Source organism: Choloepus didactylus, chromosome 16 (genome assembly GCF_015220235.1).
Source record: "Choloepus didactylus isolate mChoDid1 chromosome 16, mChoDid1.pri, whole genome shotgun sequence".
In the NCBI taxonomy this organism is placed as follows: domain Eukaryota; kingdom Metazoa; phylum Chordata; class Mammalia; order Pilosa; family Megalonychidae; genus Choloepus; species Choloepus didactylus.
This window is the reverse complement of record NC_051322.1, coordinates 80,419,076-80,563,254: the sequence shown is the minus strand read 5'-3', so window position 1 is coordinate 80,563,254 and position 144,179 is coordinate 80,419,076. Positions and strand designations below refer to the sequence as shown.

The 144,179-nt window shown below is 37.7% G+C and overlaps 1 long non-coding RNA gene and 1 pseudogene across 1 annotated transcript; one reads left to right on the top strand and one right to left on the bottom strand.

Annotated features, from left to right (window-relative positions):
* Window positions 1–34,935: 34,935 nt before the first annotated feature.
* On the bottom strand, window positions 34,936–87,745 carry LOC119511122. Its single transcript, XR_005212155.1, has 3 exons — window positions 87,652–87,745; window positions 72,807–72,861; window positions 34,936–35,031 (listed from the first exon to the last, which is right to left on the bottom strand). It is a non-coding gene; the product is annotated as an uncharacterized LOC119511122 (long non-coding RNA).
* A 3,445-nt stretch (window positions 87,746–91,190) lies between these two features.
* Window positions 91,191–91,530, top strand: LOC119511121 (annotated as a pseudogene).
* Window positions 91,531–144,179: the final 52,649 nt, after the last annotated feature.

Genomic DNA, 144,179 nt, shown 5'->3' with positions numbered 1-144,179 from the left:
GAATCCTGAAAGCAGCAAGAGAAAAGCAATCCATCACATACAAAGGAAGCTTAATAAGACTGTGTAGATTTCTCAGCAGAAATCATGGAGGCAAGAAGGAAGTGGTATCATATATTTAAGATACTGAAAGAAAAACTGCCAACCAAGAATCCTATATCTGGCAAAACTGTCCTTCAAATATGAGGGAGAGTCCAAAATATTCTCTGACAAACAGTGAGAGAGTTTGTGAACAAGATAACTTCTCTAAGGAAATACTGAAGGGAGCACTACAGACAGATGGGAAAAGACAGGAGTGAGAGGCTTGGAACACTATTTTGGGTGATGGTAGCACAGCAATGTAAGTACACTGAACAAAGATAACTATGAATATGATTGAACAAGGAAGGTTAGGAGCATGTGGGACACCAGATGGAAAGAAGAAAGATAAAGACTGGGACTATATAACTCAGTGAAACCTAGGGTGCTCAACAATTGTAATAAAAGGTAGAAATATGTTTTTTCATGAGGGAGAACAAATGAATGTCAACTTTGCAAGGTGTTAAAAATGGGGAGGTATTGGAGAAAAATACAATCAATGTAAATTAGAGACTATAATTAACAGAAACATTGTATTATACTTCCTTTAATGTAACAAAGACAATATATCAAGGTAAATGCATATAAGAGGGGGCATAAAGGAGGGGTATGGGACTTGGCATTGGCAATGTTATCTAACTCTTCATTCTACTTTAGTTTAATGCTATCTTTCCTTTTGCTGTTTCCTAGCTGTCATTTTTTTTCTTTCTTTTTTCTTTTTCTTTTGCCTCTCTACCTTCTTTGACTCTTCTTCCTGCTTTGTGGAAGAAATGGAGATGTCCTTATATAGATAGAGGTGAGGGTGGTAAATACATAAATAAGTGACTATACAGGGAACCATCAATTGTATACTTAGGATGGAAGGTATGGTGTGTGAACAAAACCATCTTAAAAACATATGTTGAGAAGAAACCTTGAAGGCAATATACTGAGTGAAATAAGTCAGACACTTAACAAATATTGCAAAGTCTCACTGATAGGAACTAATTATAATATATAAACTAATAGGTATGAAATATAAGTTACCAGGCTATAGAATGAGGGCAAAGAATGGGGAGTGGTTGCTTATTATGAGCAGAATGTTCTACTTGGTTGAACTTGGTTTGGAAATGAACAGAGGTGACAGTAGAACATTGTAAGAAAAAGAGTGCAGAATGGTGTGTGAATGTGGTGGAAAGGGGAAGCTCAGAGTAGTGTATGCAACCATAAGTAAAGTTGGAGATTAAAAGATGGGAATGTATAAAATAGTGAACCTTGTGGTGGGCAATGTCTGTGATTAACTATACAAATTATTAGAAATCTCTTTCATGAACCAGAACAAATGTATGACACTATAACTAGAAGTTAATAATAGAGGGTCATATAGGGAAAAGTATACCTATTGCAAACTATATACTGCAGCTCATAGTATTTTAACATTCTTTCATAAATAGTAACAAATGTACTATGCCAATACTATGAATCACCAATCAAGAGATGTGGTTAGGGATATGGGAGGATTTGAGTTTCCTTTTTTCTGTCTTTCTTTCTTTTCTGGAGTAATGAAAATTCTAAAAATTGAAAAAAATTAATTGTGTGATGGATGCACAGAGTTTTGATGGTACCAGGGGCAATTGATTGTACACTTTGGATCTTTGGATAATTGTATGGTATGTGAACAACCACAATAAAAAATGTGATAAAAAATTCAATGAGCAGGTATAGAGCAAATCCCAAAGGATGCTATAGGCTACAGTTCCACCATGTGATTTACTTCCTTCCAGCCTTTCTTTTATAATCCTTTTATTTTTGTAAGGTCAGAATGTAAGTCACTGTTTTCATTTTTTATTTAAGTTATTGAGGTCTTTTCTCATTTTTGGGGGTGGGTGCTGTGTGACTAACTACTTCTTAATTTCAATGATCTTTTGAAAAACTAAATTCTAATTTCACACATTCTCTTAATTGTTTTTCTGTTCTGTATTTCCTTTATCTATGTTCTAATCTTGTATCCTTCCTCCTAGTAACTTTGGATTTAGTCTTCTTTTCTTGATAGACTTCCTCAAATTGTGAAGCTACATTATTGATTTGAGATCTTTAAACTTTATTAACTTATCCACCTGTGATGTGTGCACTTCTGTGACATCCTGGGGGCCCTGAGGATGCACCTCCCACCTGGCCTTGGCCTGCTAAAGGGTGTGGAGTGGGAGGACTCAGAGAGTGGCAGGAGGTTGCATGGTGCAGTGGGGAGTGGCTGCCCAGTGTGCTTTCACCTCAGAATCAGGGGAATCCCATGGGAATGGCCCAACCCTTTCCAGTTAGAAACCCAACTCCACTGGGCTTGGCAAACTGCCAGATGCCTCCCTCCAACACCACCACCACCACCACTACCACCCACCCACCAACAACTCTGCATAGGAAGCTCTGGAGATCCAGACCAAAGTTCACAAGTGGTGCTCTAGGGCAGGATTAGAGCATGGGCATGGCCCTGACCCTGGCACCTGGACCTCTCTGACTGCAGCTGTGAGGGCAGATGTGCCTGGAGCAAGTGCTCAGTTCCAGAAATGGCAGCAGGGAGCAGCAAGTCCAGGACCCCAGGGTGAGTCCTTGTGGAGGTGTGAGTGTGTGCTGACACATATGGGGGTGCTGGGTAGGCAGAGTCCCACTTGGCATATATGCCCAGCAGGTTTCCTCCACTCTGTTCCCCTCCCTAAACACAGACCTGGAAAGGCCAGGGTCCAAATCAAAGCCAGGGGGATGCCAGATGAATCTGTTTCAGATCTTATGAGTGCCCATGTGCAGTGTTGGCTTCCAACTTTGCCTCCCCAGGCCCCCTTCAGCCTCTCCCTAGTCTGGTGTGTAGGTGTCTCCACTGAGAAAATGGGTCCTGAGGAGCCCTCCCAACAGTGGAAGTTCTAGAAGCTTCACTCCTTGGAGAAGGGGAGACTGGTTTTCAGCCCCTTATCTGAAGTTCAGAGCCTCCTTCAGTGGGGTGCAGGGACCAGCATGGTGGCCCTGGGACTGCACTGAAGGACCAGAGTCAGGGTCTGGGGACAGGTAGACCAGTAAAATCTGGGAGGTTGGTGTCTGGAGATTAGAGTGAGCCTCCCTGGTGAGGGCAGCTTGGAAAGGGAAAGAAAAGCAGCAACTGGGCCTGGCAAGAAACAGCTCAGGAATTCCAAGGGCAATGTGCAGGGACAGCCAGGATGGAGAGAAAGTCAGAGCAAGCCCCTAGATCAGCAGGACAGACAGGGTCCTCCATTTGCCTTCTTTGCAAACATACATTCTTGCAGAACTTTGGAATGCAATTTGGTGGTGTGGATGAAAAATTTTATGTCCATATCCCACACCAATTTAATTATAGCTATAGAAGACCATCCTGTGGAAATAATAGTTCAATTGTGAACAGAGGTGTTCTTTTTGAAAAGGCAGGTGCTAGAATGCCACGTAAGTGTCTGTGGTGGGACCCACTTCAACTACATCTAGTCTTCTGTTGATGGAACATGCAGCAGGACTGAGTTCATGGACAAGGACTCATGTGTAATGATGGGCAGATGGGGTGTGGCCCAGGCAATGGGCCTGTATGTCTCTGATGTTAAAATGGGTGTATGGGCACAGAGTTAGATTTGTATAAACTGAGGAAAAATTCAGAAATCCTAGGACTCCAACTTGCTGTGACTTAGCTGTGAAAGAACCAAGTAGAGGGACTTGTGGTGCATAATCCATGACTGCTCAGGTGGTGGAGTGGCCTTCCACATGTAGTTGAGGTTAGTGCTTGGGCACAGAGGCCATCCTGCTGGGGTCACCACCCTGTGACCTGTGGCAGTTATGCAACTCTCAAGCTGGATGTCTCACTTGGCAAGTGGGGAAGCCCTAGGGCTGCTTCACACATTCCTGTGAAGGAAAGTGAGCCAAGGTGCACATACATGGTCTGTCCATGCCAGGGCCCACAGAACTCCTAACTGAGGCTTTTTTCCCTTGTCCTAGTTTTTTGTTCATTGGATCAGGGCAGGTTTTACTTCTTTGTGTTTCCCAGTATTTGTCAAGTAAAAGTTTGTTGTTTCTTTTTCCAAAATCAAAATGCTTAAAACAGGCACTGACATTAGTCCTGCTGCTTTAGTTATTTTTTGATGAAATAGAAAGGACACCTGCCACCCCTGGTCAGGGCACATCCTAAGTGCTCTGGAAAGCATGTGAGTTCTGTGGCAGATGCTTTGGGGAATTGGGAAGAAATTGTCAAGGACATCTGATGCCCCCTGCCCTCATCTTTTCTCTGGTGGGCTCCTTTCACTCCTAGGCACAATGTAGAGCTGGTCTGAGGATGGGGATGATGTGGGCAGTGCCATGTGCACTGTGTGGTGACCTGGCTGCTGCTGTTGTGTCTGTTCTCTCTGTTGGTAGTATGGGTCCCTGGCCCAAAACATGATGCAGAGCTTCCTGGCACTGCTGCAGGAGAGCAGGGATGCCTGCGCACCAGTGCTGGGGCTGGTGGCCCTCAAGGGAAGTCTGTGCCAGAACCTGCAGGATGACTTTATCTGGGCAGACCCCTTGGTTGGGGCCCTCCTGGAGAGTGGGCTCTGACTGCATCTGCTGGAGGGCTAAGACATGGTGTTGGTGTGTGTGCATGTGCTGTTTCAGCAGGAGCAGCCCCAGGATGCACACTGGCTCCTGGAGGTAGGCCTGGGGTGGAGGGGTGGGAGGGTGGAGAAAGCAGCAGTGCCTGAGCACAGGTGGAAGGGCCTAGCAGATTTAGGACATCTGGGGCCCAAGACCTTGTCCTCATTTGGCAGCAAACCCAACTGTGTTGATGTGAAACTACTGATCACCTTTACTCACTGTTCTGAGGATTTGTGACAAAAATAAGCACATATTTGACAAAGGGATGCTGACCCAGGTGATGCTGGCATGGTACAGGTTATATAGTGCATCCCTTGTACATGTTCTTAAAGTCTTAAAATTCTGAATTCCAAAGTACACCTGGCCCAAAGGATTTTTTAATTCATTTTATTAAGATATATTCACATACCATGCCATCATATCAAGAGTACATGCAATTGTTCACAGTACCATTATATCCTGGAAGATCTGAAAGCAGTGACATGGACAAATATCTGCACACAAATGTTCATAGCAGCATTATTCACAATTGCCAAAAGATGGAAACAACCCAAATGTCCTTCATCAGATGAGTGGATAAATAAAATGTGGTATATACACATGATGGAATACTATGTGGCTGTAAGAAGGAATGATGTCATGAAACATGACAACATGGATGAATCTTGAAGACATAATGCTGAGTGAAATAAGCCAGGCATAAAAAAGAGAAATATTATATGCTACCACTAATGTGAACATTGAAACATGTAAAACAAATCATTTATATTATAGAATGTAGGGGAACTAGCAATAGAGAGCAATTAAGGAAGGGGGAATGATAACCCAATAAGAACAGTTAAGGACAGTTAAGCTAAATTTAATGTTCTGGGAATGCCCAGGAATGACTATGATCTGTTAATTTCTGATGGGTATGGTAGGAACAAGTTCACAGGAATGTTTCTATATTAGGTTATTTTCTTGGGGTCGAGTAGGAATATGTTGGAAGTAAAGTAGTTTTCTTAGGTTAGTTGTCTTTCTCTTACTCCCTTGTTATGGTTTGTTTGAAATGTTTTTTTATTGTATGTTTTTTAGAAGTTATTTTTTATATAGTTGATTAAAAAAGAGTTAATTAAAAAAACAAAGAAAAAAATATGCAGAGCCCCCTTGAGGAGCTGGTGGAGAATGCAGGGGTGTTGGGCTTCCCCACCTCAGTGGTTGCTGATGTGCTCACAGACAAAGGGGCTGCTGGTTTGATGGGCTGAACACTCTAGCACAGGACTTGTCCTTGGGAAGACGGTTGCTGCAAAGGAGAGGCTAGGCCTCCCTATAATTTTGCCTAAGAGCCTCCTCCTGAATGCCTGTTTGTTGCTCAAATGTGGCCCTCTCTCTCTAGCTAAGCCAACTTGGCAGGTGAAATCACTGCCTTCCCCTCTACACGGGATCTGACACCCAGGGAAGTGAATCTCCCTGGCAACTTGGAATATGACACCCGGGGAGGAAACTAGACCCAGCATCATGAGATGGAGAACATCTTCTTGACCAAAAAGGGGATGTGAAAGGAAATGAAATAATCTTCAGTGGCAGACAGATTCCAAAAGGAGCTGAGAGATCACTCCGGTGGGCACTCTTACACACAATATAGACAACCCTTTTTAGGTTCTAAAGAATTGGAATAGCTAGCAGTAAATACATGAAACTATCAAACTACAATACAGAACCCATGAATCTTGAGGACAAGTGTATAATAATGTAGCTTTTGAGGGGTAACAATGTGACTGAGAAAGCCATATAGACCATATTCTCCTTTGTCCAGTTTATGAATGGATGAGTAGAAAAATGGGGGTAGGAAAAAAAAGGCACACAGTTTTCTTTTTTACTTTAATTGTTCTTTTTCACTTTAAATTTTATTCTTATTATTTTGTGCATGTGGTAATGAAATTGTCAAAAATTAATTTTGGTGATGAATGCACAACTATATAATGGTACTGTAAACAATTGAATGTACACTTTGTTTTGTATGACTGCATGGTATGTGAATATATCTCAATAAAAATGAATTAAAAAGAATAATATAATTAACTTACCAAATTCTCCCTTTAAACTTTACTATTTTACCATTTCATGTGTAATATAATAGTGTTCCAATGTTCTGCTTTCTTTTATGCCTTAATGGACATTATGTTAATGTTATCATATATTTTATTTTGTATATAACTTTATATGTGTATGTTATTAAACCCCACAATATAATATTTTTGTTTAAGCAATCAATTATTCTTTTAAATTCAATTTTATTTGAGATATATTCACATACCATGCAGTCATACAAAGCATATACTCAGCTGTAGATATTTAAATTATAAGACAAATGTTTTATATTTACCCATTGTGCCAGTTTGAATGTATTGTGTCCCCCAAATGCCATTATCTTTGATGTAATCTTGTGTAGGCAGACATTATCAGTTTTGATTAGATTTCCTTGAGGGTTTCTTTGGAGATGCACTCCACCCAGCTGTGGGTGATGACTCTGATTGGATATTTCCATGGAGGTGTGGCCCCACCCATTTAGGGTGGGCCTTGATCAGTGGAGCCATATAAATCAGATGACGGGCAGAGGGAACTCAGTGCAGCTGTGAGTGATGTTTTGAGGAGGAGCTACATACAACCAAGAGGGACACTTTGAAGAAAGCACAGAAGATGCAGATTAGAGAGTCTGAAGATGGCCATTGAAAGCAGACTCTTGCTCTGGAGAAGCTAAGAGAGGACAAATACCCCAAGTGAAACTAAGAGTGACATTTTTCAGGAACTGCAGCCTAGAGAGAAATGTCCTGGGAGAAAGCCATTTTGGAACCAGGACTTTGGAGCAGACACCAGCCACATGCCTTCCCAGCTAACAGAGGTTTTCCAGACACCACTGGCCATCCTCCAGTGAAGGTACCCAATTGCTGATGTGCTACCTTGGACATTTTATGGCCTTAAGACTGTAGCTGTGTAACCAAGTAAACCCCCTTTATAAAAGCCAATCCATCTCTGGTGTTTTGCATTCTGGCAGCATTAGCAAACTAGGACATCAATGTTTTTATCATTTCTTGTGTTAATTTCTTTGTGTAGTTCTATGTTTTCATCTGGTGCCATTTTCCTGCCTGAAGGACTTCTTTTAATGTTTCTTACAGTGTGTATCTACTGGTGATGGATTACTTCCACTTCTGTATATCTGCAAAATGTCATGTTTCATTTTAATTTTTAAAATATATTTTTGCTGTGTGTTGTACCTTAGGTTGATAGGTTTTTTTTCTCTCAGTATTTAAATATATTGCTGCAATGTCTTCTCACTTGTATTGCTTCTGAAAAAAATATACCATCATCCTTATTTTTGTTCCTCTCAACATAAAGTGTATTTTTTTCCTCTGGCTACACAAGATTTTCTCTTTATCACTGCTTTTCAGCAATTTGATTATGATGCTTTTGTGCAGTCAGTTTTTTTTAAAATATTTCCTGTGTTTTAGGGTTGTTTGAATTTCTTTATTCTGTGAACTTATGGTTTTCATCACATTTAGAAAATATTTGCCTTCTATTGTCTCCTTTCCTCATGGACTTTAATTACATGCATATTAAGCAGGTTGAAGCTGTGCCACAGCCCACTAATGTTTCTTTGTAATTTTGTCTTTTTCTCAGTATTCCATTTTGGATAGTTTGTATTATTATGTTTCCAAGTTTACTGAAATTTTCTCCTGTAATTTCTAATCTGCTGATTATACTGTCCAGTGAATTTATCAACTCAGAATTATAGTTTTCATCTCTAGGTATTTGAGTCTTTTATTATCTTCTACATCTCTACTTATCTGTTTGAATATCTAGAATACACTTAGGATAATAGTTTTTATGTCCTTTTGTGCTTAATTCTGACATCTCTGTCAGTTTTGATTTTTCTCTTCACTATGAGTCATATTTTCTGGTTTCATTGCAAAGTTGCAACCTATGAATGAATGAATGCCAGACATTGTGAATTTTACCCTATTGGATACTAAATGGTTTTGTATTCTTATGAATATTCTCAGGGATTTTTCTTATGATGCAATTAATTTACTTGGTAACAGCTTGATCTGTTGGGTCTTCATTTTAAAAATTGTAGTGTCTACTCTAAGGCTAATTATTCCCTCAGTACTAAGGCAAGAACTTTTTGATTACTCTACCCAAGGCCTATGAATCATGAGTTACTTTTTTACTCTGGTTGGTGAGAAGAGGCACTATTCCAAGACCTGTGTGATTATTGGACTCTATTCCCCTTAATCTTTTCAGATGCTTCTTTCCAGATTTCAGGCAGTTTCCTAACATGTTTCCATCAGCAATCTGCTGAATGCTCAAGAGAAGACCCTCCAAAAGTCTCCTGCTTTCTTTCTGTGCATCTGTCTCCTCTTAGTTAGTTTGCCTTTGAACTCAGGCTGCCTTGATCTCCCAGGACTCTCAGTTGCATCTCCTCAATTTAAGGAGACAACTAGGCTCATCCTTGGTTCCCTCTCCATACTTCACAGCCAGGAAACTCAAGGCAGTAAGCTGGGACATGCACAGGCTTAGTGCAGTGGTTTGAAGTTGTATGTATCCAAGAAAAGCATGTTCTTAAATCTAATCCCTTTCTGTGGTTGTGAAACCATTGTAAGTAGAATATTCTGATGAGGTTACTTTAGTTGTGTCCTACCTCAACCAGGATGGGTCTTAATCTTATTACAGGAATCCTTTATAAATGGAATGAACACAGGAAAAAAGGCCACAGAAGCAAGTGGAAAGCAATGAAACCAGGAGAAGGGAGAGACCAGCCAACAACATCATGTGCCTTGCCATGTGGCAGAGTAGCCAAGGGTCACAGGCAGCCAGTCTTTGGGAAGAAAGCATTGCCATGATGATGCCTTGATATTATTTTCCTAGCCTCAACCATGAGTGAATAAACTCTCATTTTTTAACTCAACCCATTTCCTGGTATTGGCTTTGAAGTTAATTCCAAGAAGTTAGGAATTAACGAATGATTATGGTTATTAAATCATTATATAGATATTTCTTTTTACTTTCTACATGTATTAGAATAACCAGAAGCAAATATCTGAAATTGTCAAGCTGTAATCTATTTGTCTTGATCTTTGGTGATTGTAAATTTTATCATGTGATTGCAAAATGCTTGTGACTGACCCTCATTTGTACCTATTTTATCCAGTCTTGTGGCTTTGGAGTTTTGTCATCATTAAAGACAGTCCTAATGTTTATTATTGAAGTGTCTTGGGTCAGCCCAGAACTAATACACCCCACATCCACAGTTATCTGGATAACTGAAGCTGAATCAAGCCAAAATGGGCCTGTCTGACATACACAGTGGCTTAACCTTTAATCTGTAAGTGCCCTAGACCTCATTACAACAATAAAAATGTCACCCATCATCATATTAAGGCTGCCATTTACTTACAAACATTCTGCAACTAAGGATGTAATCAATCTGCACAGTCAATAATTAAATCCCCTCTAATTACATCATCTGGAGCCATTGTGCTAATTATCCTTAAAATCTGCCCATCTTTTGATACTATAAAACCTCCAGAATTACTAGGGTTTGGGTAGACAGTTTTTTAGGCTGAAAGGCAATCTGATCTCTTGCTTTTTGCTGACAAATAAACTCATTCTTTCTTTGAAACCCTGGTATCTCAGGAATTGGTCATCTGAGTGCAACAGGCAGAGAATCCACAGCCTTTGTCTGGTATTAACACACTTACCTTTTATCCTGTTTCTTAGGGGTCATTGTTGTTCACTTCTTGATATCATGTCTTGCAACAATTGTTTCATATCTTTTGTCTAATTTCTTGGTTGTTTCAGGTAAGAGGGTAAATCTAGCCCCGGTTCCCCCACTGTGGTCAGAAATGGAAGTCCCTGGTTTGGATCTTGAATCAGAAAAAAAAAAGTGATAATTGTCTTAATTGAGATAATTGGCAAAATTTGAACATGGGTGGAAGATCACACAAACATATTTTATTCACATTAAATTTTCTGTTTCTGAAAATTGTAGTGTGGTTTTTTAAGAGATTTATCCTTTCTCATAGGAAATATATAAAGTATTTAGGAGTAAAGGGAATGAGGTTTACAACTTATTCTCAAGTGATTCAGAAATAGAAATATAAATCATACAAATAGAGACTGATGAAATAAATCTGGAAAAATATTAAGACTGAAGATTCTGAGTGAAGGATTATGAAAATTCTTTGTCCCATTTTTGCAAATTTAAGTTAAAAATTATTTCAAAATAAGTTGGATAACAAACTCATTGATAAATGATAAAACTAGTATTTGGTGTTAGAAGTCAGGAACAACTAATTTTGAGAAGGAGAGGAGTGAGGCAGCCCAGTGTTTGAAAACCCCCTCCCTTAGGAACAAGGGTGGAGCCTTGAGAACACAGCAACTCCCAGGACCAGAACACAGACATTGACGGTCATTTAGCTTAGTCTTGGTAATCAATCTTCAGAAGGCTCAGCTGAGGTTTCTTGTATCCAAATCTTATGAGGCTCTGCTGAAATAAACAATCAGACTCAGCTGAGGTTTCCAAATCTAGCAAGGCTCTGCTGAGCTATGTAAGACTCCTCTTCCTCTTGTTTGCCTGGATCATTGACTTCCATTTCCTAACCAGAGGTCATTGGGAAAAATCCTCCTGTAAGTCCCTAATTAAACTCATAGATAACTTTTTTGCCTGGTGTATTCTTTGGTCTTGTGGTTGAGTCTGGCTGCAGCAGGGAGTAATAATACAGAATGGGGGCTTCAGGTGCTGATAGTGTTTGAATTCTTAGTGAGTACATGGTTGTATTAACTGTTTTTGTAATTAACTTATCTGTAAAGTCATGACATGCATTTTTTTTTTTTTTTTGGCTTTAATAAAGAGGGTTTATTTGGTTAAAAAGTTACAGTCTGAAGGCCACGAAAATGTCCTTCAACAATAGGGTACCTTCACCGGAGAAAGGCCATTGGCATCTGGAAAACCTCTGTTAGCTGGGAAGGCACATGGCTGGCATTTTCTTGCTCCCAGGTTGGGTTTCAACATGGCACTCTCCAAAATGTCAGCATCAGCGTTCATCAAAATGCCTTTCTCAGCTGCAGCACCAAGTTCTTTCTGTTTGTCAGCCTTTTATATGGCTTCAGTGATTTAGTTAAGACCCACCCTGAATGGGTGGGGTGACACCTCCATGGAAATTATCCAATCAAAGGTCTTGCCCACAGTTGATTGAGTCGCATCTCCATGGAAACACTCAATCAATAGATTCCAACCTAATCAACACTAATACGTCTGCCCTCAGAAGATTGCATTGAAGAACATGGCATTTTGGGGGACATAATACATCCAAACCAGCACATGCTCCTTATTTATTATGCTGTATTTTTCCAGGAAGAATTTTGGAACATGTTTAAGTTGCTTATCACCTGCTGAGGTGCTTTTTTTTTTTTATTTCTTTTTTTTTATCATCATTTTATTGAGATATATTCACATACCACGCAGTCATACAAAACAAATTGTACTTTCGATTGTTTACAGTACCATTACATAGTTGTACATTCATCACCTAAATCAATCCCTGACACCTTCATTAGCACACACACAAAAATAACAAGAATAATAATTAGAGTGAAAAAGAGCAATTGAAGTAAAAAAGAACACTGGGTACCTTTGTCTGTTTGTTTCCTTCCCCTACTTTTCTACACATCCATACATAAACTAGACAAAGTGGAGTTTGGTCCTTATGGCTTTCCCAATCCCATTGTCACCCCTCATAAGCTACATTTTTATACAACTGTCTTCGAGATTCATGGGTTCTGGGTTGTAGTTTGATAGTTTCAGGTATCCACCACCAGCTACCCCAATTCTTTAGAACCTAAAAAGGGTTGTCTAAAGTGTGCGTAAGAGTGCCCACCAGAGTGATCTCTCGGCTCATTTAGGAATCTCTCTGCCACTGAAGCTTATTTCATTTCCTTTCACATCCCCCTTTTGGTCAAGAAGATGTTCTCCGTCCCACGATGCCAGGTCTACATTCCTCCCCGGGAGTCATATTCCACGTTGCCAGGGAGATTCACTCCCCTGGGTGTCTGATCCCACGTAGGGGGGAGGGCAGTGATTTCACCTTTCAAGTTGGCTTAGCCAGAGAGAGAGGGCCACATCTGAGCAACAAAGAGGCATTCAGGAGGAGACTCTTAGGCACAAATATAGGGAGGCCTAGCCTCTCCTTTGCAGCAACCATCTTCCCAAGGGTAAAACTTATGGTAGAGGGCTCAACCCATCAAACCACCAGTCCCCTGTGTCTGTGGTCATGTTAGCAACCATGGAGGTGGAGTAGGCGAATACCCCTGCATTCTCCACAGGCTCCTCAAGGGGGCACTACATCTTTTTTTTTTTTTTTCCTTGTTTTTCTTTTTTTTTTTTTTTAACTTTCCCTTCTTTTTTAAATCAACTGTATGAAAAAAAAGTTAAAAATAAAACAAACATACAATAAAAGAACATTTCAAAGAGACCATAACAAGGGGGTAAGAAAAAGACAACTAACCTAAGATAACTGCTTAACTTCCAACATGTTCCTACTTTACCCCAAGAAAGTTACATAATATAGGAACATTTCTGTGAACTTGTTCCTACTATATCCATCAGAAATTAACAGACCATAGTCATTTCTGGGCATCCCCAGAACGTTAGCTTATCTGTTCTTCTTGGATTATTGTTCCTCCTTTCTTAATTGCTCTCTAATGCTAGTTCCCCTACATTCTACATTATAAACCATTTGTTTTACATTTTTCAAAGTTCACATTAGTGGTAGCATATAATATTTCTCTTTTTGTGCCTGGCTTATTTCGCTCAGCATTATGTCTTCAAGGTTCATCCATGTTGTCATATGTTTCACGAGATCGTTCCTTCTTACTGCCGCGTAGTATTCCATCGTGTGTATATACCACATTTTATTTATCCACTCATCTGTTGAAGGACATTTGGGTTGTTTCCATCTCTTGGCAATTGTGAATAATGCTGCTATGAACATTGGCGTGCAGATATCTGTTCGTGTCACTGCTTTCCGATCTTCCGGGTATATACCGAGAAGTGCAATCGCCGGGTCGAATGGTAGTTCTATATCTAGTTTTCTAAGGAACTGCCAGACTGACTTCCAGAGTGGCTGAACCATTATACAGTCCCACCAACAATGAATAAGAGTTCCAATTTCTCCACATCCCCTCCAGCATTTGTAGTTTCCTGTTTGTTTAATGGCAGCCATTCTAACCGGTGTTAGATGGTATCTCATTGTGGTCTTAATTTGCATCTCTCTAATAGCTAGTGAAGCTGAACATTTTTTCATGTGTTTCTTGGCCATTTGTATTTCCTCTTCAGAGAACTGTCTTTTCATATCTTTTGCCCATTTTATAATTGGGCTGTCTGTACTATTGTCATTGAGTTGCAGGATTTCTTTGTATATGCAAGATATCAGTCTTTTGTCAGATACATGGTTTCCAAAATTTTTTTCCCATTGAGTTGGCTGTCTCTTTACCTTTTTGAGAAATTCCTTTGAGGTGCAGAAACTTCTAAGCTTGAGGAGTTCCCATTTATCTATTTTCTCTTTTGTTGCTTGTGCTTTGGGTGTAAAGTCTAGGAAGTGGCCGCCTAATACAAGGTCTTGAAGATGTTTTCCTACATTATCTTCTAGGAGTTTTATGGTACTTTCTTTTATATTGAGATCTTTGGTCCATTTTGAGTTAATTTTTGTGTAGGGGGTGAGGTAGGGGTCCTCTTTCATTCTTTTGGATATGGATATCCAACTCTCCCAGCCCCATTTGTTGAAAAGACCATTATGGCTCAGTTCAGTGACTTTGGGGGCCTTATCAAAGATCAGTCGGCCATAGATCTGAGGGTCTATCTCTGAATTCTCAATTCGATTCCATTGATCTATATGTCTATCTTTGTGCCAGTACCATGCTGTTTTGGCAACTGTGGCTTTATAATAAGCTTCAAAGTCAGGGAGTGTAAGTCCTCCCACTTCGTTTTTCTTTTTTAGAGTGTCTTTAGCAATTCGAGGCATCTTCCCTTTCCAAATAAATTTGATAACTAGCTTTTCCAAGTCTGCAAAGTAGGTTGTTGGAATTTTGATTGGGATTGCATTGAATCTGTAGATGAGTTTGGGTAGAATTGACATCTTAATGACATTTAGCCTTCCTATCCATGAACATGGAATATTTTTCCATCTTTTAAGGTCCCCTTCTATTTCTTTTAGTAGAGTTATGTAGTTTTCTTTGTATAGGTCTTTTACATCTTTGGTTAAGTTTATTCCTAGGTACTTGATTTTTTTAGTTGCTATTGAAAATGGTATCTTTTTCTTGAGTGTCTCTTCAGTTTGTTCATTTCTAGCATATAGAAACATTACTGACTTATGTGCATTAATCTTGTATCCCGCTACTTTGCTAAATTTGTTTATTAGCTCTAGTAGGTGTATCATTGATTTCTCAGGGTTTTCTAGATATAAGATCATATCATCTGCAAACAATGACAGTTTTACTTCTTCTTTTCCAATTTGGATGCCTTTTATTTCTTTGTCTTGCCGGATTGCCCTGGCTAGCACTTCCAGCACAATGTTGAATAACAGTGGTGACAGCGGGCATCCTTGTCTTGTTCCTCATGACATGCATTTTTGTAATTTCTTTTTATTCATCAATAAACTTTTGTTCTGTTTTGTTTTGTTTTTCAAGGAGGTAAAAATAGATTTGGGTATAACAACTCTAGGATCGCTTCCTCTCTGGAACTTGTTTCCTGATATTTGGTGAGAGGTCTCAGATAAGGTTGATGGTCCCCTAGGAGGTCCTCCTCCTTACTTCAAAATATGAGTTTTATTTCTATGGTGAGGAGTTGATGCCTAAACCCAAAGTAAAAATTCACTTTACCCTCTAATCTTAACCAATAGCTCCAAATTGCCACATCTCTTGGAGGCTGGATCTTCAGTAAACTTGTACCAATTCTGCTGAACAGGCAGAAAGGATAGTGTAGAGGGATCTAGAAGCTGGAGAATTCCATCAGACTCAAGTGCTGTGAACAGATGCCAAAAATCCCTGACAATGAAAGGGTCCCATGAATAACATCATTCTGCAAATTTACTTCAACCTCATTTGCTAGGTGAACTTCCTACCCACTTCCTAGGACCACTGTGCTAAATGGTGTGAAGTAAAGAAAGGTGGGCAAAACTCTGTTTGGTGTTTTTAGCTAATGCAGTACATTTGAAAGAGAATGAAATTTGAAATAGAATAAAATAGCTTGATGTTTCATTCAGCATTTCTTTCTTGGTTTCTAGTGATGGTACATGTTTTTCATGTATTTATTGGCTTAATTGGCTTAATTTCTTTCCTGTAACTGCATTTCAAAACTTGTTTCTTTTTTTCATATTTAACAGCTCTGAAATTACATCTCATGATGTATCTTATAGTCAATACCATGTTTTAGCTTAGTTAGCCATATATTTTCTTTTGCACTGGTAAAAAAATAATGATGCATCTGGCAATCCATGGCTTCTAGATTAGATGAGAAGCAGCAAAGGGATATTCTTACTCTCTTTTTATTGAATGTTGGATGTTCATATTTTCCCACTGATTTGTAATAGCAACTTATTAAGTGTGTGAAATCTGAGCCTCATAATTTTTAAATATGTTTTCTCAGTTTGTGTTTTAACTTTGTATATATATGTTTTGAAATTGGACTTTTAAATGTTTCATAGTAAAATTTACTAGTTTATATCCTTTATGCTTTCTGCTTTTTGTTTCAGGCTAGTTCAAATTATGTAATATTTAAAATCCTTTATTTACATTTAATTGATGGCTTACTTTTCAGATACTAAATTCATGTAACATTTATTTATTGTAATGTGCAAAATAAAGATCTAATCTTATTTTTTCAACACCATTTGCTGAATGAAATGAAATTTTAAGATATGCTCAATTTGTGTGTATATTTGGATGTTTCTGTACTTTTCTGAAGTCAGCACCAACATTTCCAGGTTTTTATAATAATTTACCTTTCCAAAACAAACAAACAAAAAAGTTCTGGCTCTTCTAAGGGCTTCTACATTTCCTGAGGAAGTTAGAAATTGTTCTGTCAAGTTAAAAAAACAATAACAAACCTCCAAACCAAGCTCTCCAACAAAGTATTTTGTTAAGGTTTTCATTGAAATTGTGTTAAATTTTACAGGGTCCTCTGTAAGGGCAAATACAAATCTGAAACCGCATTGAATTTTCTTTGGTGCTAAAAGGCAAAGAGAACTTTTTCCACATCCCTTTTCTTAGAGCATATCCTTGAGAAAACTTGTAATTGCAAATCCTTTCCCCATTCCTTTGAGAGTTATGTGAAGGTTAAAAAAAAAAAGGCTCTTACTAATTTTACAATCCAGGAAATGTCTTTCTTAATAGATTTATCACCATGTCTTTGAGATGCAAACATCAAGGAAGCTAGAGCACTCCCATCTCCTTGTCTGTGTGAGAGTTTAGCATACATGCCTGGCTACAAGTTGTGACTACATGCATGTCTTGAAAGATAAACAAAGTTTTATTTTTCATTTGAATAGAAGCAATTAACTAGCACATTTGGCTGCTCAAACTAGGTGAATTTGTAGCAAATGTTGCTGTCAAGTTATTTGCTGTCAATATGTAGAATATTGCAATATGTTGCTGTCAATATGTAGCAAATGTTGCTGTCAAGTACTCTTAGTTGAGGAAAAGTTATCTTTCATCTTGTGAATCTGCCTGGCTATAAGAAAGTGGGATATTTCTGTGTGGAAGCTCATTAGCAGATTGCCTGTGATGTGCATGGCACTCTGGTTTAATCATTATTCATTAATAAAACTTCTTCATTCTTTTCTGCATTTGTGGAGAGGATTTTCTAGGCTGGCAAGAGACAAGTTCCCCAACACCTCCCATAATGAAAACTGATGCATGTGCATGTATATGTTTACATATAAAATAGGTATATGTATGCATATATATTTATATATCCCCATATGGATCCTGCACATTTGTGCGAGTTTGAATGTATTGTGCCATTATCTTTGTGGCCTTGTGGGACAGACATTTTGGTGCTGGTTACATTTGCTTGCAATGTGCCCCACCCAGCTGTGGGTGGTGACTCTGGTGGGATACTCCCATGGAGGTGTGACCCCACCCATTCAGGGTGGGCCTTGATCAGTGGAACCATATAAAACATGCTGACTCAAAGAGACAGAACGGAGTGCAGCTGTGAGTGACGTTTTGAAGAGGAGCAAGCTTGCTAGAGAGGAATGTCCTGGAAGAAATCCATTTTGAAACCAGAACTTTGGAGCAGACGCCAGCCACGTGCCTTCCCAGCTAACAGAGGTGTTCTGGATGCCATTTGCCATCCTCCAGTGAAGGTACCTGATTACTGATGTGTTACCTTGGACACTTTATGGCCTTCAGACTGTAACTGTATAGCCAAATAACCCCCCTTTTTATAAAAGCCAATCCATCTCTGGTGTTTTGCATTCCACAGCATTAGCAAACTAGGACACTTTCTTTCTTTCTTTCTTTCTTTCTTTCTTTCTTTCTTTCTTTCTTTCTTTCTTTCTTTCTTTCTTTCTTTCTTTCTTGCTTTCTTTTGCCTGAGGTAATGATTTTTGGTCTGCCTTAAACTCATAGTGACTGCATTGTCTTAGCACATTTGAATAAAACTAGAAATCAATGACAGAAATTTAAGTGGCATTTCTAAGAACCATGGAAGAGCTTTTGATTTCCTGGAGCCTTCTGGAGTCAATTGTCTATTTGAAATTTCACCTGTGCTCTGTTTTTTTATGCCAAGTGTTACATACCCAGGGGTTTTCTCTAGTGTCATTGCTTCCATACATTTTTAAACTAAAACTAAATAAAGATGGTCTGGTTATAAAACAGAAAGATTCCTGCCATGGTCTTCATCAACCCAGGTGCCCACTCATCTTTGTCTGCACATAAAACATGACTGGATCTTTAACAGAATTCCTGCCTTACCTCTCCAGTGTAAGAAAAAACAGTATTGTGAGAGTTCTGTCATTCTCTTCTTCTTTTCCTACTCTTCATCCCCCTCCATGAATCCCCACTTCTCTGCTGCTCTATTTTTTTTTTTTTTTTATAAAATTGGAATAGAAAACACTGATGGGATGATATTCAAAAAATGAGACCAGTGTATTCTTTATTATTCATTGACTTGAAAAGCTCACTCCCAGAAGTTTTAAGCAGACTAGATAATTGTTAATGAAAATGCAGACTGATTGGATAACAGCACTTAGTGAAACTGGTGCCAGCCAAACAGGGAGGAACCAGAGGGCTCTCCTTGCAGCAAAAAGTTGCAATATACAGAATACTAATTTAAATGATTTAAATAATTTAATTATGATGGATTCTGTTTATATTAATTATTGGATAATTTATTATCTATTGATATTTCATTAATAATTAGAATAAATATCTACCTATTATCTTCTCTTTGCTAACTTCTGTGCTATATATTCAAGTGATACAAAGTGAGTAAATGAATCCTTGTCATAAAAATAAAATATGTACATGATCCCCTTATACTTTGGGTGTAATTCCAGTGATTTCTCATAGCATAAATGACAGAATATATAAGCATTTCTTCACAATTCATCCACATACCATATACTTCACATCTGAATATTTTGAAACATTGACTAACTTTATTTTAAATATATGCATAAAAAAGTGAAAAATTACCTTAATAGTTCTTCAGTTTGAAAATTGCCTTCTTCAAGTTTATGCATTAAAGTGAATAAAATTTCATTTTATATTGTGTGGGGTGAGAGCACATATGCAATATTCTAGTTACCCCAGGAAAACTTTACTATGCAGAGATTCTCCTGCTACCTGCCAATATGCAAATAAAGAAATGGTCTAAGTTTTACAATGTCCATTTAAAACAATTCAGAACATTTCATAATGTCATATTGTTATATTTTGGCTTCTATAAAGGAGGTTTATTTGGTTACAAAGTTACAGCCTTAAGTCCATAAATTATCCACAGTAAGGTATCAACAACAGGGTACCTTCACTGAAGGTTGACCATGCTGTCTGAAAACCTCTCTTAGCTGGGGAAGCATGTGGCTGGCATCTGCTTGCTCCCAGGTTGCAATTCAAAATGGCATTTCCCAAAATGTCATTGTAAGATCCCAGTGGCCATCCTCAAAATGTGTCTCTCAGATGCAGCTAACATCATGGCCTATGTGGCTCTTCTTTTTCCTTTTTAATTTAATTTTATTGAGATCATTCACACACCATACAATTATCCAAAGAGCCAAAGTGCACAATCAATTGCCCATGGTACCATCATACAGCTGTGTATCCATCACCACAATTACATTTTTTTCAATTTTAGTACATTTTCATAATGCCAGAGAATAAATAAAGACACAAAAAAAGAAAACTCAAATCCTCCCATACCCCTAAACATCCCCCTCCATTACTGACTCATAGAATTAGTACAGTATATTTGTTACTGTTGATGAAAGAATGTTAAAATACCAGTGTGCAAATGTCCATCCATCCCTGCTCTCAGCTCCTCCAAGTACACACCCTATAAATGAGGCTGCAGGACCTCATGGCCCACACACACCCAGCTTCCTGTGGAACCACACACTGACCTCCAGAAAGGTTATACCATTCCACCTTCCCATCAACAGTAAATGGGCACATTCCTCCCTCCATATTTTCTCCAGCACTTTTACCCATATTTATATTTTTTCCTATAATTTTATAGAGATATATTCACATACTATACAGTTATCCACAGTGTAGTCAGTTGTTCATGGTATCACCATATATTTGTACATTTATCACCACAATCAGCACTTGAACATATTGATTACTAAGAAAAATCTTTCTTTTTGGTAAATAATAAAAAGATAGTAAAAAGAAAAATAGAATGTCATTCAATACAATATAATAGTAAGGACAGAAAACAACACCATGACCAAGAATCCCATATACCTCCCCCACATCCCCCTCTCATATACACTCAACTTTGCTACATTGCCTTTGCCACATGCAGTGGAAGCACATTACAATGTCACTGCCAACCACAGACTCAGTGTGTTTTGGCTATGTTTTTCTCCAAAATACCATCCCTTTTACAACATTCTGCAAGGTTGACCTTCATTTGTTCTACCACAGGTAAAAACATTTTTATATTTCTACATTTAGCAACAGTCATTGGCCACTCCAGTTTTTGCCAAGTTACACAGCCCATCTCCATCATCCATCATTATCTCTGGAGCCATACACTCCCATATCCCACCTCTTTCAATTTCACTCACAGATATTTTTGTTCAGTGTACTTAAAAAATTGTGCTACCTCCACACATTATTATGATATCTATTTCTGGATCTATACAGTCAATCCTGCTGAATATTCTATAGTCCTTCAGCATCAAATACCCAATCTCTACCCTCTTTCTTGTTCCTGGTAGCCTGTGTTAACAGCTTTTAACTCTCAAAATTTGCTCCTTAATGTTAGTTCATATTAGTGACACTATACACTATTTGTCCTTTTGTTTCTGGCTAACTTCACTCAACATAATGTCCTCAAGATTCATCCACCTTATTATATATTTCATGTCTTTGTTCTATCTTACAGCTACATAATAGTCCATCATTTGTATATACCACAGTTTGTTTATCCACTCATTTATTGATGGACATTTGGGCTGTTTCCACCTCTTGGCAATCATGAATAATGCCACAATAAACATCAGTTTACAAATGTCCATTTCTGTCTTAACTTTCAATTCCTTTGAGTACATACCTAGCAATGGAATAGCTGGGTCATATGGCTTATCTATACTTAGCTTCCTGATGAAACCCCAAACTGTCTATCAGAGTCTTTGCACCATTCTACATTCCCACCAGCAATGAATAAATGTGCCTCTTTCTCCACATGCTTTTCCAGCACTTGTAATTTTCTGTTGTCTGCATAGTGGCCACTCTGGTAGGTATAAGATGATATCTCATTGTGGTTTTGATTTGCATTTCCCTAATAGCCAGTGAAGTTGAGCATTTCTTCATATGTTTTTGAGCCATTTGTATTTCCTCTTTGGAAAAGTGACTGTCCATGTCTTTTGTCCATTTTTAATTGGGTTGTTTGCCTTTCTGTTGTTGAGTTCTAGGACTGCTTTATATAATCTGGATATTAAACCTTTATCTGATATGTGGTTCCAAATATTGTCTACCATTGTGTAGGCTGCCTTTTTACTTTTCTAACAAAGTCATTGATGTGCAAAAGTGTTTGATTTTGAGGATATCCCATTTGTATATTTGTTTTTTGGTTACTTGCCCATTAGGTGTAAGTTCTAGGAAACCACTTCCTTTCACAAGATCTTTAAGACATTGCCCTACATCTTGTTCTAAGAGTCTTATGGTCTTAACACTTATGTTTAGGTCTTTGATCCAATTGGAGTTAATTTTCATATAATTTCCATTCTTTTGGAAATGGATTTCCAGTTCTCCAAACACCATTTATGGAAGAGACTGCCCTGTCCTATTTGCTTTGGCTTGACTGCCTTATCAAAGATCAGTTGTCTGTAGATGTGAGTCTATTTCTGAACTCTCAATTTGATTCCATTGGTTTGTATCTGTGTCCTTATGCCAGGACCATGCTGTTTTGAGCACTGTAACTCTGTAATATGCTTCAAAGTCAGGTAGTGTGACACCTCCCACTTCATTCCTCTTTCTCAAGATATTTTTGGCTATTCAGAGTATGTTGCCCTTCCAAATAAATTTGGTTATTGATTTTTCTATTTCTGCAAAGTTGTTGAGATTTTAATTGGTATTGCATTGAATCTATAAATCAGTTTAGTTAGAGTTGACATCTTAATTATATTTAGTCTTCCAATGTATGAACATCATAGGTTCATCCATATTTTTTAGGTCCTGTTCAATTTCTTTTAGCAATTTCTTGTAGTTTTCTTTAAACTTGTCTTTTGTGTCCTTGAGTAAGTTTATTCTTAAATACTTGATTCTCCACCAGGCTTACTGCTTCAGTGTCTGGTCTCAGTCTATGTTTGGAGATCTTTTTTTCAGAAGATTTTCAATTCAACCAGAGCTGCAAGTACAGTTCTGCCTCCTGGTTCCCAGCATCAAAGGCCCTTCCTCCCTTGGGACTGTGTCTGGCCAGGAGGGGTGAAGGCACCCTGGCCACAAGAACTCACAGATTTTGATGATCTCAGCAGCTCTGCACATCTGTGAGTGTTTTATGAAGCATGCCCAAGCTCAAATTCTTCTGTGGTGTCTGTTCCAGGTAGTTCCTGGCTTTCTACCAACTGTCCTTGAGGGGTAACTAAAACACACCTCACCACTCTGCCATCTTGCCCCTCCTGTACTTGCAGATTTTTATTGAAAGATGTAAGTTTCTGTGATGGGATGGGATGAATGCATTTTATGTATGGAAAGTTCATGTTTTCCTGGGATCCACAGTGTGGAATGTCACAGTTTGGATACATTATGTCCCCTGAAAAGCCATGTTAAATGCTGTATTGTGGGGCTGATCTATTAATGTTGATTAAGAGGGAAAATATGGATTTGGTTGTTTCCATGGAGGTGTGACCCACCCTACTCTAGGTGATAACTCTGATTAGATTATTTCCATGAATGTGTGGTCCCACCCATGTAGCACCAGTCTTGATTAGTTTCCAGGAGCTATATAAGAGCTCAGAGAGAAGGAGCTCTGTGCTGCAGCTGAGAGAGACATGTTAAAGACAGCTGCTGACAGCAGATTTTGCTGATGCTTAGAAGGTAGCAGTCCAGAATTTGTGCCAAGAACCTAAGACCAGGGACATTTTGGAGAACCCCATTTTAAGTGGAAAATGGGATCAAGCACATGCAAACCACATGTCTTATGAGCAAAGATAGGTTTTATGGATGCCAGAAGCCTTTCTTCAGGGAAGGTACACCCTTGTGGGTCCATTTGCATGGACACTGTGATAGCCTTAGAATGGGTAATCTGCAGCCAAATAAACCCCCTTTGTAAAAGCCAATCCATTTCTGGTATTTTGCATAACAGCAGCATTAGCAAACTTCAATAGACTTTGTTACCAGAGAAGAGGGTTTTGCTGACTTTGCAAATACCAAACATTTTGGAATGGCTTTTTACATGGATAAGGGGAATATTCTGGAAGAATTGTGAGACACTTGATAGAAAAGGCCTAGATGGCTTCAAAGAAACTGATGGTAGGAATATAGACTCTGAAGTTAGCTCTGATGAGACTTTGAGCAGAAATGTTGAATATTATGTTGCATTCTGGCAGAAAGGTGATCCTTGTTTCAAACTGGTGGAGAATTTGGCAAGATTGAGGCCTGGTGTCAGATGGAAAGCAGAACTTGAAAGTGGCAACCTGGGATACATAGCACAAAAGATCTCAAACTACTTTTGTAAGATGTAGCCTAGTTTCTTCTTGCAGCTTATAGTAAAATGCAGGAGGAGAACAATACACTGAAAAAATGAACTCTTTGGTACATAGAAAGCAGAAACTGATAGCTGGGAATACTCTGGCTTCAAAAAGTTAGATCACAGAAGCTGTAGCCCTACATAAGGATTTAACCAAACACAGAACACAACCACCATTTCAGTACAATCCAGGATTGGAGATGTTATCCAGATAAGATTTATGGAAAATCCTATTGTCTGTTTTTTACCCTTGTAAGCTTCATGTCCAGCCTACACTTTTTTTGTGAGAACTGTGTTACTGGAATCACTGCCAGTCTGCCCTGGAGAGAATATAGTTGGGACAAATTGAAGGAAAATATTCTTTAAGGAAAATCATGGAAATTGAGGTCTGGGGTTAAGAAATCTCATGCAAGGTGGTTAGGAGGGTAGCCAATTCATATGGAAAGAGTAAGTGTGCCCAAGAATTAGTGTGTAGGTTTTCCACCTCAGTGCTCACTAAATGCACTGCCACCTAAGGTCTCAGAGAGGAGGGAGCAGATTCCACAAGGATTTGGGAGAAACTGGCCACCACCCCACTATTTGGAGAGGGCAGAATATCTGCCCTGGAGAGGCAGATTCCATGCTGCACCCTGATGTATTTGGAAGGTGGGACCATGTAGAAGGTGGTCTTTCCAGTGCTTGGGTATGTTTGAGCACTCTTCCTTGTGTTTGGAGAAATAAGATTTCCACATAAGTATTTGGAATAAGTTGGACTCCTGTTCTCTCAAGCCCCAAGAATACATCATTACTTAAATGACTCTCAGACTTTGCAATCTAATGAAGATTTCCCTGAGGGTTTTAGAAACTGTTTTGTTCTTGTGAACCCTGTTTTCCTTTCAGTTTCTACCTATGGCAATGAGAACCTTTTTCCTATGACTGTTCCTCCTTTGTATATTGGCAGCAGATAACTTGTTCTAAGTTTCACAGGTCCACAGCTAGAGGGGAATTTTGCTTTAGGACAAGACAACACCTGTGACTGAATTTGATGGAATCTTGTACTTGCCTATTATTAGTGAAAGGATTTACATTTCTGTGATGTGATGGGATGAATGTATTTTTTGCATGGATAGAAGATGTATTTCTGGGGTCCAGGGTGTGGAATGTGCCAGTTTGGATATATTATGTCCCCCAGAGAAGCCTTGTTCAATGCAATCTTGCTGGGGCTGTAATATTAATGTTGATTCAGTGGGAAAATTTGGCTTTGGTTCTTTCCATGGAGATGTGACCCACCCAGCTCTAGGTGATAACTCTCTTTAGATTATTTCCTTGGGGATATGGGCCTATCCATATAGCACTGGTCTTGATTAGTTTCCTGGAGCCCTCCCTATAAGAGCTCAGACAGAAGGAGCTCAGTGTTGCTGATGAGAGAATTTTAGACACAGCTACTGAAAACAGATTTTGCTGATGCTTCAGAGATGTTAGCCCAGAGTTTGCCATGAGAAGCTAAGCCAAGAGACATTTTGGAGAATGCCATTTTGTAATACAACCTGGGAGTGAGCAGGTGTCATCCACATGACTTCAGAGGTAACAGAGTTTTCCCAATGATAACAACCTTTTTTCAGTGAAGGTACCCACTCATTGAAGCCCTTGCATGGATACATTTTTAACTTTTGAACTGGAAATTTGTCACCAAGTTAACCTCATTTATAAAAGCCAATCCATTTCTGGCATTTGGCATAATGGCAGCATTAGCAAACAGGAACAAAGAATTTGATTGTTTTTCTTTCCCAATTTAATTCAAATTCTGGTGACTATTGGGGAGAATTTTTGCCCAAATGATCAGACCTCCCTTTTTTCATAAATTAAAATTTAACCAGGAGATCATCATTTAATCTGACTTAGGTGTTTTTGGCAGACATTCTTTGGGTAAGTTAGGAGGTTGTAACTTGATATTTCTCTGTTTTTAAAATGTATCCCTAGTGGTCTAAGTGAATCTTGTCAGATCTTAACATTCAGCATTTTATTTTTTTTTGCATTTAGACCAGTGGGCAATAGATAGGTAGTTGGATGGAGGTATACACTGATAGATTGTTTTCATACTGGCAAACTGGTGAGTTGCCTGAAGGAGTAATAGGATAGTAATTAAGTGGGAGAGAGAGGGCAAATCTAACTTTGGTTATAGTTTATTGAAGGAATTTCTGAGGAATTTTCATTTAAACTAAAATTGAAAAGAGATGAGTGTAGTATGAGAAGGTATGCTTGTGGATTGAGGTGGAAATGTAGGGTGAAAATAGTCCTCAGTGGAGATAATAGCATTGTTTAATTAGGCTTGGTGTTTTCAAAAGGACATGTAAAAGATGAATCCATGAATACCTGTTAGAGAATTTAACAAAGATTAGAGACATGGGAAGGGGTAATAGTTATATTTTGGCTATTAAGAAGATAATATCTTGTTATATATTTCATTTTAGGTACACACAATTAAGCAAGTAGGCATGATAGCTGTGAAATGGAATCCAGAAAAGTGTTTTCTGACTTTCAGTTTAGAAATATCAATGGAAGAAATTAATGAAATTGAATAAATGTGAGAACAGACCATTACAGCACATCAAATGAGGAGATAAGGGGTTTAGGATTTAGTTTCAACATGTTCTAATAGTGTTCTTGGAGGAGATCTTTGCAGCAGACATGGGGAAGTGTCTAGAGTAGTTTGAATACAATCAGGAGATATGATAGAAAAAGAAAGGAAAAAGGAAGTCCTAAAAAGGATATTGTGGTCCAATAATTTTGTTCCAAGTAAGTATTTATTTATGATTAGATCATTATTGATTATGAGGACACCAGCCTTGATTTTTGTGAGTCAAAGTGTGAGGTGAATGTGAGGCCATGATAGGTGCACTTTCAGTTTGTCAAGGGAAGATCTGGAGAGTTAGAACTTGAGAGAAAATGCATACACAGTAGATTTCCCTTGTTTTTATTTTTCCAAAATGGAAGAGTCAAAAATGAGCTTAAATGAGGAGATTGTGAAGAGAGCAAGAGGGTTCTGATAAAGGGAATTTAGTTTATATTCAATAATATAGTGCACAACAAAACATGAGATTGAGATCAGTTAGAGACATTGGACTTGGCCAGAAGTACCATGACTTTTCTATTTAATAGAGAGATGGAGTATAACTAATAATGTGCATGCCTTCAGGGATATTAGAAAATACTATGGTATTATAGTGTAATTTGGCAAATTACATTTTCCATCTCCTTAGGAGGAGGTAATTTCATCAGTTAAAAATGAGGGTAAATGATAGAGTACATGAGATTCACAAGGTATGGAGATGGTTTGGAGTAGTTATGGAGTATACAGAAATGATCTAATTAGCAAGACATAGTACAGTTCCCAGGTATATATGAAAACCTCTAGAACTTGTGAATCTGTGCTTATTCCTGGATGAACATCTTACTCATGTATTGTGCAAGATGTAGTCATGGATAACTACAGTATTGGAAGTCATTGAATATTGAGGTTTTTGATGGTAAATGTTGTAAACAATCAGAGGGACATAATGTTTGCCTTGGTAGTATCTGTTGAAATTACAAACTCTGGAGTAAACTGGGCAGTAAAAATGAGAGCTAGCAAATGATGTTTGTTAGAGGGGTCAGTGCAATACACATTTCCATGTAGTATGAGAATCTGGGTATAGGGAGTATTTTTGTGGAGAAACTAGAATAGCAGGTTGTAGCCCCAGAGTGGGAACTATGATGTTTGATGTGAGAGGGACATTCCGTGTAAAAACCTATGAGTGATGTGTAAAACTCCAGGAATTTATGCTTGGGGAAAAGCAGAGAAAAATTCTAATTCTAGCTGTGTAATTTTTGACTGTGTAATATTGTCATAATACTAAAATTTTCTGAAATTTCTGAATTTGTGATCATGTCATTTGTTAACTTTGTAAATAAAATGTAAATAAAATTATTATAAAGATTTAATAAACAAATACAGTTGAACATCAATAGTATCACACATAATACACATTTTTTTCTCTTTTTTTCTGGGTCTTGGATACAAATTGGTGAATTAAGCCTACCATAGTTTATGACAAAGTATCACCATTTGTCCATGAAATACATTCTTAACATTGTTTTAGAGAAAAATTTACTGGCTATAGAGATTTATGGTTTCACACACACACAGAAACACACACACACATACAAACACACATACCACATATAAAGAGAGAAAGAGAAATGCAGGGATTTTCCCATAAATGGAGATTAGTATGGGGCAGTACTACAGCAACCATTTTATGAAATTATCAGATGGAACAACTGGATATCCTGACAAACCCATTCGTTCTACATTTTCTGAACTTCCTCACTTCTGAGGACTGTGGGAGATGACATAAATATTATGACTGTGTTGTTCCTCTTACTTCCTTATAAAGGGGATTTGAAGATTTGACTTGGTGTATGGACATCACTGATGTCCCCAAATGAAGGTAGTATTTGAATTTATTAATCCCATCATGAAATCATTTTGAAGTTGAATGATAGATTTTTTTTAAAATTTACAAAGATTTATTCACATACCATACAATCATTCAAAGTATATAATTAATTGATCACACCACTATAATATAGTTGTTTATTCATCAACCTGACCAATTTTTCTCAACATTTTCCTTGTACCAGAAAAAGTGAAAGCAAGAATAAATAAAACAAGCATAAAAACAGAACACCCAAACTGTCTCTCCCATTTTTCCTTCAGTTTTTTTTGGCCCCATTTTCCTACTCATTCATTCATACACTGGACAGAGGAGAGTGTGATCCACATGGCTTTCCCAACCACATTGTCACCCCTCATAAGCTACATTGTTATACAATCATCTTCAACATCCAAGGGTTCCAGGTTGTAATTTGATACTTTCAGATATTTACTGCTAGCTATTTGAATTCATTAAAACCTAAAAAGAGTTATCTACATTGTGCATAAGAGTCCCCACCACAGTGACCACACTCCTTTTGGAATCTCTCCATCACTGAAACATTTCATTTCATTTCACATCCCCCTTTTGGTCAAGATGTTCTCCATCCCACAATGCTGGGTCCATATTCCTCCCCAGGAGTCAAATTCCATGTTGCCAGGGAGATATATACCCCTGGGTGTCAGATCCCACATAGAGGGGAGGACAGTGATTTCACCTGCCAAGCTGGCTCAGCTAGAGAGAGAGGGCCACATCTGAGAACAAAGAGGAACTCAGGAGACACTTAGGCACAGTCATAAGCAGGCCTAGCCTCTCCTTTGCAGTAACAGTCTTCCCAAGGGCAAGTCCTGTGATAGAGGTCTTGGCACATCAAACTGCCAGTCCCCAGTGTCTGTGAGCACATCAGCAATCTTCAAGGTGGGGAAGCCCAACACCCCTGCATTCTCCTCCAGCTCCTCAGGGGGCTCTGCATATTTTTTTCATTGTTTTTTTTTTAAATTAACTATTAACTATATTAAAAATTTTGAAACATACAATATAAAAACATTTAAAACAAACCAAAACAAGGGAGTAAGAAAAAGACAACTAACCTAAAATAACTACTTTACTTCCAACATGTTACTATTCTACCCCAAGAAAATATACAGGCTATAACCCAGCAAAGGAATAAAAAAGACAGTTAACCTAAGATAGCAACATTTCCATAAAGTTGTTCCTACCATACCCACCAGAAATTAACAAACATTAGGCATTCCTGGGCATTCCCAGAATGTTCAATTTACCCAAAATAACTTACCTGTTCTTATTAGGCTCAGAGTAGGAATAACTCCTAAACCATAAAAATGGACAGAAATATCCTTACTAGGAGGAGAATATTCTAGGAGAACAAGATATAATAATTGATGGAGTGGCTACTCAATGAAGAAATGTGAGAAATTCTTTACTTACAAAGCAATGTGTAGAATACATGAGAAGTTTCACATTGTATAATACATTCTATGCACATATATATAATGAAGAAAAGTCTTTGGTGTTTTCAATTTATCCATCAATGTTAAATTTCTCATACTGAGGAAATGTCAACACTAAAATCAAGGTGAAAAAGTGTTCAGCTGGACTTCACAACAGAATTATCAGACTGGGAAAAATAACTATCATCAAGAATGCTTTACAACAGAATACAGACATGAATTCAGAGCTTTTCCTTTTGACCTATTAATGAAAAAATAAATTAAAATGTCAGATTGTGAGGTGATCTAGAACTGCTGAATGTGGACTTTTGTAATGAGTTGTAGGCAGGAAAATCAGAGTTCTTTTCAACAGAATAGCACATGCACATATTTATGAGGTAAAAAAGTGTGGCTGAAAATTCTAATTTTCAACTTCTATTTTTCCATACAACTCTAAACATAATTATGATGACTAAGTTAAATCACAAAATATCTTTAAATGTTAACTGACAAATGTACAACAAAAGATGATCTGACATAATTCTTATATACTGTTAACAAGTATGTACAGAGCAATAATGAACAGAACACAGATAAACAGATAACTTAGGATTCATTTCTGGTAATACAGACATTTTCCCTTTTAAATGTTTTTACTGGTCTCTCATCTTAAAATGGAAGCAAAATTAAGTCTTAGAATAATAAGATTATAAGTCCTGGGTTATTTGGGGACATGGGAATGGAAAATCCTCACAATCCTGATCAGACATTTGCTCATGCCATGCATTAAAACTGTGTTGCCATTGTCTATCTCCCGGAGGGTGGCTGAGGCAGTGGCAATGATGGGACACTTTCTAAGGGGGCTGAGGTGATGGGTGTTTTGGCAGTTCTAGGCATGAGCTGCCCCATGACATTTCCCAGCCATGAGCTCTGTTCTGGTTTGCCAATGCTGCCAGAATGCAAAATACCAGAAATGGATTGGCTCTTATCATGTGGGTTTATTTGGTTACACAGTTATAGTCTTAAGGCCATAAAGTGTCCAAGGTAAGTCATCAACAATCAGGTACCTTCACTGGAGGATGGCCAATGGCATCTGGAAAACCTGTTAGCTGGCACATGGCTGGCATCTGCTCCAAAGTTCTGGTTTCAAAATGGCTTTCTCTCAGGACATTCCTCTCTAGGTTGCAGTTCCTCAAAAATGTCACTCTCAGTTGCTCTTGGGGTGTTTGTCCTCTCTTAGCTTCTCCAGAGCAAGAGTCTGCTTTCAACAGCTGTCTTCAAACTGTCTCTGATCTGCAGCTACTCTCTCACTTCTGTGCATTCTTCAAAGTGTCCCTCTTGACTGTACTAGCTTGCTCCTTCTGTCTCATCTAATATAGTTCTCCAGTAATTTAATTCAGACCCAACCTGATTGGGCAGGCCCACACCTCCATGGAAATTATCCAATTACAGTCATCACCCACAGTTGGGTGGGACACATCTCCACAGAAACACTCAAAAAATTACAATCTAATTAACACTGATAAGTCTGCCCATACAAGATTACATCAAAGATAATGGCATTTGGGGGGACATAGTACATTCACACTGCCATATTCCCCCCCCCCAGACCCCAAAATGACATTATCTTTCCATACACAAAATACATTCATCCCACAACAATATCACAAAAATTTAAATCATTTCAGTAACAATAAGATCCCAACAAAATCAAATCTAGGCATTGTCAGTCCTAAGGCTTAATTCTTTAGCTGTGGATCTGTGAACTTAGATCAAGTTATGTGCTTCCAATATACAAAGGAGGGACATTCATAGGATAAACATTCCCATTGCCATAAGGAGAAATAGTAAGGAAAACAGGGTTTAAGAGACCAAAACAGTTCCCAAAGCCCACAGGACAAACTTCTTTGGATTTCAAAGTCTGAGAGTCATTAACAGAATGATGTTGCATCCTTGGGGCTTGACAGGGTGGGAGTCCTAAGGGCCTTTTGATAGTACTTTCATCTCCAAATGCTGGGATGAGTTCAACATATCCACACATTCTCCAACATATTCACACATTGGGGAGACATTGGCCCCACCCTCCTCAAACATCAGGGCAGCACCCAGATACCCTTCCATTTCCAGGGCACATACTCAACCCCTTCAGAACAGTTGGGTGGCAGCCAGGCTCTCCCTAATTACCTGGGAATGTGCTTTACCCTTTTTTGGATGTGGGGTGGCAAAACGCTTCCAGAGCATTGAGGCAGACTGCCCACCCTCAACCTCCAGGGAAGACTCACCCTTTCCATGCACGTGGGCCACTCTGCTTTCCCAGCCCAAGGCCTCTTGACTCCAGACCTCAACCTCCATGGCTCTGTCTTTGAAGAAACCCTTCCTTCAATTTTTTCCTTGTCTGTCTCCAGTCCAGACCAGCAATGTCTCTGTCTGTAAAGATATTGCAAAAATTCTGTTGGCTTCATATGAAGCACACAGGGTTCAAAGCCATCAGACAATAGGACTTTCCACAAATCTTTTCTGCTTAACTCCTTTTCTAATCTTGGCTTGTACTGAAATGGTGGCTGGGTTCCATGTTTGGTTACATCCTCACATTGGGCTGTAGCTTCTGGGATTCCACCCCCTGTAGGCATGTAATTTTCCAAGCCATCAGTTTCTGGTTTCTTTGAACCCAAGAGTTCAGTTCTAAGTTTATCTCTCCCTGCTTGCATTTTACTATAAGCTGCAAGGAGAAGCCTGGGTACATCCTCCACATGTCGTCTAGAGATCTCCTCAGCTAAGTATTCCAGGTTGTTGCTTTCAAATTATTCCTTCCATATGACATCAGGACTCTATTTTGCCAAATTCTCTGCCACTTTAAAACAAAGACCACCTTTCTTCCAGTTTACAAAAACACATTCATCATTTCTGTTCAAGGCCTCTCAGAAGTGCCTTTAGAGTCCATGTATCCACAGTCTCTTCAAAGCTATTTAGGTCTTTTCTATCAAGCTCCTCACAATTCTTCCAGAATCTTCCCCTTATCCATTTAAAAAGTTGCCCAAATGTGTTTGATATTTGCAAACATAGCAGCACCAGCACCTCACTCCTGGCACCAAAATCTGTTCTAGTTTACTAATGCTGCTGGGATGCAAAACACAAGAAATGGATTGGCTTTTCTAATGGGGGTTTATTTGGTTACAAAGTTACAGTCTTAAGGCCTTAAAGTGCCCAAGGTAAGTCATCAACAATTGGGTACCTTCATTGGCTGGAGAATGGCCAATGGTGTCCAGAAACCTTGTTAGCTGGGAAGGCATGTGGCTGGTAGTTGCTCCAAAGTTCTGGTTTCAAAATGGCTTTCTCCCAGGACATTTCTCTGTAGGCTGCAGTTCCTCAAAAATGTCACTCTCAGTTGCTCTTGGGGTGTTTGTCCTCTCTTAGCTTCTTCAGAGCAAGAGTCTGGTTTCAATGGCCATCTTCAAACTGCCTCTCATGTGCAGCTACTTGCTTAGCTTCTGTGCATTCTTCAAACTGTCCCTCTTGGGTGTACTGGCTTACTCATTCTGTCTGATCTTATACACTGTTCCAGTAATTTAATTCAGACCTGCCCTGAAAGGGCACGCCAACACCTCCATGGAAATTATCCAATTACAGTCATCACCCACAGTTGGGTGGGGCACATCTCCATGGAAACTCAAAGAATTACAATCTAATTAACACTGATAGGTCTGCCCACACAAGATTACATCAAAGATAATGACATTTGGGGGGACATAATACATTCAAACTGGCACAGGTGTCTACATTGAGGAAAAATAAATCAGTAGGAAAAAAGCCATCACAGACAAAAGCAATTATGTGATACCTTCAACACTTACATTTCTTTTATCCTAAACCCATAGTACTATTGTTTTTAAACACACAAAAATGTGTAAGAGGAAAATCCAGGGCTCTGCATTTGATAATGGTATTTTCTTTTAAAAAGATTACAACATTATAAAGTGTTCTGAAATGATTTGTATACAGATTTTAAAACTTAGATCATTTCTTTACTTGCAGATTGCCAAGTGGCAGGAAGATCTCTGCACAGCAAAGTTTTCCCGGGTTAACTAGAATACTGCACAAGTGATCGCATCCTACAAATATAAAAGAAAATATCATTTATTTTAATGCATATGTAAAGAATGCATTTTCAATATAAAGAATTATTGGTATAATTTTCCATTCATGTTTTTAATCCACATATCCATATAAAACAGTATACTTAAAGTTAAGTCAATATTTCAAAATATTTAGGAGTGAATTATGCACAGAAAGGGCTAGAAGCTGTGTGTATAAATTACAGAAAAATGCTTATATTTTCTTTCAAAACATGCTATGAGAAATGCCTAGAATTACAACTGAAGTATAAGGGCTCATGTATATATCTTATTTTCATCACAAGGATTCACTTACTTACTTTGTACTACCTGAATATGTAGCATAGAGGTTAGCAAAGAGAAGATAATAGGCAAATATTTGTGGAATTGTTAATTAAATAGCAATGACAATAAAGTATGCAATTCTTAAGATAAATGGAGCCAAACAAAATTAAATGTATTTAAATATTTAAATTAGTAATCTTCATATTGAAACTTTGGGGAGCAAGAGGAGCCCCCAGTTTTGATGACATCAGTTCCACTAGGCACTATAATCCAACCACTCTGAACTTTCATTAACAATTATCAATTCTGCTTAAAACTGTTGGGACTGAGTTTTTCAATTCAATGAATAATAAAATAATACATTGGCTTGGTCTCATTTTGTAAGTAACATCCATATCAGTATTTTCTATTCCAATTTTATTAAAAAATAGTAGTGCAGGAGAGAGTTGGAGTGATTAATGGAGGGGGGTAAAGAGGAGGAAAAGAAGAAAACAGTAACATCAAACACTTACAAGTTAATACTGTCTTCTTTTATACTGGAGAGGAAAGGCAGGGTTTCTGGTAAGGATCCAGTCATGCTTCAGGTGCAGGCAAGGGTGAGTGGGAACCTGAGATGATTAAGACCATGGCAGTAATCATTCTGTTTTATAACCAGGCCATCTTTGTTCAGTTTTAGTTTAAAATGTAGGGAAGCAGAGGCACTAGAGAAAACCCCTTGACATATAAACCTTGGCATAAAAATAGAGCACTGTTTTAATTTCAAATAGCTAATTGCCTTGAGATGGCTCTAGGAAAGCAAGATATCTTCCATCTTAGAAATTCTAATTACATTTCTGTCATCAACTTCTAGTTTAATTCAGCTATGCTCAGACAACATAGTCATTATCATTTTAACAACTGAAGCATGTTGATTTTTGGCTTAGTAAATGGACTATTTTGATATATGCCAAAAATGTACTTGAAAAAACTTATGTACACAGAGAGCAATAATCTGTGGGTCCTATTTAAGAAAAGTTAGCACATTGTGTTATTCAAGTGTTGTGTATAATTAGATTTTATTCATATCTCCAACTATGATATTGGAATTTTAAAAATTCTCCTTTGTGATATGTCATTTCTTGCAGTATGTTTGCAGTTATGTGATAAGTGCATATGAGATTGTAATTGTTAAATCACCCTATTAAATCAACTTCCTTATCATGAAGAAAAATCTCTTATATGGAGCCATACTTCCTACTTCTGCTCTACTGTTTTTACTAGAATTCAGCCATATAGCATTAATGACTGTTTATTTTTTGGTGGGGGGGGGCTTGTTTTGCATTATAAATTTTGCCATCTCCCTTAAAATTTTATTTTTCATGTATATTTTTCTGCTTATTTTAAGTATTATTACTCATCAAGAGCTTATAGTTGGGTATTTCACTTTTTCATTCCAATTGACAAAGTTTGTGGTATAATTGGGTCATTAAGTTCATTTAAATTTAATGTCATTAGTAGCACATGTTGAATTTCTGTCTACTCTCATGCTTTTGGTTTGCTATTTGTCCTACCTTTTCTGTGTCCAATATTTCATCTATTGAGATGATAAACTGTATTTTCATTTTTTACCATCTAGTAGATTTTCAGTTATAAAATCTTATTTCAATAATTTTAGCTATTACCCTAGAGATTTCAAAACTGATCTTCAACTTATTACATTCTATCTTGTCTCCATCATTAGTTGACAAGTCGCACATATGAACAGTTATCCAAATAAATATGTGGATATTGTTCCACATGGCCCTGGATTTATTTTAAAGGTGATTGTTTTTAAATATGCATTTAGATGACTTATATGAAAGTAAATTTCATGATTGCTATGTCACTGTCACAGTTCTGAGTACTTAAGAGTAATTTTGTTTCATTCTATTCAAATTTTCCCCCAGAGGGCTTCCCCTCCCTCAACACCTCCATACAGAGGATGGCCAATAATTGTGGTTAATCTGGTTGCCTCTAGAGCCAAACAGCCTATGTTTCTAGGCAGGATCTACAACTTAAGGGCTGTGTGCACTTTAGCAAGTTATATTTTCTTGACTTCCTGGACCCATATATTTACCCTTTCATTGTGCTTCACTCCTTGCTGCATCCAGTGTATCCATCTGGAATGATTTCCCTCAGCCTGAAAATCATTTCAACATTTTTTGTACCATTCAGTTGCTGGCCTTGAACTTTCTCAGCTTTAGTTTGTCTGAATATATATTTCTTTGCTCTTTGTTTAATACTCCCATAAGTATCCATTTTTTTTGATGTCAGACACTGACTATTATGAATACTCAATGTCCATATAAATAGAATCATATAGTATGTATTCTTTTGTAGTTGACTTCTTTTGATATATATATACTTTTTTTTGGCTGGGGATGATTGATTTTGCTAGGAGTGTTCCACCAGATTTATTGACCATATTGTAGATATTCATTCTACTAATATTTGACATTGTGTTTATTACCATGTTTTAGCTATTGTGAAAAACAAATTTCCTTTAAAATTGCTATACTTGAGTTGGTGGACCTAGACACTCATTTTTCTTGAGCATGTAAGAGATAAATTGCTGGATCAAATATAGATGCATGTGATAAGTGGATAGTGAGAAGCAGAAGAGCAAACACCAAGACTCAGTTCTCCCAGCATAACAACTATTATACAGGTAGAACCTGTCTGAAACAGCTATTTTGAATCTCCACAAATGAGAGGAATACTGTACAGCATCCAGGGAAGAGCAGGAGTAAGAGTCCAACAAATTACAGTAAAGAACAGAAAATTGCTCTCTTCTCAAGATGGTTACTTTCACACATATCCCACTCTTGCTGCACTCCACAAAGGTCCCAACCCTTGACAAGCTTGCTGGTGACATAAAGGGAAGTGAAAATCTTTGCCAAGATCAAATGAGGGCACATCCAAGCACTGATCACAGCTTATGATTAATGGCTTTTGATTGCTGGGGCCCCTCTCTAAATGTGGCCATTGAGTCAACCAACCCTACACATGCAGTGGTGGCAGCCATTTCTTCAAACCATCCTGAGTGGTAGAGGTGAGCTGAAGACACTAGCCTTCCACAGGTCTGCATGAGACAGATGAAGGAGTGCATTTTTGGGGGAAGCCAAGAGACCTCAGCTTTGACAAGCTGTGAAGAAAGATCTTGGTGACTTACCTGGTTCTCTACCCAGGGCATTTTGGAGCCAGTCTGTACAGTTGACATGGTTGACTGGCCCTGATTCAGCAGAAGAGACAGACTTATGAAAGTCTTCTTCATCACATCCCTCAACTCAGAATTTGCCCTTCAGGCAACAGTAGTTTGAGGCAATAAAAGACATGTAAGAGTTATAAAGGCAGTGATACAGGAACAATGGCTTGTGGGTTTCAAACACCCATGAACATGATGTCTGTCTCCTGGGAAACAGGGGAGAAAGAAACTCCTGAAAATAGGGAAACTTGAAAACAACTAAGAAGGAAAAGCACAGGACAAGACACAGCACAGAATGACAAGGGGACACATGTACACTGCATTCATTTTCTGTAGGCATCCCTGATAGGGGGGATGATGCTCAATAAAATCTCTCTCTTATCACCAGCTGGTTACAGAACCAAGAAACATACATCTTCAGGGAATAAATATTAGAATTAACATATTAAAATGCACAGTGTGCAATGAGCGCAAGACAAACAGGAAATGATGGCCCATTCAAAGGAAAAGGATAAAAATCAGCAACCAACAATGAAGAATGCCAGAATGTGGACATGCCAAATAAATCCTTATAAATGATCTTAAAATGCTCAAGTTGATGGAAAATACAGAGAAGAACTAAAGGATGTAAGGGAAACAATGAATGAGCAAATGAGAACCTTAGTAAAGATGCAGAAATTTTAAAAGGAATCAACAGAACTACTGGAGTTGAAGACCATAATAATAAAAATAAAAAGTGTCCAGACAGGTTTCAAGGGCAGATTGGTGCTGGCCAAAGAAAGAATCTGAACACAATGACAAAACAATTGAAATGAATAGGGTTGAGCAACAAGAATTATGAAAAGTGAAAATAAAGAGATCCTCATATGTATTACAGGAGTTCCAAAAAGAGAGGAAAGAAAGGGGAAGAAGGAATAGTCAAAGAAATAATGACAGAGAACTTCCCAAGCTTACTAAAAAATATGAATATTCACACCCAATGAGCTCAGAAACATCAAACATCAGAAGCATTAAGGAAAATAAACCATTTCATTTATTGATCACATTACTGAACACAAAGTACAAGGAGAGACTTCTGAAAGCGCTGAGAAAAAAGCAATGAGTTATGTACAAGCAAGTCCCAATAAGGTTGAGTGCTGATTTCTCATCAGAGATAATGAAGGAAAGAAGACAGTGGGTTGAAATACTTATTGTCTTTAAGGAAACAGTTGCCAACAAAGAATTATGTATCAGGTGAAACTTTCTTTCAAAAATGTGGGAGAGAGACTTCAGGGCCAAGATGGCAACAGGAATGGGCAAATAAACTGCTGAGTATTGGCCCCACAGAGCCATGGTCTATCCAGGAGAACCTGTGTTTGGCATATTCTTTCATGAGGAGTGGAGATCAAAATTGGGTACCAGTTAACAGAGCAATCAAGCCTTTTACAGAACCTGGCCACCCTCCAGTCTGGTTCTCTTGAAAACTTTGTGCTTCTCAATACTCAGAACTTCAAGAGACCACTGAGACCCCAAAACAGAAATGCAGTGAAAAAGGGGAATATGTGGAAACTGTTGAAGATGTCATTGTTCAGAAACTGATGGCTGAAAAAGTTGAAGAGTTATAGAAAGTAATAAAGGAAACCCAGGAATATATAGAAGACTGAAAAGAGATGCAGAACTAATTCAAGCTGGGCACATGGATAGCAGACAGGATGAGCTTTGCAATGACATTGCAATGAAAAAGAAATTGGAGGAAGAGGAAGCTGAAGTAAAGAGGAAGTCTACAGATGCTGCATATCAGGCTCTTCAAGCAGTAAAAACACCCCCTTGGAGGTTACCAACAGTGATGGTTCACTCTCCTGTAGATTCTGCCTCCCCAGGAGGTGATTATCCACTTGGGGACTTGACTCCAACCACTATGGAAGAGGCCACATCTGGGGTAACCCCTGGGACTTTGCTGAGTACCCCAGTCACCTCATTTCCTGGGATTCCTGACAACCTTCCTCCAGGATCTCCACCCTTAGAAGCCACCATGACCATAGTAACAGATGATTCACCCCAGAAAAGTATGCTTTGACAGAAAAGAAGTCCACAAATACAATAATTAGTGTCACAGAAGGAGAAGAGAAAAGTAAAGTGCTAGGAGGAGAATTTGAGGATAAAATTGGGTAACTCTTCCCACCTTACAAAAGACATAAATATACAAAGAAGCACAACAAACTCCAAATAGAATAAATCCAAATAGAACCACTCTGAGGCATATACTAATCAGATTGTCAAATGAAGGGAAGGAGAAATTCCTGAAAGCAAGAGAAAAACAATTCACCACATAAAAGGGAAACCATGTAAAACTAAGTACTGCTACTGAACAGGCACCATGGAGGTGAGAAGGCAGAGGTATGGCATATTTAAAATTCTGAAGAGCAAAATTGCCAGCAAAGAATACGTTATCCAGCAAAGCTATACTTTAAAAGTGAGGGAGAGTTTAAAGTTTTCACAGACAATCAAATGCTGAGAGAATTTGTTGACAAGAGACCTGCCCTGCAAAAAACACGAAATGGAGTTCTGCCCACTGAGAAAAAAAGTCAGGAGAGATCTGGAGAAAGATATACAACATAAGAGTGTTATAAAGCATAACTTAAAGGAAAAAAAGAGAGAGGAGGGAAAAACAGAACTAAAAAAAGAGATAAGCTTAGTTCAAGAACTGTCTTCACAGGAATGAATTTGAATGGGAATGGATTAAACTCTCCAATTAAGATATAGACTGACTAAATGGATTAAAAAGTATGATCCATTGATGTGCTGTTTACAAGAGACTCATCCTAGACCTAGTGGCACAAAGAGATTGAAAGTGATAGGTTGGAAAAAAATATTCCAGAGACAGTGTAACAAAAGAAAACAGGGGTAGCCATAGAAACATCAGATAAAATAGGTTTTAAATGCAAAATCAATATGATAAATTAATTACAATTATATATGTATATATGTAAAAAGAAATATATGATTGCATTCAAAATAACAGTATACACATTTTCTCTAGTGCTCACGGAATGTTCTCCAGGAAAGATCAAATGTTGGGGCACAAAACAAGTCTCAATTTAAAATGACTGAAAACATTCAAACCACATTCTCTTACCATAATGGAATGCAGCTTGAAATCAATAACCACCAAAGAACAAGAACTTTCAAAAACAGATAGATGTAAGGTGCAAATCTCCCATGCAACATGGGACATGACTTCTAGGGATAAGTTTGGATCTTACAAAAGAGATGAAGCATATAATGAAAACATTGAATATACATAAGGTAGAAATTGAAAGTTCAAAGAAAAAAACAACTGGCAGAATCTATGGAAGTGACAGGCACAACACAACAGCTGAAAGACAATGGAGACATACAAAAGCAGATCACAAGAAAGCTCTTACAGCAGTTAACTCTATCCCTGAATTGTAAGGCCTATCTCTAAACTTTGAGATGCTGATCCCCTAGCGTATGTTGTCACAAACATTGGGACTGGCAGTTTGATGTGCTGAGCCCTCGAGCATGGGACTTGTCCTTATGAAGCTCATTAACACAAAGGAGAGTCTAAAGTTGTATGTAATGGTGCCTAAGAGTCTCCCCCTGAGTACCTCTTTGTTGCTCAGATGTGGCCCTCTCTCTCTCTAACTGAGCCATCTCGACAGGTGAACTCGCTGCCCTCCCCCCTACGTGGGACCCGACTCCCAGGGGTGTAAATCTCCCTGGCAACGCAGAGTATGACTCACGGGGATGAATGTGGACCTGGCATTGTGGGACTGAGAGTATCTTCTTGACCAAAAGGGGGATGCAAAATGAGATGAAATAGTTTCAGTGGCTGAGAGATTCCAAATGGAGTTGAGAGGTCACTCTGGTGGACATTCTTATGCACTATATAGATAACACCTCTTAGGCTTTAATGTATTGGAATAGCTAGAAGTAAATACCTGAAACTACCAAACTCCAACCCAGCAGTCTGGACTCCTGAAGACAATTATATAATAATGTAGATTACAAGGGGTGACAGTGGGATTGTGGGGACCTTGTGGATCACACCCCCTTTATCTAGTGTATGGATGAGTGGAGGAATGGGGATAAAGACTAAAGGACAAATGGGGTGGGATGGGGGGATGATTTGGGTGTTTTTTTTCACTCTTATTTTTTATTCTTATTCTGGTTCTTTCTGATGTAAGGAAAATGTTTGGAGATAGATTGTGGTGATGAACGCATAACTATGTTATCATACTGTGGACAGTGGATTGTATATCATGGATGATTGTATGGTGTGTGAATGTATTTCAATAAAACTGAATTTAATAAAAAAAAGAAGAAGAAGAAGAAGAAGAAAACCAGAAAACAAAACAAAACAAAACAAACAAACAAACAAAAGCAGATCACAAGACGCAGAAGAAAACATTCAGGAACTGGAGAACCAGAGACCTGAAAGCCTACATACCAAAGAAGAGATAGAGAAAAGAATGGAAAAATATGAGCAACATCTCTGGGAATTGAATGATAACAAAAAGCTGCAGGAATGTACATGTCATGGGTGTCCCAGAAGAAAAAGAAGGGAAGAAAGGCAGAAGCAATAATAGAGGAAATAATGAAAATTTCCCATCTCTGATGAAATACATAAAATTATGGATCCAAGAAGTGCATTGTACCCCAAACAGAATAGATCTGAATAGGCCTAGGTCAAGACACTTAATAATCAGATTATGAAATGACAAAGATAAAGAGAGAATCCTGAAAACACTAAAAGAAAAGTGATACATCACATACAAAGGAAGCTTGGTAAGACTATGTGTGGATTTCTCAATAGAAACCATGGAGGTAAAAAGGAAGTGGGATGATATATTTAATATACTGAAACAGAAAAACTACCAAGGAAGAATCATATATCTAGCACGATCCTTCAAAGATGAGGGATCATGGTATTGAAAAAGCTTTCTTGACCCAAAAGGGGAAGATAAATGAAACTACATGAAGTTTCCAGGGCTGCAAAATATCAGATGGTGTCAAGAGGTCATACTGGGGATTATTCTTATGCATTATACAGATATGCCTTTATAAATTTTAGTGTATTAGAATAGCTAGAGGGAAATACCTGAAACTGTTGAACTACAACCCAAGCCTTGTTTCTTGAAGAAAATTGTATAACTTTATAGCTTATATAGTGTGATTGTGTGATTGTAGAAATTCTTGTGGCTTACACTCCCTTTATACACTGTATGGTATATAGATGAGTATAAAAATGGGAACCAAAAGTAAATGACCAAAAGTATGAGGGTCATGGGTTGTTTTGGGTGTTCTTTTTACTTTTATTTTTATTTTTATTTTTATTTTAATTTTTACTATTTTTTGGAGTAATGAAAACGTTCAAAAATTGATGCTGGTGATGAATACTCAAATATATGATGATACTGTGAGCAATTCTTTGTACACTTTGGATGATAGTATGGTATGTGATTATACTCCATTAAAATTGCAAGGAAAATATATTGGGGGTTAAGCAACACACTCTTAAACAATCAGTGGGTAAAAAAAGAAATTGCAAAAGAAATCAGTAAATAACTAGAGAAATGCAAATGAGAACACAACATATGAAACCTATGGATGCAGTAAATATCCCTGTGGGATATTTATAACTCCAAATGCATACATAAAACAGGAAGTTGTAACTAAAACCAGAGGTCTAACTAAACAAAAGACTAAATTAGGGAATGAAGAGCAATTTAACACTAATGTAAGTAGAAGAAAAGAAATAACAAAGATATAAGCAGAAATAAATGATCTGGAGAACAAAAAACAATAGAGAGAATAAATAAAACCAAAAGTTTGTTCCTTGAGATCAATAAGATTGACAAACCCTTACTAGACTGTCAAAGACAAAAGAAAGAGGATCCAAATAAAATCAGAAATGAGACAGCAGTCATTATTATGGATCTCAAAGAAATTTTTAAAATTCATAAGGGGATATTATGAACAACTGTATGCCCACAAACTAGAAAACTTATAGGAAATGGACAATTTCCTGGTAACAAACCTAGACTGACCTGAGAAGAAATAGTAGACCTCAATAAACAAATCACAAGAGATCCAACCATCAAGCATTTTCTTACAAGTATAAACCAAGGGTCACATGTGTTTTCAGGGGAATCTTACAAAACACACACAAAAAGAACTGGCACCATTCATGCTCAAATTCTTTCAAAATATTGAAGAAAGATTGGTACCTAATTAATTTTATGAAGCTAACATCACTCTGTCACAAAAACCAGATAAAGATACTACAAGAAAAGAAAACTACTGGCCAAGCTCCCTAATGAATATAGATGTAAAAATTCTCAACAAAATATTGCAAGTTGAATCCAAAGTCACATTAAAGGAATTATACACCACAACCAAGTGGGGCTCATTCCAGGTACAGAAAGGTGGTTCAACATAAGAAAATCAATCAAAGAAATACAACAAATAAACAAACTTAACAGGAGAAAACAAATGATAAGTTGATGGATGCTGCAAAAACATTTGACAAAATTCAGCATCCCTTTTTGATAAAAAACTATTCAAAATGTCAGAACTGAAGGAAACTTCTTCAACATGATAAAGGCATATGTGAAAAACCCAAAGGCAACATGGTCCTCAATGGTGAGAGAATGAAATCCTTCTCTTAAAATTGGGAATGAGATAAGGACGCACTATGGCAACACTATTCAACATTGTGCTAGAAGTTCCAGCCAGAACAATCCAGCAAGTAAAAGAAATAAATGCATCCAAATTGGAGAGGAGGAAGTAAAACTTTCATTAATTTTAGATGATATGAATGTATATTTGGAGAATTCTGAGAAATTGACAACATAGATACTTGAGCTAATAAATTTGGCAAAATGTGAGGGATACAAGATTAATGTGCAAAAATCAGTAATGTTCCTTTATACTAGTAATGATCTGACTAGATAATCAATAAAAAAAATTCCATTAATAGAAGAAACAAGTACCTAGGAAGAAACTTAACCAAGGATGCAAAGAACCTAATACAGAAAATTACAAAACTTTATTAAAAGAAATAAAAGAGGACCTATGTAGGTGGGAAGATATCCCTTGTTCATGGATAGGAAGGCTAAATATCATTAAGAGGTCAATTCTACACCAATTGATTTACTGACTCAATGCAATCCAATAAAAATTCAAACAACATACTGTACAGACTTGGAAAACTAGTTAACAAATTAATTTGGAAGAGAGGGAACTTGAATTGCAAAAAAAAAAACATTCTAAAAAAAGAAGAATGAAGTCAGAGGATTTATATTTCCTGACTTGAAAGCCACAGTAGTCAAAAGAGCATGGAAAGAGGGTGGGGCAAGATGGTGGAGTGGTGAGGTGCATGTTTTAGTTACTCCTCCAGGGCAGTTGGTAGAAAGCCAGGAACTGCATGGACCAGACACCACAGAGCAATCTGACTTTGGGTATACTTCATACAACACTCATGAGCATGTGGGACAGCTGAGATCAGCAAAATCTGTAAGTTTTTGCAGCCAGGGAGGCCCACACCCCTCCCTGTCAGGTTCAGTCCTGTGGAGGAGAGGCTATCAGTGCTAGGAATGAGGAGAGAAAACTGCAGTTGCAACCCTTATCAGAAACTCATTCTACTGATCAAAACTCTAAGCATAGATGGACTGAAAACAGATACTGGAGAATCCAGAAGCAGCCAGCCTAGTGGAGAGGAGATAGCAATAGCAAAAACAGCAAGAAAAACCCACAAGTAAAAGTGTAGGATTTTGGAGTTCTGGTGAACATAGAACAGGGAAGGGCAGAGCTCAGGCAGGGTCAAGCTCATATGCAAATCCAGAAGATGAGGTTTTTTTGCCTGAAAAACAGTTATTTCTGCTCCCTGGAATATTCCTTAATGGCCCTAAATGCCCTGTCTCTTAGCATTTAAAAACCCATTAGATCTGCAAGGAGGATCCTTCCTTTATTTTTACCTTATTCTAAAACAATTACTCTAAGAAGCCCAATACAGAAAGCCCCAAAGACATGCAATTTGGGTAAGTCAAGACAAGAGTAGAACTAAGAGAGCTCCGAGACACAAGGAAATAAGTCCAATGGCTGAGAAAATTCACTAAACACCACAACTTCCCAAGAAAAGGGGGGTGTGCCGGTTTGAGTGTATTGTGTCCCCCAAATGCCATTATCTTTGTGGTCTTGTGTGGGGCAGAAGTTTTGGTGCTGGTTGGATTTGCTTGGAGTGTGCCCCATCCAGTTGTGGGAGATAATTTTGATGCGATGTTCCCATGGAGGTGTGGTCCCACCCATTCAGGGTGGGCCTTGATCGGTGGAGCTATATAAATGAGCTGACTCAAAGAGGAAAGGAGTGCAGCTGGGAGTGATGTTTTGAAGAGGAGCAAGCTTGCTAGAGAGGAACGTCCTGGGAGAAAGCCGTTTTGAGGCCGGAGCTTTGGAGCAGACGCCAGCTGCCTTCCTAGCTAACAGAGGTTTTCCGGAGGCCATTGGCCATCCTCCGGTGAGGGTACCCGATTGCTGATGTGTTACCTTGGATGCTTTGTGGCCTTAAGACTGTAATTTTGTAGTGAAATAAACCCCCATTTTATAAAAGCCTATCCATCTCTGGTGTTTTGCATTCTGCAGCATTAGCAGACTACGACAGATTTTGGTACCAGAGAAGTGGGGTGCTTTTGCTGCTGAATTTGCAAATACCAAACATGTTGGAACGGCTTTTTAAGTGGATAATGGGGAGTTTCTGGAAGAGTTGTGAGGAGCTTGACAGAAAAGGCCAAAACTGCTTTAAAGAGACTGTTTGTGGAAATATGGACTCTAAAGATACTTCTGATGAGGCCCTGAGCAGAAATGATGAATATGTTGTTGTAAACTGGAAGAAAGGTGATCCTTGTTTTAAAGTGGCAGAGAATTTGGCAAAATTGAGTCCTGGTGTCAGATGGAAGGAAGAATCTGGAAGCAATAATCTGGAATACTTAGCTGAGGAGATCTCCAGACTACCTGTGGAAGATATACCTTGGCTTCTCCTTGCAGCTTATAGTAAAATGCGAGTGGAGAGAGATAAACTTAGAACTGAATTCTTGGGTTCAAAGAAACCAGAAGCTGATGGCTTAGAAAATTATGAGCTTCCAGGGGGTGGAATCCCAGAAACTACAGCCCAACATGAGGATGTAACCAAACATGGAATCCAGCCGCCATTTCAGTACAAGCCAAGATTGGAGATGGAATTATCCAGAAAGGATCTGTGGAAACTCCTATTGTCTGATGGCTTTGACCCCTGTGTGCTTCATGCAAAGCCAACAGCATTTTTGTGAGATCTTTATAGACAGAGCCATTGCCGGTCTGGACTGGAGGAGACAGACAAGGAAAAAATTAAAGGAAAAATCTTTTCAAAGGCAGAGCCATGGAGGTTGAGGTCTGGAGCCAGGAGGTCTCGGGCTGGGAGAGCGGAGCAGCCCACATGCATGGAAAGGGTGAGTTTGCCCCGGAGGTCGAGGGTGGGCATTCCACCTCGATGCTCTGGAAGAGTTTTGCCATCTCAGGTCCCAAAGAGGGTGGAGCAAATTTCCAGGGAATTGAGGAGAGCCTGGCTGCCACCACACTGTTCTGAAGGGGTTGAGCGTGTGCCCCGGAGATGGAAGGGAATCCGGGAGCTTCCCCAAGGTTTTAGGAGGGTGGAGCCAAGAGACAAACATAAACCAAAGGATAAATGGCTGATTCAAGAAATGCCTTCATGGTAAGAATGTTGAATGTAAATGGATTAAACCCCCATTTAAAAGACATAGATTCACAGGATGGATCAAAAAAAAAAAATGAACCATCAATATGTTGCATACAAGAGACTCATCTTAGACACAGGGACACAAAGAAATTGACAGTGAAAGGATGAAAAAATATTTCATGCAAGCTACAGCCAAAAGAAAGCAGGAGTAGCAATATTAATGTCAGATAAAATAGACTTTAAATACAAGGATTTTATGAGAGACAAAGAAGGTCACTACATACTAATAAAAGGGGCAAGTGAACAAGAAGAAATAACAATCATAAATGTTTATGTACCCAATCAAAGTGCCACAAAATACATGAGAGGCACACTGGCAAATCTAAAGGAAAATAATTGATGTTTCCACAATAATTGTTGGAGACTTCAACACATCATTTTCTCCTATAGATAGATCAATCAGAGAGAAGACCAATAAGGAGATGAAAACCTAAACAATCTGATAAATGAATTAATTTTAACAGACATATATAGAACATTACATCCCACACCACCAGGATACACATTCTTCTCTAGTGCTCATGGAACTTTCTCCAGAAGAGATCATACACTGGGACATAAAACAAGCCTCAATAAATTTAAAAAATTTGAAATTATTCAAAGCACATTCTCTGACCACAAAGGAAAACAATTAGAAATCAATAACCGTTAGAGACTTAGAAAATTCACAAATACTTGGAAGATAAACAACATGCTCCTAAACAATCAGTGGGTTAAAGAAGAAATAGCTACAGGAATTGGTAAATATATGGAGATGAATGAAAATGAGAACACAACATGCCAAAATCTATGGGATGCAGCAAAAGCAGCACTGAGAAGTAAATTCATAGCACTAAATGCATATATTAAAAAGGAAGAAAGAGCCAAAATCAAAGAACTAATGAATTGACTGAAGAAGCTAGGAAATGAACAGCAAACCAATCCTAAACCAAGTGGAAGAAAAGAATTAAGGATTAAAGCAGAAATAAATGACATAGAGAACAAAAAAAAAAAAAGAGAGAGGATAAATAACACCAAAAGTTGGTTCTTTGAGAAGATCAAAAAGATAGACAAGCCCCTAGCTAGACTGACAGAATCAAAAGGAGAGAAGACCCATGTAAACAAAATAATGAATGAGAAAGGTGACATTACTGCAGATTCCAAAGAAATTTAAAAAATAATAAGAGGATACTATGAACAACTGTGTGCCAACAAACTGGATAATGTAGAGGAAATGGACAATTTCTTGGAAACATATGAACAACTTAGACTGACCAAAGAAGAAACAGAAGACCTCAACCAACTAATCACAAGCAAAGAGATCCAGTCAGTCATCAAAAAGCTTCCCACAAATAAATGCCCAGGGCCAGATGGCTTCACAGGGGAATTCTACCAAACTTTCCAAAAAGAACTGACACCAACCTTACTTAAACTCTTTCAAAACACTAAAGAAAATGGAACCCTACCTAACTCATTTTATGAAGCTAACATCAGTCTAATACCAAAACCAGGCAAAGATGTTACAAAAAAGGAAAACTACAGGCCTATCTCCCTAATTAGATGCAAAAATTCTCAACAAAATACTTGCAAATCAAATCCAAAGACACTTTAAAAAAAATTATACACCATGACCAACTGGGGTTCATTCCAGGCATGCAAGGATGGTTCAACATAAGAAAATCAACCAATGTATTACAACACATTAACAAATCAAAAGGGAAAAATCCAATAATCATCTCAATAGATGCTGAAAAAGCATTTGGCAAAATTCAACATCCCTTTTTGATAAAGACACTTCAAAAGGTAGGAATTGAAGGAAACTTCTTCAATATGATAAAGAGCATATTTGAAAACCCCACAGCCAGCATAGTACTCCATGGTGAGAGGCTGAAAGCCTTCCCTCTAATATCAGGAACATGACAAGGATGTCCACTATACCCACTGTTATTCAACATTGTGCTGGAAGTGCTAGCCAGGGCAATCTGGCAAGACAAAGAAATAAAAGGCATTCAAATTGGAAAGGAAAAAGTAAAACTGTCATTGTTTACAGATGATATGATCTTATATCTGGAAAACCCTGAGACATGGACAATAATAAAATTTAGAAAAGTAGTGGGATACAAGATTAATGCACATAAATCAGTAATGTTTCTATATGCTAGAATTGAACAACCTGAACAGACTCTCAAGAAAAAGATATCATTTTTCAATAGCAACTAAATAAATGAAGTACCTAGGAATAAACTTAATCAAAGATGTAAAAGACCTATACAAGGAAAACTACATAACTCTAATAAAAGAAATAGAAAGGGACCTTAAAAGATGGAAAAGTATTCCATGTTCATGGAAAGGAAGGCTGAATGTCATTAAGATGTCAAATCTACCCAAACTCATCTATAGATTCAATACAATGTCAATCAAAATTCCAACAACCTACTTTGCAGACTTGGAAAAGCTAGCAAACAAATTTATTTGGAAAGGGAAGATGCCTTGAATTGCTAAAGACACTCTAAAAAAGAAAAATGAAGTGGGAGGGCTTATACCCCCTAAGTTTGTGTCTCCGAAAGCCACAGTTGTCAAAACAGCATGGTACTGGCACAAAGATAGACATATTGATCAATGTAATCAAATTGAAAACTCAGAGACAGACCCCCAGATTATGGCTGACTGATCTTTAATAAGGCCCCCAAAGTCACTGAACTGGGACATAACAGTCTTTTCAACAAATGGGGCTGGGAGAGTTGGATATCCATATCCAAAAGAATGAAAGAGGACCCCTAGTTCACAACCTACACTAAAATTAACTCAAAGATCTCCATATAAAAGACAGTATCATAAAACTCCTAGAAGATAATGTAGGGAAACATCTTCAAGACCTTGTATTAGGTGGCCACTTCCTAGACTTTACACCCAAAGCACAAGAAAAAGAAGAAAAAATAGATAAATGGGAACTCTTCCAGCTTAGAAGTTTCTGTACCTGAAAGGAATTTGTCAAAAAGATAAAGAGGCAGCCAACTCAATGGGAAAAATTTTTGGAAACCATATATCTGACAAAAGACTGATATCTTGCATATATAAAGAAATCCTACAACTCAATGACAATAGTACAGACAGCCCAATTACAAAATGGCCAAATATATGAAAGGACAGTTTTCTGAGGAAGAAATTCAAGTGGCCAAGAAACATGAAAATATGTTCAGCTTCACTAGCTATTAGAGAGATGCAAATTAAGAGCACAATGAGATACCATCTCACAGCAATCAGAATGGCTGCCATTAAACAAGCAGGAAACTACAAATGCAGGAAACCACCAGAGTGCCATTCTAGTGGGCACTCTTATGCATTATATGGACAACCCTTTTTAGGTTCTAGTGAATTGAGGGAGTTAGCAGTGAATACCTGAAACTATCAAACTATAACTACAACTATACAATATGATTGTATAAAAATGTAGCTTATAAGGGGTGACAATGTGATTGGGAAAGCCATTTTGACCACACTCCCCTTTGTCTAGTTTATGGATGGATGAGTAGAAAAATGGGGGAAGGAAACAAACAAACAGACTAAGGCACCCAGTGTTCTTTTTTACTTTAATTGCTGTTTTTCACTTTAATTATTATTCTTATTATTTGTGTGTGTGTGGTACTGAAGGTGTCAGGGATTGATTTTGGTGATGAATACACAACTATATAATGGTACTGTGAACAATCAAATGTACAATTTGTTTTGTATGACTGCATGGTAAGTGAATATATCTCAAAAAAATGAATTGAAAACAAAAGAACATGGAACTGGTACAAAGATAGACATATTGATAATGGAATAAAATCTTGAAATAAGAAATAGACACCCAAGTTTTTGGTCAACTGATTTTTGACAAGGCTCCCAAATCCATTGAACTAGGACAGAGTACTCTGTTCCACAAAGGAGGCTGGGAGAACTGGATATACATATCCAAAAAAAATGAAAGATGATCCCTACCTCACACCCTATACAACAATTCAAGTTGGAACAAAGACCTAAATATAAGAGCCAATACAGTAAAACCCCTAGAAGATAATATAAGGAAACATCCTCAATACAATTATTATAAGAGGTAGCTAATTAGACCTTAAACCCAAAGCACAAAAACAAAAGAAGAAAAATAGATAAATAGGAACTCCTCAAAATCAAAAGCTTGTGTGCTCAAAGGATTTTGTCAAAAAGACATTGAGGCAGACAACTCAATGGGAGAAAAGTTTTGGTAATCATATATCTGATAAGAGACTGATTTCCAGCATACATAAATATATCCTACAACTCAATAACAAATGTACAAACATACCAATTTTGAAAGGAACAGTGATATGGAAATACATTTTTCCAAAGAAGAAACACAAATGGCTAAAATTTGCATGAAAAATATAATAATCTTAATAGCAAATATGGAAATGCAAATCAAAACCACAATGAGGTATCATCTCATGTGAATAAGAATGGCTGTCATTAAACAAACAGGGAACTACAAAAGATGGAAAGGATGTGGAGAAGTCAGAATTCTTATCCATTTCTGGTGGGAATGTATAATTTTACAGATGCTGTGGAAGACAGTTTGGCAGTTCCTCAGAAAACTAAATTTTAAGTTACCCTATGATCCTTCAATTCCAGTACTCTCTACACACCTAGAAGATCTGAAGTGACACAAACACATTTTCACACTGATGTTTTATAGGCCTTTTCACAGTTAGAAAAGATGGAAACAATCCAAGTTCCTTCAAACAGGTGAGTGGATAAAAAAAGGTGTATACATATGATGGAATATTATGCAGAAGTAAGAAGAAACTAAGTCCTGAAATATGTGACAAAATGGATGAAGCCTGACAACATAATGGTGACACAAAGGGAGAGACATTGCATATTATCAGTAATATGAACTTTCTGTATAATGTAAAATCAGTGTCTTAAAATGTAGAATATAGAGGACCCAGATATAGACAGAAGCTAGAGAAGGGGAATGATTACCTAATATACACAGACCTGTTAATGAAGTTGAACTTAAAAGAATGGGAAAGGACAGGGGTGACAAAATCTCATTAATGTGATTAAAAGTATCAGTGCTGTATTGAAGGTGAACATGATTGAAAGGGGTTGTTTAATGCCATGTATCCCACAGATAAGCACTACAAATATAAATAAGTGATTGCATGATGTGCTTATAAGGTATGACACTGGTACAGAGTTAACAACATAGTGGTTTATGGGGAAAACTAGCCATGGCATACCATGTACTATATTTAATAGGAATACCTTACTAGAACCACATTAATACTAGGAATAAATAATTAGGGCACAACAAGAGCTTTGGAGTGTTTTGGGTTATGATAATTTTTTAAAAGTGAGAGTGATGATTGAACAACAAACTGAAGATAATGTGAGACATTGCTTATCTTGGACAGAATATAGTCTGTGTGAAATTAGGAACCCCCTATTCAATAAGTCAAACCTTTGATCTTGAGGCTTGCTGTTGTGAAACTTATGGCTGTAAAGTGAAGGTTAATTCTACCTATAATTATTTCTAACAGTCACTTCCAGAGAGCCTCTTTTGTTGCTTATGCATGACCTTTCTCTAAGCCCAACTCTGCAAAGAAATTATTTACCCACCCTGCTACATGGGACATGAACCCCAGGGGAGTGAATCTTCCTGGCAATGAGGGATATGACTCCCAGGAAGGAGCCTGCCCAGACATCGAGAGACTGCGAATGCCTTCTTGCCTAAATGGGGGGAAAGAAACTTTACAGAATAAGGGTTCAGTGGCTAAGATATTTAAAATAGAGTCAAGAGTTTGTTCCTAGAGTTTACTATGTTGCAAGCATCAGGTAAATATTTCAAATGGCTGCAGTATGCCAAGCCCAAATCAACATTAGTCCCCAAAATTCTAACGAATACACAGGTCCCTATCTGAGACTCTTTAAAATTTCACTCACTGCTTATTTCTCAGAAATTTAAATACCCCAGAATATTCCTATGCCAGATATGTCCCCACACCCAGAGGTAAGAGTGTCTTCAAAAACATCAACCTGATGCACCCCCATTCCCATGCTATTGACACCCATTCACAATATGAAAAAATTAGGGTTGTCAGTGCTCACATATCCCTGAAGATTCAAATAGTGGTCCAATGAGAGGGAGAGGTAGCAAAAGACAAGATAGGATTTAACAAAGGACCGTGAATACTGGATCATATACATTTTTTAGTCTCCAGTGTTTAGAACAGCTAGAAGGAAATAACTGAAATTGTTATAAGAGTAGCCCATAAAATTATTTTAAATTTGCTCTTTAAATTCCTGTTTAATTTTACTTTGAAAGTTATCATTTTCTATTATATGTATTGTATTTCACAATAAAAAATGCAAAAAAAATCAGTTGGCCATAAAAAGCTGACTGAAGTATATGCTGTCTGCAGGAGACTCACCTTAAATTTAAAGATAAAAGTAGGTTAAAAGTGAAGGGATAAAAAAATTTAACATGCAAGTATTAGCTAAAAGAGATCCAGGGTAGTTATAGTAATACCATAAAAATTAGACATTAGGGTCTTTGCCTGGGTAGTCCCATAATGCTGGTGTGACACGGGGAGCTCCAAGATCACCATGGATGTGGACCAGATGTGACCTTTTCCCTGAAATATCTCAATTTATTTAGAAGTATCAGTGCACACCTGAGGTTGCATTTTATGTAAAGGAAGCACTGGTATGTGCGTACAAGAGCCAGAACCACAGAAAAGCATGAAAGAAACCAAACAAGTGGATGGTGAAGACCCTGAGATGATCTTTGTTGGGGTGGAACATGTAAATGAAGATGCTGAGCTGATATTTTTGGACTGACCTCAAATTCAAGCCCAGTGGTTTCAAACATTTTTAACAGAGTCATCCCAGGTCTAATTCTAGGAGAAAATAGTATGGTCACCTCTGACAAGGTACTTGTCATGAATTGCAGGCTATAAATCCTGTGACCCTTACATTGAGTGACCATCTTGCCAGTTTCTCAATCTGAATCAAGAGCAACAGGAAGTCCCATTATTATTTAGACTTTTTCTGAACCTGATTATAAAATTAATTCATGACAAGTCATGCCTAATAATTTCAGAGCTATTTTCTCCTATGAGTTCATTGCAGCATCCAGGAAGAGCAGCACTTTCTGTAGTATATATAGATGAAAATCCTTGTATATCAAAGTTACTTTCCACTTCTGAAGCAAAACCTTCATCCCTACCACAATGATCATCTTTTTATGAACCCATTGAGCAGTGGCAGGACGGGCTGGGGAAAGAGGATGACTGGTATCCATAAAATGTGTAAACACATCCACTTGATTATTGAAATCTTCCTCTGCTGAAATCACCTTCTGGTGAGCATTCTCATAGGATGCAAATATCTTCATGTTTTTTGCCCAATCATAAAGGTCTATCCACAGAACTCTTTGCCATCTATTATTGATCATGTTCCTTCCAAGTCTCTGACTATCTAGCCAAACCATTAGCAACAGCCATTAAATCAATATGCAAATATACCTCTGGCTAGTTCTCCTTATAAGCAAAATGAACAACCAAGTGTACTGCTTAAAGTTCTGCCCACTGGGAGGATTGTCCTTCAGGGACATCCCGGAAAGTGGTTGCAGTGCTGTAGCTATCCACTATCAGGTGATACTTGCATATCATGCAGAACCATCTATAAATCAGGTCCAATTTTTCTACTCTTCAGTAAACTGCTTGTAATGAACTCTACAAGAGGCTATAGTTTTGGGCTTGGAAAGAAAAGATAATGTGGCAGGAGTGGAGGCTATAGCTATATAGGTGATTTCTTCATTTAACTTACTTGTGCCTTCAGGACCTGCTTGAGTCCTATCTTGAATAACATTTCCATTTTATGATGAAGCACTTCTGTGCCTGCCCAACATGATAGCTTGGTTGTCAGACAACACCCAGCTCATCATAGGCAAATCTGGTCTCCTGGTAACTTGGTGGCCCATGATTAAGCATTCAGTCTCTATTAAGGCAAAGTAACAGGCCAAAAATAATTATCTGTAGAGGATAACAAGGCTTTGATCCAAAATCCAAAGGATTGTGATTATCCTACAGGGCCCTTCCAAAGTCTTCAGTGTCTCTACTTGCCACTGACACTTCCAACAACATTGTATCTGCTGGATAACATGACTGAAGTGGCAAAGCAGCTTGCACCATATGCTGGGCCAGTTGTAAATCCTCCTGTTGTTCCAGTTCCCACTCAATGTAGAAACATTTCTGGTCAATAACTACATGGTCTAGAGTAGCACAACTAAATGAGGAATATGTTATCTCTCAAATCCAAAGACCAACTAGGCATTGTGCCTACTTTTGGTAATAGAGGACAGATGTTGCCATTATGTTTCACACTGACATGCCCACTACAAATGAATACCTAGAAATTTCACTGAAATGAAAGGCCCTTGTATTTTCTTGGATTTATCTCCCATCCTCTGACCCACAAATGCCTTACAAATAAGATTAGAGTAGTTTCTACTTCTTGCTTACTAGGTTAAATCAACCTGATATCATCAATATAATGGACCAGTGTTATGTCCTGTGGGAGGGGAGAATGATCAGATTTCCTGCAGATAAGATGATGACATAGGGTTGAAGGGTTGATATATCCTTGAGGCAATACAATGAATGTATACTGCTGACTCTGCCAGGTGAAAGCAAACAGTTTCTTCTGGCCCTTACTAGCAGCAATTATGTAAAAGCATTTACAAGACCAATAGCTGAATACCAGATACCAGGAGCTGCATTTGTAGTCACCAGCTGGTTAAGTTTATTATAACCCACTGTCTTTCTCCAAAACCCATCTGTTTTCTGCACAGACCAAATAGGAGAGTTGAAAGGGGATGTGGTGAGAATCAATAGCCCTGAATCCTTCAAGTCCTGAAGAATTGCACTAATATATGAATTACCTCCAGGTATCTGTTACTGCTTTTGATTTAGTATTTTGCTTGGTAGGGGCCATTCTAGAGGCTTTCACTTGGCCTTTCCTACCATAATATCCTTCACTCCATAAGTCAGGGAACCAATGTGGGGATTCTGGCAGTGGCTGAGTATGTCTATCCCAAATATACATTCTAGAACTATGGAAATAACCACAGAATGGGTCTGGAGACCCTCTGGACACAATGTGAGATGGACTTGAGATAAAACTCCATGAGTCTCCTGACCTCTATAAGCCCCTATTCTGACAGGTGGGTAACAGTCACATAGTAACTGGGTCCTTCCCCAAGGAGACCCAGCTTTTCCCTCATTCAAGGGGCTATGAGTCTGAGAGTAAACTGTCTCAAGTCTGAGAACTGATTAAGGGGCCACAATTCTCTCATTTTGTAATTCAAATTAGACTTATTCACTTGACCTAGAAATCTGCTAACACAGATCAAGTAAGAATTTAGTAGACTATCCATCTCTTTTCCTTCTAGGTAACCCTACTAGCCAACACCACATGTCTCTGCAGGTCAGACTATTTGATTGCTGCTTTGAGACTTTTGTCCTTTATGGTGGCCATGACCTCCTTGTCTTTGGAAATTAGAGGCATCCATGTGGCTTCTGCCAACTTGGGATCTGATCATCCCCATTGTGTTTAATGATTCCAGTTCACTGACAGAAATTCCCACAGTAATATCTGCCCTTCAGAAAAGAGTGATACAGAGCTCTTCAGAGATAATGGAGGTAGTCTCACAACTTTATTCCTCACAGTTCTGGTGAAAGGTGTGCCCTCTGCACATTCCTGGGGCAGGTGAGTAGGTCTTACATGATAAATCCATCCTAACATTCCAATCTCTGTAGGCCCTTGAATCCCCTTATCTAAAGTATACCATGGCAATTCTGGCATATTGACCTCATGTAATTTAAGCCACCTTTGGATCCATATTTCAGCCAACCACACAGATAAAGACCTTTCTAACCCCTCAAGGTACAATATTGAATCCAGAATCTGATTGGTGGGCCCATATCTACAAATGTTCATTCTAGCATTCCACATTCTTAATTTCCTTTTCACACATATTCCCCCAATTTCTGTCTATATAAACTGAAAAACGCATGCAGTTCTTTTAGAGTATAGTGTACCTCTTCATGAGTCATAATTTGTACCTCACTTTTGGGGCCTGTTGGGACTTAATCTAGTTATAGGTCTGGAAGAGGTGGTGATGGTTAATTTCATGTGTCACTTTGGCTACCTGATGGCACTCAGTTGTCTGGTCAAGTATGCACTGACCTGTTCCTGCAAGGACATTTCATGGCTGGTTAATAAACCAGAAGTGTGGTTTAAATCATCAGTTGATTGCATCTGTGTCTTATTACAGTGGTCAACTAAGGGAGTGTCTTCTACAATAAGAGAATCCAGTCAGTTGGATTTAATCCCATCAGTTGAATATTTTAAGGAATAAGAAAGAACTTTCACTTATTCAGCTAGTCAACCTCTCCTGCAGAGAGCATTAAGGAACTTCATCAGAGTAGCCAGCTTGTCACCTGCTCTATGAAATTTGGACACATTTGAGACACTTTTATAAAACCACATAATTACAGCTATCCCCTGTTGGTTCTGTTTTCCTGGAGGACCCTGACTAATTCAGAGGGGTAGTGGGAGTGGGTCATGAAAAGAATTAGAAGTGTCTTTCAAGCCAATTAACTCAGGGCATTATGTTGAAGATTCAAATGCTGAAACAGGATTAATCTCTCCTTTTTCATCAGGGGAGGTGGTAACAGGTGTATCAAGCACTGTAGGGTTAACCTCTCCAATGCATGTTGGATGGGAGATTCCTCAAGGCAGGATGGAGGACCAGTTGCTGTCTCCTCAGGGCAGTCTGGAGGTCAGGTAGTTGCTTCCTCAGGACAGATCATTACAGGTTTATTTAGTAAAGACTCAAAAACTCAGCAAAATCTAGTGTTTCAGGGTCCCCACTGCCATCATTATCACCCCAAATATCCCCTTTCCAATTTTCAGGATCCTATTCCTTTCAAATTAATGCCCTCTCTTTAACAACAGACACCCTGCAAGGTTGAGATTTTGGTTTACATATAGGTTGATTGTAAAGTTTTCAATAAGTCTAGTGGTTATGGTCAAATATTGTGCATGTAATTAACAATTCTCTAGTATGTATAGGAATGTGTTTGAAAGGGATATGTTGGAGAATGCATGTTAATAGAATGAAAGTCTGAAGATAAAAATGGGAGAGTATAACAAAGTGAAACCTTTTATGGACAATAGGCTGGGGTTAATAACACAAGTATAAAAATATTCTTTCCTGTATTATAATGGATGTACAACATTAAAGAAGGTGTTAAAAATAGAAATGAAAATCATCCAACATGGAAATGACAAAGAAAATTTCACTTTTGGCAGATGACATGATCCTAGATACAGGTAGTGCCAAACAATATACTGCAAAACTCTGAGGGCAAATGAACAAATTCAGCAAAGTAGCAGGGCACAAAAAATGCACCCAAAGAATCTGTACTGCTTCTATACATCAGTAGAGAGTGCACAGAAGAGAATCTCAAGGAAAAACTTCCATTTATCATAACAAAAAAAGAATCAAATTCAAATCAGCTGTGTGCCAAGAAAAGCCACATCAAGAACCAGGCACAAATTCTGGTTCTTGACTGGTAACTGGGGGGGCTGGGGACTGGCCCTGAAAAGGGGATTCCTTTATTTTTCCCTTTTTTTCTCTCATTTGAAGTAGCTTATTAAAGGAAGCCTCAGGAATTTTCAATTGTCAGAGCTGACCTAGGCAAGAGTGGATTTAAGGTAGAGAGGAAAAGGAAGAAGTCAAATGTTGGAGGTAAATTCCTAAAGGGATTATCTTCCCTAGGATAAGACTAGGTGGGACCCAGCTCAAGTGGTTGCCTTCCCTCAGAGAACTAGATCCTAGGGCCTGGGGGGAAAACAAACAGCTTATGCTTGGCTTCTGAACTTGTCAGTCCCTGGCAGGGAGAGGGCCTAATGAGAATTAACAGTAACAGATTTCTTTATGCCAGTGGGGAGCTGAGGGCTGACAAGCACTACATGCTGGGCAGGATATGAAAAGCACAGTATCTAGAGTCCTCACTGGAAACTCTGGCAACTTTCTGGGTCCCATCATCAGGGAAACATAATACTAATTACACTAGCTGACTGAGACTTAGGCCTGCCTGGTCTGTGAAAATCTGATTGGGGTAATCAAGGAAACCACATGCTTAGACAAAAAAACTTTATGACACACTAGAGAAAATGAAGACATGACCCAGTCAAAGGAACAGACTTACCCTTTAAATGAGATGCAGGATTTGAAACAACTAAAGATCTTCAAATGAATAGGTTAAATCAATTAAAAAATCAAATCAATGAGGAGAGGGAAGATATTGCAAAATAATTGAAGGACATAAAGAAAACACTGGGTGAACATAAGGAACAGCTTTAAAAAGTTGGAAAAAAACAATTGGCCAAACTTAAGGCAATGAAATCTATGATATTGAAGAGATGGAAAACACAATGGAGACATACAACAGTAGATCTGAAAAGGCAGAAGAAAGGATTCAGGAACTAGAGGACATGATATCTAAAATACTATACAATAAAGAACAGGTAGGAGAAATAATGGAAAAATATGTGCAGTGTCTCAGGGAATTGAATGACAATATGAAGGACATGAGTGTACATATCATGGGTGTCCCAGAAGGAGAAGAGAAGGGAAAAGAAGCAGAAACAATAATGGAGGAAACAATGACTGAAAACTTCCAATTTATTATGAAAGACAAAATTGTAGATCCAAGAAGCACAGCATACCATAAACTGAACAGATCTGAATAGATCTACTCCAATCAGATTATCAAATGTCAAAGATGAAGGAAGAATTCTGAAAGCAGCAAGAGAAATGTGATCCATCACATACAAAGGAAGCTCTGTAAGACTACATGCAGATTTCTCAGTAGAAGTCATGTAGGTAAGAAAGCAGTGGTAAGATATATTTAAGATACTGAAAGAGAAAATCTGCCAACCAAGAATTCTATATCTTGAAAAACTGTCCTTCAAAATGAGGGAGAGTTTAAAATATTTTCAGACAAACATCACTGAGAGAGTTTCTGAACAAGAGACCTGTTCTGCAAGAAATAGTAAAGGGAATACAACAAGCAGATAGGAAAGGACAAGAGTGAGAGCTTTGGAAAAGAGAGTAGAAATTAAGACTATCAGTAGGGGTAAAAGTGAGGGAGGGAAAATAAAATAAAATAAAATAAGATATGACCTATAAATTCCACAAGTAAAAATGGTAGATGATAGACATTACTTTGAGTGAAATTAGCTAGAAACAAAAGAAGTGTACTCTATGGACTAAGAAATATGAACAAATATGGATGAGAGAAATTTGAGAGTTAAAGTTGAGAACACAGGCCATCATGAGTTATAAAGAGGTTAGAGATTGTGCATTTGATGCTGAAGGAGTACATAATGGTAAACAGGATTTGTTGTATCGATCCAGAAATGGATAGCATAATACTGTGTGAGAGTAGCTCAATATTGTAAGTATTGTAAGTACCCTGAGCACAGATGAGTGTGAGTATGGTTGGATAGAGGAAAGATAGGGTCATGTATGGCACCAGAAAAAAAGATAGAAGATAAAGACTGGCATTGTAAAACTTAATGAAATCTAGAGTGGTCAATGATACTGATTAAATGTACAAATATAAGAAAGTTTTTAAAAGAGGGAGAACAAATGAATGTCAAAATTACAAGGTGTTGAAAATTGGATAATACAAGAGAAAAGGTACAGTCAATGCAGATTCGAGTCTATAGTTAACATTGTAAGATGCTTCCATTAATTGTAAATAAGGCAATATACCAAAGCTAAAAGATTATGAGAGGGAGTAATAAGGGAGTGATATGGAATACTTGGTGGTGGTTTTGTTGTCTGACCTTACTGTATTTTACTTTAGTTTTTTCATTTATCTTTTATATTTTTATTCTAAATTTTTCTCCTTTTCCTCTTTCTTTGCAGAAGAAATGTCCTCTTCTTTCGAATGGCTGTGGAGGTGAATGTATAACTATGTGACTATAGTGGGAATCATTGAATGTTTACTTAGAATGGATTGTTGATGTGTGAATAAAACCATTAAAAAATAAACAAAGGGATTCAAGTGCCAGAGAAAACTTAGAGGGAGGGATGTACCTATTCTCTGTTGGTAGGGAAGTAGAATGGTACAGCCTATCTGGAAGACAGTGTGGTTCTTCCACAGGAAGCTAATTATGGGGTGCTATGTGGTCCTGCAACCCTGTTATTGGGTATACACTTGGAAGATCTGAGAACAGGGACATGAATGAGCATTGCACATTGGTGACTATCGTGGCAGTATTCACAACATGCAAAGGATAGATGTGACCTAAGTGTATACCAACCAACAAATGGAATGGTAAACTGGGTATACACATTCTATGGATTATTGAGTGGTGCCAAGAAGAAATGAAATTCTGAGATATGCAAGAAGGTGAATGGACCTTGAGGACAGTGTGTTGAGTAAAATAAGCCAGAATCAAAAAGATAAACATTATAACACCTCACTAATATGGAGTAAGTATAATGTGCAAACTCTGAGGACTGAATATGAGAGTGTAGTTTACCAGGGAAGTCTTATGCTAAAAATTCCTCTATTGTAAGCTTTCACAGCAGCCACATGTCTTCATTAGTTCTAACGTTTTTCTAAATTCTGATATGAGGTCTTTCTGTATAACCTGGTTAGTCCCAGGAATTTCAGATATCTGTGTGACACCTGAGACTCAGAGCCAGAGTTCAGCAGCTATGAATGGCAGCATTACTCCATACAGCAAAACTAAAAGAAGCTAAAAAAAGATCAGATTTTTATTACAGATATGAAGAAAATGGACTTGGTTAGAACTCAGGTAAACCAGACAAAAGGGAAAAGGATGATATTGACTATATTCAGAAACTTCAACTTCTGTGTGAGACCAAAGGAAGAGACTTTTATTTGGTGGAAAATTTATATTTTCCGTAACATGCTATATAATTTAACCTTCATGGTCATTTTATTCAAACATGATAATTACATAGAACCTCAAATAGGCAGTAAAAACTTGTTGGTTTATACAGGTTAGTGTGATGCCTTGACCATCCTGATGTATTTGGGCAGAGAATATAAATCTATTTGCAAAGCCCCATTGAGGGACTTGAGAAATCCATGGAAATATTAAACTTACCCACCTGGGGAACTCCTGATATTCTTGCAATCATTGGGGATTAGGAATTTAATATGTGAAGCCCATGATTTTGGCACTTGCCCTTATGAAGCTTGTACTGCAAAGAAGAGGCTAAGCCTACTTATAATTGTGCCTAAGAGTCACCCCAAGAGAACCACTTTAATTGCTCAAATGTGGTGACTCTCTCTAAGCCAACACTGCAGGTAAACTCACGGCCTTCCTGCCTACATGGGACATGACATCCAGGGGTGTAAATCTCCCTGACAACATTGGACATGACTCCCAGGTATGAGCCTGGACCCAGCATTATAGGATTGAGAAAGCCATCTTGACACAAAAGAGGAAGAAAAATGAAGAAAAATAAAGTTTTAGTGGATGAGTGATTTCAAATGGAACTGAGGGGTCATTATGGGGGTTATTCTTATGCATTTTATAGATATCATTTTTTAAGTTTTTTTGTGTATTTGAATAGCCAGAAGGAAATACCTGAAACTGTTGAACTGCAATCCAGTATCCTTGATTCATGAAGATGACTATATAACTATATAGCTTATATAGTGTGACTGTGTGATTGTAAATTCATTGTGGCTCACAATCCCTTTATCCAGTGTAAGGACAGATAAGTAGAAAAAAGGGGGACAAAAAGTAAACAAATAATGTGGGGAAGCAGTATGAGCTATTCTGGGTGAACTTTCATACTTTTAATTTTCATTTTATTCTTATTTTCATCTTTATTTCATGGATTAATGAAAATGTTCAAAAAATTGGTTGTGTTGAATGCAAAACTATATGATGAAACTGTGAACAATTGACTCTATACTTTGTATGATTGGTATGTGAATATATCTCAACAAAATTGCATTAAAAATGGCTTAAGAATTTAAGAGACATTTTTCCATAGACAACACAAAATGGGAAAAAAAAAGCACATAAAAATTTGCTCAACATCACTTCCAATTAGGGCAATGCAAATCATAACCAAAATGAGATCTCATTTCATACACAGCAGAAAGCAGAAAGGCATGTTAGAAGTGTTGGACAGGATGTGGAGAAATTGAGACACTGTTATTTGCTGGTGGGAACATAAACTGTGTAGTCCTGTGGAAAAGTTTGGCACTTCCTCAGGAAACTATCCATAGAAGTACCATATAACCTAGAAATCCTGCTACTAGGTATATACTCAGAAAAACTGAAAGCAGAGGCATGAACAGATATTTGTGCACCAATGTTCAAGCAGCAACATTCACAACTGCCAAAAGATGGAGCCAACACAAGAGAACAAATGATGAATGGAAAAACAGAATGTGGTGTATACATTGGATGGAATATTACTCATGTGTAAAAGAATTAAGTCCAGATGCATACACCAACATGGATGAAACTGAGGACATAATGAGGAGTAAAATATGCCTGTCATAAAAGGACAAGTATTGTATGATCTCACTTATATGAATCTATTAAAATAAACACAATCACAGTATTAGAGCCTAGCATAGAAGTTACCAGAAGATAGCCTGGCATAGAGAATGGGGAAATGGTGCTTAATATGCACAGGACTTCTATTTAGGATGATTGTGTAGGTTTGGAAATGGATGGTAGTGATAGTAGCATACTTATGTGAGTTGAATTAATAGCACTGAATTATGTATGTGGATGTGACTGAATGGGGAAATTTTGTGTGGTGTACATTACTAGAAAGAAAGGTAGAAGTTAAAACATGGGACAGATAATACAGTGAATGCTGTTTTGGAATATGGACTGGGGATAATAGAACAAGTATAAGAATGTTCTTTCAAGAATTATAAAGAAAGTACAACACTAATGCAAGATGTTAATAGTAGGGTGGTAAATAGGAAAATATACCTAATGTAAACTATGGACTATATTTGATAATTCTATTTTACTATTCTTGCTTCAATTGTAACAATGGTATGAAACCAATACAGAATGTCTACAATAGTTGGTTATAGGAACATTGTATATTTTACATGATTTTCTATAAACCTACAAATTCTTTTATATAAAAATATAATTTAAAATCTTGCTAAATGAAAATACTCTGATGCAAAGTTCACAGCTTTTGAAAACTGACAGAACTAAATATGTGAAATAAACCCCAAATCTGAATAGGAGATGTTGGCACCACTCTCTCAGCAGCTAACAGGATAAGAAGAAAAAAGATCAACCAGAATAGAGACAAATTGGTTATCATAAATAATAAAGTTTACTTAGTGAATGTGTAATGCATAATACTACTTACTGAGTATAAGTAAGGCACTGCAAATATAAAAACACATATTTTTCATGCCCTAAAGAAACTATAGGGATAAGAAAGAAGAAGCAGGGTTTTCAGGAGCCAAGCATAGTATTTCTGACAAGATGCAAAGTATTTCTGACAAGATGCAAAGTATTTCTGACAAGATTAGCAAGGAGGACATAAAAGTGGTCAGACAAGGAGGGTTTCTGAAGGGCAGAATTGAGGTGAAAAGACAGAAGACCAGGGAGGCCTCAAAGTTTGGACTAAACATCTGTCAGGATGGAATCCATGTACAAGGAATAAGGGGGAGGCCAAGGAGGAGCAGGTTTGATGAGTTGTCTAGAGTTTGGGTTTGGCATGGTAGACATGGAAAATGGACATCCTTGAGGCTGCAGTGTTGAAAGTGAACCATGTGGAAAGGTTTGGCTTGTTAAATAATAAGCAGCAATCATGCATGAAAACATGGTATTTAAAACAAAGACAGTTGTACTCAGTATTTCTAATTTCTAATCCAGTTAGTATTTTTATTTTTATGTATATTAGCCATCTAAATTCTGTACTTCCCTGTGGTGCAGAGAGGGATTGCACAGAGGATTATGTTAACCTCAAGCCTTAACTTGTGGAATAAGTTTTGGATGGTTCACAGGTGAAGCTACTTGTGATGTTGCTGATGATGGGAAAACCAAAGAAGGATCTGACCACTAGGCGATTCTTGAGTTTACTCATTTAGTTTTGTCCAGTCCTTCAGAGACTTCTCTGTTATACTCACCTCACTCACTGATGACTCATCACATTGTTAATGTCCTTTGTGATCACTCTGTGCCCAAGGTGCTTATAAAATTCTGAAAATTTAGTACATCTAACCTGATATCTGTGGGGCTTCTGAAACCTCACTACTCCCACATATGTCATTCCAATTCCACTAAGTTCTCTCCTCTGCTAGCCATACCTGTTTCATGGAATGCTATCTTCATGCACATGTCCTGCCCATTTTCCTTCTCAATCTCATATCTCCTGCATCTCTTGCATGCAGAATAATCAGCAAGCCTCACAGTCTTGTTATCTAGATCTGACCTCATTTCTGCATCTCCATCTCTAATCTTCCAGTGCTCATGAAGCCCTCACCATCCTCAGCCTGTACAAACTGTCATAGTCCACACCTTGACACTTTTTTTAAACTTTTTCCAATGTTGCAGTCATGGTCATGAGAAATTAAACAAAATTCTCTACCCTGGTGACAGTGCACTCAGTCATCTAGGACATGATACCCATTACCCCATTATCTAGAATGTCATTCACTATGTTACAGCACTGCTGGCCTCTTGCTGCTCCTCACTCCCATCATGTGATCATCCCTAATTAGGGACATCATATCTTCTGGCTTCTCACACTTGAGTGCTCACCTCAGGTCCCCTCAATGCTCAGATACCTCCTCTTCAGAGAGACTTTTCCTTGCATCCCCTTCCAAGAGTCCCTTTCTCCCCATATCCACCTCACCATATGCTTCCTACTTATACTTCTGCATCACCCATATCATCTACTGATATACAGTTTATTCTATTTAATTTCCTTTAAAATCTTCCTTTTTCTCCTAAAACAGCCTCCAAAGGACAGGGACTTTCTTCCTCATCATCACTTCTGTGCCACTACACAATACACAATAGGATTCTTTCTCTATTTTGAGGAGAAATCATGATGCCTTGTCAGTCATTTATCAAAGGTGGATACCACAGATGTTCAGGGGGTCAATTGCTGTTTTTCTCCATCATCATTAGTAAACTACTGTTTGTGCAATCCACCACAAGGACATCATTTAAAACTAAAATTACTTATTCAAGAATGACTACAGTTTCCCTGAGAAAGGAGCTCATTACTGCCACCTAAGCTTTCCATTGAGGGATTTGCATGGATAGGGAAAAAGGGACAAGGGATGAGGTGATAGAAATTTCATTATATTTTAAAGATGGATTTCTTCCTCCCCAGAAAACTCATATTTCACTACCCTTGCACTGCAATAAAAATAACTACATGTGAAATTTTCTCTTCAACTTTATCCTTTTTTTATCTCAGAAGATAACATTAAATTACATAAAGTTCTCTATATGTATAATGTCCTGCTATAAAGATCCATATTCCTAGTATTTTTTTAACTAATACATACTTAGATAAAAGGTTATTCCTTTTACTTTATGACTTAGGAACATTGAGAGTATACTGGCAAATGAATACTGCTTTGAATTAGAAAAGTCTCATTTTTACACAGTTTATATATTCAAATTATAATAACTTATATAACTGATTGGGTGCAAAATATTAGTATATGGTTAAATAAACAGACAAATCATTAATAAACAAATTAGTAAACACATAAAAACATATCAATATGTCTCTCATGTAGTCCCTTGAATATATTCATAATTTCTTAAGGAGCAGCAGCCTTGTTCATGTTGAGTGACTAGGTTTGTGTATGAGGAAAGCCACACATTTCTGGGTGTGTTCCTGAAAGTCCTATACACTGTGACTGCAGGATGAACTGACCATGGAGAACAACATTTGTGTGTCTGGTAGGTGAAGATAGAGGAACCCCAGGCCATGGGGTAGGTTCACACGGATCTTCTTGCCTCAATGACATGCAGATGGACAATGGGGCAGGTGAATGCACAATAGTGGTTCAGGATGCATGAGTGGAGCTGATGGTCATTGCTTCTTCCAAAACCAGGCCCATTCCTGGAGGACAGGTCATCAAGGAGAGAAAGGAGACCACACTCTGTATGGAAATGAGCCTTGTGCTCTGTTGGTTCTCATGACCTCATCTTGTGTTGACGGTGATATTAGCATCTTCCCCATCTCATCCTGCTTAATGCATTTGGAGGTCTTTTTATGTAGCTCTAGGATAAGGAAAGTGAAATTCTCCATCAGCATCACTCTCATCCTCTTCATATTTCTGTAGGTGTCAATCAGGCAGGGAATGTTTAAAGACTTTCTGTAGCCTGGACTTCCCTAAATATGATTTAGTCTCTGCATCCCTCTTTTGAACTACGTTATCCTTGGGAAGGTGTTGACATTTCTTGTCTATCAGTGCTACCAGTGTGCCTGCAAGCTGTTTTTCTTGCCTTATATTAAGATGGCTTCTAACAGACTGCACAAGTCTGAACAAGAATAGGAGACCACCAAAAACCTGAAAAATGGTGGACAGACTCCTGACTCCCACAGAGGCTGTGGAATGTGATGTCTGTACTCACATCATTGGGCAGCATCTTCATCACACCCTCTTATGGGTTCCCAAAGATGGTCAAGGGACAAGCTCCACAGAAAATTACAGACCCTTCATGGCACTGAGGCCACCACAGGACTATGCCCCATAACTGTGAATCCACAATCCAAAAATAAACACCAGAGGACTCCCCAAAATTCTGCCTGGAACCCACCAGCAATGGACAGCCTGGACCAATCATCAATGAGGTGGACAGCAGGAGGAAGATTCTGAACATAAAATGTCCTTCTCTCCATTATATTCTTATGATCATTCTTTCTTTTTTTGTGCTTTTTAAATTGAGGTAAATTTGAAATACAGTGAAATGTGATCTTCTTAACTGAGTCATTGCCCAATTTTTCAAACATTTCTTTCCCTACCCCCTAATGTATCCAATAACTATGTCAAGATAGAAATCATTTCTGTTAATCTAGAAAATAACCCCTTATGCTTCTGTCAGTAACCACTGTCCACCATATTCAACTCTCTTCTGATTTTCTATCATCATACATCATTTTGCAACATTTTCACATTCATAAATATGAAATAAATCAGAATTTATCCCTTGGTGACTGCATCTTTTGGTAAAAATATAATTTGGGGATTAATCCATCCTGAAATGGATTTTTTTGTGAATCAGTTTTTATCTTGGTTTTTATCATTGAGTCCTTTGACATTGAATTATTATATTACAAAATGTTTATCCATTTTCCTCTTGGTGGATATTTGGATTGTTCATGATTGTTGTATTATGAGTAAAGATATTATTATCCATGAACATATTGTTTATATAAGGAAATGTTTTCACTTGCCATGGTTTGTATAAAGGAATGCTTAATCACAAGGAAGTTGCATGTTAAGCATTTTTAAGTTTTACTGAGGTACAATTTACATGACCTAACATTCACCCAGTTTATATATGAAAGACACTGATGTGTTAAGAAAGTAGACCATTTCCTCTTTATGAACATTTCCACCTCAGAAGATCCTTCCCATATTTCTAACTTCTCTATCTGCTGTATTTGACACAGTTGGCTCTTCTGTATATGTTGACTTGCTTGCATTTCTTAGTTTCAGATTCACCATATTCTTCTTTTTTCTTTTTTATCTACTGCACTGTCCTATCCACCTCTATCTGCCCTCTTTGTTTCTTTTTCACTACAACCTCCCAGCATTAGTGCTTCCATATGTTAGGGCTTGAATTTCCAGATTCACCTCCCCAGTCCCATCCATATCATGGGAAAGAAGAGTATGTAGATACAAATGCCTAGAAAGAGCTGAAGAATTAGTCTAAACCCTTCCACAGAGTCATTTTACAGGTAGGAAATGCTGTTTTTGTACTTGGATATGGGAAGGTCATGCCCACAAATGTTTTAACTGGGAATATTGATTTACTATCTCTGTCTGGGATTGGGCTTTTATTTCTGGAGGGCTGACTCTAGGAGGCCTGTGTGGAAATCATGGAAATAATAAACAATCCACCAGCCCTTCTGAAGGTCATTCCCAGAATATTCACCATATGCCCTTTGAACCCATTACCCCCACTTCCCAGGACTCAGTTTGAAAAACAGTTAAGCTGGATCTTCTCAGCCCTTCAAACATCATGTGTTCCCCAGGCCTGCCAGGAACTTAGCCTGGCTGCTTATTCTAGTCCTGAAAAAAATTAAAGATTAATAATATAATTGTAATAACAGTCACTCATCATGAAGACAGTAGGAGCTAGTAAGTTTTATGGCAATTTCACCACTTTCATGAGAAAGGGTCAGTATTCACATGGATCTCCAAGGAAGATGCTGGGTCAGAATTTGGAGCCATTTTGTCCAAAGGGAGCCAGGAGAACAGGGGAGCAGTCATTGACAGCTGTGCTGAGTTCACAGTTGGGCCTGAATCCATTTTTGCTTGTGGGCAAATGTGGGTCTTACTATGAAATTTTAATGGAAGTGGTTTAAGGGTGCACTTTCCAGAGAGCAGGAATTTGATTGTTCTGTTCATATTTCTTCAAGTGTTAGTGTATGTGCTTCCCTTTCTACTATCTTCAGCACAGGCAGGATATGAAAACGATAAGCCTGGTGGTGTATTCATGAGGATAAAGGTGCACACAGCAACCTCTCTACACCTATAAAGTGTCCATGTACACATATGCATATGAAGACATATGCATACATGAATATATATGCATATCTTGATTTATAACAATATTTTCTCTTATCACACTGAAGTCATGAATATAAATTTTAGCTATGTCCATCCTATATTTTGCCCCTTTTCATTATTCCCTTCCTTCACTATGTGTTTCATTCTCCATCTTTCATGCTAGAGTCTCCTCATATATCCTGTTTTCATGGTTACCAAATCATTCTTATGTACTTGGGGTAAACAGCTGACTAGAAGCTGTGTGCAGGCAGACCTGTGATTTTTACAGCCTTTCTGTGGGTTACCTGGGGCAGTTTACACTTTGTATCAGCACATGCACATTTTATCTTTTAGCAGTGTTTGGACAGGGGCCTTCCATTTTCAAATCCCCTAATGTTTGCTTCCTTCTTTGGGACTTACCCTCAGTTATGCTTGTAGCAATTTGCTCCTGGAGAAGAGGAAAATAAGTGATTTTCATGGCCAATTGTGAGAACAGAAATCAGCATAGGCACTTCAAACTACCTGAGAAAATGTGGCCATCTGAATATAAGGATGTGTTACTGTCCACAGGTGTACATCCCACTCTTTTATAAAAAATGAATTCCTGCCCACTAGAACATCACAGAATCCTCAAAAATAGGAGGGGGCAAAAGAAGAATTCTAATGGGAGATTAATATATTTAAATTAAGTGAAATGAAAATACACATACTAAACAATGTAGATAAAGCCAAGGCAGACTTAGAGGGAAATTTATAGTATGAAAGGTGTATTTTAGGTATGAAGAAAGATCTAAAAGTAGTAACCTAAACTTTCACTTAAAAACTAGACAAAGAAGAGAAAATTCAAACAAAAGAATAAAGGAGAAAGGAAATATTAAAATTTAAAAGAGTAATCAAAAATTGAAACCACTAAATCAATGAAGAAAATGAATGAAATCAACAGCTTGTTCTTTGATAACATCAACCAAGTGATAGACCTCCAGCCATGGATAACAAAGAATGAAAGGAATAAGACTCAAATGCCAACATCAGTACTGAAAGAGGGTCATCAATATTTATCAAAGGCATTAAAATGACAGCAAGACAAATCCACAATGATAGTCCACTATGTAGTAAAGAAATTAAATCTATAGTTAATAAATCCCCCTATATAAACCCTTAATCAGAATATTTGCACTGGCAAAATATATGAAAATTTTGAGGGAAAAATAATACCATTTTACTTGATATATTTTAGAAACAGAAGAAAGGGGAAGAATCTTAACCTAATTCTAAAACAAGGGAAAGAGAATTCTTGTAATAAGAAAGTATATACCAATTTACCTCATGAACATAGACATATGAAAGTACAGTAAATTACAACCAAGTGGCTTTCACCAAAAATACAAGAATCTTTGATTTTTAAATAGTTCAATGGTAAATAAATGAAGAAACAAAGACTTTATGAATCAGATAAGGTCTTTTTTTGAAAGAAACCTCAAGCCATCACCATACTTGAAACAGTGAGAGTTTTTACCTAAGATCAGGAACAAGACATGGATGCCCACTCTTGCCCCATTTATGCAAAGTGAACTGGATTATCTAACCCAAGCAATTAGGCAAGAAAATGAAAAAAAATGCACCCAAATTTGAAAGGAAGTGGTGCAACTATCTCTATTTGCAGATGACATGATACCATATATACAAAAATCTTAATGAATTCACTAAAATACTATTAGTAGTAATAAAGGAGAACAGCAAGATAACAAGGTATGCATCAATAAACAACCAGTTTAATTTTAACATTGCAAGGAAAATTCTGAATGCATGTTAAAAAGCTCTACTTTTATAGCATCAAAAGTAATAAAATAGAATAAATGTAACTGATATTTTGAAAACTACTAAACATTTCTGACAGAAACTAAAGACAAAAATAAGTGAAGAGACAACACATGTTGATGGATCAGACACAATATTGTTAAGATGGCAATACTCCCAGAACTGACTTACTAGTTTAATGCTATCCCTATTAGAACCCCAGTCACATTATTATTAGAAGTTTGCAAACTGATTCTAAAATTCATATGAAAATGCAAGGAAACCAAAATAGACAAAATTCTTCTGGAAAAGAGGAACAAAGTGTGAAGTCTAACACTTCAACATTTCAAAATTGCTACAGTGCAACAGTAATCAAAGCAGTACGGTACTTGTAGAAGGATAGTCAAAAAAATCTTAGAAACCAGGAGGAAAAATGACACTGCATTTGTACTTACTAGAGGAGAAATGTTTTTTTTTTCTTTTCTTAACTTGTTGCAGAATGAGAGATGGAAAAATGATACTTAAGTCCAAACAGTTAAAGGATTCACTTCTGAAAATATGTACACAGATAAGTCAAGAACTCTTCTGTGGAATCCTTATTATTAAAGTTATTACTGAGTGGCCTATGTTTTTCAACTAGAATTTTGAATCATGGTGTGAAATATTACCATTTATGCAAACTGCAAATTACCAAAGAAGACCTACCTGGTCACAGCTCTCTAGTAAACAATGCCTTCTCTCTGCTTCTTCCTTGTGCTTCCTGCCAAAGAGAAGGACATGATTAAGCACACAGATATTTTTTGTAAAATAATGATATTTTTAATTGATTTTTTTCAGGGCTATTTTAAAACACAAAAACATATACACATTTAATATGTTTTAAAATTTGATTGGTAGCAGTCAAGAATTAGGCATATCATGCCTTGTTCTAAAATAGAGTCAGAAGTGGTAAGATCCCTTTTACTTGTACAATGATTCATCAAGCTGTATCAACATTGGCACCTAAGATCTAATCATGTTACCTAATAGATATATATTAAGTTATTGCATGTTTTATTAGGCCATTTGCTTTAAAACTTAACAAGTCCTTACAAATTATGATATTTTAAATTATGTTCTCATAAAACTGTGTTTTTCCAATAGCACAGTAAATGTGTACCAAATGTAAACCCATTCCAAAATACATTATGAACTGTTGAATTCAATGGTGGTTCTATAAGAACTCTTTGCATACAACAAGGTTGTATTTTTTTCCTTCCAATTTTGTGAAGAATTCATGTTTACTGCACAGATACTTTGTGCAATAATCATAATTTAGCTGAAAAATAATCAATGTTAGCTGTTCAATAATGATTTATTTGCACATAAGTAATAAATGAGTGTGATATCTTTATGTTGCACATTGTATCATTTTGAGAGTAAGAGAAGGTTAGTCAACAGATGTTATTAAGAGAAAGATGAATACATGGATGTTTAAATGAACAGCTGCTTAAATTTAACATACTTTTTTGAAGATCGTATTGAGTTCCCCCAGGTAGTTCAGACAATATAATAACACTCCTTATAAAGGAAGCAAGAATTTCAGGGGGTGGATACTTCAGATTTCTAAAATCCTATGACTCACTAGCATGCATCACAGGAAAATGAATTATAGCACATTTAATTAAGGTCTATACCACTCTTCCTAGCTCAGAATAGCATTTTGGAATTTTACCCCAGTTTGGTGGATATGACCAGCAATAAAGTTGGTAGGTTTTCCAACCCTACAAGATTTTTGAACTTAGAAGGCTATAAATCTAGGAATATACCCTCACCCATACCATGTGCTCCCTCTACACGCACATTTCTCCCTCTCCACCCCTCTCTCTCTGCTATTTTACTCTAGTTTAGCAGTAATCTCTGGGAAACCTAGTAAACAAGTGTCACTTAATAATATAATGAAACCAAAGCTTAATAACTCATTGCAGTTTTCCACCAAAAATCATAATTTCATACTTTACCTAAAGCTTTGAAAATGCTTTTTCATATGTGAAAAACTCCCTCAATTATATCCACTCATCTCACAAATAAATTTGAGTAGGTAATTACACTGATTAAACATCTCTCATACAACAACTGTGGGAAAACTGTCAAAACAATGGTGAAAATGAACATGGGTTTAGAAGCATTGAACTGAAAACAGTGTTCTTTAATGGCTTTTGCAACAGTGATATCTAGTCAGACCTGTACCTTCAATAACAGTCTACAGTCCTGTTCTTTTGTAAAATGCTATTTGCCTTTGCATATTTATGATGTCATATCATTTTAGTTAAGGTCAGCCCAAATTCATTTTGTGTAACAATTTCAGGAAAAAATATATATACTCCTAAAATATACCCAGTATTCTTAGTGATCTGCTGAAAGTTATATAGCTGCATTGTAGGGCTTATAAAATACAGACATCTAATATGTTTGACAAAATGTGCCAACAATGTGAGAGGAAGAAAAGGCATATTACAGTATGTGAATAACACCAGATGGTAATTTGAAATCACAACAAGAAATTAAGACAACCAAAAATGGTAGATAATATTAATACAATAAACCTGATAAAAGAAAATACAAGATTCAACTATATGCTATTTACAAAAGGCACACTTTAGATTCAAAGATATACATTGGTTGAAAGTAAAGGAATGGAGAAATACATACCATACAAAGAGTTAACAAATCAAATACTTAAATTACCCTTTTGTAATATCTGAGAAACATAGGTTTTAAGATAAAAATGTTACAGACACTAAGAGATACATTTTGTAATGATAAAAGTGTCAAATTGGCAGGATGATATTGTAATCATAAACATCTTTTCAGCCAGTAAACAGAGTCACAGAATACATGAATAAGAAACTGGCAGTAATTGCTGTAAACATCAATACACCACTCTAACTGATAGTACCACTAGACAAAAAATAAGAAAGGACACAAGACTTGATCAACTATATCAACCAACTTTTCCTAACAGAACTCTCAACTCAAAAAAAGCAGATTATGCATGATTTTTAAACACATTGGAAAATCTCCAAAAAAGACTATATGCTAGGCCAATAAACAAACCTTAACAATGTGCAAAGATTTAAATTATATAATGTGTGTTCTCCAACCACAATTAATAGAATTACAAATTAACACAGACAGAAATTTGGGAGCTGTGCAAACATCTGTAAATTAAACTACACATTTCTGAATAATAAAAGGGTGAAAGTAAACATTCCAAGGGGAATTAGTATTTTGAACTGAATGAAAATGAAAACACAGTTTATTAAATTGATGGGTGCAGCTAAATCAGTACTTAAAGGAAAATTTATAGATTTAATCCATACATAAGAATGTAAAAATTGATCTCAAACTAATAATCTAAACTTTCTACAGATGAAAAATGACCAATTCAAATAAGAAAATAAGGATACAATTCCTTTAAGAATAGCATCAAAAGAATTCAACAAAAGAAGTGCCATACTTATACAATGAAAATTAAAAAACATTGTTCAGTGAAATTAAAGATGTAAATAAAGAGATATTCCACAGTTGTGTACAGAAAAGCTCAATGTTGATAAAATGGTATTTCTCCCCAAATTGAACTACAGACAATTCATATCAAATTTCCAACCGTCTCTTCCTGAATGACAAGCAGAATGTGAAATGTATATATAGATGCAAAATACCTAGAATTTCCAAAAAATTTTGAAAGAGAAGAACAAAAGAAAAGGAAAATTTCCTGACTCCAAAATTCATTATAAAGCTTCAGTACAACTATTCATTATGGTACTGGAATAACATGATAGACATATAGACCAGCAGAATAAAATTGATTGTCCAGAAATGTATCTTTGTATTCATCATTGAATGGGACAGTTGAAATGAAAGAATTTTATGATATGTAAATATGCATCAATAAGATTTTAAAAAAAGAAAATGGAGATTGATTCTGATTAAAGTGTAGACTGACCCCAGCAGACCTCAAATGATGACTACACTGATGGGATTATCCTTTCACCCTTTCTGTCAACAGAAGAAAGGATGAAAATTCTGGGGGAAACTATAACTTCAGTGTCTAAAACTCTTATTCACAATATCTGTAATAAAATTTGAAAAAATTGAGACAGGTGACTAGGGGGCAAAATAGGACTGATAATCATAGCAACAATCAGGTAAAAGAAGATCCAGTAATGAATCAGATGCTGAAATTAACAGACAAGGACTATAAAATAGCTGTCATAAACATTGAAAGAAAAGATGGACAAAATTGATGAAAAGATTTTAAAATGTCATTGAAATATATAAAAGAATGAAATTTTAATCATAGAAATGCAAAATGTAATATCTAAGCTCATGACAAGGCAGAAGTCAGGGATAATGAACTCAATAGCATGTAAATAGAAAACACCCAATCTGGAGCAGAAGGAGTAGAAAAAGAAAAACAAGAAAATAGATAACAGAGTATAAGAGGCATTAGAGAAGCATTCAAATGATTTAATGAATGCTTACTTACAGAAAAAAGACAACAAGAGGAAAAGAGTAAGGCAGAAAGAAATAGATGATGGCATAGAATTTTCAAAAATATATGTACAATATCAACCCACAGATTCAAGATATTCAGAAAAGCTTAAGCAGATAAAAAATAGAAAAAATAAAACAAGTAGGCAAATCATAGATTTCTGATAAACAGAAATAGGGGCAAAAATCTTAAAGAGATCTGGGGACAAAACATACATTACTTATCTGTCAAGGGGCAATCTTAAGATTTTCAAATCACTTTTCAGGAGAAAATATGGTTATCAGAAAATGATAGAATGGCATCTTTAAAAGACTAACTTTAAAAAAAGAAACATAAGTAAATCAAACAACCAAGAATTTTATACCTCAAGCATTTTTTAATAAAAATTACTTAAAGTAAACATTCCTCCAAATATCTTCTAACTTATGGGTTGAAGAAGACATAGAAATTTAAAGAATAAATAAAACTACTTAAAAATGAAAATATAACCTATCTAAACTTACAGTATTCAAATAAAATATTACATTCAAAGGAGAGCTTAAAGTTTATATTAGAAAAGAAAAATGGTTTGACATTAATGAACTAAGTTACTTGAAACAAATATAGCAAAGGATCAACAGAATAAATCAAAAGCAGAAGAAAAGAATAATAAAGAGCAGACATGGATATCAGAGAGCAAAACATCATGAGAATACATCAAAATGTCAAATGGTTTCTATGAAAAGGTTAGTGAAGTAATCCAATCTCTTTTGCAACTGACTACTAAAAAATAAGGAAGAGAAAGTCAGAAAGCAGATATAAAAATACTGAGAATATAAAGGTGACAACAGATATTGAAAAGATAATATGAACAAAATCCATGCCTTTTTAAAGGTACAAATCTCAAACTTCCATTGATAGATCACTCAATCTACTTCCACCATTTAACATGCATTCTTTGGACACCAACTATGTGCAAATCACTGTTCTATCCTCTGGGGTGTCAATGATGAAGAGAGAAGTGTACCTGATCTTATGGCATCTATATGTCAAAAAGGGGGTCCTAGGAATAAGATCATTTGAGAGAGTGTTAGGACCATGAAGAAAATAAAACAGTGATTTAAGAGCAGGAGGGGGAGAACCTAAGATGGCAGCAAGGAAAGACAGGGAAAAAAAACACCTCCATGAAAAATACTAGGTAAAAGCCAGAAAGTGACCCAGAACACCAGTTCCAGCAATGCACAAGCTGGACAAAGTCTACTAAATCCACAGGGACCATGCACTTGGTGAAACCAGGAGTCTGCATTCTGAAATGAGTGAGTAAGCCACTGAATATCCAGCAGCCAGGCTGCAGTGTAGGGAAACCATGGGTTGGCATTTGGAGGTGGACTAGTTCTTTTAAAATAAACCCAGAAACAGCTGCAGATATGGCAGAGAGAACCACACAGTGAAGTGCAGCAGGAATGGGCTGTGCAAATGCCTCAATATCTGGTGTGGAAGATAGCCTTTCATGTACCCACTGCTAATTGTCTCAGAGCAAGGAAGGAAAAGGTTAACCAAAAAGGAAAATAAAACACACCCCTTGCAACCATTTTCCTGGTGGGCTGGGAATGCTCCTGTCCAGTACTGGTGCCACAGCCCAGAGCTGTGCCAAAAAACCCAGTGTGACAGGAAGTGTTCCCAGCAACACACACACACTACAATATCAGGCATGAACAATAGCCTTTCAGGCACCCACAGCTTAGTGTCCCAGAGCTGGGAAGGCAGAGCTGTGCAAAAAGGGGGAAATTAACATGCCCCATAAAGCCATCATTACAGCAGGCTGGGAATGCACATACATGGCTTGGCAGCCCAGAACTTCCCCTGAGGGATGGCATGCACTTGTGATGTGGCACAACCTTCCCTGAGTAAAGGCAAAGAAAGGGCACAGCTTGGAAGAGGGACCCAATCCAAAATCCCAGGGACCATATACCAATACCAAAGACTTGTGGGTCAGTAGCAGAGACAGTCTGTGGCAAGAATGAAATCAAGGTTTAGACTCTTGCAACAGCCATAAATCTCCAGGAACACCTGGGAGGTTTCATTATTAAAGCTGCCCTCCCTCTGTAATCACTCAGACACACCACACATTCAGGGCAGACAGCTCCAACAACACACCCAAACTTGATGTACCAATTGGACCTCACAAGAATCAGACCCCACACACCACAAAGACAAATTTAGGGAGAACTGACTTGAGGGGAATAGGCGACTTGTGGACACCATCTGCTGGTTAGTTAAAGTGAATGGCACCAAACTGTAGATCTGACAAATTAGAGATTTGTCTTTGAATAATCCTACATATCCTAAAAGAAACCTATCAAGTAAAGCAAATTCAAAGAGGCCAAAAACTACAGAAAATTTTAAAGCATATGATAAAACCAGATAATGTGGATAACAAACCAAAACACCCAAATCAAAAGATCAGAGGAGACAAAGTATTTGGAGCAATTAATCAAAGAACTAAAGATAAACAATGAAAGCATGGCACAGGATATATGACATGAAGAAGTCTCTAGAAGAGCATAAATAAGAAATTGCAAGAGTAAATAAAAAAAAGGTGATCTTATGGAAATAAAAGAAACTATTGACTGAATTAAAAAGTTTCTGGATACTCATAGTACAAGACTACTGCAAGCTGAACAATAAATCAGTGACCTTATGGACCACAGAACAGAAAATGAAAGAACAAAAGAAAGAATGGGGAAAATATTGAAAAAATCCAAATGGACCTCAGTGATATGATAGATAAAATAAAATGTCCAAATAAGAGACTCATTTGTTTCCCAGAAGGGGAAGAGAAGGGTAAATATCTAGAAAGTGTATTCAAGGAAATCATTGGGGAAAACTTCCCAAACCCTCTACACAATATAAATACACAAAGCATAAGTGCCCAGTGAACTCCAAATAGAATAAATCCAAATAAAACCACTCAAAGACATATTCTGATCAGACTGTCAAATACCAAAGGGAATAGCAAGTTCTGAAAGCAGCAAGAGAAAAGCAATTCACCACGTACAAAGGAAACGACATAAGACTAAGTAGTGACTACTCAGCAGCCACCATGGATGCAAGAAGGCAGTGGCATGACATATTTAAAATTCTGAGAGAGAAAAATTTCCAACCAAGAACACTTTATCCAGCAAAGCACTCCTTCAAATTTGAGGGAGGGCTTAAATTTTTCACAGACAATCAAATGCTGAGAGATTTTGCTAATAAAATCCTGCCCTGCTTCAGATACTAAAGCAGAAACAAAGAAAGAAGAGAGAGAAGAATGGAGAAAGTTTCAGTACTAAAGAGATTCAATATTGGTTCATTAAAGGACAAGAGAGAGAGGGAAAAAGTATATCTGACAAACATAAACCAAAGGATAAGATGGCTGATTCAAGAAATGCCTTCACAGTAGTAACATTGAATGTAAATGGATTAAACTCCCCAATTAAAAGATACAGATTGGTAGAATGGATCAAAAAATCTGAACCATCAATATGTTGCATACAAGAGGCTCATCTTAGACACAGGGACACAAAGAAATTGAATGTGAAAGGATGAAAAAATATTTCATGCAAGCTACAGCCAAAAGAAAGCAGGAGTAGCAATATTAATCTCAGATAAAATAGACTTTAAATGCAAGGACATTATGAGAGACAAAGAAGGCCACTACATACCAATAAAAGGGGCAATTTAACAATAAGAAATAACAATCATAAATGTTTATGCACCTAATCATGGTGCCATGAAATACATAAGGCAAACACTGGCAAATATAAAGGATGCAATGGATGTTTCCACAATAATTGTGGGAGACTTCAACACATCACTCTCTCCTATAGATAGATCAACCAGAGAGAAGACCAATCAGAAATTGAAAACCTAAACAATCTGATAATTGAATTTGTTTTAACAGGCATATAGAGGGCATCACATCCCAAATCACCAGGATACACTTTCTTCTCTAGTGATCATGAAACTTTCTCCAGAATAGATCATATGCTGGGACATAAAACAAGCCTCAATAAATTAAAAAAGAATGAAATTTTTCAAAGCACATTCTCTGACCACAGTGGAATACAATTAGAAGTCAATAACCATCAGAGACTTAGAAAATTCACAAACACCTGGAGTTTAAACAACACACTTCAAAATAAATTGTTTATATTGTAGAATCTAGGGGAACTAGTGATAGAGAGTAATTAATGAAGGGGGAACAATAACACAATAAGAACAGATAAGCTATTTTGGGTAAATTTAACATTCTGGGAATGCTCAGGAATGACTATGGTTTGTTAGTTTCTGATGGGGATGGTAGGAACAACTTCAAAGATACGTTGCTACATTAGGTTATTTTCTTGGGGTAAAGTAGGAACATGTTGAAAGTAAAGTAGTTATTTTAGGTTAGGTGTCTTTTTCTTATTCTGTTGCTATGGTTTGTTTGAAATTTTTTTATTGTACATCTTTTTAAAAAAGTTTTTTTGATATAGTTAATTTTAAAAAGTGTTGAGTTAATGACAATCAATGCAATACATGATACTGAAGTGGATCTAAGAATGGAGGAGAAAAGCTCAAAGAGGGCATAAGGAAAAATTGGAATACAGAATTTAAACTTTATAGCCTTATTAATTTTCATGAATTAACTGCAGTTAAGTTAACAACATAAGTGAATAACCTTGTTCATAGAAAGTTACATGGAATTGTTATGAGTTCAAGAAGTATGATATATGAAACCTGCTCTCAAATGTTCAGAAGATGATAAATGGATAGACAATTGATAGAAACATAATAGATATTGTTGAAAGAAAGAGAGGGGGTGGGAAAGAGGGAGGGAGGGAGAGGGGAAGGAAGGAAAGAAGGGAGGAAGGAAGGAAGGTAGGAAGGATGGAAGGAAAGAAGGAAGAAAAGAGAAAAAAGTACTGCAAAGGTAGCAAACTGTAAAACTGGTAGGTATGGGTATCTGGAGGTAGGAGTTGTTGGAGTTCTTTGTATGGGGTTTGTATTGTATTTCAACTGTCCTATATGTTTGAAATTATTTAAAAATAAAAATTAAAAAAAGACTGGGAGGGTTACTGCAAACTGAGGAGTCAATAATCTCTCAGGTGGAGATATGTATGCTTCAACTTAATGGTTAAGAAGTTATCAGCTCTGAAAACCATGGGGGAAGAGTATCCTAAACCTGCACCATCCTGTAGAAATTTCTGTTCATAAGCGCATACTATGAACAACCCTATGCCAACAAAGTAGGCAACTTAGAAGAAATGGACATTTTCCTAGAAATGCCTGAACAACCTACACTGATTTGAGAAGAAATAGAATTCAGTAAACCAATCACAAATAAAGAGATTGAATCCATCATCAAAAACATCCCCCCCCCCCACACACACACAAAAATCAGGGCCAGGTGTCTTTACAGGTGAATTTTATCAAGCATTCCAAGAAGAATTAATACCATTTCTGTTCAAAGTCTTCCAAATAATTGAAGAAGAGGGAAGGCTACCTGTCATTCTATGCAGCCATTATACTAACAGCAAAGCCTGAAACTATAAGATAAGAAAAATAAGACTAATATCTCTAATGAGTATAGATGCAAAATTGCTCAATAAGATCTTTGCAAATTGAATCTAACAGCATATTAAAAGAATTATACACTATGACGAAGTTGGTTTTCTAACTGTTTTTTGTTTCTTTTCATTTTCTTTTTAAATTTTATCAAAAATTAAAAAACGAATACAAAAAACTGCATTTCAAACAAAACCAAAATGAAAAAATAAGAAAAACAAAATAACCTAAAATAACTGCATTGCTACCAGCATGTTCCTACCATAACCCTCAAAATTAATAAGCAATTGTCATTCCTGAGCATTCCCATAACATTAAGATTGCCCACTATAACCTGCCTGTTCTTATTAGATAATCACTTCCCCTTCACTATTTGTTGTCTATTTCAAGTTCCCCTACCTTCTACAATACAAAACATTTATTTTACATTTTTACAGAGCTAACATTAGTGGTAACATACAGTATCTCTCTTTTTCTGCCTCCTTATTTCACTCAGCATTAAGTCTTCAAAGTTCATCCATGTTTTCATATATTTCGTGATCTCATTCCTTCCTACTGCTGCCTAGTATTCCATCATGGACATATACCACATTTTGTTTATCCACTCATCTGTTGAAGGACATTTGGGTTGTTTACATCTTTTGGCAATGTGAATAAAGCTGCTATGAGCATTGGTGTGCAAATATCTGTTCATGTCACTGCTTTCAGATTTCCCAGGTATATACCAAGAAGTGAAATTGCTGGATTGAAGAGTAACTCAATATCTAGTTTTCTAAGGAACATCCCACTGCCTTCCAGAGTGGCTGTACAATTATACAGTCCCACCAACAGCAAATAAAGAGTTCCAACTCCACATCTTCTCCAGCATTTGTAGTTTCCTGTTTGTTTAATGGCTGCCATTCTAATTGGTGTGTGATGATATCTCACTGTGGTCTTAATTTGCATATCCCTAACAACTGTGTTCATCTTGTATGAACACAGGAATATGAACATTTTTCCTGTGTTTTTTGGCCATTTGTATTTCCTCTTCAGAGAAATGTTTTCATATCTTTTGCCCATTTTATAATTGGGCTGTTTGTATGATTGTCATTGTGTTGTAGGGACAAAGTGGGTTTTATCCAAGATAAACAGGGTGGTTAAACATATGAAAATCAACTAATATATTACACACATTAGAAAATCTAAGTGAAAAATATGAGCATTTTGATTGATGCAGAAAATCCAGCATTCTTTCTTTTTATATAACATATGTTAAGTCCACCATAATCCATCCATATCTCAAATTATCCTCACATGTTTGTACTATCATCACTCTCCATTTTAAACATTCTTTCTTGATAAAAAAATGTTTCAAAATTTAGGAATCAAAGGAAAATTCTTTAATATGATAAAAGGCATATATGAAAAACCCACAGCTAATAATATACTCAATAATGAGAGACTGAAAGTCTTCCTCTAAGATCAGGAACAAGACAAGGATGCTCACTGTCACCATTATTGAACTTTCTTCTAGTAGTTGTAGGTAGAACAGTTAGGCAAGAAAAAGAAATAAACACAATTCATATTAGAAGGAAGAATTAAAATTTTCACTACTTTTAGAAAACATGATCCCATATTTAGAAAGCACTGAAAAAACTATGACAAAGTTACTGGATCTGATAAGTGAATTCATCAAAGAGGGGGAATACAAGATGAACACAGAAAAATCAGTAGTGTTTCTCCACAGTAGAAATGAGCTATCTGAGGAGGTAATCAGGAAAAAAATTCCATTTCTTGAATAGCACCTAAAAGAATCCAATATCTTGGAAGAAACTTAACCAAAGATGTACAAAAGACTACACAACATTGCTAAAAATATCAAAGAAAATATAAATAAACTGAAGGACATTCTGTGTTCATGGATTAGAAGGCGAAACCCTGACACCAAAGTATGAGCAGGCTATGTTTTCCCAAAGTCTGTAGCATTATGGTAGTGGCTAATAATGCTTTGTGTTCCATAGGTTGTAACTGTGCCCTGTCACATGGCAATCTGCCTTTTAGTTCTGACTTCCACTTCTTCTCAGTCATCCTTATCAATCTAGATTATTCACTGGTCATATGGATTAAGGCACACCCTGATTCAATTTGGCTTCACCTAATAGGATCTCTGTAGGTGTTCTTCAACAATGAATCCACACCCACAAGACTGGGTGTTACAACTTGAATATTTTCCTTTGCAGGGAACATATTTCAATATATTACAGGTCATAAAACAAGTCTAAATAAACTTTCAAGTGTTGAAATCATAAAAAGTATCTTCCCCAACCACAATGGACTGAAGCTAGAAATGAGTAACAGAGAGAAGACTGGAAAATAAACAACTATCTGGAAATGAAACAATACACATTCAAACAATCAATGGTAAAATATCACAAGGGAAATTAGGAAATATCTTGGGATGAATAAAAACATAAATATATTTCCAAAACTTATGGGTTGCAACAAAGACATTGCTGGAAATGATTCTAGGTTGTAAATGATCACATTAAAAGAGATGAAATTGCTCAAATCAATAACATAACCTAACACCTACAAGAATTAGAAAAATAAACTATACCCAAAGTGAGCAGGAGGAATGAAATAAAAATGAAAGCAGAGAAAACTGAAATAGGGAATGACAAACCATAGTGTTTCAATGAAACCAAGTAGGTTCTTTGAAAAGACTGGTAAAATTGATAAAATATTAGCTAGACTGATAATGAAGAAAGGTGTGCCAATTACTAAAATCACAAATGAAGGGGAGATAGTAATAGATTTTAAGAGAATACTATGGACAGTTGCACACCAACATATTAGATAAATCAAATGAAATGGGCAAATTCTTAGACTTACACAAATACCTAAACTGAATCAGGAAGAAATAGAAAACCTCAACACACTAATAAGAGACTATATTAGTAATCAAAAACCTCCCAACAAAGAAAAGCCCAAGAGCAGAGAAATTTTTCCTAACATTTAAATTAGAAGTAAGACCAATCCTTCTCAAATGTACCAAAAATCAGGTGCATCAAACATTTCTAAACTAATTCTCAGAGACCAGCATCACCATAATACCAAAGCCAGATAATGATATAAAAGCAAAAAAACTTTTTGTGGGAGACCAATGGCCCTTATGAAAATAGATGCAAAAATCTCAACAAAATACTAGCCAACTGAATCTAACAGTGCATTAAAAGGACACCATATGGATTGGTGGTGAGTGTAATATCTGGCACCCTTTCTTGATAAAAACTCCAAGAACTAGAAATACAAAGTAACTTCCTCAACATGATAAAGAGCATATATGAAAAACAGTAAAGTAACATCATACTCAATTGTGAAAGACAAAGCTTTACCCTTAAGAACTAAAAACACAAGGATGCCTACTTTCCACATTGCTATTTAACATTGTGCTGGAAGTTATAGCCAGAGCAGTTAGGTAAGAAAATGAAATCAAAACCATCTGAATTATCTGAGTGGGAAAGTTAGAAGTAAAACTTTCTGTATTTGCAGATGTCATATTCCTATAAATAGAAAATTTGCAACAACCTATAGAAAGCCTACTAGAGCTGAAAAATGAATTCAGTACACTGGCAGGAGTACAAGATCAACACTGCAAAGTCAGTTGTGATTCTGTACACTAGCAATGAACAATCCAACCAGGAAAGTAATAAAACAATTCCATTGAAAATTCACCCAAAAATAAAATACCTAGAAATAAATTTAACCAAGTATTTCAGAGATTTATACACAGTAAACTTCAAAATACTACTGAAAGATACTAAAGAACACCTTAGTAAATCAAAAGACATCCTGGGTCCATGGATGCAAGACTAAATATTGACAGATTGAATGCAATCCCAGTGAAATTCTAGCAGCTTTCTTCACAGAAATGGAAAAGGCAATCATCACAGTCAATGGAAGGGCAATGGGCCCCGAATAGCCACAACCATCTTGAAAAAGCACAAAGTTGGAAGACTCACACCCATAGCTTCAAACTCATTACACAGCTACACTAACTTTAAAAGTTTGGTACTATTTTAAGGACAGATATATAGAACAAGCGAATACAATTAAATATTCAGAAAAAAACCATGCATTTATACCAAATAGATTTTTGATTAGGATATCAAGCACAGACTATTAACTTCAACAAATGGTGCTAGGGAAACTGGATACCGATGTGCAAAAAAAAAAAAAAAGTCACCCTAACTCTATATAAAACATCTCAAAATAGATCAATGACCTAAATATATGAGCTAAAACTATAAAATTCTTAGAAGAAAACCTAGGGGAATATCCTTAAGGCCTTGTATTAGGCTATGAATTCTTAAATTTTACATCAAAAGCACAAGCAACAAAAGAAAAATAGATAAGTTGGACTTCAAATTAAAAACTTTTCAGCATTAAATGACATTTTCAAGAAAGTGAAAAGACAACATACAGAGTGAGGAAAATATCTGCAAACTGTATATCTGATAAGGGCTTAATATTCAGCTTATATAAAGAACTCTTAATCAGCAGCAAAAACAGAAACAGTCCAATTAGAAATGGGAAAAGCACTAGAAAAAATATTTCTCCAAAGAAGATAAACAAATGACCAGTAAGCATATTAAAAGAGGCTCAACATCATAAGTAATCAGGGAAATGCAAATGAAAACCAAAATCAGATACTACTTTACAAGTAGAATGTCTTCTACTTTACAGGTTGGAAAATGTGCTGGCAAGGATGTGGAAATAACATCCCTTGTACATTGTTGATGTAAAAAGTGCAACTGCTATGGAAAAGCACTTATTGTTTCCTCAGAAAGTTAATATAGAATTAATATATGACCCAGAATTTCCACTCTTAGGTATATATCTAAAAGATTTGAAATCAGGGACTAAAATACATAACTGTACAATATCCACAGCTGCATTATTCACAATTGCCAAAAGCTGGAGGAAACTCAAGTATCCATCAACAGAGCAATGGATAAACAAAATGTTCAACACTATAAAACATTTTAAAGAATGAAGTTCTAACACATGCTACAATGTGGATGAACCTCATATATCCTGTTAAGTGAAATAAACCAGACAGAAAAGGAAGATTATTTTATTTCACTTATATATTCAAATTCATAGAAGGAAAAAGTGGATTACAGATTACAAGGGGCAGAGGTCAGGGAGAATGGGGGTTAATTCCTAATGAGTACAGATTTTCTGTTTGGGGTGATAAAATAACTTTGCTAATGGGTAGTAGCGATGTTAACACAACATTGTTGATGTAATTAATAACAAGGAATTTTTATTTTAAGTGGATAAACGGTAAATTTGCAAGTTCTATATAAAGACAATAAAAGAAAAGAAACAGAAAAATACTCAAAATGAAATGCACTGTATGGCTACTATACTCTCAACAAGCTAAAAATGAAAACTAACCTTAAGAATATAAAATCAAACTGGCTGCTTCTGGAAAGCCAAGCTAAGGGGACGGGCCTGATCCGTGGAGGCCCCAACAGAAAGGGTGGTCGCCAGCCAGCCCAGCTGCTCATCACCCCAGCTCTGCAGCTTCCCCACCAGGGCCTGGGTCTGCAGCGGGCGGGCCCCGAAGGGGCGGAGGCCACCGGAGCAGATGGGCAGGGTGAGGCGGAGGTGAGGGACCCGAGCCTGGCTCAGGACCAGCCAATGTCACGACCCCCACCTGGGGCCCTTGAGTGTCGCGCCAGATCCCGAGCCCTCTCGGCCTCCCGGTAGCCCCAGCCTCCCCGCGTCACAAGAATACCCCCCGGCTGCCCGCTGTTCCCCGGTCCCCAGGCTGCCCCAGTCACCCCAGTTCCCCGTGCATGTCGCCCCAGCAACCCCACACCCCGCAGCCTCCCCCAGTTGCCCCGGTAGCCAGGCCCGGCCACTCCGGCACCAGTGACCGCCGCGTCGCCCCGAGCACCCTCCCCTGGCCTTCGCCTGCCCCCCGCCCAGCAGGGCCCCCGCCACGGAGAGGGAGGCGGTGTGGGCCGAGGACCCGGGACCCGCGGTACCGGACGGCCGCTCACTGGCGGGGGCTCCCCTGCCACCTGTTCTCGGCGGCCGGAACTACCCGCGGATCCCCAGGGGCGCGACCTCTCCTCCCCGCGACCAGACCGACAGGCGCAGGCGCCCCATCCCTGAAGCAGTGTACAGGAACAAGGAGGCCAGCTCTCACTTGACCAGACAGCTGGACACGGTAACCTAGCCAAGCTGGCACAAGAAACAAACATTGTGAAAGTCCAACTGCTGAAAAATGATGTTAGAAGAAAATTTAAAAAGCAAAGACAAACACACACATTCGTTACAGGGGAACAATGACAGAAATCACACTAGCATCTCTTTAAAAATAACATAAGCCATTGACAATGGAAAGACATCTTTAAAATGCAGAAAGGACAACACCACAAAACTCAATTTGACCCAACTCATAGTGATACAAAAATAAATGAACAGAATACTGTGAAACCTACATTGTATATTAAGTGACACCCCATTCACAAATGCAGGTGAAATAAAAATTTTCATATACACAAAAGCTGACAGATCTTTACTAAAAGAAATTCGCTTAAAGTTCTTTAGGTGTAGTAGAATGATCTTAGATGGAAATATCAATTATCCCAAAGAAATGCAGAACTTGACCAATACTTAGGCCTTTTCCTCATTTATTAATTATTTGGCTGATTACAGCAAATATAATATTATTGGGTGCATAACAAATGTAGAAAAAATATGTATGTCAATAATAACAATAAACTGAAAGAGGAAAACAAGTACATTATTCCAATTTTTTTGCATTAAAACAAAGGATAATGTTGAGTCAAACTTCTACTAAGTAGAATAACAATGACAACAAAATACAACACAAAGTACTAGAAGTTATAAATATACCTCCAATAGAAAAGTTAAAATGGAATACTACAGTGCTAAGTTACTGCAGAAGAATAAAATGGAAGAAAAAGTTGGGACAAACAAAACAAAATGCTAGATGGAAGATTTAGAAGCAATTATATATATGAATAATTACTTTAAGTTAAGTAAAGTTTTGTACTTAAAAGCAGAAATTTTCAGATTGGATTAAAAAAGGCTTTTTGCAAAAAGCAAGACCCAACTATATGATAATTATAACAGATACATTTTAAATATGGAGGCACAGATAGAGTAAAAGTAAAAGGCTGGGTAAAATACTCTCTACAAGAGGAAGCATGAAAACTGGCATGTCTATGTTAATAACAGACCAAGCAGACTTCATAAAAAGGAGTATGACTAGAGACAATGGGTGACACTTCATAACTATAAGACAGGAAGTTCATTGGACAGCTATTGCAATTTGAAACATACAGAGCTTCAAAATATAGAAAGAAAAGGATGACAGAACTAAAGGGAAAAATAGACAAATGCACAGTATAGTTGCAGAATATAATACTGTGTCATCAACAATTGATAAACAAATAGACAAAAATAAAATCAGGAAATATAAGGAAAATTTCAACAACCTTGTCATCTAGTTAACTGTCCTAGTTGATATTTATAGAACACTAAATAGCTGCCAAATACATTCTTTAGAAGCATGTACAGGAAATTTACTAAGATAGATCATATACTAAGCCATTAAAAAGTCTAATTTTCAAAGGATTGAAATCATAGAGTACATTACCTGAGCATGACACAATTGACTTAGAAATCAATGGCTGCAAAACACAGAAAATACTTAGATATTTAGAAATTAAACCATCCACTAGTGTTACCGGCTCACCTGAAAAAACAAAGCTCCTACCTGAGCAGATTATCCAGTCTCTGGGACCCACCAAGAAGAAATTCACAGATGGGACAAATGCCACTGCCAACAGAGGCCGCCGCTCCAACAGGTGCTGCCGCTCCAACAGGGGCCACCACTCCAACTGGGAAAGCTGCTCCAGGTAATCCACAGGAGACTCTCATCATAGGGAACTAAAAAGAATGAGGTAGGGCTTGTCCTTTTATTGGTTAGAGGGTGTGGGCTTAGAAAATTGGTGTTTTAGGATTGGCTGAATTTTATGCAAATAAGGTGGTGCACTCTGGCTCAATGGGGACCAGACAAAACTGACTTGTGATTGGTCCAAATGAAGGCCATTTTGATTGGTGCACAGCTATGTAAATTAGGGCTTGCATTCCGAGCTATCTTGATTGGTCCATCTAGGGTGGTTCAGGATTGGCTGATTTGCAATTCTAGTCCCCTGCCTCCTTTTCTGCCAGCCCAAGGTTCTCTATTCTGGGCTTTCTCACTAGGAAAATGGTTGAAAATGAAAATCAACATATCAAAATCTGCAGGGTGTACTTAGAATTTTTATTAGAAGAAAATTTATGGCTTTTAGTGTTTATCAGACGAAAGAAGTAAAGCTGATATCAGGGTATAATCTCAACCTTGAAAAACTAGAAAAAGCAGATCAATTTAAACCCAAACCAATAAAAGAAGGGAAATATTAAATATGAGTGAACATCATTGAAATAGAAAAGAGACAAAGAAATTGTCAAAACAAAAAGCTGGTTCTATGAAAATATCAATAAAATTGATAAATCATTAGCTAAACTGAATAAGAAAAAGACAAATAAAACACAATAACCATTATCATGAATAAAAGAAGGGAACATCACTAAAGACCTATGGGTACTAAAAGAAAATGAAAGGAATATTATGAGCAAATGTATGTCAATAAATGGAACTACTTGGACAAAATGACCATATCCCTTGAAAGACAGAGATTTTTAAAAACTGACATAAAAGGGAACAAGGCAGTCTAAATTGCCCTTAAAGAAATGAAATTTGTAATAAATAATCTTCTCATTGATAAATTCAAGACCCAAATGATTTCTCTGGTTAAATCTATAAAATATGTAAATAAGAAATGATACTGGTCGGCTCGGCGGCTGCAGGTTCAATACCACAGTCCCAGCAGGGCTCAGTCCCAGACTTTTCCATGGCCGAGCCTGGGGAGGTGTGTGCCTCTTCACGGCCCCTGCCACCTCCCCCTCTCCATCATCTTCAGAGGCATCTTTAGCATCCTCCCCCATAGTCCCAGTAACTTTGGATTGGCCTGTTCCGAGCAGGAGCATCAGCAAACAGTGGACCAGCTGAAGGAAGTGGAGCTGCAGATTGGAGATGCAGCATTTTCACTAACCAAACTTCTTGAAGCCACATCTGCAGTGTCAGCTCAAGTGGAAGAGCTTGCCTTCAAATGTGCAGAAAATGTACGTTTCCTTAAAACATGGAGGGACCTGCTGAAAGAAGGCGATGACTCTTTGAGACCTGACAACTGATTTGGCATGATTAATTAGCTATTGAAATAATGACTGTGTAATAATTCGATTTTCCTCATATATATTTTCACATGTATAAGATAATCTTTTTTGAGCTGTTCTGGGTACTCAGAATGAAATTTTTCTTAGTTTTCTTGATTCTTGTGAAAGCAGGTTACTGATATTATTTTTGTCGATGGCAAGTTTTTGGTATGAAAGTTAATTTCATTAGATAATTAATATTTACAATGCTACAGTGTGACTAGTATTAAAATAGGTAGACTATTATTTAGTTTACAAGAAGATTCCAAGAAAGGCAGAGTTTGAAGGGACGTTTTAGTTTAGCCTCATTTTATGGACCAAAAGAGGTAACTTTCACTAAATTTGCCAGTGGTAGACCCACCTCCATTGGGCTAAGTTCCCTAGAGCTAATGATGGTGTCTTGATTACAGCTATTATCTCCAGCACCTGGAACAGTTTGTTGAATAAACAAAACCTGCACTAAATCTTTCTTGAATAAAAGTTAGCCAACATGATTAAAGCTATTTCTTTCCTCCTATTTTTAGAATGAAGACCAATTGTTTCTCTACTTTTTAAAAAGTCTTCTTTTTTATGGGGATTTGAACTTTGATGATTGCTTTCTAAAATATATGATGAACATTGTTTTCCTTATTAGGATTTTTTTTAAGACTTTAATTCTGAAAATGAAAGCCTGCATGGAAAGAATGCATAATTTTCTCTATTTCTATGGCTAACTGCTTTTACAGTTAATGTTTTCTGTATTTGATATATTTATACATTTGATTGCTGTCTTAAAAGTGCTTTGTTAGAGCTAAGGTTCTAAACTGTTGCATTTGGAGCTATGAAAATTGTTTATGTGACAATTTTAAAGAAGCTTGTTGCTTCTAATGCATCAAGTTTAAATAGTGTGATTGTTTTCATGTTCTTTGACCTTAAGTGATCCTTGTTTTTTACTTCATCTTATATATTGCTTTTTTGATAGTTTGTGTCATATGTATCAATTAAACCAACTAAACCTCTACAATATAACTTCTGTGACATTTTGATAGGGGCATCTTAAGTCTTTATATATATGGAAATGTGTACAGACAATATTCTAAAGTCCTACAGTGGGGCTATGAAAGCAGACAAATGGGTGGGCAAAGAATAGTTCTGTTTAGCATATTAGGTCACAGTTCTTAACTATGAGTTTAAGTTAAAGATCACACACAGGCATGATTTCTGTACTAAAGAGATGCTAATTTTGATATTAGAAAAATATTTTTCTTATGTATCTTGAAAATAGCAGTTGTTAAAACTTGCAAAAATAAAGTGAAAAAAAAAGAAATGATACTAATATTATACAAACACTTTCAGAAAATATAGGAGGAATGAATATTCTCATCTCATTTTCTGAGACAGCGTAACTCTGATACAAAGTCCAGGCAAGGACATTGAGAAATAAGGGAAATTTTGGAGATGATGAAACTTTCCATATCTTAATTGTAGTGGTTGTTTTATGACTGTGTGCATTTGCCAAATCTCAGAATATACACTAAAAAGGGTGATTTTAGTGAGTTTGTATGCAAATTAAACCTCAATTTAAAAGAATAATGTTATGTTGGGTGAAATTAGCTAAAACCAAAAGGCAAATATGGTATAGTCTCACTAATATGAACTAATATTAATGAGCAAACTTTGAGACTTAAAGTTGAGAACACAGGTTATCAGAATATAGAAAGCGGGAAGAGATCAGGCATTTGACGCTGAAAGAGTATAGAATCTTCAATAGGATTGAGTGTATAGATCCAAAAATGGATAGCACAATACTGTGTGATGGTAGCACAATATTGTAAGTACACTGAACAAAGATGACTGTGAGTCAAGTTGAAAGAGGAAGGCTAGGGTATGGATGACACAGAAGAAAAATAGAAGATAAAGACTGGGACTATATAACAGTGAAATCTAGAGTGGTCAATGATAGTGATTAAATGTACAAATATAAAATGCTTTTACATGTGGGAGAACAAATGAATGTAAACTTTGCCAGGTGTTGAGAATGGGATGGTGTTGGGGAAGAATACAATCAAGGAAACGTAGAGTCTACAGTTAACGGTAATGTAATATGCTTCCATTAATTGTAACAAAGGCAATATACTAATGCTATATGTCTATCAGAGGGGGATATAAGGGAGAGTTATGGGATTCTTGGTTGTGGTGTTGTCTGACTTTTTAATTGTATTTTATTTTATTTTTAGTTTTTCTTTTATCCTTTTTATTATTCTTATTTTAACATTTTTTGGCAGTAATGAATGTGTTCAAGTGCTGATTCTGGTGATGAATACACAGCAATATGAGGATACTGTGAATAACTGATTGTACTTGGATGATTGTATAAAATTGTAGGACAAAAATGAAACAGAGGGATACAAGTGCTGGAGAAAACATGGAGAGAAGGATCTACCTATTCATTTTTGGAGGGGAAGTAGTACAGTACAGACCATCTGGAGGGCAGTGTAGGGTTCCACAAGAAGCTAAATATGGGATTGCCATAAAATCCTGCAAACTCATTATTGGTTATATACCTGAAAGAACTGAGAGCATGGATATGAATGGACATTTGCCTACTGGTGTTTATGGAGGCAGTATTCATGATTTGCAATGGATGGAGGTGGCCTAAGGATACATTGACTTATGAATGGAATGGTGAGATGTGATATATGCATATCACAGAATATTGAGCAACTACAAGAAGGAATGAAGTTGTGAAGCATGCAACTACATGAATAGATTTTGAGGACAACATTTTGAGTTAAATAAGCCAGAAATGAAAAGACAAATGACACAAATGGGCCTTGGAGTACTGGAGATGGCTATAGGAAGACTCCAGGGTAACTCACAGATTATTATGTTCTTGTATGTTTTTTGGGAAGTGGTCAGGGTTTCCAGGTAAATGTGGTGTTGGATAACCTGAGTGTCATTAGTTCAGTGTTTCCATGCAAATATTTGTAGAGAAGGAACGAGACTCCAACATTCATATTTGTGTGGTCCTGCAGCCTCTAAGAATAACAAAGAACAATTCCTAGGAGTGCATGAAATCTGGTTCCTGGCTCCTGGGGACACTTGATAATCACCAATAAATATATGTTTGAAGAACCTTGTTTTTGATCCTTGCTTGTAACTTCTCACCATCTTTTATTGTTGGTCCACCTGCCTCCTCATCTGGAATAACATGTACTCTTTTCTCACGAAGTCTGAGCATGCTACAGGTAAATTAGTTACACTTGGTGTATTAGAATACCATCAAACTTGAAAGCCTTAATAATGCAGCAGTGAAAGAAAATGGTTTGGCTATTATAGAAGCATATATAAAGCTAAGGAAACATAAGAAAGATATGCAGAAGTTGGAGGATATTTTGTTGTATGTTGAACTTCAGGAAAATCTTATGGAATTTGTGTCTTTTGACCATTCCTGACTGATTCCTATCTGTTCAGACTTCACTGGGGATTAGGTGGAGGGCAGAAATCCTTCATCATAAAAGAACGATGTTTCTCTCCTACAGTTTCATCCTGTTGTTTTGCATGACTGGCAGTGACCAGGATGCCTTTCCTCCCATCAAAAACCACCTACTCTTCAGTTGTTTTCCACCCATAGGGAAATAAACAAATGTACCCTGGACAAGAAATTGCAGTAAAACAAGTCCATCTGCTTGTCACAGAATCAGAGAGGTAGAAGAGGAAACTTTCAATCATAGGAACCCTATACTTTTTATGCCAATGGGAATCCTAGGACCTCAATCAATGTTGCATTGAATTACTTATTGAACCCTGTTACCTTACTTTGCATATGAGTAAACTGAGGTCTGATGGCATTCAGAAACCAATTTGGCATCATAGTGACAAAGCTGACATGTGGACCCAGAATATTTGACACAGCCTTGCACTCTGTTATTTGGAGCAGTTCCTATCTCCAGAAAGGAGAGTCCTTACTGGAAAGACAATGTTGACTGTTGTTGACAATATTTGTATTCAACAATTGACAATTGAGGGACTCTTCCACTATCAATGATCACCTGCTCTCAAAATGCTGCTGCAATTTTTTACTCCCATTTCCTCTTCAACCAATATACCTGCTCTGGACGCATCAACTTCAAAGATGACTCGGTTAACAGGGTGACAACTAGAAAAAAGGTGAAAGCACACAGGGAAACATTATGTGGCCTTGACTCTCATTTCCCATTGAAGGGAGCAGTACAGACTACATTATTGATACTCTTACTCATCAAAAATTATTACATGTTTTGGGATACTGATATGGGTAAATAGCAATGAGTTTTCCTTTGGAACTTAGTATTATAGGAATACTTGCACAATAAAATCAAAAAAATCAAATTAAAAGATGAATTTTGTACCAGCATTGATCCTTTTATGCTGGGAATATCTTCTGAGGTTTAATTTCTGGAAAGTTTTAGACAAATTTCTCTCTGGCTTTTGTCCTACTTCTTTTTGTTCTACCTTTGAGGATCTGAACATTTTCCATTAGGGTGGATTTTTCTGACAACATGCAGCCTAGAAATGTTTTCAGATTTCCATTTGGATTGGAGCTATCACTTCTTATTCTCCTCTTAACATCTCATTTTATCCAAAGCAACTTTTCTAACATTTTCTGATATATGTTTACAGTACTAGATTTAAAAGATGCCTTCTGCTCTGCAACTATGAGCCCAGATTCTCAAGAACAATTTGCTTTCAAATGGAAAACCTCAAAATGACTCTAAAGCATCACATCAGTATTTTTGGACTAAAGGCCCAGTCCCCACCTCAAAAATAACCCAATCATGTCTTATAGACCAAGCAAAATGTTAATAGCAAAAATAATGTTAGAAATGAAGAAAGGAACAAATCAAAAATAGTGTCCAGTCTCATATCTAACATTGCATTTCTTTTTCAGGTATATTTATTCTTTTTCATCTGAATATATGCCAATTATTTACTTCTTCTGGATTAATTAGAAAACTGCTGAACCATCCTTTAAAAGAATATTCCTCAAATTGTGCTTTTTTCAAGGTTCTCCCTGATGAAATTGAATTTATGAATTTTAGGCCAGAAAGGCAGATAATTATTGTGCCCTCATGGTGATTATTTTTTAAATGAGAAGTTTAAATTTTGCTTCTTTCAATGTATTGAATTCATTTAAACATTATGAGCTACAAAAACACACAAACATCAGATATCACCACTTTATAATAAAGCAAAGCAAAGTTTCAGAAATGCAAATAACCTTAAATATCTACTTTGCTACCCCCATTGCCCAAGTTTGCATTAATGTGTTATCTTCAAGGCATTTGTTTAAAGATTTCTAATTTTATAAACAGTACTCTTCATAGAGTCCATGTATTTTCCTTGGGGTTCATTTTATTGCTGCACAGACTTATGTTTCCTTTTTCCATTTCTTGTTATCTATCTACAGTTGCACTACTTCAAAGCCTCATATCCACTTTCAAGTAGAGGCTTTTCTGCTGTGCCTTCTGTGCAGAATCAGTGACAAACCACAACATGTACTACATAATTTTCCCATTACTCCAAAATAGGAGACCCTGTACTCAGATGTGCCCAATATACAGCAGGAAATCCCAAGTTAGCAAAATTCAGTGAAGAATTCTCACTGGGCTTGAACAGGTGGAGGGAAAGAGTCAGTGCAGGTTCAAAAGAGGCTTAGAATTCCATCCAGTGCTTGGAATGCACATGTGCAAATTATGCTGTACCTCACCAGTGTCACAATGAGCATCAGGTGTCAAAGCAACAGGCCTCTAGCCCATGGCTACCCTGTGGTCTGAAAATGTAAGGGGCTCCCCAAGTCTGTAGGTGATAGTGGAAGTGTTGTGTCCTGTGCAGTTAGGAGTATGCATATGAGGATGATACTGCAGCCCTGAGGATCACCTGCTCCACAGATGAATGGTGAGCTTTGACTCTCCCATTAGGATGCTGTACTGGTATGCCCTAGGGCAAATTCCAATTTGTTTTGGGGTAGGCAGAGGCTTAATGAAGTGCCCTTGACCAAGCTTGGGTGTGTCATTCTTTTCAAATTACAGAGAAATTACTGCTGGATCTTAGACATGCAGCTAAGCACCACAGAATCTCACTTAGCAGAGCTCAACATGAAGCATGACCATGTTCAGTCAATGAATCCACTAGAAGTCAGGGAAATTTGGACATCTTCAATGTATCTGTTTGTCCACTGTTCATAGCTGACAGGATCATTGGCTCATGGCTATCATACTGGTGGGCTTTCTTGCTCTATTAGGGTGTGCCAGAAGTCTCATTCTGGGCCTAAATTCTGAATGACATCAAGGTGGTCCTGTGATGCAGAGACCACATGATATATGGACAGACTGATATTTTTTGAGTTGAGTTTGTTGGAGGCATGATTGTGAACAGGGTTGTAGACTCCCAAGGTGCAGGCATGATGGTGGACACAGAATATTTGTTGTTTCTTGGTCCAGTAATTTTCACTGTCCAGAGGGAAATCCCTGTTCTGGAAGTGAATATAACCTGGCTCTGTCAGTGAGAGTGATCCACAAGTAACTCTCAAGGATCACTGCAAGACCCCCTATTACCTGGTGCTGGGCATGGCAGAGATTAACCTCAGGTGTTCCACATATATAGCTCCAGATCTGAAACCAAGATTTTAGCAAAGGATTAATTCTTCCCTGACCACTGTTAACAAATTTGCTGAAGACCAAGGGAGTACACCCAAGTGGAACTGACTGTGACCATTCTTCTCATATCCCAAGAAAGCAGATCCGTGTAATCTCACCCTGATCTGACCCTATTCCTTCATGAAGAGAGAAACCAACACATATGAACTGCATTTATTTAATTCTTTTCTTCACCATCTTTACATTGTTTCATATTCCTTGTATAAAAAGTTTGTCTTTAACAATTGGAAATTTAGCAGTAAAAAAATGTCAGTTTTTTTAATAATTCTTGTAGTATTTCACTTAAGAACAGGGACATTCTCTTATGTATTCACAGGAAATTTACCATAATCTTTAAATTAACCTGGTTGTAGTACAATTATGTCATCTAGCAGCCTGGTCCCCACCTAAACAATTACCCAATCATGTCTTATAGAACAAGCAAAATGTTAGTAGTAATAATAATATTAGTAATGTAGAAAGGAACAAAACAAAAATAGTGTCCAGTCTCATATCAAATATTGCATTTCTTTTTCAGGTGTATTTATTCTCCTTCATCTGAATATATGTCAATTATTTCCTTCATCTGGATAAATTAAAAACTGCTGAACCATCCTTTAAAAGACTATTCTTCAAATTGTTTCTTCAGAGGTTCTTCCTGATGAAATTGAGTTTATGAATTTTAGGCCATACAGGCAGATAATTATTGTGCCTTTATGGTGATTATTTTCTAAATGAGAATTTTATTTTTTTTTCCTTAAATGCATTGGATTCATTTTAAACATTATCTATAAGCTACAAAAACACACCAACATCAAAAATAACCACTTTATTATAAGGCAAAGCAAAATTTTGGTAAGGCAAATAAACTGAAATTACTACTTTGCTTACCCCATTGCACAAGTTTGCATTAATGTGTTATCTTCAAGGCATTTGTTTAAAGATTTCTAATATTATAATCAGTACTCTTCTTACAGTCCATGTATTTTCCTTGGGGTTCTTTTTATTGCTGCAGAGACTTATGTTTCCTTTTTACATCTCTTGTCATCTAGTTACAGTCACACTACATCAAAACCTCATGTCCATTTTCAAGTAGAGGCTTTTCTGCTGTGCCTTGTGTGCAGAATCAGGTACAGACCACACCATGGGTTACTGAGGTTTTCCCATTACTTCAAATAGGAGTCCCTACATGCAGATGTGCCCAATATACAGTGGGAAATCCCAAGTTAACAAAATTCAGGGAAGAATTCTCACTGAGGCTCAAACCCTTTGGAGGAGACAGAGGCAGCAGGTGTTCCAAGTGGCTTAGAATCCTAGCAGGTGCTTGGAATTCACATGCTCAAATTATGCTGTCACTCACCTGTGTCACAGTGAGCATCAGGTTGCTAAGCAACAGGACGTTATCCCAATGGCTGCCCTGTGGTCTGAAAATGTAAGGGGCTCCCCACGTGTGCAGGTAATGGTTGAGGTGTTGTGGCATATACAGTTTTGTGTAGGTATATGAGGATTATTCTGCAGCCCTGAGGATCACCTTACCCCAGATAAATCGTGTGGTTTTAACTCTGCTATTAGGATGCTGTACTTGTATACCCAAGGGCAAATTCCAATTTGTTGTGGGGTAGGCAGAGGCTTAATGAAGGGTCCTCACCAAGCTTGGGCCTGCCATTCTTTTCCAATGGCACAGAAATTACCACTTGATCTTAGACATGCAACTTAGAACCCTGGAATCTCACTTAGCAGAGTTCACCATGAGGCATGCCCAGGTTCAGTCAATGAACCCACTAGAAGTCAGGGAAATTTGAACATGTTGATGTGTCTGTCCTCTCCACTGCTTATAGCTGACATGATGATTGGCTCATGGCTGTCTTAATGGTGGGATTTCTTGATCTTTTAGTGCTTGCAAGATGTCTCATTCAGGGCCTAAATGCTAAGTGACAATCAAGGTGGTTCTGTGATGCAGAGACCACATGATATGTGGACATACTGATATTTTTTGAGTTGAGTTTAATGGAGTCATGATTGTGGACAAGGATTGGGACTCCCAAAGGGCAGGTATGATGGTGGACACTGAATATTGTTTCTTTCTTTGTCCAGAAATTTTCATTGCCCTGAGGGAAATCCCTGTTCTGGGAGCCAACACACCCTGGTTCTGTCAGTGAGACTGATCCACAAGTAACTGTTAATGATCACCCCAAGTTCCCCTATTACCTGATGCTGGGCATGGCAGAGATTAACCACAGGTGTGGCACATATATTGTTCCAGATCTGAAAGCAAGATTCTAGCAAAGGAAGAAGTCTTCCCCAATCACTCCATTCCCAGATTTGCTGAAGCCCAAGGGAGTATGCCCAAGTGGAACTGATTGGGACCATTCTTCTCTTATCCATGAAAGCAGGTCAGTGTAATCTACCCTGATCTGACTGTATGCCTTGATGAGGATAGAAACCAGCACATATGAAGTGTGTTTATTTAATTCATTTCTTCACTGTGTTGACATTGTTTTATATTCCTTGTATACAAAAGTTTTCTTTAACAAATGGAAATTTATTGGTATGAATATGTCAGTTTCTTGAATTATTCTTGTAGTATTTCACTGAAGATCAGAGACATTCTCTTGTGTATTCATGGGAACATTACCACAATCATCAAATTAACATGGTTATAGTACCAATTTGTCATCTAGGGGCATGGTACCCACCTCAACAATTACCCAATCATGTCCTATAGACCAACAAAATGTTAATAGTAATAATAATGTTAGAAATGTAGAAAGGAAAAAAAACAAAAATATTGTCCAGTCTCATATGGAACATTACAGTTCTTTTTCAGGTATATTTATTCTCTTTCTTCTGAATATATGTCAATTATTTCCTTCATCTGGATAAATTAGAAAACTGCTGAACCATCCTTTAAAAGAATATACCTCAAATGTGTTTTTTTCAGAGGTTCTTCCTGATAAAATTAACTTCATGAATTTTAGGCCAGATAGGCAGAAAATTATTGTGCCCTCGTGGTGATTATCTTTTAAATAAGAAGTTTAATTGTTCTTTCTTTCAATGTATTGTATTCATTTTAAACATTATCTATAAATTACCAAAACACACAAACATCAAATATTACCACTTTGTAATAAAGCAAAGTTTCAGAAAAGCAAATAACCTAATAACTTTACTTCCCCCATTGCACAAGACTGCATTAATGGTTTATCTTCAAGGCATTTGTTCAAAGATTTCTAATGTCATAAACAGTATGCTTCATATAGCCCATGTATTTTCCTTGGGGTACTTTTATTGCTGCACAGACCTATGTTTCCTTTTTCCCTCTCTTGTCATCTAGTTACAATAACACTACTTCAAACCCTCATATCCACTATCAAATAGAGGTTTTTCTGCTCTGCCTTGTTTGCAGAATCAGCTACAAATCACAACAGGGGTTACTGAACTTTTCCCATTACTCCAAATAGGAATCCCGGTACACAGGTGTGCCCAATATACAGCAGAAAATCCAACCACCATTAAGACAGCCATTAATTTAAATGAAACAATTCTCTCGGGGGCTCAAATTGGTAGAGGAGATAGAGTCAGAACAGGTTCCAAAGTGGCTTAGAATTCTAGCAGGTACTTGGAATGTGCATGCCCAAATTACACTGTCCCTCACCTGTGTCACAATGAGCATCAGGTTGCTAAGCAACAGGCCTCTAGACCAATGGCTGCCCTGTGATCTGAAAATGTGTGGGGCTCCCAAGGTGTGCAGGTGTTGATGGAGGTGTTGTGGCCAGTGTAGTTAGGACTAGGTATATGGGGATGATTCTGCAGCCCTGAGGATCAACTGACCCCAGATGGATGGTGAGTTTTTGAATCCCCCATTAGGATGCTATACTGGTATGCCCCAGAGCAAATTCCAATTTGTGGTGGGGTAGGTGGAGGCTTAATGAAGTGCCCATGGCCAAGCTTGACCTGCATTCTTTTCCAATGGCACAGAAATTACTGCTAGATCTTACACATGCAGCTTAGCACCCCTGAGTCTCACTTAGGAGAGCTCACCATGAGGCATGCCCATGTTCAGTCAATGAACTCACTAGAAGTCATGGAAATATGGATATGTTTGATGTGTCTGTCCTGTCCACTGTTTATAGCTGACATGATGATTGGCTCATGGCTGTCTTACTGGTGGGATTTCTTGCTCTATTAGTGCTTGCCATAATTCTCATTCTGGGCCTAAATTTTGAGAGACAATCAAGGTGTTTCCTATGATGCAGAGGTCACATGATATGTGAACAGGCTGATAATTTTTGAGTTGAGTGTGTTGGATACTGATTGTGGACAAGGATGGAGACTCCCAAAGGACAGGCATGATGGTGGACACTGAATATTGTTTGTTTCTTGGTCCAGTAATTTTTATTGCCTTGAGGGAAATCCCTTTTGGGAATCCAACATACCCTTGCTCTGTCAGTGAGAGTGATCCACAAGTAACTGTCAAGGATCTCTCCATGTCCCCCTATTATCTGGTGTGAGGCATGGCAGAGTTTAACCACAGGTTTGGCACATGTATTGTTCTAGTTCTGAAAGCAAGATTTTAGGAGAAAAAGAATTCTTCCCCGACCACTCTGTTCCAAATTTGCTGAAGCCTAAGGGAGTATGCCCAATTGGAACTGACTGTGACCATCCTTTTCATATCCCTTGGAAACAGGTCAGTGTAATCTCACCCTGATCTGATCCTATGCCTTCATGAGGAGGGAAACCAACACATATGAATTGTGTTTATTTGATTCATTACTTCACTGTGTTATTATTGTTTCATGTTCCTTCTAAAAAAATGTTGTCTTTAGCAACTGGAAATTTATCAGGAAATTATGTCAGTTTCTTTAATTATTCTTGTAATACTTCACTTAAGAACAGAGACATTCTCTTATGTATTCACAGGAACATTACCACAGTCTTTAAATTAACCTAGTTTGGGTACCAATTTTTTCATATAGTTGCCTTGTCTCCACTTCAACAATTACCCAATCATGTCCTATAAATCAAGCAAAATGTTAATAGTAAAAATAATGTTAGAAATGTAGAAAGGAACAAAACAAAAACAGTGTCCAGTCTCATATCAAACATTGCATTTCTTTTTCAGGTTTGTTTATTTTCTTCCATCTGAATATATGTCAATTATTTCCTTCATCTGTATAAATTAGAAAAGTGCTGAATCTTCCTTTAAAAGAATGTACTTCAAATTGTGTTTTACAGAGGTTCATCCTGATGAAATTGAGTTTATGGAATTTAGGCCAGATAGGCAGATATTTATTGTGCTCTCATGGAAGTTATTTTTTAATTAGAAGTTTAATTTTTTTTCTCTCAATGTGTTGAAATCATTTTAGACATTATCTATAAGCTACAAAATAACACAAACATCAAAAATCACAACTTTATAATAAAGTAAAGTTTCAGAAAAGCAAATAACCTGAAGCAACTACTTTGCTACCCATTGCACAAGTTTGCATTAATGGGTTATCTTCAAGGCATTTGTTTAAAGACTTGTAATATTATAAACAGTACTCTTCATACAGTCCGTGTGTTTTCCTCTGTGTACTTTTATTGCTGCACAGAACTATGTTTCCTTTTTCCCTCCCTTGTCATCTAGTTACAGTTACACTACTTCAAACCTTGATATCTACTTTGAAATAGAGACTTTTCTGCTGTGCCTTTTGTGCAGAATCATCTAAACACCACACCACAGATTACTGAATTTTTCCCATTACTTCAAATAGTGGTATCTATACCACTGTGTGCCAAATATACAGCAGGATGTCCCAAGTTAACAAAATTCAAGTAAGAATACTCACTGGGAGTTGAACCAGTGGAGGAGACAGAGTCAGCTCATGTTCCAAAGTGGCTTAGAATTCTAGTGGATGCTTGGAATGTACATGCACAAATTATGTTCTCCCTAACTGTGTCACTATGAACATCAGGTTATTAAGCAACAGGCCTCTAGTCCAATGGCTGTCCTGTGGTCTGAAAATATAAGGGGCTCCCCAAGTGCACATTATGGTGGAGGTGTTGTGGCCTGTGTAGTTAGGAGTAGTTATATTTCAATGATTCTGCAGCCCTGAAGATCCCCTGCCTCTCAGATGGATGGTGAGCTTTTGACCCTCTCATTAGGATGCTATATTGGTATGCCCAAGGGCAAATTCTAATTTGTTGTGGGGTAGGCAGAGGCTTAATGAAGTGTACCTCTCCAAGATTGAGCCTGCCTTTCTTTTTCAATGGCACAGAAATTACCACTGGATCTTAGACATGTGGCTTAGCACCCCAGAATCTCACTTAGCAGAACTCACCACGAGGCATACCCATGTTCTGTCAACAAAACACTAGATGTCAGGAAAATTTGGACGTCTTTGCTGTGTCTGTCTCATCCACTGTTTATACCTGCCATGATTTTTGGCTCATGGCTGTCTTAATGGTTGGATTTCTTGCTCTATTAGTGATGGCCAGAAGTCTCATTCTGGGCCTAAATACTGAGTGACATTCAATCTTGTCCTGGGATGAAGAGACCACATGGTATGTGGACAGGCTTATATTTTTGAGTTGAGTTTGTTGGAGGCATGATTGTGGAGAAGGTTGGTCACTCCCAAAAGGCAGGCATGATGGTAGACACTGAACATTTCTTGTTTCTTGCTCCAGAAATTTTCATTGCCCAGAGGGAAAATGCTGTTCTAGGAGCCAACATACCCTAGCTATGTCGGTGAGATTGATCCACAAGTAACTGCCAAGGATAACCTTAACTCCCCCTATTAGCTGGTGCTGTGCATGGCAGAGATTAACCACAGGCATGGCACATATATTCTTCCAGATGTGAAAAGAAGGATTTAACAAAGAAAGAAGTCTTCCCTGACCACTCTGTTTCCAAATTTGCTGATGCCCAAGGGAGTATGCCCAAGTGGAAGTGATTGTGACCAGTCTTCTCATATTCTGTGAAAGCATGTTTGTGTAATCTCACCCTGATCTTGCACAGTGCATTCATCAGGAGGGAAACCAATACATATGAAGTGTATTGATTTAATTCATTTCTTCAATGTCTTTACATCATTTCATATTCCTTGTATAATAAGATTGTCTTTAATAATTGGAAATTTATCTGTAAAAAAATGTCAGTTTTGTTAATTATTCTTGTGGTATTTCACTTAAGAACAGAGACATTCTCTTATGTATTCACAAGAACATTACCACAATCTTTAAATCATCCTGGTTGTAGAACAAATATGTCATTTAAGGGCCTGGTCCCCACCTCAACAATTACCTAATCATGTCCTATAAACCAAGCAAAATATTAATAGTAATAATAATGTTAGAAATGTAGAAAGGAGCAAATCAAAAATAGTGTCCAGTGTCATAAGCATTGCATTTCTTTTTCAGGTATATTTATTCTCTTTCATCTGAATAACTGTCAGTTTTTTCCTTCATCTGGATAAATTAGAAAACTGCTGAACCATCCTTTAAAATATTCCTCAAATTGTGTTTTTTTCAAGGTTCTTCCCAATGAAATTGAATTTCTGAATTTTAGGCCAGATAGGCAGATAATTATTGTGCCCTCATGGTGATTATTTTTTAAATGAGAAGTTTAATTTTTGTTTCTTTCAATGTATTTAATTCATTTTAAACATTATAAGCTACAAAAACACACAAACATCAGATATCACTGCTTTATGATAAAGCAAAGCAAAGTTTCAGTAATGCAAATAACCTGAAATAACTACTCTGCTACCCATTGCCCAAGTTTGCATTAATGGATTATCTTCAAGGCATTTGTTTAAAGATTTCTAATATTATAAACAATACTCTTCATAGAGTCCATGTATTTTCCTTGGGGTTCTTTTTATTGCTGAACAGATGTATGTTTCCTTTTTCCATCTCTTGTCATCTAGCTACAGTTACACTACTTCAAAACCTCATATCCACTTTCAAATACAAACTTTTCTGCTTTACCTTCTGTGCAGACAGCTACACACCACAACATGGGTTAAAGAATTTTTCCCATACTCCAAAATAGGACTCCCTGTACCCAGGTGTGCCTAATATACAGCAGGAAATCCCAAGCTAACACAATTTTAGGGAAGAATTCTCACTGGGGCTTGAGGAGGTGGAGGACACAGAGTTAGCACAGGTTCCAAAGAGGCTTAGAATTCTAGTGGGTGCTTGGAATGAGCAAGTGAAAATTACACTGTCCCTCACCAGTGTGACAATGAGCATCAGGTGTCAAAGCAACAGGCCTCTAGCCCAATGGCTACCCTGTGGTCTGAAAATGTAAGGGGCTCCCCAAGTGTGCAGGTGATGGTGAAAGTGTTGTGGCCTGTGCAGATAGGAGTATGTATATGTGGATGATTATGCAGCCCTGAGGATCAACTGCCCCCCAGATGGATGGTGAGCTTTTGATTCTCCCATTAGGATGCTGTACTGTTATGCCCTAGGGTGAATTCCAATTTGTTGTGGGGTAGTTGGAGGCTTAATTAAGTGCCCCTAGCCAAGCTTGGGCCTGGCATTATTTTCAGATGACACATAAATTACCACTGGATCTTAGACATGCAGCTAAGCACCCCAGAATCTCACTTAGCAGAGCTCAATATGAGGCATGCCCATGTTCAATGAACCCACTAGAAGTCAGGGAAATTTGGATATCTTTGATGTGTCTGTCCTGTCCACTCTTTACAGCTGACAAAATCATTGGCTCACGGCTGTCTTAATGGTGGGATTTCTTGCTCTGTTAGTGCTTGCCATAATTCTCATTCTGGGCCTAAATTCTGAGTGACAATCAAGGTGGTCCTGTGATGCAGAGACTACATGATATGTGAACAGAGTGATATTTTGTGAGTTGAGTTTGTTGGAGCCATGATTGTGGACAAGGATAGAGACTCCCAAAGGCAGGCATGATGGTGGACACAGAATATTGTTTGTTTCTTGGTCCATTAATTTTTATTGACCTGAGGGATATCCCTGTTCTGGGAGACAATATAACCTCACTCTGTCAGTGAGAATGATCCACAAGTAACTGTCAAGGATCACTGCAAGACCCCCTTTTACCTGTTGCTGGATATGGCAGTGATCAACCACAGGAGTGGCACATATGGATCCAGATCTGAAAGCAAGATTTTAGCAAAGGAAGAAGTCTTCCCTGACCCCTCCATTCCCAAATTTGCTGATGACCCAGGGAGTATGCCCAAGTGGAACTGACAGTGACCACTCTTCTCATGTCCCATGAAAGCAGGTCAGTGTAATCTCACCCTGATCTGACCCTATTCTTTCTTGAGAAGGGAAACCAAAACATATGAAGTGTGTTTATTAATTCATTTCTTCACTGTGTTAACACTGTTTCATATTCTTTCTATAAAAAGTTGTCTTTAGGAATTGGAAATTTATTGGTAAAAAAAAATGTCAGTTTCTCTAATTATTCTTGTAGTATTTCACTTAAGAACCAGGAAATTCTTATATGTATTCTCAGGAAATTTACCACAATCTTTGAATTAACATGGTTGTAGTACAAATATTTCATCTGGGGCCTGGTCCCCAACTCAACAATTACTTAATCACGTCCTATAGAACAACCAAAATGTTAATAGTAATAATAATGTTAGAAATGTACAAAGGAAAAAAACAAAAATAGGTGTCCAGTCTCATTTCAAACATTGCATTTCTTCTTCAGGTGTATTTATTCTCTTCCTTCTGAATATATGTCAAGTATTTCCTTCATCTGTATAAATTAGAAAACTGCCTAACCATCCTTTAAAATAATGTTCCTCAAATTGTGTTTTTTTCAGAGGTTCTTCCTTATGAAATTGAATTTATGAAATTTAGACCAGATAGGCAGATAATTACCATGCCCTCATGGTGATTATTTTTGAAATGAGAAGTTCAATTTTTGTTTCTTTCAATGAATTGAATTCATTATAAACATTATCTATAAGCTACAAAAGCATGAAAACATCAAAAATCACCACTTTATACTAAAACAAAGCAATGCTTCAGAAAAGCAAATAACCTGAAATAACTACTTTGCTTCCACAATTGCACAAGTTTGCATTAACGTTTTATCTTCAAGGCATATGTTAAAATTTTCTAATATTATGAACGGTACTTTTCATAGAGTCCTTGTATTTTCCTTGGGGTACTTTCTATACCTGCACAAACCTATGTTTCCTTCTTCCCTCTCTTGTCATCTGGATACAGTAACACTACTTCTAACCCTCATATCCACTTTCAAATCGAGGCTTTTCTGCTATGCATTGTGTGCTGAATCAGGTACACACCACACCATGGGTTCCTGAATTTTTCCCATATTCCAAATAGGAGTCCCTGTACAATGGTGTGCCCAAAATACTGCAGGAAATCCCAAGTTATCAAAATTCAGGGAAGAATTCTCACAGGACTTGAACTGGTGGAGTAGACAGAGTCATCACAGGTTCCAAAGGGGCTTAGAAATCTAGCAGGAGCTTGTAATGTGCATGAGCATATTACACTGTCCCTCACCTGTGTCACAGTGAGCATCAGGTTACTAAGCAACAGGCCTCTAGCCCAATGGCTGCCCTTAGGTCTGAAAATGTAAGAGGCTCCCCAAGTGTGCAGGTGATGGTCGAGGTGTTGTGGCCTGTGCAGTTAGGAGTAGGCATAGGAGGATGATTCTGCAGCCCTGTGGATCACCTGCCTCGCAGATGGATGGTGAGCTTCTGACTCACAAGTTAGGATGCTGTACTGGTATCCCCTAGGGCAAATTCCAATTTGTGGTGGGGTAAGTGGAGGCTTAATGGTGTGCCCATGGCCAGGCATGGGCCTGCCATTATTTTCCAATGGCACAGAAATTACTGCTGGATCTTAGACATGCAGCTTAGCACCACTGAGTCTCATTTAGCAGAGCTCACCATGAGGCATGCCCATGTTCAGTCAATGAACTCACTGGAAGTCAGGGAAATTTGGACATCTTTGATGTGTCTGTCCTGTCCACTGTTTATAGCTGACACAATGATTGGCTCATGGCTGTCTTAATGGTGGGATTTCTTTGTCTTTTAGTGATTGCCAGAAGTCTCATTCTGGGCCTAAAATCTGAGTGACAATCCATGTGGTCCTGTGATGCAGAGCCCACATGATATGTGGACAGGCTGAAATTTTTTGAGTTGAGTTTGTTGGAGCCATGATTGCAGACAAGTTTGGAGACTCCCAAAGGGCAAGCATGATGGTGGACACTGAATATTGTTTGTTTCTAGGTCCATTAATTTTCATAGCCCTGAGGGAAAACCCTGTTCTGGGAGCTCACATACCCTGGCTCTGTCAGTGAGAGTGATCCACAAGTAACTGTCAAGGATCACCTAAAGTCCCCCTATTAACTGGTGCAGGGCATGGCAGTGATTAACCACAAGTGTGGCACATATATTGTTTCAGATCTGAAAGCAAGATTTTAGCAAAGAAAGGAGTCTTCCCCAACCACTCTGTTCCCAAATTTTCTGATGCCCAAATGAGTATGCTCAAGGGGAACTGACTGTGACCATTCTTCTCATATCCCATGAAAGCAGTTCAGTGTAATCTCACCCTGATCTGACCCTATGCCTTCATGAGGAGGGAAACCAACACATATGAAGTGCATTTATTTAATTCATTTCTTCACCATGTTAACTTGGTTTCATATTCCTTGTATAAAAAGGTTGTCTTCAACAATTGGAAATTTATTGGGGAAAAAATGTCAGTTTCTTTATTCTTGTAGTATCTCACTTAAGAACAGTGACATTCTGTTATGTGTTCATGGGAACATTGTCACAATCATTAAATTAACCTTGTTGTTGTACAAATATGTTGTCTTGGAGCCTGGTCCCTGCCTCAAAAATTATCCAGTCATGTACTATAGACCAAGCAAAATGTTAATAGAAATAATAATGTTAGAAATGTAGAAAGGAACAAAACAAAAATAGTGTCCAGTTTCATATCGAACACTGCATTTCTCTTTCATCTGAATATATGTCAATTATTTCCTTCATCTGGATAAATTAGAAAACTGCTGAACCATCCTTTAAAAAATATTCCTCAAATTGTTTTTTTTTCCAGAGGTTCTTCCTGATGAAATTGAGTTTATGAATTTTAGGCCAGATAGGCAGATAATTATTGTGCCCTCATGGTGATTATTTCTTAAATGAGAAGTTTAATTTTTGTTTCATTCAATGTCTGGAAATCATTTTAAACATTATGAGCTACAAAAACACAAAAACATCAAAAATAACCACTTTATACTAAAGCAAAGCAAAGTATCAGAAAAGCAAATAACCTGAAATAACTACTTTTCTTCCCCCATTGCACAAGTTTGCATTAATGTGTTATCCTCAAGGCTTTTGTTAAAAATTTCTAATATTATAAACAGTACTTGTTCTAGTTTGCTAATGCTGTGGAATGCAAAACACCAGAGAAGGATTGGCTTTTATAAAAAGGGGGTTTATTTGGCTACACAGTTACAGTCTTAAGGGCATAAAGTGTCCAAGTTAACACATCAGTAACTGGGTACCTTCACTGGAGGATGGCCAATGGCATCCAGAAAACCTCTCTTAGCTGGGAAGGCACATGGCTGGTGTCTGCTCCAAAGTTCTGGTTTCAAAATGGCTTTCTCCCAGGACGTTCCTCTCTAACAAGCTTGCTCCTCTTCAAAACATCACTCACAGCTGCACTGAGTTCCTTCTCTTTGAGTCAGCTCATTTATATGGCTCCACTGATCAAGGCCCACCCTGAATGTGTGGAGCCATGCCTCCATGGGAATATCTCATCAGAGTCATCACCCACAGCTGGGTGGAGCACATTCCAAGCAAATCTAATCAGCACCAAAACATCTGCCTCACAAGACTGCATCAAAGATAATGGCATTTGGGGACACAATACATTCAAACTGGCACATGTATATAACTACATGAATTTTCATTCACAAACACATATATAGAGGAAAAACATGGTGCTATGATAAAGGAATAATAAGAGAACAAAAAATCTTTGTGATGCTACATAAATGTGGCTGTAGTAAATTAAAAAGAAAGGAAATAACTGTATATAAAACTTAAACTAAAGACATACATAGGACACCAGTTGCAAAGGAAAATAAAATAGTTACATGTCAAGGAAGTCTGAGTTAGTAGTAACAATATACAGAAAGAATAAAAAATCAGAGAAGGTGGGGGAAGGATATTACAAAATAACTGTGGAGTATGGAAATCCCCAATTTGAAATGATATTCAGGGTATTAAGAAATTTTCGATGATTAATCATGACATTTGAAAGCACAATAATAAATTGAAGATCTTGTAGATGAGATCTTAACCAAGAAAGTATGAATAAGATTAGGAGGACTACAAAAGTCATGAATGAAGTGACCATGAGAGGTCCACTTCAAAAGAAAACAAAGGGAGGAATTAGCGTGACAGTTGTACATAAGCATATAATGTCAACATTCCAAATTAGCAAAGGAGGACTGGAAGGCTTGGGAGAAAGACTGTCAGAAAATGGATTTTGGTAGAATAGAGGAGGTTATGTGCATGAAATTAGGTATTTCAAAATAATTTATCATGTAACTAAAAATTCCACAATAATTAGTGATAGAAAAAAATATACTACAAATTTGTGTCTATCTTAGAAATGTATGTGGTTCAAAATAAGAAATTCAATGTAGTAATCAATGAAAGAACTTAAAGGAGAAATATTAGGATCATTTTCATGAGGAAGTGATATTTATATTGCAATATAATACCCATTTATATTGAAAAATTATAGCAAAGAAAATAAATTAAAAATACTCTGTAAAAAAGTATTGCTAAGAAATAAATTCAGGTTGACCACCATAAAGATTAATATATTCATGATAAAAGCATCTTTTGATGGGAAATCAGGCTCCCCACCTCCCAAAAACTAACTGAACTCTCCTTATTAATGAAGCAACATAGTGAGGCAAGAAAAGGAAAAAAAAATATGAGATTTTTCAAATGAAGCAAAAGAACAACAAATAGCAGCATAAGCAACTCAATGTTAAATTTAAAAATTTACACAGATAATATGAAAATTTTATTAGAACCTTTATAAGATGTGTGTGTGGTTATAGAATTTTAGCAAAGGACAGATTTATTTTATTCTAGCTCATTTGAAATACTATACTAATGATTAGTGTAATAATGCAAAAACTGCTGTAAATATCCTTAAGAGTGGAACTAAAAAAGAAATTATGAGTGACAGTGTAATTCTTGTCAGAAGATATAGACAGAAATTACTCCAGACATAGATATTGAATCTTGGAAAAATCTATTAGAGGACAACTTCTCACACTGTATGTGGCATGAGACATGTATTCACAATCCAAGGGCAACAGACATAACTCTGAAGAAAGTGCAAAGAAATGATCGAATACTGTATTTATTACACTGGGTAATTTTGATCCTTTCTCACTTGAAATTTTGGAACTCAGATGCTTTCTTCACTCTTTACCTCAAGTCAATTTTACCAGTTTAAAAGTTCCATGTTTAACATTTGTCTAGCCATGATTTCCTTCCCAAATCACAGAAAGCTCATAACCACACTACAGTCCTTTCTTACACAAGAAAAGACTGTTTAGGTTCATTAGGTTAAAAACATATGTGCAAATGCAAACCTATCTACATCTTTCACATAACAATGGAAAAAGGAATTTTTGTAGAAATGAAGAGGCTTTCCAAATATCAGGTATCCCACTCCTAAATGCCAACTTGCTAAGTCTTAGGATAATATGTAAATAAAGCAACTATGAGAAATCCACGTGTAAATTCTAGTAAGTTAAAGAGCAAGCATGAGAGGCATAAGGAAGACATATAATGTAGCATTCCAAAGTAGAAAATGTGGATACAATGCTGTGGGTAGAAGATCACTGGAAAAAATAGTAGTTTTATAATGAAGGATATTTCATGAAATTAGGAATTTTAAATAAATTAGAATATATGTAAAAGTTATACAAAATATCAGGATGATATATAAAACATTCTATATAACATTAATAACTTTTGTTTATCTCATAAAACATGTTCATTGACCTTAGAAAATTAAAGTAACTCATCACAACAGTGCTTAAAGGAGAAACAACAAAGGATCATGCCTTGTCTGCAGTAAAGATTTTTGTTCCTAAAATCCTCATTCATGATAAAAACTGTTTTGATTACATAAAAAGGACTAACCTGACTCTTTGAAAAGTAGCTATTAAAAAGAAATTATCCTGAGGAAAGTATAGATGGGAGAATGATCCTACAGATGAACTGAAGAAGACAAATATAAGGTAGGAAAACTCTGTTCCAGGCTGGCAGGTCCTCTCTCCTTCCTATTACCTAGTCTTGTGCAACATGGCGGGAAGACAGAACAAGAACTTTGGATTCTTCTCACCTTCTACCAGGGACACCGACTAAAAACTCACTCACAGCAGTGAGACAGATCACATAAATTGGAGATCAAGGGGATAGGGGAGGACATTTCAAGTCCCAGATCAGTGAGAGACAGACAGTGTGAGAAAATGTGGGCAGAGGCCATTTCTAGCCATGAGTCTGAAAGCCCTTACCCAACCCTTGAGGAAAATAATAGCTGGCAGCCTGATACTTGCCTGGGAGATGGCTGAAAACTGGAAGTTGTGGAGGTCCTCTACTGTACAGGGAGAATGGGACACAGCCCCCCATGTTGAGTCAGATTTTGCCCAGCAGAATTAGGGTGCAGGAAACCACAGCTTCAGTCATGGCAAGTCAGATGTGGCACCAAGACATAACTCAGTACCACCCAACCAGACCCAGCTGCAATGCAAGAGATAATTGAGCCCACATCAGTCAGACTCAGCTTAACTCTGAGAAGAAATTTAGCCCCACCCAGCCAGATTCATCTGGGCTAAATGTGGAAATTCAGGCTCACATGGTCAGACACAGCCTCAGAACCTGAAGGTGAACACCTTCTGAGGACAAAAAAGTCACCAAACATCACCATCTGCTGGGCAGACTGGAAAGTGCAAATAATCATAGAATTTCTAAAAACCTCTGTAGACCTATCCCAGGCCCAGTGGACCTGGTCTACAACCCCTGCCTTTTTAAATTGAGAAATGTGGACAACACAGCAGTTAAAGCAGTGCTCTAAAACAAACCCAGGTTTTGCTGGTTCATTAAAAATGGAACATCACTGGGAGCTAGCAGACTTCTTTTACCCACACACAGAGAACTTTCTTTGGCATCCAGTGCATAACCCAGAGAGGAAGGCTGCTGTTGGTGCATGGTTATAAGGGGATATTGGGAAGAGAGCTTACCTGAGAACTTGTTGGTGAGAGAGACATGTGGGCAAGCCAAGAAGAAGAATAGCAAGAGCTAAAAAATTCTGACCGGTTAAACAGAAGCTATATCAGAATACTAGAATGAGTTGAATTGAATGCCAAAGAACATATGGAAAACTAAACCAATGAATAAAAAAAAAAAAAGCAAAGAAAAGGAATGAAAATGATGTCTAGAATAAACTAATCAAGGAAAACAATGCCAAGACACCAAGAAAAATTATGGGTCACATTAGGAAAAATGAAGATGTGGCTCAGTCAAAGAAAAAAACTAACAGTTAAAATAAGATCCAAGGGTTGAAGCAAATAATTAAAGATGTTGAAACAAACCTGCTAAATCTATTCAAAAAGCAAACCAAAGAGTTGAGGGAAGATATACTGAAAGAGATGAAGGATATAAAGAAGTTATTGGTGAACATAAGGAAGAACTTGAAAGTTTGAAAAAACAAAAGGCAGAATATTTGGGAATGAAAGGCATGAGAGAAGAGATGAAAAACACAATGGAGACTAACAACACCAGATTTGAAGAAGCAGAATAAAGGATTATTGAACTAGAAGACAGTGAATGAAATCCCAACACATGAAAGAATAGATAGGGAAAAGAATAGTAAAATATGAGCAAGGTCTCAGGGAATTGAATGACAGTATGAATGATATGAATATATGTGTTATGGGAGTCACAGAAAGAGAAGAGTAGGAAAAGGGGGCAGAAAGAATAATGGAGGAAATAATCACTGAAAATTTCCTATCTCTTAGGAAAGACATAGAAATACAGTTCCAAGGAGCAGAGCATACCCCAAAGAGAATAGATCTGAATGAACCTACTACAAGATGATTACTAGTCAGATCATGAAATGACAAAAATGAAGAGAATTCTGAAAGCAGCAAGAAAATGCAATCCACCACAAAAAAGGGAAGCTTGGTAAGACAAAGTGTGGATTTCTCAAAAGAAATCATGTAGGTGAGAACTCAATGGTATGATATATTTATGATTCTGAAAGAGAAAAACTGTCAATAAAGAATTCTATATCCATCAAAATGTCCTTCAAAAATGAGGGAGAATATAAAATATTTTCAGACAGACAGTGAGGGATTGTGTGAAAAAGAGATGCCTGTTACAAAAAAATACTAAATGGAGTGCCACAGACTGATAGGAAAAGAGAAGAACAAGAGGTTTGGAGAAGAGTACAGAAATTAAGACTAACATGAAGGGCAAAAGGAGAGAAAAAAATAAGATGTGACATGTAAAATCCAAAAAGACAAAATGGTAGAAGAGAGCCACTGGCATTACAGCATTAACATTAAATATTAATGAATTAAACTATACAGTAAAGGGACTTAAACTGGCAAAATGGATTAAAAAACAGCACTCAGTTGTGTGCTGTCTACAAGAGACTCACCTTAGATACAAGGACAAAATTAGGTTGAAAGTGAAAGGTTGGAAAAAGATATTTCAAAAAAACCACATCCAGAAAATCACAGGGGTAGCTATACTAATATCAGACAAAGTAGACCAAATGTAAAACAATTAAATGAGACGAAAGGCACTATATATTAATAAAAGGGACAATTTATCAAGAAGACCTAAGAGTAATAAATATTTATGCACCAACCCAGAGCACCCCAAAACACTTGAGGAACACACTGACAACACTGAGGGGAGATATGGACATCTCTACAATAAAAGTTTGGAGACTTCAATTAGCTGATCTCATCAATGAATGGAACATCTAGACAAAGGAAACAGAGATGTTGAATAATACAATAAAAGAACTGGAATTAACAGACATAGAACACTACATACCGCAACAGCGGATATACATTTTTCTCAAGCACACATGGAACATTCTCCAGGATAGACCACAGGTTGGGTCGCAAAGCAAGTCTCAATAAATTAAAAATATTGATATACAAAATACTTTTTCTGATCATATTGGAAGGAGGTTGGAAATCAGTTTACTTGCAGAATGCTGGAAAATTCATGAATGTATGGCAACCAAGCAACACATTAGTAAACAATCAGTAGATCAAGGAGGAAATTACAAGAGAAATTAGTACATATCTTGAGGCAAATGACAATGAAAACCCAATACATCAAACAATATGGGATGCAGTAAAGGTGATGCTGAGAAGGAAATTTATTGCCCTAAGTGGCTATATTTAAAAAGTAGAAAGAGGAGAAATCAAGAAATTAACAGCTTACCTGGCAAAACTAGAGAAAAAACAGTAAACTAACCCAAAAAGTAATAGAAGGAAAGAAATAACAAAGATTAGAGCAGAAAAAAAAATGAAATTTAGAACAATAAAACAATAAAAACATTCAACAAAAACAGAAGCTACTTCTTTGAGAAAATCAGTATATTATGTGGACCCTCAGCTAGGCTAACAAAAAAAAGTGTGAGGATGCAAATAGTTTCAGAAATGGAAAAGAGGATATAAACACTGTCCCAGTAGAAATAGTGGAGATAATAAGAGGATATTATGAGCAACTATATGCTAACAAACTAGACAACTTAGATGAAATGGACAACTTCTTAGAAAAGCATGAACAATGAATATTGACCAGAGAAGAAATAGCAACCTTAACAAATGAATCACAAATAAAGAGATTGAATCAGTCATCAGAAAGCTCCCCCAAAAACTCCATGACCAGATGACTTCATGTGGGAATTCTGCCAAGCATTTAAGTAAGAATTAGTCCAATCCTGCTCAAACTCTTCAAAATGTTTGGTGATGAGGGAAAGCTACATAACTCATTCTTTGAAGCCAACATCATCCTAATACCAAAGCCAGACAATGTTACTATGAGAAAAAAAAAATGATTGGCAAATCTCTTTAAAGTGTATAGATGCAAAAATCCTCAACAAATTCCTCACAAATCAAGTCCAGAAGCACATAGTTAAAGAACTTATACCAGGACCAAGTGGGACTTATTCCAGGTATGGTTGTTTAAATACAAGAAAATCAATTAATGTAATACACAATATCAATAAATAAAAGAAGAAAAATCTCGTGATCATCATAATCAATGCAGAAAAGGCATTGGACAAAATTTATCATCTTTTTGGTGAAAATAATAAAAAGATAGTAATAGAAGAGAAATTTCTCAATATGATAAAGGCAAAATATGAAAAACCCACAGCTAACATCATACTAAATATGGAAGGACTGATAGCTTTCCTGCTAAGATCAAGAACAAGACAATGATGTCCAATATCAGCATTGCTATTGAATATTGTGCTGGAAGCTCTAGCTAGAACAATAAGGCAAGAAAAAGAAATTAAATGCATTCAAATTGGAGGGTAATAAGTAAAACTTTAACTGTTTGTAGATGGCATGATCCTTCCTATATATAGAAAATCCAGAAAAATCTACAGCAAAATTATTGCAACTAATAAATTAATACAGCAAATTAGCAGGGTACAAGAAACCTCTTCAATAAATGGTGTTTGGAGAACTGGATATCCATATCCAAAAAATGAAAGAGAACTCCTATCTCACACCATATACAAAAATTAACTTGAAATGTATTGAAGACCTACACATTTGAGCTCAGACCATAGAACACTTAGAAGAAAATGTAGGGAAATATCTTAATGATCTTATGATGGGAGGTGGTGTCCTATACCTTGCACCCAAAGTGTGAACAATGAAAGAAGAAATTGATAATTAATACCTCCTGAAAATTAAACACTTTTCTACAACAAAGAGCATTGTCAGAAAAGTAAAAAGGCAGCCTACATAATGGGAGAGAATATTTTGAAGCCACATATAAGATAAAGATTTAATATCCAGAATTTATAAAAGATCCTAGAACTCAACAAATAAAGACAAGAAACCCAATTTAAAAATGGGAAAATAATTGGACAGACGCTTCATTTTTTTTGATTCCATTTTTCTATTCATCCATCCATACACTGGACAAAAGGGGCTGTGGAGCATATCGCTATCCCATCACATTTTCACCCCTCATAAGCTACATTTTTATACAACTGTATTCAAGATTCATGGGTTCTGAGTTTTAGTTTGATAGTTTCAGGTACTTGCTGCTAGCTACTCCAATTCATTAGAATCTAAAATGGGTTATCTACATTGTGCATAAGAGTGCCCACCAGAGTGACCTCTTGGCTCCTTTTGGAATGTCTCTGCCTCTGAAGCTTATTTCATTTCCTTTCACATCCCCATTTTGGTCAAGATGTTCTTGTCTCATGATGCTGGGTCTAGATTCCTTCCCAGAAGTCATATTCCATGTCATCAGGGAGATTCACTCCCCTCGGTTTCAGATCCCACATAGTGGGGAGGGTAATGATTTCACCTGCCAAGTTAGCTTAGCTAGGGAGAGAGGGCCACATCTGAGCAACAAAGAGGCATTTGGAAAGAGGCTCTTAGGCACAATTATAGGCAGGCCTAGCCTCTCCTTTGCAGCAACAGTCTTGCCAAGGGCAAGTCCCATGGTAGAGGGCTCAGCCCATCAAACCACCAGTCCTCTATATCTATGAGCACATCAGCAACCATCGTGGTGGGGAAGCCCAACACCCCTGCATTCTCCACCAGCTCCTCAAGGGGGCTCTGTATATTTTTTCATTGTTTTTTTAATTAACTTTTTTTAAGAAAATTAACTATATCAAAAAATTAAAAAAAAAACCATACAATAAAAAAATTCCACACAGACCATAACAAAAGAGTAAGAAAAAGACAACTAACCTAAAATAACTACTTTACTTCCAACATGTTCCTATTTTAACCCAAGAAAATAACCTAATACAGCAAAATTTCTGTGATCATATCCTATCATATCCATCAAAATCAACAGACCATCATCATTCCTTGGCATTCTGAGAACATTAAGTTTACCCACAATAGCTTATCTGTCCTTATTGGGTTATCATTCCCCCTTCATTACTTGCTCTGTATCACTAGTTCCTCTACATTCTATATTATAAACCATTTACTTTACATTTTCCATGTTCATATTAGTGGTAGCATATAATATTTCTCTTTTTGTGCCTGGCTTATTTTGCTCAGCATTATGTCTTCAAGGTTCATCCATGTTGTCATATGTTTCACATCATCATTCCTTTTTACTGCCATGTAATATTCCACCATATGAATATACCACATTTCATTTATCCACTCATCTGTTGAAGGGACATTTGGGTTGTTTCCATCCCTTGACAATTGTGAATAATGCTGCTGTGAACATTGACATGCAGATATCTGTTCTTGTCACTGCTTTCAGATCTTCTGGGTATATACCTAGAAGTGCAATTGCTGGATCAAAGGGTAACTCTATATCTAGTTTTCTACGGAACTGCCAGACTGACTTCCAGAGTGGCTGAACTATTACACAGTCCCTCCAACAATGAGGAAGAGTTCCAATTTCTCCACATCCTCTCTAGCATTTGCAGTTTGCTGTTTGTTTAATGGCAACCATTCTAATTGGTGTGAGATAGTATCTCATTGTGGTCTTAATTTTCATCTCTCTAATAGCTAGTGAAACTGAACAGTTTTTCATGTTTCTTGGCCATTTGTATTTCCTTTTCAGAGAACTGTCTTTTCATATCTTTTGCCCATTTTATAATTGGGCTGACTGTACTATTGGTGTTGAGTTGTAGGATTTCTTTACATATGCAAGATATCAGTCTTTTGTCAGATACACAGTTTCCAAAAGTTTTTCCCATTCAGATGGCTGCATCTTCACCTTTTTGACAAATTCCTTTGAGGTACAGGAACTTCTAAGCTTGAGGAATTCCCATTTATCTACTTTTTGTTGTTGTTGCTTGTGCTTTAGGTGTAAAGTCTAGGAAGTGGCTACCTAATACAAGGTCTTGAAGATTTCCCATACATTATCATCTAGGACTTTTATGGTACTGCCTTTAATATTGAGATCTTTGATCCACTTTGAGTTAATTTTTGTGTAGGGTGTGTGGTAGGCTCCTCTTTCATTCTTTTGGATATGGACATCCAAGTCTCCCAGCCCCATTTGTTGAAAAGTCTGCTATGTCCCAGTTCAGTGGCTTTCGGGGCCTTATCAAAGATCAGTCAGGCATTGATCTGGGAGGAGACAGACACTTTTCTGTACAGGAAATACAAATAACTTTAAAAGATATGAAAAGATTCTCAACTTTACTGGCTATTTGGGAAATGCAAATCAAAACTACAATGAAATATCATCTCACACCTACTCTAATGGACATTATAGAAAAATAGAAAATTACAAGTGCTGTAGAAGTTATGGTGAAAGAGGCACACTTATTCACTGTTTGGGGGGATGTAGAATGGTGCAGCTGCTCTGTAAGGCAGTGTGGTGTTTCCTCTGGAAACTAAATGTAGAATGGCCATATGATCCAGCAATTCCATTACTAGGTATATACTCAGAGGAAATCAAAGCAAAGAAACTAACAGACATTTGTAAGGTGATGTTTATAGAGACATGATTTATAGATTTATAGATTCATGATTGCCAAGAGATGGAGAGACCAAATGTCCATCAACAGATGAGTGAATAAACAAACTGTACTGTACACATGATAGAGTATTATGCAGCTATAAGACTGAATAAAGTCACAGAACATATAAAAATGTGGATGAACCTTGAGGATGTTATGTTGAGTGAAATTAGCCAAAAACAAAAGAACAAGTAATTTATGGTCTCACTAATATGAAGTAACATTAATGAGCAAACTTTTAGAGTTAAAGCAGAGAACACATGATATCAGGAGATAGAAAAGGGTCAGAGATAAGACATTTGATGCTGAGTAAGTGTATAATGCTCAACAGGATTGATTTCATAGATCCAGAAATGGATAGCAAAGTAATGTGTGATGATAGCATAATATTGTAAGCTCACCAAACAAAGATGATTGTGAGTAAATTTGAAAGAGAGAGCTAGGGTCATATATGCCAGTAGAAGGAAAGAAAGAAGATAAACACTGGGATTGTATAACTTAGTGAAATCTAGAATGGTTAATGAAGGTGATTAAATGTACAAATATAGAAATATTTTTACATGTGGGAGAATAAATAAATGGCAACTTTTCAAGGAGTTCAAAATGGGATGGTATTGGGGGAAAATATAGTCAAGGAAAATGAGTATATAGTAAAGAGTAAAATTATAATATGCTTCCATTAATTGTAACAAAAGTAATATATAAAAGGTAAATGTTTACAAAATTGGGATAGAAGGGAGCAGTATGGCATTCACTGTGGTGGTTTTGTTGTCTGGCCTTTTAATTTAATTTAATTTAATTTTTACTTTTTGTTTTATGCTTTTTATTATTCTTATTTTAATTTATTTTTTGGGTAATGAATGTGTTCAAGGGCTTATTGTGGTGATGAATGCTCAACTGTATAATGATACTGTGAGCAATTGATTACACACCATGGATGATTGTATGGAATGAATATATCTCTATAAAATTGCATGGGAAATAATAAACAGAGGGATACAAGTGCTGAAGAAAATGTAGAGAGTGGGATGTACCTTTTCACTGTTGGTGAGGAAGTAGCATGGTACAGCCCATCTGGAAAGCCCTGTGGTGATGCAACAAGAAGCTAAGCCTGGGGTTGCCATAGATCCTGCAACCTCATTATTGGGTATATATTTGAAAGAACAGAGAGTTAGGATAGGAAGGGACATTTGTACACTGGTGTTTATGGCAGCAGTTTTCATGGTTTGCAACGGATGCAAGTGGCCTAAAGATACATCGACCCATGAATTGAATGGTGCACTGTGGTGTATGCATACAATAGAATGTTGAGCCACTGCAAGGAATGAAGTTCTGAGGCATGTAACTAGGTGGATGGATCTTGAGGACAATATTTGAGTGAAATATGCTAGAAACAAAAAAACATAATAATGCTTCACTAATAAAAACTATAGTGTGCAAATGCCGAGAATTGAATCTTGCAGCACATGTATCGGGGAAGGCTTATTGTAAATTTTCCTAGATTGTAAGCTTTTACAACAGTTACATCTACTTCTGAGTTGTAACAGTTATGTCTAAATTCTGAGATGCTTTGGTCTTTGTGTAAAACCTGGCCTGTCCTCAGGGCTTTGAGTATCTGTATGACACCTGAGACTCAGAGATGGAGTTTGACAGCTATGAATGTCAATATTATCCTGTACAGCAACTGTTAAAAAACTGAAAGGGTTCAGAATTCAATTATACATACAGATGAAGCAGGTCTGGCTAGGAATAAGGCAAGTCAGACTAAAAGGTAAAAGATGATATTAACTGTGTTTTAAAACTTCAAATTGTGTGTGAGATCAAAGGATGATATGTTCATTTTTTAAAAATTTATTTTATTGAGAAATATTCACATGCCATACAATCATCCATGGTGTACAATTGTTTACAGTACCATTATGTAGTTTTGCACTTATCACCACAATCAAGTTTTGAACATTTTCTTACCACACACAAAAAACAATAAGAATTAAAGTAAAAAAGAACACCCACAACATCCCATCCCCCCTTCCCTCCCTATTATTCACTTCTGTTTTTCCTCATTTTTCTATTCATCTCTCTACACACTGTAAAAAGGGAGTGGGAGCCACAAAGTTTTCACAATCACATGGTCACACAGTATAAGGTATATAGTTATACAATCATCTTCAAGAATAAAGGCTACTGGGATGCAGTTCAGCAGTTTCAGGTATTTCCCTCCAGCTATTCCAGTACCATGAAAACTAAAAAGGGATATCTATATAATTTATAAGAGTAACCTCCAGAATGACCTCTTGACTTTGAGATCTCTCAGCCACTGAAACTTTATTTGGTTTCATTTGTTTTCCACCTTTTGTTCCAAGAAGGCTTTCTCAATCCCATGAGGCACGGGCCAATCTCATTTCTGTGATTCATGTCCCATGTTGCCATGGAGACCTGCAAGTCTGGTAGTCATGTCCCATATACAGGGGAATGCAGTAATTTTTACCTGCAGAGTTAGCTTAGAGAGAGAGGCCACATCTGAGCAACAAAAGAGTTTACCTGGGAGTCACTCTAAGGCACCATTTTAAGTAGACATAGCCTCTCCTTTGCAGCAACAAACTTAATAAGGTCAAGTCTCATGATCAAGGGCTCAGCCTTCCAAATTGGTATTCCCCAATGCTTGTGAGATGAGTAGAAAGATGGGGACAAAAAGTGTATGATATTAGGGGTGTTGAGGGGATGAGATGTTCTGGGTAATTTTCTTTACTTTTATTCTTTTGAGTAATGAAAATGTTTAAAAATTGATTTTGGTGATGAATGCACAATGTATGATGGCACTGTGAACAACCAAATGTACACTGTGGATGATTGTAAGGTACACGGATGTATCTCAATAAAACTGATTTAAAACTATTCTCCTAATTTGAACATCATATCTTTTAAAATATGTGTGATGGAAGCATCCACTGATAGGGAATCAGAGAAATAGGACTACTCTCCCCAGCTTCACTAGGCAGTTAAGTGAGGCAAGAGAAGGAAAATAAAACAAATACAAGTACAAATGAAGGAATAACACTTGCATTAACACATATAAATTTGATTAAGGTAAATAAAAGAAAAACCCTGTGGAACTATAGTGAGAATCTTATTTGAATCAGGAATGAAGACAATTGGATTCAAAATAACAACATGGAAATATGAAACACATAAAATAGTAACAAAATATAGAAAATGTTAAAAAAATTCACAGCAGAATGAAACATACTAGTGGCTGAGATTTTCTATATTTTGTGAGGAAATTTAAACTTTATTTGAAAGTTGTGAAATAGCTAAATTAGTGTAAATATAAATTATATTTATGGATTGGAAGACATATTATAATGATGTCAATTATACTAAGTTACTAATTGGCATCTGAATAAAAATTTCTCTATTTTTTACTGCAGTAATTGAAAAGGCCCTAAAATAATATGAAATAGTTAAAAGGATTTCCTTCATAGATATCATCCTTCTATAAAATAATAAGTAAATATTTTGGCATAAGAGAATGAAAGGACAAGGAAACATGCAACAGAATAAAGGGTTCATAAGTGAACACTCAGCATATGATAGATGTAGCAAGAACCTGCCAAAAGTATTCCTCTGCAACTAAATATGCCCCAAAAAGCCATCTATGAACAAGAGTTCAGGGTGTTAGTACTTTTAATTCCTATAAGCAACCTGGACATTAAGAAGAAATGGTCATGCATGCAAAAGCAGTTATTTTGACTTCTAAGAAACAAAGTGCCTTTCAATGTAACTGCTAGAGCTGCCCCAGGAAATGACAGAGTTTTCCAATTGTCTATGCCATATACTTAAGCTAACTAGATCTGATAGAAATAATTAAAAATGAGAGCAGGATATTGTAAAAATTTAATTTCTAGTTATGTCTCTCTTTAATGGCTCTACCATTTTATGCCTTCCTTAAAACTGGGTGGACTAAGCCCTTTGGTATTTTGGAGGCTGTATGGACTCCAGAAAGTATCATGTTCCTGTAAGCCATTGCTGTGGCTGTAATCCAGTTTTGAGTGGGACATTTGATTAGGTTATTTCAATTGAGATGTGAGCCACCCCATTCAAGTTGGGTCTTAATCCTCTTACTGGATTCCTTTCTAAGAGGATAAAACACACACAGAAAATAAGAGATAAAATTAAGAGATGCTCAAAGAGAAAAGTCCAAGAGAAGTTAAGAGAAGACCCACAGAAAACATAGGGGAAGCCATTGAAGCCAGAAGCTGAAAGCAATAAAACCCAGGAAAGAAGGACCAGCAGGTGCCAGCCATGTATCTTCCCATGTGACAGAGGTGTGTGGGTCCCAGGAAGACAGAAGTGTATTGTTTCACAGCCCAGTTTTCATCCTGTTGATGGGACATTTTCATGGCCTGAGAACTGCAAACTGTAAGTTAATAAATCACTATTGTAAAAGCCAACCCATGGGGGCTTCAGCAAACCAAAATAAGCCCCTTACCTTGAATGAGCAAATCTCATGGGCAGCTATGAGGGAAGGGTGGGGTGCAAAAGATGGTGGAGGTATAAGTATGGTTTGGAATTCTTTACACTGGACCTGCAGATTGGGGTATTATGTACAAGGGAGTTGCAGAATAAGCCATGATTTGCATGGTTGTCATGTAGGGTTTAACGAGTTGTAAATTTATGAGGAATTCCCCAATTTAGATATTTTTTCCAATAATTTCCTTGCAACAGTGGCTGCTGCAAACCAATTATTATTTAAAAATACCAATAGTCTTGGGATGGGCAATTAAATAAATCTGATTGAGAAATTTCTATAGGTCCAGTAGGTTAAAGAAAATATACTTGAGAGCTATGGAAAAGTTTTCTTAGATTATGTTTAAGACAAATTACATAATAATATATTTTCCTTAACTTGATAGTATGCCTTTGAGGGTGTTTATAATTTGGGGAGGATATAGAAACAAAGAGGTTTATTTAAACCTACAAAGCTGTAAAAATCAAAAGAGCTCTTTTGTTAAGAAATTGCTAGATGCTATATTGTACCAAAAATTTTAGATATAATTAAAATTCCTCACCATTCTTAGGCAAGTACAGAGGAAAACACTGGCAGATACCCTTGCAAAATTGTAGCAAAAAACTGTCATCCTATTTCTATGCCCATGACTTTTAAACCAAACTCTATTAAGAAGAATAGTAAAACACTGACTACTGTTATAAGATGAATAATATAAATTTATACCTAAAAAATTAATTTATGATTTTCAAAACCTTTATTTTTGGAATAATTGTTTTATATATTTGGAGACAGTTCAATTATCTTTTGGTAATTTAAGTTATGGAGGTATGTAAAATATGCAGGGCATCCTTTGTTAAGGAAAAGGGATATAGTTTTGCCTTAAGATAAAATGAGTGCTTTTTACAGAATGGAAAGCAAAAATATGTAGTAGAATGCCTGTGTAGATATGGAAGGTTGTGAAGGGTTTGTAGAAATAAATTTTATTCATTGTGATCAAGGCTGAATAGTATTTGATAAGCTTATTTATAATATTTTAAGAGCCTTTTTATCAAACTCTGTATTCATGCAAAACTGGAACTTGGTTTTCTCTCTGTTAAAATAAAATTTTCTTGGTTTATTAATAAACTCTTAGTGAGAAGTTATGAAAAGTTTTTCTTAGCCATCTAAGTATTCTGCCTAGAAAAGTTTCTGCATCATATCAGAATAATGTCCTCATTGATGTTTATGCTGACTTTATCATTCTTATTGTTTTAGAAGACAAATCTCACTTTAAGGATCTAAGTCTTCTCTTAAAATCATATTAATTCTCATTTTACTCTTTTAACATCACTTTGGTTAAAAAGGGAGACAAATATTATTTCAAAGTGATTCATTCTCCTGTTTAGCATAATGTTCAAATCTGAAAACTTTTGACATTTTCCCATCTCAAAATCAAAACCTGAAAGATATCTTTATATTTAAAACTGTTGCAAAGGATTGTTCTATCATCTTAAAAAAAGTGAGATGCTAAAATAGTTAAGGTAATTTGATATAAGTTGCATAAGAAATATTATAAAAGTTAATAAGTGTATTTTAAACTTCTGTTGAATAAATTTTTATGGATAAAATATTCATATAAATATTTAAAAATTGGATAAAATTCCTAGATTCTTGTTAATGTTTTCATTGCCCATGTTATATCCTGATTCTGATCTGCATGACATTAGATAGCAGTATAGTGTTGTTAGTCATAGGATTAGTTATTTCAACATATGTTACATTTCACAGAAAGAACCACATATCTTTGTCAGTTACATTATATTAATCTGATGCTTCTCTAAAAGTGCCTGTGGACAGCTATAGGTCACAACTTCATCTTCAACAAAAATGGGCTTCAAAAGAGAATGAATGCAAATATATGTTATTATCCACCTCTTAATTTACATAACCCTAGTAAAAGTATGAAGTTGAAACTGGAAAAACTTCTACTATGGTCTGTGGTTGATGACCTCAATATAAATTGTTAAATGTTTTGTTTCTGAAAATAACTTCATTTGAAAAATGTTACTAAAAAGTTAAAGCCTTGATTGTAAGCTCTTGTAGTCACACTTTTTTCCTGGTCTTTAGTTACTAGTGTTAATTTTTAAAGTGCTTTGTACTTTATGTGTAACCTGGTACTTCTCTGGAAATTTGGGTATGTGACACCTGAGATTCAGAGTTGGAGTTCTCCAGCTCTGGTTGTACTGCAGAAGTAGCATTATTCCACACAGCACAGCAACTGTTTCAAAAGCTGGAAAAAGATCAGAATTCAATTAGGTATGTGAATGGGGCTAATCTGGTTATGACTAAGGTGAATCAGAATACAGGTTGAAGAATGATATCTGCATTTTAAGACTTTAATTTCTATGTGAAACTAAAGGAGAAGAGATTTATTTTGTCCCAAATTTAAATTTTTTGTGGCACATATCTGACTTAACTAACTAGTCAATTATTTTCACAGCCTAACTCAGTTTTATCTTGCATGGAAATTAGAAGAGAGGATGAAATCTTAGTACTCTATAAAAGTTAATGCAATGCCCTGATACTTTTCAGAGTTTTTGGGGCATGAAATGAAACAGTGTTTTTAAGGTCCCTTGAGCTGTCAGGGAAGAAAATAATGGAAGTACTAAAACTCCCACACCTGGATGTGTCCTGATTCCTGATATTATCTCAAGCAGTAGAAGCTCCCAATTTACCAAAACTGTAATCAAAGAAATTTTCAAGTTCTAAATCTAAAATCCACTCTTTTGCTAAACATGAATATTCCTCATCTAAACATATAACAGAGAGACCTATAAAAATAAACTCTGGAGTATATAAACTTTGCTTCATAAAATGAAATATGCTAATAAGCTAAGTGCTCAATCTTAAAGCTCACACTTATGAAACTTATTTCTGTAATAACAAAACTAAGCCTAATTATAATTAATGCATGAGTCACCGATGAAAACTTCCTTGAAACTCAAATGTGGTCTCTCTATCTAAATCAAAGTCTGCAAATTAACTCACTACCTTCTCCCTTACATAGGATGTTTCCCAATGATGGGACTCTCTGCTGTTGAGAAGCCAAATATTTTTCAGTAATTCTTTCAGAAAAATGTCTCAATCAAAAGGGAGAATGTTAAAAGCAATAAAACAAAATAGAATTTTTATGGCTATGAGATTTCAAATGGAGTCAAGAGGTCATTATGGAGGTTACCTTTATGTAGGTTTCAACCAGGTATCACAAACTGCCACAGTATGCAAAGCCCCAAGCAACCATAATTCTTAAATAAAACCATAAGAACATAGATACCATAAGCAAGTCACCTAGCTACATGGAACTATCACCCCAGGCTCTATCTCAAGAAAGCTATTTATCCAACATAACATCAGCATATTCACTTGAAAATTCCTTAATCATGATAATTCTACTTCTCTTATTTAAATCTATAATTTTCAATTTGCTTGTCAACTTATTTTTCAAAAACTTAAATCCTCCTGGCTATCCCAGTGCTGATTGAACACTGAAACCCAAGATTCCTATTCCCTCCAAGAGCAACATCCAGAAACTCACAAACATCTTCAACTGGAAACAAAACTCCATTCTTTTGCCCCATAATATCTGCACACTTAATCAGCATGAAGCAGCCAGAACAATTGTCATCGTGAATCCCTCAACTAATTTGAGGACACCTTTGAGTAACAAGTAAGTTTTCTTAAGTGTCTGGAATTTTTCTTCAAACTGCAAATTTTACTGAGATAAATTCACACACCATATAATCCAGCCAAAGTTTAAAATTAATGCCTCACAGTATCATCACCCAGTTATGCAAATAATCATCAAAATCTATTTTAGAACACTTTCATTAGCCCCCCAAAATAACAAAGAGACATAAAAAAAGAAAACCAAAATCCAGTGGGTGATGCTCATGCATTAATTATAGTTAGGCCTAGTCTTGTTATTACAGAAATAAGTTGATAAATGAACAAGAATAAGAAGGGATTGTTACCATGTAACTGCTATCATCACCAGTTAGCCCATTTCCCTTTATGACTCTTCTTTTGTGTCCTTAGGAAAAGCCTGTTTACCTGTAGATCATAACTTCTGATTGCAGGGTATTAACTGCAAATATTAGTGAGCTGATTTCTATTCCTTTACTTATATTTTATAAAATATTTTAACCTGTAATTACATTTGTCCCAGCTGGTTTTTGTCAGATCTATAGCCTGTTTAGCTTAGTTTCAGTGCTTGGCATCTTGTGACAATTGCACTATTTACAACACTGTTGAAACCTGTAACTATGTTTGCCTTAGCTGGCTTTTGCCATATGTTGTATCCTGTTTCTTTAGCTAAGGTGCATTCCTTTACTTTTTCTCTTACATTAATTGAGTGATTTGCAAACCCATGGTGAACTGTAACCTAATACTTAACCTAGCTGGCTTTTTTTAAGTCCTCAAGGGCTTCTTGGGTCTGCACTTACACACTTCTGATTTATCATAACTAACCAATATCTGCCAGGGTCACTATTTCCACCTCCCTTTGTTTAAATTGCATGAAAGCCATAAGCTCTTTAGACTTGTGGAGACACTTTAGAGCATGCTCCTTTCTTCTTACCAATGGCCATGTAATAAATCTCTCTTTGAAACCCTGGTGTCAGAGAATTGATGTGTGCACATCAGGCACTGAGTCCATTTTTTCTAGCAACTGGATTAACACTCCTCTTTCCCAACATGAACAAACCAACTCTAAGTGGATTAAATAATACAGAATGAATTAATTAAAATAATTTTGTGTTTATCTTCAGAAGTTTGACAGAATTTTTAAAAGAGAAAAGAAGAAGAGTAATAGGAGAAAGAGAATGGAAAGAAGAGGAACATCAAAAGATACAAAAATGTTCTGTGGTTGTATGGACCTGTGTATACAAGAAAAATGTGTTCTTAAATTTAATCCATTCCTCTGGGTATGACCCATTGTAACAGGATATTTTGATCAGGGTACTTAAATTAAGGTGTTACCCACATCAATAAGAATACATCTTAAACCACTTACTGGAGACCTTTGTAAGGGAATATAAATAAAGAAATATAGAGAATTTCTGGGAACCAAGATGCTGAAAGCAATAAAACCCAGAAGACATAGGAGAGAGCTGCTTATGCTGCCATGGGCCTTGCCATGTGGCAGAGGAGCCAAGGACCTCTGGGAGCTGGTCTTTGTGAAGAAACCATTGCCTTGATGTTGCCTGGATTTGGACATTTTTCTCAGCTTCAAAACTGTAGGGAAATATATTCCCATTGTTTAAGCCTAAATCAGTTAATGATATATGGTTTAAGCAGACAAGGATACTAAAAATACACACAATGAAAGAATATTTGTAAATTTGATTTCCTAATATGAATAATTTCTTTCTCTGGAACCAACACAAGGATTCAGGATTTCATATACCATTAAAAATAAATGTAACTTGTGGAGAGCCGTCTCCCGGGACGGGCATAGCGCATGCGCTGTAAACCTGCTCCAAAGTCCCCCCGCCCATCGAATGAGCCAAGATGGCGCCCATATCCTGCTTCCGCTTATGACGTGCACACTCACTATTCCTATCTGCCAATTGAGTGCATATGCGCGGCGCTAGATCATTGGTTATGAGTAGAGTACTTAAGAGTTTGCCCAAGCGAACCTCGGGGAGACAGCCCACTAGGAGCCGTACCTGACGGCCACATCGAGGCTGCTCTCCCGCGAGGCACTCTGCCCCGCGTGGAAACCTGTAACAGAGAATGCTTATCTAGCTTCAGTAAAAGACTTGCTCTCGCAACCGCCGTGTGGCTCGAGTCGTGACTTCCAGCCAGGTCAGTTTGCGTGGTCTGCATCTCTCTCTCTCTCATCCCTTGTTTCTCCCCTCGCCGGCCGGGGAACAGGGGTCGAGCGGGGCGGCGCCGGACAAGTGGTGGCCCGTACGGGGAACGCTCCTCCTCCTGCCTCGCTCTCGACGGTCCCTCTGTGAGGAGAGCAGCGCTGCGCATCGAGCTTACGGCGGACTTCCCGCGCCTGATCAACGCGAGAAGGTGAGTGCGTCTTATTACATGATAGTTAGGGCCCGTGGGTTTTCAGGTGACCCCGGGGGACTCGGAAGAGCTCTCCGAGTGACTGAAGTATAGTGCCGACTGCAATCATGGGGCAGTCCGGAAGTTCACCTCTCTTAGCTCCCTTAAAGAACCTTTTGAAACAACGGGGTATCTCGGTCAGGAAAAGCTCCCTTCAGCGTTTTCTTGATGATGTTGATACTTTTGCCCCTTGGTTTGCCTGCACCGGCAGCCTTAGCCTACCCTCTTGGATGAAGCTCGGTCGCGACATAGACCGAGCGCGCCAGACGGGCGTGTGTATGGACCCGATTCTAGTACCCATATGGGAGACCGTCCGTGCGGTCCTTGAACTAGAATCGGCTGCCGGCCTAAGCCCGTCCTCTGCCTTGCAAGAAGCACGGTGCGCGCTCCAAGAAACCCAGTCAGTTTCGTCAGCGGACGGCTCCTATAAGGGCAAACCGCCGGAGTCCAGTGACTCTGACTCAGAGTCAGATAGCGATACCGACGAGGAGGCGGAAGCATCCCCGCTACTTGAGTGGGAGGAGCCTCCCGCCACACCCGTGCGGCCTTCCGCCCCGCCAATGTCTACCGCTGCACCCCCAGGGACACCCCAGCTCCCAACTGACGCCTTGGGCGGTCCCACCAAAGGACCTCGCCGAGAGCTCCCTCTAGTGGCCATGCCCAGTAAATGTAATTATCCTTTGCTGCCAGACCCGGAAACCTCGATGGGCCGGTCAGGGGAGGGGCAACCTTTGCCGTACCCCCCGCCCGAGTACACAGGCCCTCAGGACCCTTTGCCATTAGGTAGTGGTGGGAGACATTTCTGGAGATGGAACCCTTTCACAACATTTAGACCTTTTGGCATGCTGGGTGGCTACCAGCCACTTGAGCCGCAGCCAGTCTCAGAAATGTACCCGGTTATTATCAATCCCCAAGGTGGCAATCAGCACGAATCATATGATTACAAACTATTGAGGGAATTGAGGCAGGCCGTCCATCAGTATGGCCCCAATGCCCCTTATACCTTGAACATGATCGAGAACCTCTCTGCTCTAAATCATACACCCGCAGATATTTTTCAGCTAGCCCGTGCTTGCTTGCCGTCAGGCCGATTCATAGATTGGAAAGCATGGTTTGAGGAGTTAGCTGAAGAGCAGGCCGCAAGGAATGCGGCAGGGAGACGTGGCGGGTGGAATGCTGACATGCTGTTGGGGAGAGGCGCCCATGCCCAGAACCAAACGGGTTTCCCACAAGAGGTCTACGCCCAGATCTTCCGCTGTTTTGTGGGTGCCTGGAAAAAGCTAACAGGTAAGGGAGAGGCTCAGGCCTCACTCAGCAATATACACCAAGGCCCCACAGAACCATTTGCGGATTTTGTAGCCAGGATGCAAACCGCAGCTGAGAGAATCTTCTCAGATCCAGGAGTAGCAGAGACTGTGGTTAAGCAAATGATTTTTGAGCAGTGCAACAAGGAGTGCAAAGTTATCCTGGCACAAAACAGAGCAAAAAATTTGACAGAGTGGGTCAGGCTCTGTAGAGATACTGGCAGCCCTTTAACTAATGCAGGTCTAGCTGCCATGCTAGCTAGCTCCCTACAGGTGGCTACAAAAGGCCCGAGAACCTTAGGGGCAAAGTCTAACGGGTGCTATGGCTGTGGCCAATCAGGGCACTTTAAGAGAGATTGTCCCAATAGACGTCAGCCCCCTGCCACTCAACGGTTTGGCGAACCAGGTGCAGTAACCAGGCCGTGTGGCCGTTGCCACAAAGGCCCCCACCGCGCAGAAGATTGTAAATCGGTTTTCGATGCGCAGGGTAGACGCCTCTCTGGCCGCCCCGAGCAGATTCCAAAAAACGGGAAGAGTGGGTCCGCCCTTTCGACGGACCCCCTTGCATGCCATTCGACAACACAGGATCCGATCAAATTCGTGCGTCCCCCGGCTCAGCAGGACTGGACCTCTGTGCCACCTCCAGACTCGTACTAACCCCCTCCATGGGTGTCCAGTTAGTAGGGACCTCCTTCAAGGGGCCCTTACCGGCTGGTACTGTAGGGCTCATATTGGGGAGAGCATCCACGGCCCTGAGAGGATTAACAGTTATACCAGGACTTGTAGATTCAGATTTCACAGGCCGTGCCCAAGTTATGGTTCAATCTCAGCGGGGCACCTTAGTCATTGCAGAAGGTGATAAGCTGGCGCAGCTCCTGCTCTTACCCAGCTTACATGCAGTCTTTCCAAGCAGAATCAGACAGAGAGGGGAAAAAGGGTTCGGATCCAGTGGAGCGATTTTTGAGGGACTCCATATGTCCCTGGAGTCTCGACCTATGCTAACCATTAAGGTGCAAGGCAGATCTTTCTTGGGCCTGCTCGATACAGGGGCCGATCGGTCTATCATAAGACAACAAGAATGGCCCCCCACCTGGCCAACGAGCAGGGCGGAAGAGCCCATTAGAGGAATAGGCCAAATTTCAGCGCCCATGCTCAGTGCAGCTGCCCTTCATTGGGCCGATGAAGAAGGACACCAAGGCAGTTTCCAGCCTTATGTATTAGCCCTGCCTGTGTCTTTGTGGGGAAGAGACATTCTGACCCAAATGGATGTTACTTTAATTAGCGGCTACTCCCCAACCTCTAAGCGACTGCTAAAAGAAATGGGGTATACCCCCGGCAAGGGTTTAGGAGCTTCACTGCACGGACGTGCGGAGCCTATACAAGCTGCCCCCAAGTCTGACAGACGAGGCTTGGGTTTTTCATAGGGGCCACTGAGGAGAGATTCCCACCCACACCTATAAAACTAAAATGGAAAACCGAGGCTCCGGTGTGGGTGCCTCAGTGGCCCTTGCCACAGGAAAAACTTGCAGCGTTGCACGCCCTAGTATCAGAACAACTAGAAAAGGGCCATATCGCTCCCTCCACGTCACAGTGGAACACCCCCATATTCGTAATAAAAAAGAAATCTGGAAAATGGAGACTGCTGCATGATTTAAGGGCTATCAATGATTGCCTGGAGCCTTTGGGACCCGTTCAGATGGGACTGCCCCTCCTCTCGGCGTTGCCAGGGCACTGGTCGGTTGTCATCTTAGATCTTAGGGATTGCTTCTTTTCTATTCCACTCCACCCCGAAGACACCCCTAAGTTTGCCTTCACTGTGCCCTCTCGTAACCAAGAGGAGCCCTGTCAACGCTTTGAATGGACGGTCCTGCCCCAGGGTATGGCTAATAGTCCTACCATGTGTCAGCTGTATGTTGCTACAAAGCTAGTTGGCGCCCGGCAACAATTCCCTCACGTAAAAATCATTCACTATATGGATGACATTCTGTTAGCCCATAAGGATGCTGTAATCCTTGAAACTGTGTTGTCACACTTGGTCTGTGACCTTAGAAAAGCTAACCTGGAAGTAGCCCCTGAGAAAATCCAAATGACTGACATTACCACTTTCCTGGGAGCGAAACTCACGCCTACTCATGTCTCCCCCCAGAAGGTATCTCTCAGATTAGACAATATACGTACTCTGAATGATCTGCAAAGGCTCTTGGGAGATATCAATTGGATCCGCCCGTATTTGAAATTACCCAACGCTGAGTTGGTGCCCCTATTTGACTTGTTGAGAGGAGATTCAAACATAACTTCGCCCCGGCACCTTACTCCCGAGGCGAGGCAAGCACTGTACCAGGTAGAGCAAGCGCTCAGTTGCGCCACTCTGAAAAGAATAAACCCCAATGAGCCTTTTGAGGCCTGCGTGCTGCCAACAGAATTACAGCCCACTGCAGTGCTGTGGCAGCAAGGACCGCTGCTCTGGATCCACCCTGGGGTTTCCCCCCGGAAGGTTCTAGAGCATTATCCTACAGCGGTTGCAGAGTTAGCCCTGGAGTGTATTAAAAGAGCGGTACAGCATTTCGGCCAGCAACCCAGAAATCTCCGAGTGCCTTATTCTTCCCAACAGCTTGAGATACTCACTGGATGTATCGATCAATGGGCCGTCCTCCGGTGTACATTTCTCGGAAGCATTAACAATCAATTCCCTAAAGCTCCCCTCTTGCAGTTTGTTGCTCGGCACCCAGTGATTTTTCCTAAGGTGACCTCGCCTAAGCCGCTAGCGGATGCCCCCACTGTGTACACAGACGGCTCCAGCTCCGGCACAGGGGCGTATTGTGTCGAGGGGGACACTCCCAAAACAGTACTCTTCCATCCACAAAGGCCTCAATGGGTAGAGCTACAGGTTATCATCACTGTTCTGAAAAGCCTCTCTGAACCCTTGAATGTTGTCTCGGACTCTGCTTATGTTGTAAACTCTGTACAGATACTAGAGACAGTGGGCACTATTAGGTATTCATCTACAGTAAGAACATTCTTTATCAAATTACAGGAAGTTATATGGGCCAGGCGACACCCTTTCTACATAACTCATATCAGAGCCCACACGGGCTTGCCTGGCCCCATGGCCCAGGGAAACCACATCGTAGATGTGGCCACTCGACAGCTACACATCTTTCCCACACTGGTGCCATATCAACAGGCCCGAGAGTTCCACGCCAAGTTTCACATCAATGCAGGCACCCTAGCTAAGCGGTTCAGCATACCACGTGCAGCTGCTCGAGATATTGTCCGAGCCTGCAGCAATTGTGCGGAGCAGAGAGCAGTCTCCTCGGTTGGGGTCAGCCCTAGGGGTCTCACCCCAGGGGATACTTGGCAGATGGATGTCACTCATCATTCAGAGTATGGTAAGGTCAAGTACTTACACGTGTCGATAGACACATATTCCCAAGTTTTGTTTGCCTCTGCTGAACCAGGAGAAAGAGTCTCCCACGTCGTTGCACACTGCTTGGCTGCATGGGCGGCTTGGGGTAAGCCAAAAACGTTAAAGACAGACAACGGACCAGCCTACACTAGTAAATCCTTCCAAAAATTTTGTGACAACATGGGTGTCCAATTGAAACATGGCATCCCCTATAACCCTCAAGGGCAAGGAATCATCGAGAGAGCGCACAGGTCGCTCAAAGACCTGCTTAGGAAACAGAAAGGGGGGATAGGTCACGGCTTGTCCCCAAAGGCTCAATTGTCTATAGCCTTATTTACATACAATTTTTTAAATGAAAATTCACAGGGAGTGACACCTGCCCTGCAACACACCACCCCGAGTCCTCAGCATAGAGGTCTAGTCCGTTGGAAGGATGTCCTGTCGGGGCAGTGGAAAGGCCCTGACCCCGTGCTCAGCTGGGCCAGAGGCTCTGTTTGTGTTTTTCCCCAGGAACCAGGACGTCAACCAGTGTGGGTTCCGGAAAGACTGGTGAGAACCGTGACATCACCTGAAGAAGCCAAGGAACAGCTGTCAGAAACGCCAACGAATATACAACCTGAACCATTAGACCAAGCCTCCGACCCTGCTGATGATGGCGACGACCGACAAGACGATAATAGTAGGACTGACCACCCCGCGGTTGCCCAAAAAGAGGATCGGTAACTCTGTTCTTTGCTCTCCTATAGCAATCCTTCTAATCTGCCTTTTTCTTTTTTTAGTGGAACTGTGGTAGCGCAGGAGAGTGGTCTTTGGGGCCTGTGGCATCATCCCCCGACCCTGGCCCCATTCTCTGCTGGGTCTCCCGCCTCTCCTGTGTTTTTCACTCGTACCCTGTCTCTAGGTCTCCACCACCTGCCTTCTGACAGAAATATTTCCTCCACAAGCTTCAACGAGTCCTTCCCCCTCACCAATGACACACTGATCCTCTCTTTTGCTAACCTCTCTGTCAAGGTTGTCAACACCACAGTTGCGGCGAATGCTACTTGTGAAACTGGTAATGGCGAGTTAAGTAAGGGAGTCTTGCTTGAATTTCTTAACGTTACAGGGAAGAGCCGCCAGTCTTGTGAAGGGATCTTGAGTAAAAATGAGACTCAAAGGTGCCTTTTCCTTCCGGGGTTTGCTCCTACAGTCTGCAACCGTTCCAAAGACCCGGATGCCTCGCCGCCCCGCTATCCTAGTGTATCGCCCAAGTTATGTCTGGCTCCCCGTCAAGGCAACCGACTGGGTTGGCCCTGTTTCTCAAGTTGTTTCACTTAACAATATCCCCTTCTCTAAGTCTAGGCGTCCAAGAGGCATACCTTACCCGAGACGTGCTACGCCGCCACAATCAGATGCTGAACTTAAATTTCCAGGCCATTCAGAAACTCCTAGCGGAGATAGATGAACTTGGACTAGAAATAGATGGACTCTGGAGAGTTCTCCAGCAGACGTGTGATACCCGATGGTTATTCGGGAGGCTTTGTGTCACCCCGGTTAGGGTGAACTTGACAGAGGAGCAGCAAGATGTCGCCGAGTGGCTCAAAGACACTTATCTCCCCAACTTCACCAATCTCTCCGACCAAGTGAAATCCGACCTTCAGGGACTTGAGAACATTAGGAAATTGAAGCCTGTTAGTTTCGACCTTTCCACACTGGGCGAGACTGTAAAAAATCTGTGGGACCAAGTCACCTCTTGGTTCTCTTGGCCCAATTTGACTAATTGGATTCTCTTGATGGTGGGACCATTGGTGGGATTAGTCATTGTTAAATCTTTGCTAGAACGCCTGTTTCAAGCGCGGCAGTACCGTGTTACCACTATGATGGCTATGTCCTCCACCTTTGATACCCCCAACAGCGACCATTCTGATGGCCATACCCCATCCTGGCCGCCTCGGGCGGGGCACTCGGGAGCGAGGTTTGTAGCTAAGCGCGCAGCTGTGTCCCGGGTATAACGGGCGACGCCAGCAGTCATAATTTTTGTCTCAGGTAAGTCCCTAAGGCAGAGTCATAGTTGTGGCCAGACTTGACTCTAGCCAATGCATAGGGACGCCTAGTGACGCCTCCGACTCTGGTTAATGCTATCCCTGCCCCCGCCTTTGTCCCCCAGTTGCAAGGCAAAGCACTGCAGGGAGAGTCATGTTGTTTCCAGCTCACGGACTCTCCTGTCTCCATATGAGGTGAGCATTCTGGTCGGTGCTAGAGGCTCCGCCGCTAAATGGCTGAGACCTAGTCCAGACTCCCCAAAGCACCGGAACAAATTGTGAGCCATCTGGGTTCACGGGAGCACACTCATCACTGGGGACACTGGGTCGATATAAATAATAAAGGGGGAGATGTGGAGAGCCGTCTCCCGGGACGGGCATAGCGCATGCGCTGTAAACCTGCTCCAAAGTCCCCCCGCCCATCGAATGAGCCAAGATGGCGCCCATATCCTGCTTCCGCTTATGACGTGCACACTCACTATTCCTATCTGCCAATTGAGTGCATATGCGCGGCGCTAGATCATTGGTTATGAGTAGAGTACTTAAGAGTTTGCCCAAGCGAACCTCGGGGAGACAGCCCACTAGGAGCCGTACCTGACGGCCACATCGAGGCTGCTCTCCCGCGAGGCACTCTGCCCCGCGTGGAAACCTGTAACAGAGAATGCTTATCTAGCTTCAGTAAAAGACTTGCTCTCGCAACCGCCGTGTGGCTCGAGTCGTGACTTCCAGCCAGGTCAGTTTGCGTGGTCTGCATCTCTCTCTCTCTCTCATCCCTTGTTTCTCCCCTCGCCGGCCGGGGAACGGGTCGAGCGGGGCGGCGCCGGACAGTAACTCTTAAGCATTAAAATGGAATTCTGAAGAAAATAAGATATGGATGTCATGTTTTACACATGACAGATATTCTGTACCATTGATTTTGAAGTAAAATTTAAAAAAATAATTTCACATTGTACTGCTACATTTTCAATATGTGGCAAAAATATATCAGGCTTCACCAATATTTTCTGAGTATGTGAAGGAAAGGATATGAGGAAAAAATGATGCAACTGCTTTGGAAAACCATTTGATATATTATTAGCAAGCTTAGACTATTTAGATTGCAGTAACCAAAATATTTAAAGTTGGTTCTGAGAGCAACAAAAACTTTCCACTTCAATCACATGTCAATTTTGTGTTGGCTATGACTTTGGTGCACATTCTTGGTTCAAATTCTCTTCCCATATATGACCATATTCAATGCCTAAGCTATTGGAGTGACTGCAAATGGAATGTCACTGGTTCTTCTGGCAGAATGAAAAGGTATTATAATGAAGTTCTCATAGGTTGGCTCTTAAACTTAAATTCATTACTTTTGATCATGTTTTATTGGTCAAAGTATGTCACTTGACACTTTCTGCTCTTAATGAAGTAAGACTTAATCTTTCAACTTTCAAAAGATTCAGCAGAGAGGTCCACACTTTAGAGGCATGAACATTTTGAATAAAATGCAAATGAGGCTTTATTTATTAAATTGCATATACACCTGCTATTATCCTACGTTTCCTGCTGAGAGAGATTACCTTTAAGATGGCAGGAATAGTAGTAAAAAGAGAGAAACTGTAAATTTCTAATATTGTGGAATTTATTAATATTAAAATTATTTTTATAATACTCATTGAAATCTAAATGTGATTTGGAATATAATAGAGTCTTCCTTATCCAATAAGCAATATATGATAAGGTACCATGATGAGTATTGTTTAAATTTACCATGTTAAAGCTTTGTTCAATAAAGTAATCAAATACCCATTGATCTGTATTCATTTCTTTGAGGTTGCTGTAGAATACTTGAATTATATTGGGCATTGTTTCTGAAACATATTGATTTTAATCTCATCAATATCATTTCCCTAGAAATTGAAATGTTCCCTCAGTTAATAAAACAATCATATGAACAACCTATCATTTGCCTTCACCACTTCAGTTGATACCCAGGTGATAAGGCAAATATTTCACTTGGAATTTATTGTGAGTTATTACAGTTTCTCTCTTTTTATTACTCCTAAAATCATAATTCTATCCATAAAATTAATACTATCTAATATTAAATGTATGCATAGCATTCTGACAAGAATTGTTTCCCAACAGTATTATATATTCTTTTAAAAATAATTCCAATTTCAAATATTCCATATCATAAACTCAACCATTTTCATGTGCATTCCTTGAAGCATATCAAGTCAAGGACAAAACATGTATTTTTAATTTTAAATTATCACTTTCCCAATACTTATTGGGAAACAAAGAAACAAAGAAAGCAATGCAACATAATAAAGAGCACAGCTACAGATTCACTCATTTAGGAACACAGTGAATGACAGAGGTAATGTGTGATATGTAGTTTCAATTATATATACTTTTCAGTTAATGTTGTTTGGATAGTTGGAAATTCATATAGGATAAAATCAATTTCACTCCTACCTCTTACCATGCACAATTAATATAGTATAATGACTAAATATAAAACTCAAAACATGGTTTTGGAGACTAACATTTCATAATGTCTTCAGGATACCAACATAGGTAAGTGTTTTTCAGGCATGAAATAAAGCAAAACCACAATGAGGAAGATTGATAAATTTGAGTGTAATAGAATTGAGAACTTCTTTCCCTCAAAGGATATAGAATAAAACAATATTTTATGAAACCAACTATGGAAATGTGCCTGTAAAAAATTACACATGGGAATTTCACAGGAGAGAATTCCAGATTATCATTAAACTGCATTAAAACAATATATATATGTGCATATGTATTCATATATATACATATACATACTCTGAGCATATTAGGCTTATTTGAAATATCTAACAATAGAAAGTATTAATGAATAGTAATAATAATGAGCAGAGAGAACTCTCAAAGATTGATGATATCTGTATTAATTGGTACAACCTGTTTAGAATATAATGTGGCATAATATTAATTGGGTTAAGTTCTGTTATACTTGAGTGAATGCCCAAATTCGGTGTAGAGCTACTGATTCATGGTATCTGTCCCTTTTCTGTTAGCTACAGATCTTGAAAATGGAACCCAAGCTGATGAAGAACAATAACCCAGAAGTCAAAGAGAATACAGAAAATGGCCAAGAGTACTATAGCTCTTTAATCTACCCTTTTCCTTCTTCTGTCATTATATTGTATGAGCCAGGTATACATCAACACTTTATACCAATGGGGTACTTGTACACTATCTTCTTATAGGGAAGAGCACTAAAATGTTAATAATTCAATCTACCTCAATCATACTACATTAAAATTAAAAATTTGAATAGACAACAAGCAACAGGATGCATTATACACTTGTAACATTTTTTTCTATTGTAGGCCACTGAGGCTAAGGATCATAAAGTAATGTATAAGTTCAAATAAAAAAGTCAGTAAGCTTATAGAATGGGAAATATCATTACTGTTACATGTTCTTTTTAACCCTTTAAAATTACCTTATTCCATTTATTTTCCCTTCCAATAGTTATAATGTAGTTTAGTTCCAATATATATATTCTCCTATGTGAGAATAAGTTCATTCCCCCTATGCTTCTTTAACAAGTTTGTGCTTCTTTCACTGCTCATTATTTGAGAAGCAAAATCATAGAACGTTTGACCATATAGAGCTGCCCTCATGAGCTGAATTTTACCAATCCTCTAACAATTGGATTTTTGTTCTTCCTGCTCTGACAAATTTAAACTCCAAAATTTCTTGTTTCTAAAAGGATGTGTGGAGGTGAAATTTCTAACTCTGGACATAGAGAACAAACTAAACCTGAAGCAACTGTAACATGTTAATATAGGGAAAAATGGAAAATAAGCATTTTTGAACATATGTAAATGATCTATGCTTTGTCCTGTGGGGGCTGCTTTGGCAGGGAGACCAAAGTATACACCAGGAATGGAATGAGACATAAACCTTATTATAGGAACTTACAGGAGTAAAGAAAAATCTGTCAAGCTGCTCTGATGGTGGCCAGTTGAGAGTTGAGTGTGAAAGTACACCACAATTATGCAGGAATCAGCAAGGCCAGTTATAGAGGCCTGAAACAGACATTCCAGTGGGTGTGAGATAAAGGGGTCTTGTTACATTTAGATTAGCTACATGCTAGGAAGGGAGTAACAATCTCAGTTCTGGGAACCAGTGGACCTTGGAAAGGTTTAGTTAATAGAGGGGAGAGAAGTGACAATCTATGTGCTCTGTGGGAGGCTGATTACATTTTGATTAACTGCTCTAGGCAAGGCAGGCTGCTGTGTGCTTAAGTTTCACAGAATTCTAGGGAAAGACCCAGGCTCTGAGATCCCAAAATCTTGACATAGCAGCAGTAGGACCTGAATGTGGATCAAATGGCTGAAATCCAGCCATGATTTGTCCAACTTTCTATTCAAGATTAAATAAGTATTTTCAGTAAACATGTACATGTAATACTTCCTGGGAAATCTTTCGTATAATTTTAGTCCAAGTAAAACATAATTAACAGGATCTAACAGGAGAAATGTACTCAGACCTCAGAAAGCTACCTTGTGCAGGCTTATAATGTCTGAGGGGTTCTTGGGCAGCACTTGTTAATTGAAACCTACAGGAAAGTGTCTCCCTGTGTGGATTGGTGGGACCAACTCAAATTGTGGCAGCTCTTCTAGATATCATTAAACAAAAGCTGGTAAGCCATTTAACTCCAATGTATTGAGAACCTAATCAGCTCTTAGTGGGCCCATTCAAGATTTTAAACAAACATCTAAAGACCAAAAAGCATTGTAATAAATACAAATGTTGAATAAGAAAAAAAGGTAAACATTATTTAAATAACTGCAAAAGCACTGAGACAATTCAGAAGACAGTGGGACATTGTAAAACCTTTAGTTACTATATTCAAAAGTTTATAGGATGACTTTGAATTTATCTGTATTTGTTATCAGAAAATAAATCATGGTCTTAAAAATGCTAGAGTGCTAAGGGTAATTATGTTTGTGTATGTACATAATTTTAAGCATTAAATACCATTTAAGATAATTTCAAAAACAATCAGATCATTTTTCATATTATGGAATTATACACATATGTGGTAAATATGCACACAATAAATGATCATATTAATTTTAAAATAAAAGTGAACTTGGTGATCCAAAAATAACAAGCAAAAAGCTAGAAAAATCATTCAGGTTAGAAAAACTTAATTTTCTTGATTGACACATGGATTATTGACATAATCCATACACATGGAGGGTACATTAATTAAAATACATACTTAGACATACCAGTATATAGCTTCATAAATTCTTAAAAAAATCATCAAATTGTAGACAGAATATTAAAGGGGGGAAGAAATAGGACACTGTTTTTCCAGCTGCTGAATGTAGGCTGAAGTAAAATGAGTATGAATTGCTTAATCCTGAAACTTTTCTAGATAAAGACTCTAAAGTAAAAAGGCAACCTTCATTAAATTCAATTCTCAGTTTCAAATGACTAATATAACCCTCAGAATGCTGTTTCAGCCTGTGAGAAACAGAATAATAAAACTCCATATGGAGAGGAAAATTTTTTATGTCATTTTTGGTGGGAAAAATGTATCATACAGTTTAAGCAATATCTGCTATTCTGAAAGCAAAATCACATTCCATTTGTAGCCACATCTCACTCTGTAGGTGAGAATGACAGACACGTAAAGAGATGTCAACCTACTCCAATAAAATGTCAGTGTACCCAACAGGAGCACATCTCATTCAGCACTGGACAGAATCATGTTTTACTCACAAAGAGAAGTGGGAATCAGGTGCCCATTCCCAGCAGGTCTCAAACCCTGGCCAATGTAGGGAGATACACTCAGCACAGCACCCCCATTCT